At 39.0% G+C, this 121,597-nt stretch overlaps 5 protein-coding genes and 2 long non-coding RNA genes across 12 annotated transcripts; all 7 read right to left on the bottom strand.

Annotated features, from left to right (window-relative positions):
* Window positions 1–15,672: 15,672 nt before the first annotated feature.
* Window positions 15,673–34,653, bottom strand: LOC118434703. Its single transcript, XM_035848815.1, has 7 exons — window positions 34,228–34,653; window positions 30,035–30,456; window positions 26,768–27,179; window positions 23,710–23,897; window positions 21,885–22,269; window positions 18,406–18,465; window positions 15,673–16,413 (listed from the first exon to the last, which is right to left on the bottom strand). The coding sequence occupies exons 2-7, from the start codon at window positions 30,062–30,064 to the stop codon at window positions 16,013–16,015; spliced, it is 1,476 nt and encodes a 491-aa protein (XP_035704708.1). The 5' UTR covers window positions 30,065–30,456; window positions 34,228–34,653; the 3' UTR covers window positions 15,673–16,012.
* Window positions 34,654–48,025: 13,372 nt separating this feature from the next.
* On the bottom strand, window positions 48,026–54,467 carry LOC110844872. Of its 3 annotated transcripts, XR_004834050.1 has the most exons (8): window positions 53,267–54,467; window positions 52,703–52,901; window positions 52,137–52,298; window positions 51,500–51,607; window positions 51,266–51,424; window positions 50,817–50,946; window positions 50,428–50,748; window positions 48,026–50,241 (listed from the first exon to the last, which is right to left on the bottom strand). XR_004834050.1 is itself a non-coding variant. In XM_035848093.1 (7 exons), the coding sequence occupies exons 2-7, from the start codon at window positions 52,725–52,727 to the stop codon at window positions 50,517–50,519; spliced, it is 816 nt and encodes a 271-aa protein (XP_035703986.1). In that variant the 5' UTR covers window positions 52,728–52,901; window positions 53,638–54,467; the 3' UTR covers window positions 48,026–50,516. The 3 variants fall into 3 exon arrangements, 2 of the variants coding, with proteins under 2 accessions (XP_035703986.1, XP_021946890.2); XM_035848093.1 differs by having other exon boundaries at window positions 48,026–50,748; window positions 53,638–54,467; XM_022091198.2 differs by having other exon boundaries at window positions 48,026–50,748.
* Window positions 54,468–55,480: 1,013 nt separating this feature from the next.
* On the bottom strand, window positions 55,481–56,466 carry LOC110845168 (WAS/WASL-interacting protein family member 3). Its single transcript, XM_022091536.2, has 2 exons — window positions 56,309–56,466; window positions 55,481–55,792 (listed from the first exon to the last, which is right to left on the bottom strand). The coding sequence occupies exons 1-2, from the start codon at window positions 56,394–56,396 to the stop codon at window positions 55,593–55,595; spliced, it is 288 nt and encodes a 95-aa protein (XP_021947228.1). The 5' UTR covers window positions 56,397–56,466; the 3' UTR covers window positions 55,481–55,592.
* Window positions 56,467–56,963: 497 nt separating this feature from the next.
* On the bottom strand, window positions 56,964–60,496 carry LOC110845258 (acyl-lipid (8-3)-desaturase). Its single transcript, XM_035848827.1, has 5 exons — window positions 59,876–60,496; window positions 59,032–59,337; window positions 58,884–58,932; window positions 58,273–58,402; window positions 56,964–58,215 (listed from the first exon to the last, which is right to left on the bottom strand). Exons 1-5 carry the CDS (start codon window positions 60,057–60,059, stop codon window positions 57,715–57,717), a joined length of 1,170 nt encoding a protein of 389 aa, XP_035704720.1. The 5' UTR covers window positions 60,060–60,496; the 3' UTR covers window positions 56,964–57,714.
* Window positions 60,497–61,397: 901 nt separating this feature from the next.
* On the bottom strand, window positions 61,398–63,753 carry LOC110845048. The gene is made up of 3 exons (XR_002547484.2): window positions 62,851–63,753; window positions 61,992–62,054; window positions 61,398–61,931 (listed from the first exon to the last, which is right to left on the bottom strand). It is a non-coding gene; the product is annotated as an uncharacterized LOC110845048 (long non-coding RNA).
* Window positions 63,754–70,074: 6,321 nt separating this feature from the next.
* Window positions 70,075–85,850, bottom strand: LOC110844479. Its single transcript, XM_022090691.2, has 5 exons — window positions 85,617–85,850; window positions 84,031–84,214; window positions 74,291–74,405; window positions 73,599–73,709; window positions 70,075–72,396 (listed from the first exon to the last, which is right to left on the bottom strand). The coding sequence occupies exons 2-5, from the start codon at window positions 84,112–84,114 to the stop codon at window positions 71,627–71,629; spliced, it is 1,080 nt and encodes a 359-aa protein (XP_021946383.2). The 5' UTR covers window positions 84,115–84,214; window positions 85,617–85,850; the 3' UTR covers window positions 70,075–71,626.
* A 19,219-nt stretch (window positions 85,851–105,069) lies between these two features.
* LOC118434583 lies at window positions 105,070–111,134 on the bottom strand. 4 transcript variants are annotated; one of them, XR_004834115.1, is made up of 6 exons: window positions 110,835–111,134; window positions 109,435–109,667; window positions 109,311–109,362; window positions 108,124–108,184; window positions 106,935–107,089; window positions 105,070–106,506 (listed from the first exon to the last, which is right to left on the bottom strand). It is a non-coding gene; the product is annotated as an uncharacterized LOC118434583 (long non-coding RNA). The 4 variants fall into 4 exon arrangements; XR_004834114.1 differs by having other exon boundaries at window positions 110,352–111,134; XR_004834113.1 differs by having other exon boundaries at window positions 106,931–107,089; window positions 109,435–111,130.
* Between the last annotated feature and the right edge of the window lie 10,463 nt (window positions 111,135–121,597).

Below are 121,597 nucleotides of genomic sequence, written 5' to 3' on the forward strand. Positions count from 1 at the left end.
TTAACATTGTGGGATAGGGGGGGAGTGGGGTTTATATAACATGGGGAGATGATGCGGAAATCGAACAACTGTGGGTACAATGTCCCCACTCTTCCGCTGTCACTGATACCGGCAAAGTAAACAAATACATATTATCAAAACATCGTTTATATCAAATATCACTCTTTTTGATTCAAGTTTCAATAAATAAATGCACAAATCGCTCCGATGTGTGCTATTGTGTTATTGTGTCGGTATAAAATTACGTTTCTTGTTAAATGAACCAGCTTATTTCAATGAAAATGAAAATAGAAAGCTTGTTTCATTTCATGGGTGGCTGCTTTGCGAATGTAGAATTCGTCCGTACGTCCATTACATATCTGTTTCATCTGTCTTCTGTCCTCCAGTCGCCGCGGAAGAAAGCTGTGGGGACATTGCCATTGTAGGATAGGGGAGGGAGTGGTTTATATAACATGGGCAGATGATGCGGACATCGAACAACCGTGGGGACATTGTCCCTCTCTTCTCCGCGGCCACTGGTCTCCTCAGTCTCGAATCTTTCAGTTTATCTCTCCCTGTTTTTTGACGAGTAGTAAATTCAAACTTTTTATTTTTTCTTCTGCCTACGAGCAAACTAACCATGTCGGGCCTCACTTGTTTAAAAAGCTAAAAAAAAATCTTACATTTATTCAGTTTCGATGCAGCAGGAAGGGTTTCGAGCACATGGTAAAGAAAAACTGACTTTTTATGTAATGTGAGAGAGTGTACGATTGTCTTATTCATTACTTTACTGTTACTTTCTCTTTTTTCTTACTTTCTATTTCTACGAATTCGAGATTCGGAGTGAGTGAGTGAACTCGTAGTTTATTTTGTGCTTTCTACGTTTTCATATGATGTTTCACCCGTGTGAAAATTTCAACGCTTTTTTTGCAGAAAATTCGCCGGTTTTTGTGTAGAAAACTGTATGTAGAACGATGTGTGTAAAAAACTATGCATAATTATGCACTTCTGCTTAACGAATGTTTTAGGTGTAAGTACTCACTTGTAAAAAAGTGGTTTTTTGCAGCTATTTTAACCTGCAAGAAATAAAGTGTGCAAGAAACTAGTCCTGTCAAATAAATATTGGCGCGTGGCATAATGGTGCATATATATTTCTTGTACTTTCTTGCAGTTTATTGCACTCATACCTGTTCACTTTCATTCATGTGACTGCTTATGATGGAGAATGATAGCGACTGAAAATGAATTTCCTGTGATTTGAATGAAAATGAGTGAAAGATTCATCATGTCAGATGAATGACTGTGAATGAAAGATTTCTCACATACTTCATTTTTCACCCTATGCTTGATGACTGGGGCGAAGTAAGAAATGAAGTCAGATGAAGTTAAATGAAATGAAATGAATTTGAAAGAAGATGACCCAATGTGAACGAGAATCTTCAGTCAGAAATCGGAATGATTGAACTTTAAATGAAAAAGGTTTTTTTGAACAGATATGATTGAACCTTGAATTTCTTGCGTTGCTTGTTTTGCATTGCAAGAAATGTAGCAAACTAAATACTGAAAATTTAATACGCCCGACATGATTTTTTTTGCGGGATCATGCAACTTTTTCCTGTAGAAATGATTGTGAAGACAACCTATGCAGAATCCCATACAAGATTTTCACACGGGCAGGAAATTCGAATTGCTATGATATGCAGGATACACATGCACGAGAGCAGGAAAAAAATAGAGTATGCAAGTAAATTCTACTCGGGAAAGAAAAAAAACCGTCATTTGGAGAAAGCAGTATCCCAAATTTTAATGACTTTGTCTCCCTTTCCTGCATTGGACTTATAACCCAACACTAATTAAATCGGTTCGCGAAATCCTGGCGAATCCAAAGTTAATGAGAATAATAATAAGTACACGGAAAATCAGTCACGAGGACGAGGCGCCAAAGATAAGGAAGTCATTGATGAATTGCAAGTAAAGTTTTTTTTCTAAAACACTACAGGTTTTTGTCTTCCAAAAATTATTCTTCAATCAGTGGCCGCGGAAGCTGTGGGGACATAGGGGAGGGATTGATTTACATAACATGGGAACATAAAATAACCGTGGTGACATTTTCCCTCTGTCCCCACCCTTCCGCGGCCATTGTCTTGAAGGATACATACCAAGCAGAACAAAGTTTGGAACATTATTCGCGCGGTGAAAGTGGTGGTTCCGGTTGACATAAGTAATTTTAATGCCTGCAAAGCAATCAGATGGAAACTTTGGTTGGATTATTATACTCAGTGGCCGCGGAAGCGTATGGGGACAGAGGGGCTGACAATGTCCCCACGGTTGTTCGATGTCCCCATCGTTATATAAACCTCGCCCTCCCTTCATCCTACAATGTTAATGTCCCCACATGTCCCCCCGGCTTCCGCGGCCACTGATTCCACCATACGGTGAAGAAGGTGAAGAAGAACCAGGTAAAGTGGGCCAACCAACCGCCAAGTCGCGCATTGGGAAATTAAGTAAAGTTGGAATGACGGAATTCTACCAGACCACCTTCACCTTACGCAGCACAAGAGAGGGAGAAAGATATTGGATTTGGATATAAATTTTGTACGTGGTCGACTTTCGCAGATTCTCACTCCATAACGAACCTGGGTCACATTTGGATTGAAAATGAGTCTCTTTTCTCGCGAGGGGACATGGATTTGTGGGTATATGCACTCTTAGAAAACTGGTGTTAAATCATTGCTCACTGGAGTATGTAAATGTTATTTACGACTCTACTGGTAATAACGGGCATTACCGTTTCGTAATGTTGTGGTAATGCAGAATTTTCCACTCAGAAATAAAGAGCGTACTTATCATCTTATGTCGCATTGCAAAACATTTATCAAAGTTTCGAAAATCAAAATATTTGTGTCGTAAGGGGATTCGCAAAATATGATTTCGCAAAATATTGGAAATCCACAAAAAACACGTGTGTATTTTGATATTGTTTTTGTGTAATTTAGCTCCATGGTGAAAATTTGTTTGCAAAATAATTTTGCTAAACAAGAACATATCTGGGTAAACTTGCAAAAAAAATCCCGTCTTCTTCCTGTAAAATTTTTGCGAAATCTCGCAACTTATGTTGCTACGCTCAATTTGCAACATACCCTGAAGCTGATACAAATCCGGTAGAAAGTTATTACCAAATCGATACCAGTATAAATCCAAGATTTTTAACTGTGTACCTACTTTGTAAGAGGAGAACATCGATTCTACTCCGGAGCGTCGGCAAGGGACACTTCAAAAACTTGCATTTATACTTTAGCAGACCTTGGACGACGATTGTGCAATGCGAAATTCTACATTTTACTACACCTCACCCACCAACTGAGGTACACTTTCTCCTTGGATTTATTCATTAACCGCACATTCCTGAAATATTCCTTCACTCCTGGCTACACAGGAGGTGTCGTAGTGCTGGTGCTTTTGTGGTCGGGATGATAATGGTTTTCCGTGGCTTAGCAGAGATGAAGGCAATTTTTAAAAATTCAGGACAGGAACTCATTTCCAGAGAAGGTTAACTTTCCTGGAGAGGAGCAGATGGGAGTTAATATCTACGATATAATGATAAACCGGTGCAAACGAAATGTAACAATAGAGTGAAAGCAGTAATCATCAAAATTATTGTGTGACCACACCCCCTGACCTCGTGAGGGGGAGTGGTCCAATAGACTCCAAAAGTTGATAGGATCTTCCGTCTGGGGTCGTATGTATGATGCCGCAAAGCGATCTTGATTATCTCGATCCGTTTTCCCGTTATCCTGCTGACGGACGGACGGACAGATGGAAAAAATCTTCCCATAAAAGGGTATAAGCTAAAATAAACAGCTTAAATTAAATGTAACAAAAGGGTGAAACAAGTAATTGTGAAAATCTGTGTCCACTCCCCCTGAGCTCGAGATGGGGGATCCGATTGACCCCAAAAAGATCCTCCCCCTGAGGTCTAATGCATGATGCCGATCTCGAATATCTCCATCCGTTCTCCCGTTATCTTACTGACGGACAGACAGACAGACAAACCCTTCCCTTAATGTGCTTTCACCCTATAATAATAACTATTAGATGGAATGAGAAATGACGAACTTTGTCCTACGTGACATTTTGCTTTCTGCAAGTGACCCGGTCTGCATGCAAAATTGAATTAATAGTAAATAATGCCGCATTTATGCAAACTTCTTCTCGAGGAGAGGATGCCCGACATGGATGCCGACGATTGCTTTCACGAGTTTATTTGCGACAAGGTTCATCTCTCGGTTGCAAATTGAGCTGCATTATGTATGCTTCACGGGCTGATGGGATGTTTGATGTTGGATTGGATAATAAAATTTGGACGTGGGAATTGGGACCTGTCTCCTGTATCGTCCGTGTGACAAATAGCAATTCATTCATATATACCACTTCGACAGCTTCTATCCTTCGGAAAGGTTGCGGCACGTACTTTCTCTCACGGAATGGGAAAACATTTACTTCGATTTACAGGTTTCTAGATAAACCAAACTATGCAACGGACGGTGAAAGTTGGGGGAAAGTACGCAATCCTGATACAATCGTTGTCCGCAGTGGCCGCGGAAGCTGTGGGGACATTTACATTGTGGGATAAGGGAGGGGGGGTCCTAATACAATCGTTAATTGTACGCAGTGGCCGCGGAAGCAATGGGGACAACTGAGGAAATTAATATTGTGGGATGGGAGAGGTTTATACAAGATGGGGACATCGAATAACTGTGGGGACATTGCCTCTCTGTCCACACCCACGCTTCCGCGGTCAATGGTCGTCCGTGTGCATTTAACCTCAACGTTATCTGAAAATTTACAAGTTATATGGGACCAACAGAATAGAAATGGCCTCCCGTGCGTACAAACAAGATCTGGTTTAATTGTAAAATGAATCATTAAACTTTGAACCGTTAAGAGTTTATAAGTAAATAAGGGATGTTTTATTACATATTTGGACTGTATGTTTGACTCGTTAAATTGCAGATGCACTCTTAGAAAACGGGTATTAAATCATTACTGACCCGAGTTCATATGTTTACGACTCAACCGGCATGGTAATATAACGAGAATTACGGTTTAGTAATGTTCTGCTAATGAAATATTTACCACTCAGGACATAAACTACCTACTACCAATCGGGTAAAAAGCTATTACCAAATCAATACCGGTACAGAGGATATATGCGACGCTGCCACATTGTTAGCAGTGTTCTTCAAATGCGGAGAAATAAGTAGGTAAATATATACAAGACTAAAAAACTTTCACATTTTTTGTACGTATCTTATATATAGAATTTCTCACGTTACCTCGTGCTCCCGTATTTTGGTCACGTTTCTACCCTATAAAAAATATGAGTAGTGTTGCCAGCAATAAAACCCATATAGACTTTCTTCACACCCATTGCCCCCCGTGCGGAACGGGTCGGAGAGAAATCAATTAGCTGCTACCTAAGGGAGGATACTTTTAGAAAAAGGTGCAATTTTTGTGGAAGGGTTTTCGAAGAAGTTTTGTAAACAGCTTTCACTGCAATTTTACTCTTGCAAAGTTTTTCCACATCTACATGCAATTTTTAGACATGATTTTGCAGAATTTTTTTCCACAACTTTCACTGCTCTTATACATATTCTTGCAGATTTTCTGCAATTTTTTGGCATGATTTTTACGTGCGAAGAAGTTTGGTCCACAGCTTTCACTGCAATTTTACATATTTTTGCAGATTTTTTTTTAGTCCAATTATGTGTGCAATTTTTGGACATGATTTCTATACACAGGGAAGTTTAGTTGATAGCTTTCACTGCACTTTGACATATTTTTGCAATTTTTTTCATTCTCTATTTCTGCGTGCAATTTTTGGAAATAATTTCTACGTACGGGGAAGTTTTGTCCACAGCTTTCACTGCACTTTGACATATTTCTGCAAATTTTTTCATTTTCCATTTCTGCGTGCAATTTTCTGACATATTTCTACGTACGAAGAAGTTTTATGCATAGCTTTCACTGCACTTATACACCTTCTTACAGACTTTCTCCTCATCCATTTCTGCCTGGGACATGTTTGAAAAGGGGGGAAAAGTTGGGTTATATGGAATCCAGCCTGTTTTTCTTCTTGCCTTGTTGAGTTAATGTTGAAGCCACCACTCAGAAGTCAACTCCCCCGACGTCAATCTTTCAAGGATTAAATAATTTATGCTTCGCCCAAGATATGACTTGTGTGCAGCACAGAGGTTACGGTCGTAAACATGATGCTGCCTATTAAATTCTGAAATCCGGAGGATAACTACATACATACATGACTCTCGCAGTTACTTTCTCTCACCCATACGTGGAACTATATTTGCAGTATATTCTAGTAGTAATAACGGGGAAGAGCTTGAAGTTGAACGAGAAGTGTTTCGGGTGAAAGTAACCAAGACTTGCAAGAAATAAGGGGAAGAATGTGCTTGTTTTTCAGCTATTTTGACCAGCAAGAAATGGAAAATGTTAGAACCCTCCGCGATATTTCCTACAGCGCGTATCTGGATGGTGTAAATTTCTTGCACTTTCTCTCAGTTTTTTACCCCTCAAATTTCTTGTGTTTCTTGCTTTGAAGTGCAAAAAACGTGCTCCTCATGGTGCTCATCCTTTGTGACGTACATAAAGAGATTCTTACACTTTCTCTCAGTTTTTTGCACCATATATTTCTTGCAATTCTTGGTTCCCAGTGTAAAAAAATAGTTTCTCCCGGGTATTTTGACCTGTAAGAATTCAAGGCTCACGAAACTGCTCCTCTCCTCGCATATTTCATACGGTGCGTGGCTTGATGGCGCATATTTGTCGCACTTTCTCCCAGTTTCTTGCACCTCGCATTTCCTGCAATTCTGTCTTTGCAATACTAAAAAATGTAGCAAACCCACCTCATAAACGAAACCCTGTCAACAATGCCACCCACAGTCTGTCCGGATATTTAATAAATCCAACAAGACCAAATAATTTTGTTACCCTATGTATCCACCCCGCCCCATGAAATATTTTGCAAGCCGAGTAATTGGCTCATAATTGCCATGATGCGAATCAAAGGGTTTGAAAATTTGGAAATTCTATCCCAACAAATCATAGTGAATGAAAGCGATGAGATTATTTTTGAAGCGAAACTCAAAACTTATTAAATTTGGAGAATCTAATCTCATGCCACTGGCCATGAGTGAGAGAGGGGAAAAAGGGCCAATTCTTATTTTCCTCCAGCTAAACAAACAAGTTTTCTCTAAACTCTGGAAAATTCAATACCTCAACAACTGAACTCTGCCTCGGCGTTATTATGGTCTCGCGTACATTGTGCTTTTTCTTCTTGTTCCTCGCGCAATAATAATGGATGGATCTCTGGTGTAATATGTTTCCACATTTTTCGGGCCTCGTTCTTATTCTAGTGTTTCGTTTGCACATTTCTTGCAGTAGAAAGCAAGGTGCAGGAAACTGGGAGAAAGTGTAAGAAATGTGTGCCAGCAAGCGACGCAACGTCTGAAATATAGCGGCGGGATGTAATTTCTAGCCTCTTAGATTTCTCGTAGGGCAAAATAGCTGCACAAAATCACTTACCGTTATTTATTGCAATTGTCAAGTGGTTAGTAACGCCGGAAATACTGGTAAAAACGACTAAAATTATGGGGAAAAAATTAGTCCAATTCCCTATATTTCTTGCACTGCTGAGGAAGAAACGTAGGAAATGCGAGGCTCAAGAAACTGGGAGAAAATGCAAGAAACTGGTAGAAAGTGCGAGAAATATTCGCCCTCTAGCCACGTGCTGAATGAAATATAGCGACGTGGTGTAGTTTCTTGCACCTTGCATATCTTACAGGTCAAAATATTTCCCTGCACGAAACCACTTTCTCCCCGTTATTTCTTGCAAGTGGCTACTTTCACCCGAAACACTGATACACTTTCACCTGCTACTATGTACAACCATGTTCACTTTCCTGTGCAAACATGGACCCCTACATATCTCTACTGTACGTAGGACTGCCTTGAGAACTGACTAATCCTGAGGCTATTTGTTCTTCGTCTTGCAGAAGTACTTTAGCCCGGCGTCTTCTCTGTTTGGTCCGGGTTATCGGTTTCGTTTATCTAGAAATCTAAAAAGCATGAATTTTAATACTGTTGAATTTTCATTTCTTCTTCTTTGCGAAAGGAATTATGTTTCTCTCTTCTCTTTCTCCGCTTAAATTGCTGTCGGGTATGACGAAACTGAAGAGGCGGTGAATATTAAAGGGGATTTTTTTCAATAAAAATTTGTGGAGAAGGAGAAAGCAGTGGCCGCGAAAGCGTGGGATAGAGCCCCACGGTGATTCGATGTCCGCATCATGCTATATAAATCCCTCCCTTCCCTATCCTACAATGTTAATGTCCCCACAACTTTCGTGGTCACTTAATGAATGAATGCACTGTATTAACCACTTTCCCCTCAAAAATGTCGAAAGTAAAATCATGCCGAGATAGTGAAATCTTTGTGGGATGGAGAGAATCTGGGGAGAAAGGTGGTCCCGCAATCTATGTTTTGTTAAATAGTATATTTACTACCCGGGTGCGGGTGAAAGTCCGAACTCGGAGTGGAGATGGGGTTCCCGTCGCTTTCTCCTTCTTGTGCTAAAACCATGTTTGTAAAGAGAAAGTAAACTAGGAAATGAGATGATAATGACAAATAGTTCTCCTGAAACTTTAATGAGCATGCATGACTGACCGAACCACTACAATCAGTGACCGCGGAAGCTGTGGGAACATCTGGGTACATTAACATTGTAGAATAGGGGAGAGGGAGGTTTATATAAGATGGGGAGATGATGTGCACATCGAATAACCGAGTGGACATTGTCCCTCTGTCCACACCCTTCCGCGGCCACTGATTACAAACACAGCATGCTTTCCACGTTAGCAAATTAATGTTTGTTATGCAAGTAGGATAATTTAGGTCAGACGGACGGAACTTGTACAAGTCCAATTCAATAATAAGCCCTGTACACTCGATGCATATGTACACACGGCACGACATAAGACACTCATTAGTACCTATTTCTCTCTTTCTGTCATAACTTTCTACATAAATAATAAACACGAGAACAATGTGCAGAATTTTGGGTTGGTTGTTTTGGTAGAATAACGGTTATTATCTTATGCTTTCACCTACGTATGTACACGCAAATGTATAAAAGTACCCATCCAAAAGTAGCTTTTATAATGAGCGTACTCATGACAACGTCCTATTTCGTATCATTTAGCAACTTGTAAAGTTATAAAAATTTGTCGTGAAGAGATTTGCAAAATATGAGTTTCGCAAATCTCGAAAATATATTAAAAATACGTATTTTAATACAATTTCCATGTGCACCTGTAATTTTGTTGGCCTTGGTGAAGATGAGTTTGTGAAATAATTTTGCGAAATAAAAACACACATACTGTTCAAATAAAATTAATAGTCTCAAAAAAATCTGAAAGGTTTCCGGGCACATCATTTTATACTATTTTCCGAAAACTAAATAACATCTCAGAAAAATTTTCAATGAATTGAGACTATCAATTATGACTGAACACTATTTGCAGGATAAATTTGCGAAAAAAAATTACAATAATTTCCAACAAAATTTGTGTAAAATTTCGTAAAACTTAGCAAGTTTTGCTTAATTTGCGAAAGTTGACGTGAGTACGCTCAATATTTACTTGACAAAACTGTCTCATATTTATGTTTCTGCATCCGACCAGTTTACTTTTCACGGTTGCACGGCACCTCTTTCGCAAAGTTTTTATTGTCCCATTACTACCACGAAAGAGGAGAAAGCATTCAGAACTTTGATAATGTGCGAGGTGAGGTGAGTGCACGAATGAGAGCCATTATTTACTTTGGATTTATATAGTTTCACCAGAAGGACCTGAAATTAAATATCATGCTGAGAGCTAGGCAAGTTTTGGATTTCGTGCCTCTCAATAATTTTGTGGTACGATTGCTACCGGGAATTCTATCGCTTCGGTAAAAATTTATCACCGAAAGGTAACATATAAATAGAGGCCAAATCTTCCAGTCAACGTTCTGGTAGTAAAAATATTACCGACACCGGTGGCTATTTCTTCTCTTAGGAGGGGAGCTTGCGAGGTTGATAATAACAGATCTTGGTGCCCTTTGGATATGTGGTAGGGACCCATGAGTGTACTAAAACCCTGAAGTAGTTTGACTCCATGGCCACATTTGCGCCCGCCACACCCACTCAAAAATGCCCAAAAAACGCTTTCACTCGAGTTTTCACTCACTCAAATCCACGTCAAAAATCCAATTTTACTCGGATTTTGAAATTTCTTTCACCATTATACTCCCAGATAGTTGCTTTCTTCAATCCAATATCAAACTCAATTTTATTGATGATTATTTCGCAAACATAATTTGTTTTGTTGATGACTACAACAATGCTCATTCAGAATTTTAAATTTTAAAAATACTAAAAATTTCGAAAAAATTGAGTTTGATATTGGATTGAAGAAAGCAACTATCTGGGAGTATAATGGTGAAAGAAATTGCAAAATCTGAGTAAAATTGGATTTTTGGCGTGGATTTGAGTGAGTGAAAACAGGTGTGAAAGCGTTTTTTGGACATTTTTGAGTGGGTGTGGCGGGCGCAAATGTGGCCATGGAGTCAAACTACTTCAGGGTTTTAGTACACTCATGGGTCCCTACCACATATCCAAAGGGCACCAAGATCTGTTATTATCAACCTCGCAAGCTCCCCTCCTTAAAGAAGACACCTTATTACCATAGTGTTACCACGCGGTAGAATTGTATACACTGTTAAAAATCTGGTAGACTCAAATATATACTCCTCACCGATACTGATTTGGTAATAATTTTATATCGGATTTCTAGTAGATTGTCTCTGACTGGTAAATTTTTCATTGCCGCAACATTATTAAACCGTACTGCCCGTCATTACCAGTCCTGGTAGAGTCATAGATGTACCCCGGCCAGTAATGCTTTAATACCAGTTTTATAAGAGTCACCGCCGGTAACAATCGTGTCACAAAATTATAGAGAGTGCAGGCAGCCCAGTTTGTGTGAAAGTTGTGTGCGGTTTTATAAATAAGACACAAAAATACTTTATTGTCAAGGTTCCCTTGAGTAAACATAACACAGTTAATCAATCACGTAAAATGCTGAGATTATTTACAATTGACTGGGTTTATTCCCACATTAGCGGAAAATTAGAAGCAAATAGAATAGAATTGACACAAGGGGAGAGAGAAAGCTGGGGAAAAATAGACACTTTTCCCTACAGTCATTTTAATCTGATTCGATTGCATACTGTAGAATGTTAATATTTCTGATTGTGTTTGTGAAAATGCGGGATTTTTAAAAATATTTCGACAATCAACCGCAAGAGTGATTCGGCTTTGACAAAATCTTTAGACTCAAAAAATTTGAATCTATATCGAATTCCCGCTTTGTTTCTGGGTCTACAATCAGAATCAGAGTAAAAATCAGTATGGCAAAAGGATGTCTGATAACTCGGTGCATGACTGTATTTATAAATATTTTTAAAAATTAAGACAACACTGATAGTCGGCCGCTCCTTTAAATATGTACATTTTTTTTTACAGATTTCTCTAAATACAGATATTTAATACTTATATTTAATTGATATTTTCCATATTTTTCAATATTTTTAATGTGTACTCATAACTCACAAAATGTCTGTGAAATTGCACTTTTACTTTCCCCAGCAATAATATTTTTTTTATAGTGATACGTTAAATATTTATATGTACGGATACGATACGAGACACATCCGTGTCTGGAACGTTGCATGATGACATTTCACTTTCAGCGAGATCCAGTGGCCGCGGAAGCGGGGGGGGACATGTGGGGACATTCCAATTGTAGGATTGGGGAGGCGGATCTGGTGTTTATATAACATGGGCAAATTATGCAACCATGGAGACATTGCCCCCCTGTCCCCACCCTTCCGCGGCCCCTGGCTACATGACATTTTAACAACATCATAAACACAAGGGCAGCCTGTGCAGATATAAACAATCCATTAAAATTTTATTTTAGCTTGGCTAGCATTACTCCAATAACTAAGTGCCCAGATTCATCTGTCAATTCCATACGAATATACGTACACCAACCACTTTGAAAATTGATCAAGATTCCGCATTGTTAATAAAAAAGGGAGTTATTTCCTGGGCAGGAAACCCAATCGATTTTTTAATCAGCACCAAAAGAGGTTGCATGATTTGGACATGAAAGAAAGCAGAAAAGTCATGTCAGTAGTAGTATCTGGTCCAGGGGCCGCGGAAGCTGTGGGGACATTAACATTGTAGGATAGGGGAGAGAGGGGTTTATATAAGCTGGGCAGATGATGGGGACATCGAACAACCGTGGGGACATTGTCACCCTTCCGCGGCCACTGCGTACCTGCTCTGGCAATAAATTGGTTCCCGTCCACATAATGCAGCAGAGCAAGTAATCATAGTTTTCAGTTATATGAGCCAAGTTTTTGTGTACGTGTATTTACAAAATATTAGCCTAAAAATTCAGTAAAATTCAGTGAAAGTGTGACGACAATGGTAGTTGTTTGTAATGTAACGATGCCGATGATAAGCTATCCGAGTAAGGAAAAATTGTGATATTGCACCAATTTCATGCACGATTTATTTTACGACATATATATTTCTCATGCACGTTTGGGCATCCGGCCAACAACAGGAGCAGATTTATTTAGTTCAATACCAGCGCATTGAATCACAAAGCAGTGCATACATACATACCTACATCCATAATACGTACCTGTCTGCCTCAGTGGTCAGTGGCCGCGGAAGCGGTGGGGACATTAACATTGTAGAATTAGGTAGGGACGGGTTTATATAAGATTTGGAGACGATTCGGACATCGAACAACCGTCGAGACATTGCCCCTCTGTCCGCACACGCTTCCGCGGCCACTGGCAGTAGATAGGTAGCAAATTTCACAAAAAGGATTATAACATTGCCCCTCTGTTCCCACCCTTCCGCGGCCACTGGCAGTACACACATAGGTAGCAAATCTCAGAAAGGATGATGGGCAAAAATACATAAAAAAAACTTTTTACGAAGGACCTGATATTATATCCACTTACTTTTCCAGGATAAAAAATGCGACTAAAAATACACCGCATATGTACATAAACATAAGCTTATCCTTAGAAGAATACTAATATGATTATGGAATAATACATAATGAAATAATACAGGTAGAGGTTTCCTTATGAAGAAAGTTGAAAAGTGAGAGAAACACAACAACAAAGAGAAGAAAGAAAGGTAGCGTTGGCATTTTACATATTCACGCAACAATTTAGATGAAAAATGGTTTCGATATGTACCAAGCAGAGAAAGAATCCGATACGAACACAGTATTTCACAGTGGCCGCGGAAGCCGTGGGGACGCCAACATTTTAGGATAAGAAAGGAAGGGTTTACATAATATCGGCAGATGATGCGGACATCGAACAACCCTGGGGGAAATTACCCCTCTGTCCCCACCCTTCCGCAGCCCCTGCTTTTGCAGACACTCCCAAATGGAAAACAGCCACAACAACGAGAAGGACGCGAGGAAATAAATCAAACACTTAACACGCCGCTTTCACTCATGTTTCTACTTTCTCCACTTATTTTATGCATAGCTCCACTTTTCCTCTTCTTCTTCTTCTGTTAGTTTAGCTTACAAGAATACAATAGTAATGCAAAGTGAATGGTGAAGTGAAAGCGGAAGCACCCTGTAGAAGAAATCACTGGTATCGAGCTTTCTCCACGCTCGAATATTTATTATAGTAGAACAATACGAAGGGCAATTTTCTCTCACTTTGTGCCAAACAGGATGTAAATCTTGACGAGAAATAAACTAAAATAGCGCATAAACCTGAAGGTGAGTTAATTCACACATGCGAAAATTGGAATTCGAGATGGTGAAAGCTGATCACATAACCGTTATTTTTTACGTAATGATCTATGTATTACCCACACAGACTGAGCGATATCTTATATCTTACACAGAAATAGAATACTAATGAATACCATTTGGTACATAGTACGGAGAAAGCGGTCCAATTTTGGAGCACTTTACCTTAAAAATGTGTTAGTTTTATGTACAATAGAGAATCACAATAGCACGAGCGTATCGAAACAATTCTGATAAATGTTTTTTCATAAATGAGATTTTTTCTATTTTTTCCGAACACACGGTTTAAGTACTTTTTTGAGATAAAAATTGACATTTCATCCCCAAAAAAGAAAAACAACACATGGGACCAACCAACATGACCCAGTATCTGTACATCAGTGAAAATATTATGGTACGCTATCCTATCTATCTATCAACCAGTGGCCGCGGAAGCTGTGGGGACATCGGGGGACATTAACCTTGTAGGATGGGGGAGGGCCGGGTTTATATAACATGCACTCAAAACAAAACGGTGTCAATATATGACTTAACCGCCTTGGTTACAATTGTGATTCCGAATGGTAATGAAATTTTTCCGTCCCGTCATAACATTATAACTACCGGTATCAAAATCATCATAACTGGGATTCAATATTTTAACCAAGTCAAGTAATATATTGACACCGGCGGTGTTGATTTGACAAATTTTAAAATTATGGGGACATCGAATAACCCTGGGAACTTTGCCCCTCTGTCCCCACCCTTCCGCGGCCACTGTCTGTACAACTACTGACAGAAAATATTATTCGTGCCACCTTCCTCCTTACTTTCTCTCCTCCTACGCGCGGCTGCTTCAGACCGACAGGATTTGCATGATAATGATCCATTTCCATAAATTGTATTAGGAAGGAATACATAGCACTCTTGACTCGACTCGACTTGAGTGAAGCGCTTCTGCTTCTTCTCTGCCTGGTGATGATCATGATACTATAAGTACAGTCGGAGAGGGTTGCACGTGCATTTGATGACAGCCTATTCAAATTCAATATTCTTTTGCCACACGTGTATTATATTAGGGAGAAAGTCACAGAGTAATATAAGTCGTGGTTGGTGGATCACGAATTTCGGAAACTTTGATGAAATCGTGTCCATCCAGCGGAACAGGGTGAATGGGTGCATTCATTGACTCATTCACTGTTCCAGTTTAGGTGAAGTGATGATCACACGTATTTTAGCGTTTAATAAGAAGGAAAGTGAAAGCGAGTGAAAGCACGAACGGAAAAGTACGAGTTCCATCTCGATTTATGTATGCTACTTAAAAGCTACAACGTACATATATAATATGGGTTAAGGTTCTCCTTGATTCAAAGTTTTCAAATGATTTTCCAAAATTTGAATCAGAATGGGTGCAATTCACGTAAAATTTCGTAACCTGGAAACTTACGAGCCCAAAACATGCCTTAATTCAAGGTTTTGTAAGTTAGTAAGCAAAAGTTACGTTAGAAATGTTCGCAAGTTTTCGTCAGAAATTTGCGTGGCTACGGAGTTACGAAGGCAGGGTTGCAGAAATCTCATGTCACCCTCGTAAATCTCATCTCACTGAGATATAATGAGAAATAGTGAGACATGAGAAATATGAGATTTACTGAGATTTATGAGCCATCCACTAGCGCCACCTAGCGGACGGGGTCATGAACTACAAGTTTATCTCATTATTTCTCATATATCTCACTCAGCCCCAAGTGAGATGAGTGATATATATCATTAAATCTCACTAAATCTCACTCAGTGATATATATCACTTGTAACCCTGTACGAAGGTTGCCGTGAATTGCCTCCCACTAAATTGTAGCGTCGCCCTGAGTATTTTAAGTTAAAGTTTGACTCTGTATCTCTACTTGATAATGGTTTATGTTGGTCTTGAGATTGCAATAAGTTGCAGCAGATGTGCGAATATACGTCATAAATATAAAGTGAAAATTTCAATTTTTTGTGTCATATTTACATACAATACAAGACAAGCTTAGGATTGAGTAAGTGTCAACATGTTTCTGGTTCGTCTGATCTTGGATCAGCATCATCTGCACCCTTCGTGCTGACTGGTGCCGCCCTGGTTTACATCTTTCTCCTCGTACATCATCACGACTCCTCGGGATGAATAGTTTGTCCGAGGAGGAAGTTGTAGTTGTTGTTGGTCTTGTCCTACTTCCGGTCGGTGGGTAGCATTACTGGAGGAGATAAAGGATGACGACGTCGACGACGAGATGAGCCTGGTTGTTGTGGTCGTACATTGGTCGTAAGAAGGTGGTGGAGACTCGTCAAATTGGGCAATCATGGATTCGTCGTAACTGGGAAGCTCGTCCAAGTAGTGGAATGAGGACCTATTCAAATTTAATCCGCCTGCCCGACCACCACCACCACCGGGGTGGTCGTGGTCTTGGTCGTCATCCTCATCCGTGTCTTGGTCAAAGACTAGACCTGAATATAAAAATGGGAGAGAGAGGTTTTAGTCTTAAGGTGACTATCAAGGGAAGGTTTTTTAGGTGTAAGGCTCGGATTTTTATGGGACTATTTTTATTTTGTTCCCCACAAAAAATTAATATAGCTTTAGTTTTGAATTTTTCATGATGCGCTAATTTGTGGGGAGGGGCTAATTTTAGTCGGTTTGCCAGCCAACACATTAGGTTTTCAAATCCTGGAAATCTTCGAATTTAAGCCCTTAAAAAATTTGAAAACGTGCTTCATCTTCAGAATGGCATATTAAAAATTCGATTTTTAGAAAATTAAGAATTTATTATTTTTATAGATTTCTAAAGGGAAAAAAATGCTGAAATTCAAATTTCGCGACAAGCAGATAAGTCATCCCGAAGTGACATGTTTTCGAATTTTTTAATTCGCGTCAAAAATTCGAAAACTTCCAGGATATGAAACCCCTGGGACCTTAGCTGGAAGACCGTTTAAAAATTTTAGCGCTCAAATTAGCTTATAGTGAAAAATCCAAAAATATAGGTATTTATTTCTAGTGAACAAACTAAAAATGGTCTTACGAAAATCCGAGTTTTACACCTTAAAGACCTCCATTATATGTAAGAACAAGTTTAATCCAGCCGTGTCCTTGCGGTGAGGGCTTAACGCTAAGAAGGGAATATAATTGCATGACACAAAGTTGAAGTTGTTGTGCAGGAGAGAAAGAGAAAGTGAAATGACTTCAAGATTCGCGTAATGGGGAGTTACTAGCCAGCTTTAGCCTTGCTCTGTGTTTTGGCAATAGCATAAAGTTTTAGGAGACACAACGACCTGAAAAAAAGATGAGACGTAATCATGGCTAAGAGAGATAGTGGACATGCACGTGGAGCATGGAGTTCCTTGTTTTTTCATTATCTATTCTCCTCCGTGCAGAATTTTTAGGTGCAAAATATCTTGTTTTTGCCGAGGGTCTATTGTCTTGTTTTTATCAGGGGGAAAGAATTTCCTGTACATAATTTAGCCTCTTAATTAAAGATGAAATACGAATGTTTGTGTAGTTTTTTATTTTTAGTAGAGGACGAAATACACAAATAAATATGCGTCGTACTGTATAAATTATACGGATCACAAAATTTCTCAAAAAATAAGAGTGGAAAACTCGACGGTGAACTGTTTTCGTCTTAAATTTTGAAATGTTAAAACTTTGATTTTTCGTGTTTCGTGTGATTTTTCATAAAAAATCTCAAAAATTGGGAACTGACCGAAATAAATACGTATTTGTCGTTTATTGGAAATCATGAAAATTTTAATTGGTTGCTATCAGGTATAATTATGTATTAAATTCTTCATTTTGCCCAAGAGAACTTTTATAAAAAAAATACTCTCCATATCAAACACACCTGAACTTTTACAGAAATTGAGAATTGGAATTGTCAACCTCCGTAAAAGTTGATCTCCCCATGAAAGCAGAGTATGAAAGAGGTTTACTACGGGGAAGAAGAGATTACTGTGCTTTAAAGTGTGTCTCATTTTTAAAGTTATGTACGCTACATACTTCGTAGATAGCATGTTAATGGGGAAAGCTCTTTTACGTAAGAGTTGCATGGTACACGATATTGATACTGTAGTCTGCAACGTAGTAGTAGCTCCTAATTTGTGTTGAGATGCAATTAATCTCAGGTTTATACCTGAGGCTTCCCCAGTCTCATTCATTATTAAAGTCATGGCCTGAATTTGTAATGAACTGGTGAGATTAATCTCCATTTAGAAGGCACTTTTTCCCCGTACTTTCTCCCCGCATTGTTCTACTAGAGAAGACAGTGGCCGCGGAAGGGTAGGTGTGGACAGAGGGACAATGTTCCCTCGAATCCCTATCATCTACTCATGTAATGTAAACCCCTCGCTCCTTTATCTCACAGCGTAATGTCCCCAGATGTCCCCATACAGCTTCCGCGGCCACTGCCTGACGAAAGAAAGTTTAATAAAAGCAGAATGCAATCTGACCTTCTAAATCTGACGAGCTGATGCTGCATCCTCCCGCGTGATGTTCGGAGATGGAACGATCTGTAATAAAAAAATACACGAAATAAAAAAAGAACGTCAGTTGTAAGAAGAGTGATGACGAGACGGGAAAAAAATTAATTATAAAGAAAATCGCGTGCGAAATGAACTGGTGGATGATGCTGATAAGACAGAAAGCTTCTAGGGTTTCGGGTGAAAGTAACGATTTGCAAGAAATAAAGGGGAGAAAGTGGTTTCTTGGAGGTAAATATTTTGACCTCCAGGATGCAGGAAACCACGGCCGGCCGCTATACTTCACAAAACGTGGCTAGATGGCGCATATTTCGTGCACTTTCTCCCAGTTTATTGTAGCTCACATTTCTTGCGTTTCTTGTTTTGAAGTGCAAGAAATGTGCCAAACCCGCAAGAAACGAAGCACTGATGAGTAACTACTTGTAAAGGCAAGAAACTGGTTGATTGCAGCGACTTTCGCCTGTGAGAAAAGTAAAGTGCAAGAAACTAGTCCCTCCTGCTTGGAAGAAATAACCGGGAGAAAGTGTTTTTTTTTGTAGCTATTTTGATCTGCAAAAAATGCACGGGGCAAAAAACTACGCCTCGCCGAGCATGCTGCATACGGCGCGTGGCTCGATGGTCCATATTTTCTGCACTTTCTCCCAGTTTCTTGCACCTTACATTTCTTATCTTCCACTGCAAGAAATCTGGAAAACCCGCAAGAAACGAAACACTGCCTTCTACCCGACGATATTGTACCTTCATCTGGAAATCATCCATCATTTACTCTCCAAAAAATCCTTCAAAACTCTTCCCTTGAGAATATGCTTGATGACATTTCATCTCCTGCGATGACATTACTAAAACATGAAAGTTTGCAAAATCTGCAGATACACACTTTTTGCTTGCTTAACTCTATTACAGCCGGAGGATATGTTACATGATTTAATTAACCTTCGTTAGAAAAGTTTGGAACAAATTATTTGCTCATATTTTACGAATCTTCTTAACGATATTAAAAGTGCTTTATATGTACCTGCCGTTGAGTTAAATTGAATTATTTCAGAGATAAAGTGGGTGTAGAAAGTAAAACGGGTTAAAAAACAACCTTGGGATATGTACGTAGCTCTGCAGTGGCCGCGGAAGCCGTGGGGACATTTGGGGACATTAACATTGTAGGATAGGGGAGGGAGGGGTATATATAAGATGGGGAGATGATGGGGACATCGAGTAACCGTGGGGACAATGTCTATCTGTTCCGCGGCTAATGTAACCATCCCTGGGAAAATAAAGTTTTTGTTCCCCTAAGGAATTTATTTAGTCTGGGTGAACCATCCACATGGGGAAAGACCAATAAAATAAATTAGTTCATCTTCACGGCCAATTGTTTAAACTTTCTCCGCCTCCTCCTACACAGTCTATCTTCGTGGGGCTGTCTTGTTTTATTTATTTCTTAATGGATTGGGCTGAACGAACTGGACTGACAAGGGAGGTCTCTCAGCGGATGTTCTCCGATTTTATAATAAATTGGTGAAAATCAATCAGAAATTCAATTTACATGAAATTTGCACAAGACACGATCTCCCAATGGGCACGTTTGGTAGAGATATTTGCATCCGAAGAGGACAAAACGCGCCCTTTGAGGTTGAAAAATTTTACGCTTTCTAAATTTAAGGAGCCCCTTCGGATGCAAATATCTCTGTCAAACGTGTCCATTGGGAGATCGTGTCTTTTGCGAATTTCTTACTTATTAAATTTGCTGTAGATTGACACAAATTTGTTAAAAATCCGAGAGCATCCGCTGGAAGACCTCCATTGTCAGTCAGTCGAGCATGCTATAAATAAGCCACCAACCAAAAAAAACATGCTCTCCTATCCCGAAGTAGAGTTGGACTTGGACTTGTTTTTCTTGAACTGCTAATTTCTTTCTTCCTCATTCAAGAAACTTTTCTTGAAGTAGAGTTTTTGCCTGAATGCATCATCAAACTGGATTCGATTCCAATTTTATGGAATCATTTTTACCCAAATCTTCTCCTCACCATGAAAGTTAGTTTCCCGAAATCAAAGGAAAAGTCGGTGAAAAATTGATGACTGCTCAAATAAGGGACGACAGACTGTGGTGGCAGTGGAAACCAAATATGAGACAAAGATAAGAAAGAAAGAAAGCAATTATTTATCCAAGTCGGGGAAGAAAAAAAGTTGATTTTGTCAGTCAATCCACTCTATTTTCTGCGTCAGGGAACAGTGCCCGCGGAAGGGTGCATGGGGACAAAGGGACAATACCCCCACGGTTATTCGATGTCCCCATAATCTCGTCAAGTTATATAAACCCCGACCTAACCTCCCCTATCCTAAAATGGCAATGTCCCCAGATGTCCCCACGGCTTCCGCGGCCACTGTCAAGCCGAAAGAGTATCGACTCTCTTTAACTTTTTGATGTATGTATGTGACTCGGAGAAGAAGGAGCTCATAAATAAAAATGAGAACTGGGATTCTCCCGTGAATTCAATTTTTGATGGTGAATAAACAACAAAAAATTACTGATTTCCAGGTATCCGGAGGAGGAATAGGAGGAGGAAGAAGAGAAGAGAGGATTTTAAATTATTTCGTATCTGTCTAAGGATCCTAAGTATTTGCCTGCGTTGGCGAAATCTAAATAAATGTATGGGTTTTGCAGGTGATCAATTTAAGCGAGTGGGTTTATTTATCCAGGAGAATGGAACGGTAGAGATCTACGAGCGATTGCTCTCCGATTTTTACCCAAATTAGTGTCAATCGATCAGAATCTTATTTAGTATAGAATTTAAAAAAGAGACGATCTCCCAATGGGCATTTTTGGCAGAGATATTTGCATCCAAAGAGGAGAAAGTGCGCCTTAAAGGCGACAAATTTTACACTTTCCAAATTTCCTGCGCGCTTTCTCCTCCTCGGATGCAAATATCTCTGCTAAACGTGCCCATTGGGAGATCATGTCTTTTGCAAATGTCATACTAATTAAATTTGTCATCAATTGACACAAATTTGAGTGAAAATCTGAGAGCATACGCTGGAAAACCTCCATTTCCAGTTGAGTGAAGAGATAGAGAAAGTATCATAATAATCGTTTCTTTCGCACTTTCTCCAGTTTCATTTGGCCTATTTGTTCTGTGCAAATTAAGCATTGGAACTCTTACCCAGAAACCCACACTTCACTTTAGTGGCCGCGGAAGTGTGGGCACAAAGGGACAATGTCCCCACAAGGCACATCAATGTCCCCACAGGGCACATCAATGTCCCCACAGGGCACATCAATGTCCCCATCATCTCCTCATCTTATATAAATCCCTCCCTCCTCCATCCCACAATTTTAATGTCCCCACATCTTCCGCGGCCACTGCTTCCCCTCAGTGAAGCGAATCTCCCCTTGGTTAGCCCACTTATTTATTCATCATCTCAGTACTAACTAACCAGCAAAACAATTGCTTCCTTACCCATCACTAAATTTCTGAGATCCTCAATTTCCATGCGAATCAGCCTGAGTCGACGTTGTCTCTGGTGAAAAATTTGGTCGTTTCGGCACCGACTCCTCTGTTCCCCCAGAGCAAATGTTTGCACAAGGCCGAGTCCTGTTGCTGGGGAGGAAGCCGAGTTGTTAGTGGGTAGATGATCACCACTACTTGAGATGGGCGAAGAGCACGAGTTGTTGGGTGCGAATGGGAGCGAGTTTGACAGCGTGACGTCTAATGAAGAGTCCTCCGAGGAGGAAGAAGATGAGTTGGATGATGATCTATCTTCTTCGTCATCATTCATTATGTCGTCCTCCGCCGTTCTGGTCATGGTAGTTGGTCCCCCAGTCGTGGTCGTGGTCGTTTGTACCTTAAAGCATTTAATAATAATATCTAGGGTGGAAAAGTCTAAGGTAAATTTTGAAAATGACAACTTTTTTTGTTCCGATATAGACTAAAATAAGGGCACAATAGTTTTTATGGGATAACACTGTATCCTGAGTGCACTAGGTATACACAATATCAATGGGATAGTAGCTTCATAGGTTCGTCTTTAGTAGTGAGTTGAGATCGTGTACTGCTCAATGCCTTGCAGCTTCCACGGGTGCTTATATACGTTACGAGAACGATGATGCTCACTATATCCAGGGTAGGTGCACAGTGTGCGGAACATTAAAAAAGCGGACAAATTATTTTTAGGTTCGAGCCCCAGTCGGGGCATTAGTTTTGTTTGCATTTTTGTTGACTTTTTAAGGGTGGAGGGTTCAGAAACCACTATCCCTTTGAACTACGATGACCCGGTGATCGTGTAGACATCGTGTAGAAAAGTGAAAAGTATCAAATTTTCGCACTTTTCATCCCGTCTACACGGTCACCGGGTCATCGTAGTTCAAAGGGATAGTGGTTTCTGAACCCTCCACCCTTAAAGAGTCAACAAAAATGCAAACAAAACTAATGCCCCGACTGGGGCTCGAACCTAAAAATAATTTGTCCGCTTTTTTAATGTTCCGCACACAGTGCACCTGCCCTGGATATAGTGAGCATCATCGTTCACGTATCGTATATAAGCAGCCGTGGAAGCTGCAAGGCATTGAGCAGTATGTAAGTTCATTTAATACATTAAATACAGAATTCACAAACAGACCATTACATAAAAACATTGTTGGTATGTCACAGTGGTGACAACCTGGGTGTCCGGATTTTAAGGTTTGGAGTTCTTCTCCTGACCAACGCGATATTTTTGCACTTTTGAAATGTTCCTGTTACAAAATCCGCTTGTCTGGTAAACAGGCGGTCGTGAGTTCAATTCTCACCGGTGCCTCAATTTTGTAACAGGAAAATTCCAAGAGTGCGAAAATATCGCGTTGGCCGGGAGAAGAACTCCCAGCCTCAATATCCAGACACCAAGGTTGTCACCACTGGGACGTACCAGCGATGTTATTTTCTATCTCTTGTAATGTCCTGTTCATGAATTCGTTATTTAATGAACTTACATACACGATCTCAATTCACTACTAAAGACATACCATATCCCATTGAATTGATATTGGGTATAGTGCACTCAGGTTACCACATAATTCCCCATAGTTTCGAAAAAAAATCGTTTTCTCCACATTTTGAGGGAAATAATAGTGTCCAAAAAATGTATACTTGAAAAATTTCATCCAAAATCTTAATTTTATATGATTTTTTTATGAAATCAAGAAATTACTTCGCCTTTATTTTTGTCTGTCCCGGAACAGAAACATTTCTTGATGTTGGGAGCTTTTCAACTCTTACTTATTGTTATAAAATACTCTAACGTTTGTACCAATGTGATCCTTCGCCGTGCTCGTCGTGGCCGTCGTCTTTCTCGTCTTGGTGACGATGTGAATGTCATGTCATTATTTGGAGTGATGGGCAGCAGGACATCGTCCCTCTGTGGGATGAGGCTGTAGTCGAAAGTGGTCCTACAACTGCCTCTCCTCCGACTTTCCGATTGGAGATAGAGTTGACGTTCTGGGAGAGTGAAAGTGGAGGAGAAAGAATGAAACGATTAATCATTTTTACTCGTAACGTAGAGTTACAAAGTTTAGTGGAGGAGAAGAGAAAGATGGTCAAATTAAAAGTCGTCTTATCACCAAGTTTTACTTCACTCAGACAGTCAGTCAAAAAAAAAACAGGGGTAACAGCTTGTTAAGAAGTATCAAATTTCTGCAGGAAGGAGAAAGTTGCCCCAAAATAATTAGTAGGCTCTGCTACTTGTGTCATTAGGTAATGAAAAACTCAAACTGGAAAGTTAAACTGACAAGTTTCTATTACTTGGTAATTGCAGACAGTTCCTGGCATGCTTATTTAAGTACGAACTTCACTTTTATTAGGCATTTACTTATCTACTACGCTTCTAATAGTGTGATGGTACGATTGTTACCGGCAGAGGTACTATACACTCTTAGAAATCCGGTATTAAAATAATACCAAGCGGTGTTCCTATATGACTCTATCGAATAAGTCATACCGTGCAGTTGTATATACCTCCGTATTAAAAGTTTACCATTTCGCTAGGAAATATTTTTACCGACCGGTATGATTTTAATACCTAGCTGTAGCAACCTTAATACCTAGATACGTGACTTTACCAGATTTCTAACAGTGTATGCAATTCTACCCTTCGGTAATAATTTGTCAACGAAGGGTGACATATTTACATAGGCTAAATCCTCCTAACCTCCCAATCTCAACGCTCTTTTAATAAAAATACTACCAACACCGCAAACAATTTCTTACTCTTAGAATATAACTTATTTCGATGATAGTATTACCACGCGGTAGCGCATCCTCGCCGGGAACAATCGTATCCCAGAATTATTCATGTCATAAAACCAGGAATAAATCATTTATGCAAAGTGCTCGGAAATCATTTATGCCAAATACTAGGAAACACTAGAAAGTCAGATTTACTGTCGCGATAAACTGAAAATCTATTTAACACACACATCTCCTCCTCCTCAGAGACTTCAATCAGAATAAAGGAGAAAGTTAGTCCCAAATCGGACCACACTAAAGTGCAACAGTTTGGTTTAAGCGTGCTTTCTCCAAACCACCACCACCCACCTCACCAACATGTCCTTCAACTCCATTCCAGAAAATGATACGCTTTGATTATCTAGAAAGTAGCACAGCACAGCAAACACACTTCACACCACAGAATCCGTCAACGTCTAGGTTTCGTGGAATGAATGCGAATTAAACTATGTGACACCACTTCTGGTTGAGTGACACGGAATAAAACTGCTTTTAACGGGAGTTCATGCCACTCCATGGAGGAGACAAAAGAGCTAATTTAATTTCGGGATAAGAGACAGAACGATTTCAGATTTGGGATGAATGATGTGACGGAATCCTTATTAGCAAGAAGAAGTGAGCATCCGAGCATGAGTAACTGGTTTCACTAACTTTTACCCTCTGCAACTTTCTCCCACTTAAAAAAGGGAAATGCAAACCATGTTCAATCCAGGTTATTTTTGGCCATATTAATTTGCAAGAACAACTCTGAAAATTTTCTCCCCCTTAAGAAAATGGGGACGCAAACCATATTCAGCCCAGATTATTTTTTAACTATGCTAATTTGGAAGAGCAACAATTTAGAAACAATGGAACTTGTACAGATGCCCATAATCCAGCGAATTTCGGGCGCCGCAAGTTCCCAAAAACGCTTGGGTTTCGAGCGGAATCGGTGCTTTTGGGTAGAATCTCAGCTTTTTCTCGTAATGATTCCTCTCAAAAACTGAGCGTTTTCTCGAACTGAATTTTGCGCATGTATGCAAGTTCCTTACTAATATTGTTTGTAGAAAGCTGTTTGTTCAAAATTAAATTATTAAAAAATAATAATGTGGGTTGAACATGGTTTGCTCCCCCATTCTTAGTACTCGTTGTGGATAAAGGGTTCATTACATAACTGGTTACTTGTTTGTTCCCTCGCTTAATCAATGTAAAGTCACGTCATGAATTCTATTTAGTTTCCAGCTTGAGGACGCATGACAGTCGCCTTAAGTGAGGAGTGACTCTAATTTATGCACAATGGTTAATTAGCCCTTCAACTAAGTAAGTACATGGTCTTCGTCGTCGTCATCTAGAGTTCATTCATTCCCCGACATTCATTTAAGCAAGTTTATGCTCATAGTTTAGCTTAGGAAATTAGTGAAAGTACGCCTTGGTAAAAGTACGACTTGAATTGCCGATTACTTAAGTGACAGACAGCAATTGTTCGTCGGGTGAAATAATTGTTTCTTTTTCATGGCAAACAGGGTCACGCCCATTAACCTTGTGCCGTCAAGTGGTAAATAAGTGACTAGGGAATTGCGACAAGTTGAAGAAACCCTGTTTTTCCTTAAATAAAGTGTCCTTGCTTAATTTTCTTCGTGTTTTTGTTGGAAAATAGAGAAGAGAGAAGACGGCTTAACTCAGCAAAAGTTGGTCGGTTGGTTGGCAGGCTGGGTTTGTGTGGGTGGTTTAGCAGTGGCCGCGGAAGGTGTTAGGACAGGGGGACATTTTTCCCTCAAAAATTCTCCTCACAATTCTATGGTTTGTGCATAAAAATTAGACCTTTTTGTTTGTAATTCTTATCGAGAAAAGGGTCAAATTATAAAATATATACGTTAGTGTCCCCATACGTCCCTCCACCCACTTTCCGCCACCACTGGTGGTTAAGTTAGGAGGAGAACATTCGCCATAAAAAAATAAATCCTTTTAAAACTTTAATGCTCAAAAAAGACTTTCTCTCCTTTCCGACAAGCCGTCTCCACAAGTTACTTTCACCAGACAGGAAAACTAACTTGCCCTTGCCCGGGTAATTATTCCCTCCTAAAAGTAATTAATTGTTCACTCACCCCGGTAAAGTTGGCCGATCCCGAGTCTGCGGGACAATTCATTGATTTCGAGCTTGATCTGGCGTAATTGTTGGCCTCGATACGCGGTCAAAGCGGACTGCGGAAGGTCGCTGCTTCTCTGGGTGATCTCGTCGTAGTAAAGGCAACTTGGCACGGCGAAATCGAAACTGGTCGGGGGGTTACTGTTCCGGCGGCAGGGGGGTGGTGGTGGTCGTCGCCAATTTTGGGGGTGATGGTCACAACAATTTCCTATACTGCTACTTCTCGCGAGGGTGGTGGTCACCACGGTCCCATCGGCTCGAAGGGCGGATAGGGTACTTCCGGCGGACGGATTTTCAACATCGGTAGGTGAGTTGGCCTTCTTCCGAGCCGTGTTGTAACACAGGTAGATGAGAAAGCCGAGAAAGTAGACCTGCAATTTATTTAAATAGATAATAAGCATAACTCGCAAATTGAGAATGGCAACATAACTTGCGAAATTTGCGGGATTTCGCAAAAAGTGTGCCGGATTTTTGTCACCAATTTATCCAGCAATTGGGCATGTTTTTATTTCGTAAACTTATTTCGCAAAATCACCATCAATACCAATAAGAGAAATTACAGAGATCCATGAAACACTAAAAAAATAAGTGCCTTTAGTAGATTTCGCGAGATTTGCGAAGTCATATTTTGTGAATTTAGCAACATAACTTTCGCCAAGTTTTGCGAAATTTGCGAGAAAAATGCTGCTGGAAAACCATTGCATTTTTTTCTCAAATTTACATTTAAGCATTTTCTTACTTCGCTAAATTATTTCGCAAAGTCATACCAGCAAGGGAAATAATAGAAATCCACAAAACAATATCAGAAAACAGGAGTTTTTAGATTGGCGAGATTTTCGAAGTCACATTTTGTGAATCCTCTCACTCCACAAATTATTTGATCTTACAAGGGACACTCACGACCTGTCGTTTGAGTCCAGGGTACCCACTATGTTTTTTAGAATCTACTAGGACCCAAGATGAAGGATTCATTCATATTTCCGTGTAAAACTCATATTTGGCGCCATGGCGTAGCGCCAAATTCGCCTAATTTGATGGTTTTTCATTTTAAAACCGCCAGAACTTTTGAAATCCTGGACGGATTTTCAAAATTTTTGGCAAAAATCATGACAAGGAGTTCAACTTTCGTATTTTATGAATTTTTTTCCAAAATTATCGCTTTTAACTTTTCGCAAAATTTCGAAATTTCGGGTTCGTCGAAAAAATGCTAAAAATATCTCAAAAATTAAAATTTTTTTATTTTTATTTTTTTTCTCTAAAATTTGGACTTTTCTGATCATTTTAAGCATAAAATTTTAAAAATCCGACATAAACTGCAAAAGTTATGGGGGTTTGAAGTTGGTCGAAAATGCAAATTTTTAAGTTTAGCGCCACGCCATTGGGCCAAATATGAGTTTTACACGGAAATATGAACGAAACCTTCATCAGGGGTCCTAGTAGGTTCTAAAAAACATAGTGGGTACCCTGGACTCAAACGACAGGTCGTGAGTGTCCCTTGTTAGCAATTTAGCTAAACGAGTAGCGATGCGAAATGAGACGTTGTCGTGAGTACGCTCATCCTCCGTGAAGTGATGCGACACGAAAGACAAATGTCACAAAATCTCATGAGATTGTTAATTGCATAGGAATTCTCTGTGTTTCGAGATAATTGGAAATTCTAGATGGACAGAGAGACAGGCGGATGAGGTCGCCGCTGGTGACATGCTAGTTTGTTTGTATTGTCCTTGTTCAAAGAGAGAGAGCAAAGTAATCAAGTAATTAATTCGTTTCTTCTTCTTCTCCACATGTTCTGAAGGCCATCCATCCATCGTCCATAATGGACTTTTCGTCTCATTTTGACCATTTTGCTTTAGCTACTAATTACACATGTACATATTTAACGGGATAATTTTCTCCGGGATAGGGCAAGCCTAGGTTAGTTTTGTGTGGGTTAGTTATGGTTTGATTTTTTAAATAACAGCCATAAGTTTTGCATATAGAAAAATCTCTTATCTACAAAATCAGACCATACTCGTGTGTGGACTGGAAATTATTTATATGCAAAAAATATTTTGCTAATGAGAAAATTAAAAATTCTTACAGAACTTTTCGTCTCATTTTGGCCGTCTGGGTGCTAATTAGACATGTACAAATTTCATGCGAAAATTTTCTATAGGATGGAAACCATAGGTTAGTTTTGTGGGTAGTTATAGTTTAGTTTTTAAAATAACAACGATAAGTTTCGCATGTAAAAAAGTCTATAATTTACAAAAATCAAGCCATATACTAGTTGATGGACTGACATGATATGCGAAAATATTTTGCGAGTGAAAAAATTCACCAATCTGACAGAACTTTTCGTCTCATTTTGGGAATTTTGATTTAGCTACTAATTACAAATGTACCTATTTAACGTGATAATTTTGTCTCGGATAAGGAGAGCCTAGGTTAGTTTTGTGTGGGTTAGTTCTTCGTTAGTGTGTGGGCTGGGCTGGACGTAGGATTCTGATATGCATGCGAAAATATTTTCTGAATGAAAAAAATCAACGGACATACAGGAAAATTATGATCGACTATATATATCACTCCATCTACTCCACCTCCTACTCAAATTTGACGTCAGTAAGTAAGTAAGTACAAAATGCGATTTCTGGTTTCAATCAATAATCTCCCTGCTAATGACCGAAATCCGCAATATGTCGAACCAAAAACTAACCCCACATCCTCCTTCTATAACATCACAATTTTATCCGAGTCGTACATACACGACTTTCTCCATCCCAACATCATTTGTCATTTTTCTAACTAACGCGAAAAGTGTCGAAACATTATCTCCGCGGAACAGAAAAGTTTGAAAACTTGAAAAATGAAAGCAGTGGCCGCGGAAGGGTGGGGACAGGGGGACAATGTCGCCACAATTATTCGATGTTCCCATCATCTACCCATGTTATATATATATATATAAATCCCTTTCTACTCTATCCTACAATATTAAAGTCCCCAGATGCCCCCACTTCTTCCGCGGTCACTGTCCATCCATGCACTACGAACCAACCAGTGACCGCGGAAGTGTGTCGACAGAGGGACAATGTCCCTCCGATTATTCGACGTCCCCATCATCTCCCCATCTTATATAAACCTCTCCCTCCCACCATCCTACAATGCTAATATCCCCCGATATCCCCACAGCTTCCGCGTCCCCTGAGTAAAAATGTAGTCTACAAAATGCAAGGATTTTTCAACTCACCATCAAAATTCCTGCTAGAAAGAGCCACATTTCGTAACCCTTTTTCTGACTTTCTCGTTAGTCCAAAACGCCAATAATGATTCTTCTTTGCTTTTTCTTCCTTGTGCGTGAATCCTTTCTTCTCCAACGATATGAATGGTTCCGTCGTCGTCGTCGTCAACGTGCTTCTTCTTCTCGTGCAGTAACTTTCACTTGCGATAGTGTCACTCTCACAGGAACGAAGGATGATGATGCCACCAACACCAACACGGCGGCCACGAGACAACAAAATGAAACCGCTTTTCATGTCTGTCTCCCTTTTTCCGGGCACAAACTAACTCCAACTCTGCTGCATGCTGCTCCCTTTATACATATTTCTTCCTCATGCCGTTCCATCCGTCCAATGTGGCCTGACAAACCGACCGGCTGTTGGACAGGATCACCTAATAAAATATGGGCACATAAGGGACCCGAACCATGTTCAGCCTAGATTATTTTGTGACCATGTTAGTTTGATAGAACGACTCTTTAGAGACAATATTTATTGCGGAGTATGCGCAGATGCGAAAATTTCAGCAAGTTATGGGTGCCACAAGTTCGCAAAAAAGCGCAACTGATGACTCATGGCACAGATTTTTCTGGAAAACTGTGAATTTGCGCGAACTCGCGGCGCCCTTAACTTGCTGAACTTTTCGCATGTGCACAAGTTTTGGAACCTTTTTCAAGCTACACCAGGATTTTTTAGCGAGCTATGTCACAAAATTAGGCCAAAAATTAGAAATCACACGACACTTATCTTTCCATTGAATGGCCACTTTGAAGAAAAATATAGGCGCAAAGTTCAATTTTTGTACAAATTTTCTCTTTTTGTCCGAGGGCCGAAAACTAAGGGGAGCGTGTGAACTTCGACTCTTTATATTTTTCTTTGATTTGGCCATTCAACGGAAAGATAAGTGTTCTTATGTGATATGTGATAGATATGTGATTCTTAATTTTTGGCTAAATTTTTTGATATAACTCTAAAAAAGATAGTGGTCAAAAAATATTTGGGCTGAACTTGGTTCGCGTCCCCTATTGTCAGTTCAATATGTGTTTCTGTAGAGAAAGCAGCTCTGTGGTACTCGGACGACGGGAGATTGGTGTGCTTCTGGGGAATACCAAAACACAGTCTCGAGTCGCATTACGAGTGGTGCTTGAGAGAATGTACAAGTGTCCAGTCCATCGTGGCAGAGAGAAATTCCAAAGCGGTTCGGTGCGTGTAATACGTTTACATACATGTAACAATATTTGGGGCGTATTGGGAACGTGTATTGTGACATGAGAAACTTCCCTTTCACATTTCTCATTCTCCACTTTCACCAAGTGCAAACACTACTATGCAATTTGCGATTTATGCACAAGGCTAATTTTGAATTAGCCTGTAATCATAATATGATTGAAAAGAGTTCGAACTGGAATTTGTACCTGCCTAATTAAATATTTATTTAGTTGTGAGTAATAAATTTGTTCTGAATATTTGGGATTTTCTCTTTTATCCAACTTTCTCCATGAAGGCCGACGGTAAAGAACACACAAAAAACAAAAAGCTTTTGTGATGTGATAAATGCGCAATTCGTTGCCGAAAGGTGGGTTTGTATTTCATTTATTTCATTTCGTTCTCGTGTGTGGATTATTATTTAGGGGCTCATGTAGGTATGTAGGGAAATTCGAATATTTGGGATAAAATGGCAGAGCTGGGCAAAATACTGGGTCAAAATACAGTAGCTTTGTTCTTCCCAGGGTTTTGATTTCCGGGGTTGTTACACCCACAAAAAGGCGGGAATCTGCATCGAGATGACAAAAATGATACGACGGTATAATTTTATGAAGAAATTAACTCTTTGTCGTTCTCAAAATACGTTAGTTTCACGATTTTAAGTAGTTTCACAGCGATAAAAAGTTAATTTCCTCACGAAACCTGTATTTTCGTACGACTACTGCTTTCTCTACGAAGATTCTCCTCTTTTTGTGGGTGTAACACCCCCGGAATTTCGACCCAGTAATTTGCCCACCTCTGTAAAAATAGACGAGCAGAGATGTAGTTTAGTTGGTGGATGAGGTACATAACATAAGTAAGCTAAAGCTTCGTTTCGTCATTTTTCGCTTTCTCTCTCGCTCTCCTGTTCGTATGCAATAATCCACTTTCTCTTTCTCTGAATTTCCTTTGAACTAGAAAAGAACACAGAACACGTATGTACTCGTACTCGTACATACCGGCGTACACCAGTGCATGCCAGCCAGCACACACAAATTTTCTCATATTGCACGGAACAGGAGCCATTACTCGGTTGAGCTTTGACTTTCACAACAACAATAAATTGCGAATTGATATTGCATTGCATTAGTTTGCCGAAAACCCGACCGAAATTGCTGCTCTATCTCCGCGAACCTATTATTATCCATCATTTCGTCAGTATACTCGTAGTACAGTGTTTCGTTTTTCTCGCCCAAAACTATTTCCCAAAGGTAAGTGGGGAAAAGCGAGAATAACCGGGCTAAAATGGTTTTTACCGGGTGAAACGGAAAAAATGGCAGCCCATGGATTTACATGGCTATGGAGAAAGCTAATTTCTATAATAACCAATATTTTTGGAATTGGACCTCATTCACGTCATCTTTATGAATTTCTGAAAATTTGGGTATGTAATACGGGAATGTTTGAACAGGTTTGTTCGTTTTTACAATTTTCTCATATATATAAATACGTACTCATTTTGAAATTATCAACTTATTTTCTTAGAAATTGATGGTGAATACGGATATAAAGCCACCTTTTGAAAATGACATACTCATTTTTAAATAAGTTGTTTCAGATTGCAGGTTTCAGAAAACAGGTTTTCCTCATTTTTCCCCATTTTCACCGGGTCCTTAATTCTTTCGAGTGGGTGGTAAAAACTCCATTTTTCCCGCTTTCTCCCACCGCTCTGGTTTTTATCAATCGAAACCCTTCTTCCACCCCAAAAACGGGAATATTACTCGTACTCTGACTTTCTCCAGTCAAATAAATAAATAATGCAAAGGGCAATAATATCATCCATGTGTCTCACTACTCACTCACATAATTCCACCCGTCTCACTGTTTATATAATCGCAGAGTCGAGGAGGAGGAAATGAAAAATGAATTTCTTTGTGTTTCTTGCGCCTCTGTCAGTCTGCATGTCACTGTTTGTTTAAGTGATGTATGCCTGTTTGGCCTGCTCAATGTGGCGGAATGATGAAGAATTCATTAAAATAAATGAGACTCGTGGTTTGGTTTGGTTTGGTTTGGTTTGGACGAAGCTTGTGGGAAATTAAATTATATACGTGGTCAGAATGTCAGAATCTGGATTACACATTTTAACCAAGTTGGTTGGTTTGCAGATCGGATTTCAGATGATGCCGGATTGAATTCGGTAGTTGAGTTGGTTGTGATGTCGATATGACAAGGCGGGTGACAATGCAGGGATTATCTGCTCGGTGGCAGGCAGGGGCTTGGCATCTTGGAGAGAAAGGAGTAGAGGATTGAGGAAGAAGACAATGTGATGTGACGTGGGTGAGAAATATTCATGATGATGAAGACTAAGGAAATGGGGCAGGTATAGAGTAAACTAAAGGTAGAGGTGTCCCGGGGTATGATCTCAAATTTTTGGCGAACTAGTGTCAATCGAACGAAAATTTAAGTAATATGAAACTTGCAAAGGAAGCGATCTCCCAATGGGCTCGGTTGGCAGAGATATTTGCATCCGAAGGGGAGAAAACACACCCAAAAAGTTGACAAATCTTACACTTTCCAAATTTACTGCGCGTTTTCTCCTCTTCGGATGCAAATATCTCTGCCAAACGTGCCCATTGGGAGATCGTGTCTTTCGCAAATTGCATACTAATTACATTTCTGATCGAATGACACTAGCTTACTCTCAAAATCTAAGACCATCCGCTGAGAGATCTCCATTATTATTCATCAATGTGAAAGTGTAGTTTCTTGTTGCGAAATGTAAGACACTGGTCTTTCGTCATTATTGTTATCTTTCTACCCATGCATGAATGAGACCAATCTCTCAACTAGTATCAACCCATTTCATACCAACGAAATGAGACCAACTGCCCGAAAGAAGAAAATTCATGATGCGAAAGAGAAAATTCATCCCATGCATATTGCGTAATTTCCCTCGAGATGTTTATCAAATTGTACTTACTCTTCTTATTTTTCTTTGTCTGCTCCTAAATCGTGGAATTAGCAGCTGTCTTGCCCGCAATTTGCACCACTCAGCAGTTTGATTTCCAACTTTCTCTTATTTTTGGACACTTGCCTGCCTGCCTCGCACAATGTTCGCTTTCTCCTTAGGTCCTCTTTAGAATCCAGAATTGTAAAGACGCAGTCTGCGAAACGGAGGCACTTTACTTTTATTCACGACCACTTTCACCATTCAAGAAGCAGAGAATGTGCATGTGGAATGGGTCGTTATTTAGGTTAAAATTTGAAGGATGAATTGAAGTAAAATGAAGACGGCGAAATCTATATATGAATCTGCATATGCACTATTTCTTCTCCTCTGGATGAAGAACTCTATTAAAAATAATAACTTTTGAGACTCCCATGGGCTCCGTTCGCTCCGACCGCGGTTCAGGGTCTGTCTGAGGTAGTGCTTTCTCTTCTCAGCTCAACTCAGAATTTGCAAACACTCGTCGTCAATTCCCTGCTCGCAGTTTTGGTCGGGTTTCGCCCTCTTCGTTTTGCCCTCCACCTCCAGCTTTGCCACTGCTTTCTCTTTTTCTGTGATCTACCTGCCTGCCTGCTGGTTCTACTTACACCGCCGCTTTCTCCACCACCACTACCACTTGAAAATGAATCCACTTTTGATAACTTGATACTGGAGAGAGTTGAAGAGAATTTATTCATTTGGCACTTGGTTGGTTGGTTGGTGAAAGCGCAACATTTGTGTTCAAAGAAAGAGAGAAAGAAAGAACTGGAAAGGAATCGGAATACCGAGAGTTCTTTGGGCAATAAGGAGAAGTAATCCTATTCAAGGGGAGAAATGCTCCAAGCAGTGACAGAATGTATGTACATGTGAGTGAGTGAATGGATGGATGGGATGAAGGCTTTCTCAGAACTCTCAACCGTTAAATTTGTTATGACGCAAATTGAAAGAGGATTCAGTTTTACCAAACTTTCAAGTATTGGCGGATGTAATGCGAACGTAGATAAAATAAAATGAGGGGGCTGGGCCACTTTTGATGATAAGGTATTTGTTTGCATTTGCATATGCACTCTCAATAATTTGACAGGATTGTTACCGGAGGTGGAGGTACTATGCAATTTTACCGTTTTGGTAATCATTTAGAGCCGAAGGGGAATATACAGAGGTTGAATTCTGCATAATGTCATGTTAATGCTGTGGTAATAAGAATATTACCGACCCCGGAGGCAGTTTCTTACGGTCAGAAGGTGACTTATCTATGAGAATGTGCAAAATGATATTGAATCATTACTGCCCCGAGTACATATCTATGACTTCGTCGGTACGGTAATACCGAGCAGTAATGCCGTGGTAATGAAAATTTACCACTCAGAAACAAACTATGTTTTACCAATCTGGGAGAAAGTTATTACCAAATCAATACCAGCAATATGATTTCCCCCCATTTTTAACTGTGCACACAGTTGATTCATACATATTCAGGTGCAGGATGTGAATATATGCAAGTAAGCCTGATAATTATAAGGTTTTCTACATACATATATCACCATTTAAGATATTATCGCGTAGGCGAATCAATACATTTCAAGCGGGTAACAATACATAATGGAATTTACGACTATGTATTTCTAGCGAGAGGAGAAAGTGAGATGGAATCTGCGAAAAGTTGCGGGGCCTCGAGCAAGCTGGGGAATGCAGGAGGAGAAAGTTTTCGTGCTGGGTGAATTTTTTGGCTGCGAGATAGACGAAATAAGATCCCTGGAATGTGCGGAAGATTGACTTTACTCTCAAGTAAATGGAAAGTATTACATTATATTAGCTTTAAGCACCGCATCAAACACATGTACACGTGGATGGAAAGTAGGCAAATCTGGGATAACAAAGGCTGAAGCTGGAAACCGCAGAGAGAGAGAGATCGACACACGAGATGAGATTGACTTTGCAGATTCTCAAAATACCTCTAAACGTTGCTACATTAAGCTTGGGATTACATTGTGTCGCAGTCAAAGTCGTGTAATTGTGGGGGTGATGTGATGAATTCACGTGCGACACGTGTGATTAGGCGGGCACTGTCTTTATTGTTGTATCGATCAAATGATTGTGGGAGTAATTTTTTATTGTTTAGTACGGAAAATAATGGCCTATAAAATAATACGGCGTCCGTTTGATAACTGTATTTTCATCGGGGAAGAAAGGACCGGATAATCAAGGTTGACATGACATCACTCAATGCATGAAAGAATAAAGAGAGGAAAATAGGCAATTAGTTTGTTATATAAAAACCTTGAAATTATGATCGTTAAAAAATAGAATTTGTGATCATTATCTAAAGTAGTGTAGTTTGTCATGCTTTCACTCAATGCACGAATCAATGAGGATAATAAAATTTACAACTCGTTATGTAAAAAAATCTTAAAATTCTCATAATTGAATAATTAAATTTGTGATAATAATCCCAAAAAAACGGGCCGGACTATGAACTACTAGTTTGACAAACTTTCACTCAATGCAAAAAATAATGACGATAGGAAATCTGCAATATGTTAGTTCGTTACATAAAAATCTTAAAAATCTGATTATTGAATAACTGAATTTCTAATAATAATCCCTAAAAAATGTGCCCTACTATCAACCACTAGTTTGACATGCTTTCCCTCCATGACAATTAGTTACGTAAAAACCTTGAAATTCGGATCACTGCAAAAAATTGAATGTGTAATCATTATCCCAAAAAAATGTCGCTTTGATCCTTTCTTTCAAGATTACGTGAAATCAGCTTTGAAACAAAATGAGCAAATCCTATCATATTTTTTTCTTTCATCATCATTGCCCACCAACACATTTCCCAAGTTCAAAGCGACTCCCGAAAATCTTATTCAATCCACGTCATTCCTTGTAGGCCATCCAAGTAAAAAAAAAATGTGTATAAATAGAGTCGCAACTAGTAGCTGGTTGTACGATATAAATAAGGATCGAAACTAAAGCTAAAGTGCCTTCTTGTTGGCGCTACCCATGGAAAGAAGTAAAACCCTCCAAAATATTCAATGTGGTAATTGAAAGCATGTATGTGCAAGTGGTGAATGAATAAGTCGCGACACGATGTAGTCGAAGCCGCCTTAAAAGCAGCCAGGGTTCCGTTTCTTGCGGGTTTGGTACATTTCTTGCAATACAAAACAAATAATCCAAGAAATGCGAGGTGCAAGAAACTGGGAGAAAGTGCAAGAAATATGCGCCATCTATCCACGCGCCTTATAAAATATCACGGCGGGACGTAGTTTCTTGGGCCTCGCATTTCTCCCAGCTGAAAATATTCACCTTCAAGAAACCATTTTCTCCCCCTTATTTCTTGCAATTGGTTGGTGACTTTCACCCGAAACACTGCCCGCACCCTTAGAAAAGAAAGTATGTACGGAACAAGGAACACTACATTTGCTCAAGGAGTGTGTATGTTCGTATGTGGAGTGTCGACGGAGAGAAAGTAAAAGTGAAAGTAGCGTTGTCTTCTCTCCTCGGCCCTTGGAGTGGATCCAAAATCAATTCGGAACTTCGGTTCAATGAGAAAGTGCAATGTTGTCGTAGTGGTGAGGAGAGGAGACGAATAACCAGCAGTCTTGTTTCCTCGCTTTATTGCTCTCCTATTCCGTTTGCATAACGACACTGCTACGACTACGCTTTCACCAACCAGTATTTGTAGCACTTCCATTGCTTTCACCAACCCGCTTATTGCCTTGTTTGTCTTGTATTGAAAAAGAAGCCGTAATAAGTTTCACCTTCAAGAACGAGAAGAATGGCACAGAATCCCGTCACCGACACGGTTAACTTCTTGACTCTCGCAAAATGGAACTTTTTATCAAGATACACCGGGATTAGGAGGCGAGTTATATTAAAAAATCGAGCCGAAAATTAGGAATCATATGACACTTATCTTTCCTTTGAAGGACTTTTTTCTTAGTGAGGCAAATACTTAACAACGAAAAAAAATTGCTAAGTATGCATTTACCCCACCCCAAAAAAGTGACCACCTGCGATATCTCAGTCATTTCTCAACCGATTTTGATGAAATTTTGCACAGATCATTGTTGCAGTGTTTAGAAACGACCTGCGAACCGGTTTAGCAAATTTTGGATTTTTACGCGAGTTATAAGCAACATTGTGCTCTTGGAAACACATTATGATTTTTAGTTAATTTCCGGAGCATAATATGTCAGATATTAGTTGCAAATATTTTAGAGCTGCTTATTTTGCATATTTTGATATAAATATGATCAAAATCGGTTAATAAATGACATAGATACTCAAGTTTGAAAACTCAAAAATGGATAAAAATTATGTAGTTGTAAAAACTTAAATGCCATTGGCAACAACATCTAACAAGGGAACATACCTAGGTGTCCAACGAGTTAAGGGTCGACACCTATACCAAAATGACCACAACACATGACTTATTAAACAAACTGAAGGAATTTCCGTGTAAAATTCACTTTTCGTCAAGTTGTGACGATATTTGTGACGAGCGCATGACTGTCGGGTTGCCAGCGGGAGAGGTCGGCCGCTGAACGATCAGGTCGAAACAGAGAAGCGTCGTCGTCTTCAGAGATTTCAAATTCTTTCAAATTTTGAAAACATCTTAAAATTTTGAAAATTTGAGAAAATTTTGAAATTTTGAGAAAATTTTGAAATTTTGACAAAATTTTGAAATTTTGAGAAAATTTTGAAATTTTGAGAAAATTTTGAAATTTTGAGAAAATTTTGAAATTTTGAGAAAATTTTGAAATTTTGAGAAAATTTTGAAATTTTGAGAAAATTTTGAAATTTTGAGAAAATTTTGAAATTTTGAGAAAATTTTGAAATTTTGAGAAAACTTTGAAATTTTGAGAAAATCTTGAAATTTTGAGAAAATTTTGAAATTTTGAAGAAATTTCAATTCTTTTCAAAATTTCAAGTGGATTTCAAAATTTCAAGTGGTTTTCAAAATTTGAAAGAATTTGAAATCTCTGAAGACGACGTGAAGACGACGTGAAGACGACGACGCTTCTCTGTGGTCGACCTGATCGTTCAGCGGCCGACCTCTCCCGCTGGCAACCCGACAGTCATGTGCTCGTCACAAATATCGTCATAACTTGACGAAAAGTGAATTTTACACGGAAATTCCTTCAGTTTGTTGAATAAGTCATGTATTGTGGTCATTTTGGTATAGGTGTCGACCCTTAACTCGTTGGACACCTCGGTATGTTTCCTTGTAAGATAACTCAATTACAAGTATTAAATAAACAAGCCCCTAAAAGGGAAATCTTAGTGAGGCTTGATGCAACTATCAATATTAAATACATTTTTCGGAAGAGCATTTGCATCGCCGCTCTCAACACTATCTTCAGTTTTATAAAATAATATTTAGAGCGGTGTTGCAAATTCTGTTCCGAAAAATGTATTTAATATTGATAGTTGCATCAAGCCTCACTAAGATTTCCCTTTTCAGGGGCTTGTTTATTGATGAGAAATATTATTGGGGGGGAAAGTGCCCCGCTTTGTTTTTGCCCCGTGGAGGAAACATACCTGTTCACTTTCATTCATGTGATTGATTATGATACTGAATGAAAATGGATTTCTTGCCATTTGAGTGAAAATGACTGAAGGATTCTGTTATTTCAGATGAATGACTGTGAATGAAAGGATTTTGCACTCCTTACACTTTTCAGTCTATGCTTATCACGTGGGGCGAAGTAGAAATGAAGCCGGATGAAGTGAAATGAAATGAATTTGAAAATGTTCAATTAGAAATCCGGATGATTGACTTTTGAATAAAGAATACATTTTTGACCAGGTGTAGTGTGAGAGGATATAGCGAGAGAAAGTTTGCTCAAAAATTGAACTTTTCCCCCAATCTTTATATCCAAAGGGACCATTCATAAGTGCCACATGACTCCTAATTTTTTACTTGATTTTTTCTCCTCTAACTTGCTACACAATCCCGGCGTAACCTGGAAACAAGTTCCATTGTCAGTTAAGGAATTTTCTTGTAAAAGTACCAGATTCTTGTGAGATTCTCGAGAGAAAGCGAAATCTCCAGGACTGACTGTACAATTCAGGAGTTTTTTTTCGATTTCTCCGTATTTCCTGTTCTTGAACTCTTCAGTTCTTTAGAATGGATCCATGTGATTTTCGAGAGAAAGCAGATTCCTCACTGACTGTATATCCGACTTTGAACTATTTTGGCAATTTCCTATCTCCAGTTCTTTAGGATGGATCCATCTTCATAAGAGAAAGTACGACAGAAGGAAAGAGAAAAATAGACCAAAACAGCAACACGAGAAGAATCGGGTGAAAGGTTTTGTATCCAAATCTTTGGTAATCCATAGTTATGTCATGTACAATGTCAAACATGTCGTGGGTTTGGTGGTCCACAAATTCCAGTACTAACTCACGAATGTAAGTTAGTAGTGCTCCCAGTAGCAGAATCAACGTGGGTTTCTCGCTCGAGTGGGTTCATGTTTGCCGACGACTCGTTGGTGTATGAAGTATGAGTGTACGGGCGGTGGCCGCGGAAACGGTGGGGACAGCTGGGGACATTTCCATTATAGCATCACGGGTTGCTTTGAAGATGAATTCGATGTTACTACAGGTTTTGTGTCAGTTTATTCGAATTTGTGTCAGTTTAAACGAAAACTTTAAAAAAAATAAAAAACTCCGAATTTGCAAAATTTTCGCTCGATTTTTTACGATGTCAAGAGTTGCAAATTAAAAATCGAGCGAAAATTTTGTGAATTCATCAAGTCCGGAATTTTTATTTTTTTAAAATCGAATGAACTGACACACTCTGTAGTCGCATCGAATTCATCTCCAAGGCAACTCCCCCAAGTGCAAAAACTTTACCATTGTAGGATAGGAGAAGGAGGGGTTTATATAATATGGGCAGATGATGCGGACATCCATGAGGACATTGTCCCTCTGTCCACACCCTTCCGCGGCCACTGTGTCCTGTAGAGGATAATGCAACAGAATTCGTCGTTGAGCTATAGATAGGCCACAAATAATAGGAAATGGATTTCTGCTGCTGCTGCTGTCTCAACCAGTCAGGAATGGCTCTCTATTTCTTTTATCTCCATTCGCCAAAGCTCAAACTAAGCCGGAGTACAGTCCACTTAGCCAGGAAACGAGTTATGCCATGTTCATTTCACCATTGCATAACGAGCCAGCCTACATAAAACCGGACGGATGGATGGGGAAAGATTCCCTCTTGCCATGGGGGAAAGGTCTGATTCGTAGACTTTAAGGCGAGCTAAGCTGCTCGGGATATTAGTTCCTTGGTCTTTGATGCCTTTTCTGTTGGCCATGAGACTGGAATAGAATAAGAGATTTTCCTCGCTGAATTATTACCTTCTGCAAAACGGCAACGGCAACGGCTGGCTGTGTGTCTTTTCTGGAGCCAAATCCGGAAACCGAAAGAGAACATGCAGACAAACATAGAAAGACAACCACGAGGCTAACTTCACCAACGAGCTAACTAGCTTAAGGGGGCCTCCCAGCGGATGCTCTCAGATTTTGGGCAAAACTAGTGTCAATCAAGCACAAATTTAATTATGGAATGAAATTTTCAAAAAACGCGATCTCCCAATGGGCATTTTTGGCAGAGATATTTGCATCCCAAGAGGAGAACGAGCACAGTAAATTTGAAAAGTGTAAAATTTGTCAACTTTAGGATGGGTTTTGGCCTTTTTGGATACAAATATTTGTGTCAATTTATCGCAAATTTAATTACTCAGAAATTTGAAAATGACACGATCTTCCTAATAGCACGTTTGGCAAAGATATTTGCATCGGAAGAGGAGAAAGCCCAACCAAAATTCGAAAATTTTTACACTTTCCAAATTTCTACGCGTTTTCTCCTCTTTGGATGCAAATATCTCTGCCAAACGTGCTCATTGGGAGATAATTTTTTTCGCAAATTTCATCCTAATTAAATTTGTAATCGATTGGAACTAGTTTACCTAAAATCGGAGAGCATCCGCTGGGACACCTCCATTGTAAGTGGTCTTGTGTAGGAGTTACAGCAGCGGAAGGATAATCGAGTTCGAGAACAGCACACCAAAACTCCTAACCAAGTATTATCTTCAATTCGAACAGTTCAAGTGCCAAATAACCCAATTGAGTCGGTCTAATAATAAGAAATCAACCGACCAAACTAGCACGCAAATAAAGGAAGAGCAAGAGAAAGTTAAGGAGGAGCGTTTTTGCAGCGGAAGGAGGACACTAGGCAGCATGGAATATCCCGTCGTGTGTCTGCCTGGCAGGGTCGACTTCTTTGTCCTATTAAAATTCCCAAACGACCGTTTTTTTCTTTTCCACACTTCCCTCTCTCTGTTATTATCGGGCAATGGCCGCGGAAGTGTAGGGGGACAGAGGGACAATGTCCCCAGGGTTGTCCGATTTCCCCCTCATCCCCTATCCTGTAATGTTAACCTCTTTCATACTACTGATTTTTTAATAAAATTTCTCTCGGGTACGACGTCGATTTCATAATTCCACCTGATCCCAATCAATTAAAATTTTTATGATTTCCTATAAAAGGCGGAATATTTATTTCAACCAGATTCCACGTTTTGAGTTATTTATGACGAAAAACACGAAAAATCCACTTTTTACCATTGGTCGGTATAGGGAAAATTCCAAAATTTGCGAAGAAAAATGTTCAAAAAATTCTCTTTTTACGATCGAGTTTTCCTCAAAATACCAATGAAATACTCATATTTTTAAGAAATTCTGATGTCAGTACACATATTCGTGTATTTCGTCCTGAACAGAAAATAAAATACTATACACACATGTGTATTGGTACTTCGTCCTTAAGAGGATTGTCCCCACATGTCCCCACGGCTTCCGCGGCCACTGTTATCTGGTCCCAAGTTACGTAGAAGAAGAACAGACTACTCGTAGGAATACCCAGCAGTCAGGACTAACTACGAAAACGAGGCAGAGGAGTCCGCCAGTCAAGTCAACATGGTCCAATTGACGCATTTTTCACTGCAGCTGAGGCAATGGAGCGAGAGTGAAATATGTGTAATCTCTGGTTCGAAATATCAATGCGATAATGGAGAAAAGTTGGGTCTGGGTCAGATTCTGATCTAAACCAGGGAACCAAGGCAGCAGTGAAAGTTGGCAGGGATTCCATTCTGTGCTAGTTTTTAGGTAGACGTTTCCTGTTGGGGGTAGGGTTTCGCGGTGGTTTTAACCACTATCCAAAAACCAGTTTTAAACAGTTTTTGACACCGAATTTTGGAAAATGTTAAAAAATATCGAAAATGTAAAATATTACAAGTTCTTAATTACTGATCTTTCTCTAATCCTTTAACGTACATGCAAATATGTTATCTCCATTAATTTTGTACTCTTTAGCGAGTCATAAGGCATGGTTTAGAAACTTTCTTAATTTCTCATAAGAAAGACAAAAGTTTTTCCAGATTTCGTGACATTACACACCAAACAAAATGCTCAAAATTAACTGGAGATTAGATATATCTTTGCATAGATTTACAAAAACCTCGTTAACATAAAATTTGAAAGATTTTGCCCTATTTTTCAATTTTGAAGATTTCGGACAATGAAAGCAAAATACTGATTAGTTGTGCCCTAACATGTACATTTTGCTCCATATCCCAATTTTTGACGTTTTGAACAGTAAGATTTTGGGCGGCAAAAGCGCAACACTAGTTAATTCTGCTCTAAATTGTAAAATTTTTGCTCAATTTTGCTCGATTTTACCCATTTTGGACACTTTTCGACTGTCCAAAACCGGCTTGCACATCAACTACGAAACCCTGTTTAGTTTAGGTGGTCTTCTTCTTCTCAGTCCTTTCATTCATTCATACCTCTCTCGAGAGGAGGAAAGTTTGCTTCAAGAGTGAAAGTGATGATGCTTCCCTCGAGCTGTTTCCTCTCTTGCTGCTTATTCTCTTCTCCTAAATTGTAAGTGGGCGACTACAACCAAGTGAGACCACTTTCAACCCAGTATTCTCAACTTTGAACATTTTGAACATATTTTCCACTTTCCGATCCGATATGTAGGTGACTGACTGACACTGCATCACACTTACAACTGGAGAAAGTTTCACTTTCTCCAGTTCCAAGGGAAATTGATGCCCGGCTGTCTTGACGTTGGTTGGTTGGACGTCAAGCAAAACCCGACCAAATCCAGGAATAATGCATGTGACATGTGATGGCCAATATTGTGACACAACTTTATATCCCTGTCTGTCCTAAATTCTGTCACTTTTCGTCCTGATTTTGCATACTAGAGCAGCTCGATAAGTGCTGGGACCGACACGGAAGGACGGACGGGATGTAATCAAACTACGTTTTCCAAACAAACGCAATTTGCTCGACTATCGCAGATTCGCGAAGAACAAACTCATTTTCCGCGTGAATGAAGAACCCGGCACGCGGATGGGTCGGGTATAGAAATTGAGGAGGAAACGGGTGGATTTGGTGTCATAATGTTAAATACATACGTGGTAAGCAGTAAGTGACCGCGGAAGGGGTGGGAACAAAGGGACAATCACAGTCATGTTTACATCCAGTGGCCGCGGAAGCGTGAGGACGCAGAAGGACAATGTCCCCACGGTTATTCGACGTCCGCATCATCTGACCATCTTATACACTGTTAAAAATCCGGTAAAGTCACATATATTACTGGTAATGATTTGGTAATAATTTCCTACCCGATTGGTAGTACATAATTTGTTTCTGAGTGGTAAATTTTTCATTACCACGACATTACTAAACGGTAATGTCCTATTACCATAGTGCCGGTAGAGTCATAAATGTACTCCGGGCAGTAATAATTTCCTACCAGTTTTCTAATCCTAAGAGTGTATAAACCTCTCCCTCTAGAGTGTAAGTGTCCCCACGAGTCCCCACAGCTTCCGCGGCCACTGTACGTACGTGGCAAGTGGCAAACTGTGCAAAGTACTAGAGAGACAAGATCCGAATTGGTATGAAAGTTCCGTCCATATGCTAATGAACATAAATTGCCTCACGTTCATGCCCCGTTGAACCTGATACCGTGCAAATTGTGAACGTGAAAAAGATGGCAATGATTTGCCAATGGATGGATACGATATAGGATTGTCTGATCTCTGAACACATCTGCATAATAAAAATGATGCACTAATTTGTAAATTGGTCGGTGCGAATATATCGCAAATCTGTTAATGGAATGAGTAGTTTTACTCGTGGGAATCAGCGGGTGTTTTGGGCTATCGTTTAAATGAACATTCGCAATCAGAGAGAAAGCTTATCACTTTCACCATCTCGTTTTTATGGAGGTTGAACTCAGTGGCCGCGGAACGGTGTGAACAATGTCCCTCCAACAATCATCTCCCCATCTTATATAATCCCCTCCCTCCCCCATCCTACAATATTAATGTCCCCGATATCCCCACCCCTACCGCGGCCACTGTTTGTACTACGCACGTACTTTGGAATCAGAAGCGCATTAATTTTATCTGCCAGCCACCTCTGCCGCCAAGTGAACTTTGTAAATTACGAGGTGTGTTCTTCCCTATCTAAAACCGATATCAAATTAAACTTGTTTTATTGTAGTCTTCGAACCATCCCCAAATGAGATGGGACACTGTTTGAACAACCAACCAGCCAGCCACGCCAATCTACACACAGAAATGTGTCCATTTTGTCTTTAGCTGCAGTGCAGCATCGGGCAAACATCCGCACAGACAGGCACATGGTCAACCTACATACACATAGCTGGGCATACCTAGTTTCTCTCATCGGTCGTAATGATTTTATGGAAATATTTCTTCCCGATACGTGTTTGTCTTTTTGTCTTCTGGGAAACGGTAGATTGCCGTTGGGAGATAATTTGAAAGGGTAATACATTCATATGAAGGAAGGGAAAGGTGGGTATGCAATGCAATCTAACCAACTTTCTCCAGTTTCATCGTCGTCGTGGTCCCGGTCCGGATGGAGATCCATTATCTCCTTCAATTAGGAAATCTCCGCTGGGGGTGATCCGATGAATTATATGAAGCGAATACCTTCCTTGTTTTCAGGAGAAAAGTGTAAAGAAGGTAGTGTTGAGTTTGGTATGGTGCATACCTAGTGGCCGCGGAAGTTGTGGGGACATCTGGGGACATTAACATTGTAGGGTGGGAATTATATTCCGCGAAATACCTTGGTTCCTTATTTTCAACCATAAAGTCGTCAAGAACTTGGTGTTAGGTGTGGCAGTGGCCGCGGAAACTGTGTGGGGACATTTGGTGACATTAACATTGTAGGATAGGGGAGGGAGGACTTTATATAACATGGGCAGATATGATGCAAGCATCGAATAACCGTGGGTGGGAACATTGTCCCTCTGTCCCCACGCACGCTTCCGCGGCCACTGTTGCTCCTGCATATCGAGCATTTCTTCTCGAACCACAAGGACGCCCGTAGCTGGATGAAGTTTGCTTACATTAGTTATGCTATTACGACATGGAGAAAGATATAAAATAAATGGCACAACTTTACGATGGGTGCACATGGCATTTGTAATTATTGATTTATTACTTTTCTTCTGCACAGCCTACTTTATGGTTTTATTCATGACTTGTACGAGAATATCCGCAGATGCTCTGTGGATGTACGCATATGTTAGTAGGGGTTGTCTTATCTTATCACTTTCACTGCCACCTACATAACTTGGACTACGTAGATGGACACAGGGTTTCGAGTGAAAGTAACCACTGGGGACGAATAACGGGGAGAAAGTGGTTACTTGAAGGTGAATATTTTGACCTGGGAGAAATGCAAGGCGCAAGAAACTAAGTATATCGAGGAGCGCATAGCTAGATCTTATACGCATCTTACTTGCACTTTCTCCCAGTTTCTTTCACCTCACATTTCTTGCGTTTCTTGTTTTGCACTGCAATAAATGTAGCAAATTGAACGTCGTTTTCCCCGAATTTTGATCGTTTTTACAAGTGCTTCCGGTGCAAGTAACCACCTGCAAGAAATAACGGAGAAAGTGATTTTTTGCAGGTACTAGTATTTTGATCTGAAATAAATGCAAGGCGCCCTTCCGTTATGCTTCATACGGCGCGTGCCTTTCTGGCGCATATTTCTTATACTTTCTCCCAATTTCTTGCACTTTCTGTCATTGCAGTGCAAGAAATTTTTCAAATCCGGAATAATCGAAACCCTGGGTATAAATATACATACATCAAAATACTTTAGGGAATGTTTTATGTTGTGACACGGGGCATGTTGTGGAACACGATACATACGTACGTAGGAAAATGAGATTGCGTATTACGCTACCGTGAAGTATTTGATTCATATAAAAGCATTCCGCAGTCATTAATGTCGGGTATATATCCGCATAAATAAAATAAGCCATAAAGTCTCTAGTAAATTACGCTGATGTGCTTTCACTTTTCGTGAAAATTGAAATGTTTGCTGTACCATTTGGAGAAATTTGGTGTCTGGAGTCTACTTTGTTTAATTTCCTGAGTGAGTGAGTCAGCTTACCTATTAAAATAATTGTCAGGAAATTAGAATTTAATAATTGATGCAGAATTAGAGTGGAAATGGGCAGCAAACAAAGTGAAAGTAGAGATTTGACAACATTTTATTTAAAAAACAAGGGATTATTTTTTATTTTTTCTGGAATAATAATACTTAAAATTGAATTAACGCGTTATATAATTTTTTCCCAGTTTAAAGTACGACTCGATGACTCATCACTAAGATCGTAAAAATAAACCAATTTTTAATTATTTCTCAGGTCTGTGAATTTATTTCAAAATTCTGAACGACAAATTTGTAGTTATTAATGTTATGAGTTGATTAATGGAATGACTAAGTTTTTTAAGACAGTTTCGATGAGCTCTGATTTTTTCTGAAGGTTTCTTAACCTGGAGATCTCCCCCCTTCAAAAACATATGGAGTGTATATTTTTGAAAAATTTGCAACTCTCTGCTCTACAAATTTGTAGTTCAGAATTTTAAAATAAATTCCCAGATCAGAGAACTGATCAAAAATTTGCTGCTTTCAACTCTTTTGGCGATAACTCATCAAGTCCTACATTAAAAGGTCTGTAAGCACATATTATTACACAGATTTTCTAAGATTTAACACTAACAAAACTATGTATGTAGCTACATATTTTACGAATTTTAGCATTTATTTACTACAGGTACCTTTTTTATTCGTTCGTTACAACTACGTATTTTTTTGTATGTGGCACAACCAGTTGTTTCAATTTGCATAATCGTGTTTCCACTTATTCGAACAACGCAGTTTTTTACTACTTTACATACATACTTATGTACATATAGAGCACGTCATAATAAGTAACACACTTCGTATTGCAACAGGTAGGTTCCACAAAGGAGTTTGTGAAAGATGAAGGACTTTCTCTCTCTTTGAGTGAAATGGAGCAGACGTAATAGTGAAAGTTAAACGTTTTCATTATATTGCAATTATCAGGTTCTAAGTAGTTTTACCTTTGTAGTCTAGGATGCTTTAATAAGTAAAGGATGAAAAGTAAAGAGTTAGCATTTACAAGTTCGGTAAAGAATGGTTGTTAAAAAATAGAGGCAAAAAATATGACAGGTTATCTGGCCGAAGTTAGTTTTCCCTTTGTAGCGTGGGATACTTAATAAATGAAGGTAAAGCTGTGCAGAAATTTAAGATAAATAGATAACATTTTAGTTAGTTAACATTTAACATTGTCTAACAAGTTGGGTAAATGTTAGTTTGTTAAAAAATAGTAGGAAAAAATCTGAAAGGTTATCTGGCCGGGGTTAGTTTTCCCTTTGTCGTGTGGGATATATAATAAATTAAGGTATGTAGAGCCATGCAGAAATTTAAGGATGAAAGATAAATATATTTAACATGTTATATTCTGTAACAAGCGTTGCTAAAGGTTTGTTAAAAAATGGGAACAAAAAAATGTGAGAGGTTATCTGGCATAGTTTTTTTTACAAAAAAACTTAACTTAGGAAGATTAGGACTATGCTCCCAATTTTTTTAACAGTAAAATTTCATTTGCAAGTGCGTAAATATTTGTATATATTTTTCCATTGAATTTTAAAATTTGGCTTATTTATCAATTTATATATTAATTATTTAAAATTAATATTTTTCTTTTATCTTATTTCCCTACTCGAAAAAAATATTCTTGGCTGAAAGAGCAGCAGCATTTTAGAGAAAAGTTTTTTTTTCAGATTGTTTCATTCATGGACAGCTTCGTAAATTGACAATTTTCAATAAATACCCTGCGAGAAATCTCATTTAAGCAATTTTGAAAAGCAGTAGTTAATGATTGATTGATTGGTAATTAATTAATATTTAAAGCTCTTTGTTTTCAAGAATAAATATTTTTTTCTGCATACATACAAAATTTTGTAAATGGTTTTCACAACACATAAATAAATAGATAATTTGAATTTGAAAATGGACAGCACAGCGGATTGTTTCTGATTGATTTTTAGCATTGATGATTGATACATTTTTGTGGCAAGATTGTTGTTTTTACTTGTATTTTATACGTAAGAGTAAAATTCTTGTACGAGACTGTGACGGTTACATTCAGATTGGATTGGAGAAAGTTGAAAAGTTTGTGGTACATGTATCTTGTTTTAAATTCATTCGAAATCACATAATTTAGCGGCGCAATTAGCAGCGTTTGGCTTGATGGGAATACATTGTTTTTACTAAATCTAGATAGGTTAGCACATTGAAAGCATATTCGTATTTTTTGGATATTTATCACGATTCAGCATTTATACTTGATTAATTAATTTGTTGCAAGATTATGTCGACATTAATAAAGAAAATTAGAAGGGGGTGATCCCGAGTAAAAATTTGAACGGGTTTTCGGAAGAAAGTTGGCCAGATTTTCTGCAGGGCCCGATTTCCTGTAGGGCCCTATTTTTTACAGGGTCAGATTTTCTGCAGGGCCTGATTTTCTTCGATGCCTAATTATTTTCAGAAAAACCTTTGAAAGAACGATTTCTGTAAAAAAAAATATGCAGAATTATGTACAAACAGTTCCGCAAAATAAAACGGATAGAAATTTTGTGCAAGATTACTCAAAATAATTATGCAGAACACACTATGCATTAAGCTTTTCCGATTACTGCAGAATTCGACACACTTATTTCTACTCGGGGTGATACTAATATCGAGACAAAATAATACCCGTAGTTAAGTAATACTTATGTATAGTTGAACGTTTTAGAGCTGTAAGTAACTCGGTAGGTCGGTCGTAGTCAGCTTATCATCCCATCTCAGATAAACGACGTCTTGATGGAGCTTGACCTCGACAAGCTGGTGAGACAATCTTCATATGAAGGTGGATGTTCCAGGTCGTCCCCTTCCAACCAGTCGGGTGTTCCTGATTCAGGCGACTTGAACGAGCCCTGGTCCGAGGACCCTTGCGGGGTCAGGTACTGCTGCCCGTAACTACTCGGACTTGAATAGTTTGACATTTCGTCGGCAGAAACCATGGCGGTCCGTTCCCTGTTATGTAAAACAAATTGAGTTAGAAATTTGTAAAAAAAATGTGGGATTTTTTTAAAATTATTTACAGCGCGTAAGGACTCGGGCTTCGGGAACGTGGTCGGTGACGCGTTGACCGTCGTGACGATCGACGCGACGAGCTACGTGAAGTGTTCCTTCCACTGAAGCTGTAACTTCTTTGACGTGCTGACGAGTCCACTGTGGGACAATTATTTATAATATTTAAGACCATTATTAATGCAGTTTTGGATGGAAAATGGTTAAGCGTGATGGATTTGAATTCAAAATTAGGCCGCTTTGAGCTTGGAAAATGATAATTTGAGATTTTAAGACAAATTTAAGCCGTATTATGAGAATTTTGCGAATTGACAAAGAATTACAAATAATTATTTTTGTGGCACGTGCTAGTTACTCGAATCACGTGTTCAACACGTGGACTATCCCGCCAGGATTTTCTATCACGATTAATTACTTTCCACTCAATAACATTATATATTATTTGTGTTTATTTACTAACACTCCATAAATTGCAGATAAGCCCTGACTTCGGGCAGATAGCTTATCGACGAATAATTGCTGTCGTCTCTTTTAGGACTGGTAGGAGGATAAGCATACATCGTGGGTGAATTTGGCGTGCTGTAGCGACGTTGTCGTACGTCTAAGTGATTCGTCACACCTGTAATTTAATTAATTAATTAAGTTTTTAACATTTAAAAATTTAATATAAAAAATATATGGATATGCAACTTACTATTCGCAGCAGTGGTTTCCAGTGGGATAGGACTTTTAGGTTTTACACTGGAATAATACGAGTTTGGTGGTCCAGTCGGTGTCGGGGTGGATGAGCGTCTATTCGAGTCTGTATAAAAATTGCATGCATAGATTGTAATAAATAACGGGGTATTTCATAATAATTTTGTGTAATTTACTATAATTTACTGTATAATGTACTGTAATTTACTGTATAATGTACTGTAATTTACTGTATACTATACTGTAATTTACTGTGGGCGTACTCACGACAACGTCTTATTCACATCGCGACTTATTTAGCAAAAAATTGCGATATTTCTGTCGTGAGGGGATTATCAAAAATATAACCTCTAAAACTCTACAATTTAACAAATCTACTGAAAAACACCTATTTTGGTAATGTTTTTATGGATTTCTTTAATTTCTCTTGTTGGGGATGAGTTTGCGAAATAATTTTGTGAAATAAGAACATGCCCAATTGGGTAAATTTGAGAAAAAAATCCCATGGTTTTCCAGCAAACTTTTTGCGAAATCTCGCATATCGCAAAACTTCAGCAGGTATGTTGTTACGCTTAATTTGCGAAGACGTGATTTGAGTACAATTTACTGTATAATTTACTGTATGATTTACTCACGGTAAACGAAAGTGTGCTGTGGGTGTGACGGAGGTAAGGACGCTGGGTCTCTCTCCATCATTGCAGGTACGCTTTCTCTTTCCAACATGGTCCGGACTTGAATCGGAGCTGCGAATCGGTCCGTGTGTACGACGCTGTTGTGAAAGCGGTAGTTCGAGTTTCCTGCAAAATTTGAGAGCATTTTTATTAGGATTTTTGGGATTTTCATTACGAGCATGTCCGCACCGAGGACGTAACAATTTTTTGAAAAAATTAGCGTACAGGTTCGCAAATTAATTTTTTGCGAACCTATAAAAACTGTTTTTCGCAGTTTAATTGAAATATCGGTAGGGGTATTCATTACAGGTTTGCATGTATGCATCATAACAGCATAATTTTAGGTTGAAAATTTGTGAAATAAATTTACGCATTTTGGAAATGCGCAAGTTCGCATTTGAATTTGCCAGCCAAAATTTGTGGTGAATTTGGCAATTTTTTCTGCTAGTGTTTCTAGCTCGTGATGAATACCCCTATTGAAGATAATCAAATGTCATATCAAAATAAATCAATTTATTGGATTAACTAACTTTGGAGATAAGTGGAGTGCGCCATGAGTCCGGATAACTGAGGTGAGGTGCCGCTTCGAGTTAATCGTTGGTGTGACCCGTGACCACCGTTGTGAGGGTTTTCACAATCGAACCGCACCCTGCGAGGGGTCCGAGGTTTACACCGGTAGTGAATCCAACTCCTTCTAATCACTTTGTCTACGCAAGTGCAGCAGGCAAACTGTAAAATGAGGACAATTATAGTACTTTTCTTCGCTTTAATCATGCTCTTTTACATTATTAAACTATTTAAAATTTCAATCAGTGTTTCGGGTGAAAGTGACCATTTGCAAGAAATAATCGGGAGAAAGTGGTTCTTGCAGGTAAATATTTTGACCTGCAAGAAATGCAAGGCGCAAAAAACTAACCCTCGCCGCTGTACTTCATACTGCGCGTGGCTAGATGGAACATATTTCCTGCACTTTCTCCCAGTTTCTTGCACCTTTCATTCACTTTATTGCTTTTTCTTAATGCAAGAAATGTGGCAACCCCACTAGAAACGAGACACTGATTGGAATCAAAAATTGATAAAGAAATTGATCTCACCAAGAGCAAGATAAGCAGTGGAATGCCAGCAAGCAACGGAACAAACGAGTTTTGCCATACATCGAAAAATTTCATGGACTGTGGGACGAACCGTGCTTCAAAACTTAACCACGACCACGACCAACTACGTTCGTGCAACTTGGAATATAACTTTCTCCTCTAAATAAACTTGTGTTAGTGGGTTAGTAGATAAGTTAGTTAGGTTTTGGTTAGTCGTTACATTGTTATTTATTAAACCGCCTCCTTATCAATTCTCAATCAATTAAGCTACAGTTTAAATTTGTTTTTTAGTTCGGCATCATTACAAATTGACCTACAAGCAAGTTATCCTTTAGGAAAAAGATAGGATTAATAGAAAAATATAAATTTACAACGGATTGATTTCGCAAACTTTTTGCAGACTTTCTTCTGATCTTTTCTTTTTGCAGACTTTCACTTTCACATTAATGAAAAGACGTTTTGGCAAGACACAGACTTTTTGATGTTTGATTTGATTGTATGAGGAGAAGATCACCATCTGAGCACCAACTATCACCACCACTACTTGCTTTCTCTATATTATGTCCCTACAAAAACTACCTGTCGGCTTGTCTCTCCGTCCGTCCGTGTGCTGTGCCAAATATCGTGACTATGACGTATAATGCGAATGTATCTCTCATCACTACCACCACCACGACTCATTCACGATTACGGCTACTTTATGATGCCAACAAACAACAGTTGGTGGTTTGGTGGGTGAAAGTGCTGCTGCCGAGAAGAGAAAGTTGTTTTGCAGCAGGAGAGGAGATTCAATGTTGGCAAATGCGCCGTAGAAGTGTTGATATTTTGTCCAGTCCGATCTTCTTTTTTCGTTTACCTTTCTCTTATTTGCTTTCACTTTACTGTTTAGCTTTTCGTTGTTGTTTTTATAAAACATGTGGTCGACTTTTGTAGAAATATAATTAAAATTAGGAGAGAAGTCAGGAATTTACTGTTTATCTTCTATTCCGATGGGAGAGAAAGTGTGTCTCTAAATAAGTCAGGTAAAAGAGTAGTAGTGGGATTACTTTCTATTCTATTATTGACACGGAGGGAGCCTGTTTTCGATCTGTTATTGAGATCATCTGCGTTGCATTTGGCCTATTCTACATTCTACGCGAGGAGGAGGAGGAGGAGACGAGCGTGGAGTAATAAGGAGTGAAATGTCAAAGGGAGACTGAGCCCAGGATGAGGCTCAAGCGGGGGAGAAAGTCGTGTGTGTTGAGGTGGTGGTGGTGGTGGTCCAAGTAATCGATAAGATGGGTTGGCTTTCTTTCAGTGGCCGCGGAAGGGTGGGGACAGAGGGGACGATTGTTCGTGTATCATATGCCCATGTCATCAAAACCCCTCCCACCCCTATCCTACAATGGAAATGTCCCTACGGCTTCCGCGGCCACTGTCTAGAGTTTCTATAGCTATTGCTCATTGGCCGCGGAAGCGTGTGGACAATTTCCCCACGGTTGTTCGATGACCGCATCATATCCCCATCTTATATAAACCCCTCCCTCCCCTATCCTACAATGTTAATGTCCCCAGATGTCCCCACGGCTTCCACGGCCACTGCTTTCTTTCTTCTCGTGCCTGCCTATAACCAATCTTTCTAAGTATGTGACAAAGACCAGTTAAACCTGGCCACTTGGTGCGTGACTGAGTTGAAGTGGAAAGAATGAAGGAGGTCGGTTTTGACTTTCTCCGGTTTCTTTCCAGCTCCATTATGTGGAGTGGACTCAAATAGAGGAGAAAATTAAGGCAGAGAAGGACTTTTGCTGGGTGTCTCTTTTTCATATGCAATTTGTTCCCTTCCATTTACAGTGGTACTCTGTCTTACGAAATGTCAGATTATCTTGTTACATGCACTCTCAATATTTTATGATACAAATTATTACCGGCGGCGGTGGTATGCAATTCTACCGCTTTGGTAATAATATATCTATCAACGAAGGGGAAGGATGACAACTTCAGAGGCTAAATCCTGCTCAGCTTCCAATTTCAGTGCTCTAGAAATAAAAATATTACCGACACCAGAGGCAATTTCTTACCACGTGTGTTAGTGTTACCACGCGGTAGTACCTCCGACGGTAACAATCATATCACAAAGTTATTGAGCGTGTGAGACTGTCTCTCTGGCTGGATTATTTTACTAAATTTGTATGCATGCTGAGAAGAATTCAGAGTGAAAGAAATGCAAAAAATGTATTTGTGTTCTGTCCAAATGCGTATATGCAGAATGATTTATTTAGTGTTGACTGTGCCAAATTTCAGTTATTTTAGTCAGAGTTCAAGGATTTTGAGTGTCATAAGAAATTAATTATCCTGCTGCTGGAGCGGGTGCTGCGGCGGGTGCGGCAGCGACTACGGGAACGGGAGCCGCTTTATTGCACCCGGGAGGCGGTGGGGGCATGATGGCTATGGTGCCGTTTGCTCCAGCGGGAGGGGCTGGGGGACGAGGGGGCGCTGGTCCTCCCGCGGGCGGTGCGGGTGGTGGCGCGGGTGGTGCGGGCGAAGGAGCTAGAAAGAAAGAGAAAATTACGGTGTAACTGAATTAAGTAGCAAGTTTCTGTATTAAGGAGGGGAAAAAAGTAAAACCCCTTTATGGGAATGCCTTGTTTGTCTGTCTGTCTGTCCGTCTGTATCCACAACTTTAGAAGGGATGGGAATTTTGAGACGGCTTTCACCAATGCCGCTCTCACCGATGTGTCTCTAATTTTTGGGGAAAAGTTAACCTCAAAGATGGGTGTTTTAGGTCATAAGGTCACGGCGATGAGGTCAGCGGTGGTGGTCAAAATGGGGCAAAATGAGACGTGGGTGGCGTGATCAGGGACAACGACAAGAAAATGGTAAAACAAGATGTGGATGTGCCTCAGCAAATACAATTCCGCATGGTTTCACCCCTTTGCTACATTTGCTTTACACCGATTTATTCAAATTAAGGAAAGTGCCACAAAATAAAGTTGTCCATCATCCCCAAATTAGTTTCCGACAAGGAAAAACAACGTGATAATGGAGGAGCAAGCTTTCTCTCACCTTGTGGATGCGGATGTGCGACACCGTGATCCAATACCAGGCACAAAGCCACGGCTAAAACGACACTGACAGAGAGGAACGATTTCATTATGACAAAAAGCTAAATTTCCTAAAAGTTTGTCACTTTGCAGAAAGAGAACAAATTGCATATGAACTTTTGGAGCAAGAAAGTTGTCATTTTATACGCGAAGAAATTAGCAAGTTGTGCTTTTTAAGTGGTAAAAAACTTGTATAATCATGAATAATTGTATGTACGTAAGGTTAAATAATTAATTGCTTATTTTGATCAACACTTCAATTTAGACAGGTTTTTAATAATTTCTGGTAATGAAAATGAATTACAATTATGTTCAAAATTTTATATTTTACACAAATGTATCTGTTATTATTTTAATCAACAATTTGGTTTTTAATTTCTGGTAATTTAATGACAATGATGTTCAAATTTAAAGCTTTACACGACATAAATAAAAGGTCAACCAGTGGCCGCGGAAGGTGTGGGGACATCGGGGGACATTAACATTGAAGGATAGGGGAGGCAGGGGTTTATATAAGATGGGCAGATGATGGGGACATCGAATAACCCTGGGGACATTGTCCCTCTGTCCTAACGCTTCCGCGGCCACTGATGCCAAAAATTCAATTTAGGCTGGTTTTTAATTTTATGAACATTCAAAATTTTAAGTTTTACATAACAATTAACACAAATAAAATGTATAGCCTCGAATGATGACAGAATTATTTACATAATCTGTTTCATGCCAAAATCATTTTGACACAAAGTGAGTAAATGAAGTGATAAAGTTAGTAGTAAACAAGGGCAGAAGTGGGTAATAATTTTATTTGATGGACATAAATTCTAGTGAATAGAGCATGAGTTATATTATAATGAGTCGGCATAAACTGTCACTTAACAGAATTACTACGTAATTACTTTACTCTTGGCTCCATTGTGGCAACATCCGTCATTTAACACATAGGACTCGATGACTCATCACCAAAATCAGCACATTTTTGGTATTTTCTTGGCTCTGGGAATTTATTTTAAAATTCTGAATGACGAATTTGTAGAGCAGGTCGGCACCTATTTTTTTTAATACACACTCCAGATTTTGAGACTTTTTAAAGGAGGAGATTTCAAGTTTAACAAGCCTTAAAAAATTGAACTAATCAAAATTGGCTTAAACCACTCACTATAATTCCATTAGTCAACTCAGTGACTATAAATTTGTCGTCCAGAATTTTAAAATATATTCCCGGAACCGAGAAATGGTCGAAAATATGTTTATTTCTACCATTTTCATCAAGTAATGAGTCATCCAGTCCTACCTTAATGCTGTAAATTCCCAGGGCCGAGAAACTATTACAAATATGTAGATTTTGACGATAAGTCATCCAATTCTACCTTAATGCTCTTTAGCAACATCCCGCAAATTTTTCAGGGTCGCTTTAAACGCTTCAAAATAACCAAATTCTTTGTACGGAAGTCCATTCTCCTCCGCAAACTTTTTGACCCTCTTCTTAATAAGGGGACTCCTGAACTGCGGCATTGTTGGGAAGAGGTGATGTTCAATTTGGAAATTTAACCATCCCATCCACCAATCCATGAAAGGCGTCGATTTGACATTAATCGTGTTATGGAACGCGTACTCCACCCAGTGCTGCGGTTCCGCAGTGACTTCCAGGTGGGTGTGGGAAATTGAGAAATTTCCGAACATATACATGCTCCAAAGCCATTTGGCCATGAGGAAATTGAGAATTCCGAAGTTTGTCAGGGCAAAAAGAAAGTGAAGCGAGATGCAAAAAATTTCGAAAAATTGTCCCTTTCTGTAACAGTATTGCGGATGCAGGTACAAACTCCAGCGGATCGTGACGATGAATGTGTGCACAGGGAGGAATAAGATGGCCTGAAATGACGAATTATTTGTATACGTTGATTATAATTTGCATAAGTGATAAGTTACCTGATACTTTATAAAAAAGTTTTTAGCACTTTGCAAATTTTGATTGGAGAAGCATTTCTTGCTGAAGGCGAGAAGGGGAAGCGTGTCTAAATCCACGTCTCTATGGATTCGTTGTGGCATGGCGTGATGTCTGTGGTATCATTTTAAGAAAATACTGGGTAATGGATGATATCAAGATACTTTAAAGTTGAATAAGTTCGTCGAAGATTTTTTTAATCTCACTCTAGTAGCGTATGTTTTTAATTGCAAATTTCTAAAAATTTGGCATTAATTTGATGAGCCTAGAAATAAATCTAACTTACCTACTTTTGATACTTTTATGTAAAAGTTAAATTTTGCTACAAAAAAAAGTCAATTGAAGTAACAATTTTTTTATCAAATCGATAGTTTCGTTCCAAGAATTCACTTTGCATTAAACTATAAAAAGCTGCACTTATCTCAAAACCCATGAAATTGATGCAATTTGCATTTAAAGACCTTCAATAAGCGTATATAGAGTGAGATTTTAAACCTATAACGCATCAAACCGTCATCACATGCAACCTTAATATTCCGATAAGAAACACTAATAAAAAGATATGTATGTACTAAAAAAAGTTACATAACCGTGCCTGTGATGGTTGTGATTCCACCAAGATGCCGACAACCCATTTCCAAATCCTAGAAAAGAAAATTTGCGTTGAGCAAAAATTTTCCCTTGCAAATTATATTTGGCAAAGCGTCATCCTCACTTAATTATTCAAATTAATTGCAACTTGCCATACAGAAACTTTTGCAAGTAGGAATCCACCCGCGGTCTGCCCGTCAGGGAATAGTGGCCGCCTTCATGAGCGAGCCAAACGATCCGGCCGTACGCCATGGTTAACATGAAAATGCCGAGAATTCTGCGACATGCAGAAAATTCGCAATTTGCGAGGATAACCCAGGCAAGAAATAAGTACAGCGAGAACTCCGCAATTCTGCTAAGTACGTGAGACAATGATGGATTGAAAAGGCCGGCCTGGTCAAACTCGGCATGGAGTAGTTTAAATCTCTCATTTAAAGCTTTGTTGTTCCGCTTCTCGGCTGGAATTAGTGATAATCAAGAGAATTATATAAGCGGGAGAGATGTGCATTTATCTGTGAAGATGTGACAGGACAGCTTCTGTTTTTTTAGGCCGAGTCTGGGTTTATGGAGCGGGCATGTACGTCGGTCTGTCGGTCTGTCTGTCTATTCGTCCGTCCGTCCGTCTGTCTTTCTGTCTGTCTCTCTGTTAGTCTGTCCGTCCGTCTGGCACGATTTACTTGAAATTCTTAAAATATGCATATTGGACATAGTTAGAAAACAAGTTCGAAAATATCGAAATCGGTCAAAAACTTAACCATTGGGGGTCATCAGGGTCAGTGGTGTAACATGAACCAAAATATCAAAATTTCCGCAGAAACTTAAATTGTAGACATTGCTAATGTCTTGAAATGAATTCGTATTAGAAAAATTTCATCTCTAGTGGGTGACCCATACCGTTTTTTTTCAAAATCGTCATATCGTCCTAAAATTTACCCCTGAACATAAAACTCTGACTCGGGCTAACTAAAGTCTGCACACTCCCAATTTTTTCCTTACTTTTACTTGGCTCACGTTCACAATCTTCTTCGCTGTCACGTCGAAAGGGTAAAGCGTTCCGAAAGCGAAGAACTCTTTTCATAGATTTGTTATAAAAAAAAATAAGTACAAAAAAATAGCACGAGTTGTTCTTAAAAATGTAGAGCTTATCTGTTATGGAACTGGAGAAACGGGATGGTGGCATCTTCTCCGGATTCGGTGTAGTAATTAATTACTCTGCCTCCCGGGTGGAATTGACTCCATCGTGTCACGTCATAGTAATTGCCTTCTATCAGGACTTCCCGTTTTGCTGAGACTTGGTTTATGTCAAATTTACGTCTATTCTTGTCGTCGTCCGTTGAAGGAAGAGATGGTGCCATTTTTATTTTTTACTGTATTGGTTGGAACTAAATTCAACGGAAAACGTAGGTGGGCAAAGTTCGAAAGTACAATGTTCTCACAAAAGTTATGGTGTAGGCGTATTTATTATGGGATTTAGGACAACAAGGAGTTAAGAAAATTAATGACTTTGATCCCTCACGATTATAAGGTGAAGTTTAACAGAATTGTGAGAAAATGGTAGTGTAAACTACCATAGATATGCTGTGAAGTAAATGAATGTGCGCTGATATTTTATGCAAAATTGAGACAATTCACGCAGATCTTGGTAACATTGTAAAATCCAGAAGTTCCATAAACTTACAAACTTTTAGAAGTGTTTCAAACGAATGTTACAAATTTTTATAAAGTTAATCAAATCAAGGGCGTCTTTTATTTTATTTTGGAAAAGTTCACAAAATTAATTTTCAAAATTTACCGATTTTACAAGTTACCAATGACTGCGTGAATTACTTCAATTCACGCAGGTTTAGAGATCTTACATAGTTCTAATTTACATAAAGCACACATGTGGCAAGGATTTTTAAGGGTCAGAGTTATATTGCATTAATAAGCAATGTTTAAAAAAATATTTGTGCATTGCATGTATTTTCATGTAATTATTTTACTACCACTTTTCCTCAAATCGAGCCATATATCAGAGAAAATGCGATCCAATGAGACGAATAAGAATCGTATTGTCTCAAAATATTTACCCCTTTTTTATATTCATTCATTCTTCGATAAGTGGCAAGAATGACACGTTCTTGTCAGTATGTACGTAACAGAATAAAATCAGCATATTGACATTGCATTAGGCAAATAGATACGCGAGGTTACGAGATTTGAGATAAATCCCGAGATTCTCAATCTTGGGAAACTACTGACAGCTTACTTGTACGTTAGTCCAGTCTAGCATGATCGTTTACATCATGTAATCAGATTTCTGGAGCAGATTGCATTTGCCTGCAGTGGCCGCGGAAGCTGTGGGGACATTGCCATTGTAGGATAGGGAAGCTAGGGGTTTATATAAGATGGGAAGATGATGCGGACATCGAATATCCGTGGAGACATTGTCCCTTTTGTCTGCACCCTTCCGCGGCCACTGTTTCCCTGCATCGTGCATCTGCTGGATGGTGAATTTCAATGAATAAATTAAACTTGGTCAAACACATGCCAGAGACAAAGATTTGCTTCTGTTTTATTTCCCCAATTTCAAAACATGAACTTTAAAGTTACGTATTTACAACTTGTCCGTCGTCTCCTGATGTTTGTGGTTGACTTGTAATTCACAAGTTTTTGAGGAGAGAACGCACGTAGAATATTTATAAATATAACATTTTTTGGACATCATCACTTCTTCTTTGAGCTTGTTTAAATATTTTTGTTTAATTTTGTTTAATCATGCAGCAACGTTTGTACATTTATCAAAACTAGTTTGTATCTTTAAAGTATTAAATATTAAGACAGTTAATTAAAACAATCACATATTTATCATAACATTTATGTAAGGTACATCATGTGCTAATCTCTAAAAATATACATATATAGGCCGTCTTTATTTATTGTATTTCATAAATTGAGTCGTTTATAAATGTACTACAATTTGAAAGAAGGTTAAAATTATTGCGGAAAAGTTTTTTTCTTCTTCTTTCTTCGTCTCATCATTCAAATATTTTTCGGAAACGTTAGGCAAATCCTAATCATACGGGAAATGTTAGTTTTTTTAACAAAAATATAAAAAAGTTGAATTGAATACCTGAGCGGTACTTGAGCTACTTGAGCATGACTAGTTTTCAGAGGATGTTTCTTAAAACGATGACTATGAAAATAATGAGTAGTTGGATTAATATGATTTAATTTAGCATATGTAGGACTCGATGACACAAAAGTATCACATTTTTTATCATTTCTCGCTTCTGAGAATTTATGTTAAAATTCTGAACGACGAATTTGTAGAGCAATGAGTTTATAATTTAAAAAAATATACATTCCAGATTTTGACAGTTTTTGAAGGAGGAGATCTCAAGTTTAAGAAGCCTTCAGAAAAATTGGAACTAACAAAAATTGGCCAGATTTGTCGTCCAGAATTTTAAAATAAATTCCCAGAAATGATTAAAAATGTGTAGATTCTGGTGATGCGTCATCGAATCCTACATTAACGTCCTATTGCATGCTGGTTCTGAATTTAAATTCTAGCGTCTCAACTTTCCTTTCTTCCATGTATTCAAATTGCGATTTGAAACCTGTTCATCTCCGTGCGTTTTTTTAAATGAAGATTTAGTATATCTAAAATTCAAGAATTTTTTAGTTTTGTAAAGTTAGAACGTTAGAATTCTGATTTTTTCTTCTATAAGGAAATAAAAGTAAAATAGATATAAAATAATATTACACAAAATTAAATATTTTCCTATGGAAGAATACAATATCAGAATTCGAACTTTGGTGACCTAAAAATTTTAGATGCAACAGAATCTTCATTTTTTTAAACGCACAGAGATGAGCACGTTTCAAAATCGCCCTTTGAACCCATGCAAGATGGGAAAGTTGAGACACAAAAATCCAAATTCAAACCCCGCATACAATAGCCCCTTAATGGTCACATGAATGTCACTCACCAATGAATAACAGTAAGAAAACCATGCCCGCAATGATAATTAAAATCACGACGTCTTCATCCACGGGTTCATTCCCAAGGATCCTTATCATATAAGGCTTTCCCATGAATGCACTTCTTTACATTCCAGGTTTGTATCGCTACTTATTATTTCTCACATGGTTTCCCCAAATATTTGCGTCAAAGTCGTCATGAACACTTTGAAATTCAAGCACAATTCCCATGTCCTTCATACTGAACGACATTTTGAGTGAATGAAAAGGCGGCAATATTAATTATCTATGTATGTATTTCTTGCTGAGCGAGACAGACAGATAGACAGACAGACAAACCACACAATTTCACAACACGAACACGGACAGCACAACAACAACAAATGACACATAGAAGCTTGGACGTTCACACCACAACACGCGAATAATTTTTGCATGGCATGATACAAAGCAGCACAATTACATTTTTTGTGGACAATATAGTACATAACTTTTCTCAGTAGAAAGTAAATAAAATTTGCCCTTGGCGAGGACACCGCGTTTTTTTTACAGCCTGACCGACCAGCACTGAAACCAGTGATCTCATGTGCTTGCTTGCAAATTGTGATGTGATCTCGCTGACGGATGCGACTGTTCAAGTCGTTCGACTTTCTCTTTGGTTTGCTGCGTTACTGGATGTTTTCCTTCTTAAAATCTGGTCCACTCATCGCTATCCATGGAGGAGAGGGAGGCGATTTGCCTTTTTGAGTTGTGTTGTGTACTCTATGTGATCTCTTTAGCTTGGCTTTTGGTTAGAGCAGAGTTGACTTTATGCTGCGTCCGAGAATGAGAATCTGAATGCGGGTGGTGGGGAGACAATGGATTCGCTGGATGGAAAAATGTCTTGGAGGAACAAGAAGTCTCTATCTATTTTCTGGTGCATACTCCTCCCTCCTCGATGCTGCTTTTACTGTAGGAGTCAGTGGCCGCGGAAGGGTGTGGACAGAGGGACAATGTCCCCACGGTTGTTCGATGTCGGCATCATCTTCCCATCTTGTATAAACCCGTCCTTCCCCCGATCGTACGATGTTTATTACCCCAGATGTCCCCACGGCTTCCGCGGCCACTGACTGGTAGTATGAACGTATGAACGTATGAACGTACGTAAGCTGAGTGATCCGGCTACAGATACAGATCTCATTTTGCCAGTGGCTTCATCTGTATTATGCTTTCTTCCGGTGCCAGAATGTCTTGACTAAAATCAATATGTATTATACTTACTTATCACATTCATTCCGAGGACTATAATTCGCGACTGTGTGTGTACGTACATAATTCCAGTAGGGGGTACTTGCTTGGTGGACTAGTGGCGTCATATCAGCGTGGATAAAGCACAGTGGCCGCGGAGGCTGGGGGGACATGTGGGGACATTAACAGTATAGGGTAGAGAAGAAAGGGGTTTATGTAACAAGACTAATCTACAATTGGGACTATATGTACGTACGTAATAGTAGGGGGTACTTGGACATCATATCAGCGTGGACGAAGTAGCGGAAGCTGTGGGGACATTAACATTGCTATAATTCCGACTTTATGTAAAGAATTCCATGCAGTATGGACTAGTGTCATTATATCAGCGATTGTGGACAAAGTACAGCTACTGTCAGTGGCCGCGGAAGCTGTGGGGACACATGGGGACATTAACATTGAAGGATAGGGGAGGGAGGGGTTTATATAACATGGGCAGATTAAGACGACAAAAAACAACCGTGGGGACATTGTCCGTCTGCATTCGCATCCTTCCGCGGCCCCTGCAGCTAAAGTGTACAGACCCATTTTGGGAATATCCAGCAGGCAAAAAAGTCATGGAGTCAGGCCAAAAACTATCTTTGCTTTTGGCGAGGGTTTCATTGGTATTAATTATTCAGCCGAACTGAGGGTGTGTCGAGGGAATGGGGGTGAAAAAAGCGGGGTGGTGGTGTTTATTATTGAAAAATGTGTTAAAATTCAGACCCGGTTTGGGAAATATGTTTGTATTTGTGGTCGGTTTTTTGGGAGAAAGTCCGCCGTGATGGATACAAATAGCGGGAATTTTGAAATTCAATCACGTCGTGTCCATTTCATTTAAATGTTGCTGGCATTCTTCCCTTCTCACATTGGGTGGAAATTTACATTCACGGCTTAATGAGATGAGACCATTCTCCTCGAGGGGAAAGTTGGCTTAAGTAAAGTTTTTAGATTCTGGACACAACGCAGATGAAGAAATTTTGGACAAATGGACAATTTCGGTTTGATTGAATGAGTAAGCATTTGGCTTGGGGAATTTGAGTCATTGGGGAAAATTAGGGGGTGCAAAAACGGAAGATTTTGAAAAAATGGGGTGTAGATTTTAGAAAATTTTTTAACGTTGACTTGACTCATCGCCTGTGACGTCACAGGTCTAAAAATCTGCACATTTTTACTCATTTATCGGCTCTGGGAATATATTTTCAAATCCCATCTGGTCATTTTGTAGACCAGATCAGTACCAATTTATTAAAAATATGCACTCTAGTTTCAACGTTAAAACCGAAGTTTTCGAAGTTAAAGTTTTCGAATATTCGGATTTTTTAGATTTTGGTAAAATGAATTTTCGATTGATAAAACCTATTTTCGATTATTCAGATTTTTAACAATTTCGGTGAAACTGGTTTTCGATTGTTCGGGGTTTTAAAAATTTTAGTATACCGGTTTTCGATTCTGTTTAAAACCGAGTTTTGTGCAAATTTTTCAAAGTGTGCAAAAATTTTTGCAAATATAGTAATCTCAAGATTTACATGAAACATTAAGCACTAGCCTCGAAATAGTTTACTACAAATCGAAAATTCAACTGTGTAAACCCGCTTTTTAGGGCAAATTTAAACCCATTCTTTTTACAAAATCGGTTTTCGGTTAAATCTAAAATATGTTTTTACAAAATCCGAAAAACCGATTTTGGATGCCCTACTAGAAATCGTAGATAAGTTAAGTACTTCGTGGATTTTATGAGAATGTGTCTGCCTATTCCTTATCTTGCATAAGCATCTAATTGAGTATGATCTGTAGACAGTGATGGGCTAAATAATCGAAATTTTATTCTTAACATGGTCGAATCGTCGCACAAAATGGGCAGATGAAAAACTTGGTTCCCCGATGCAAATGACACTGACTGACGATACTGCGCCACGTTTGTTTACTTTTACTTCCTTGAGCAACTGTGAATTTGCATATTTTCATGAGACACTTTCACCGACCTAATTCACCGGAATGGTAATGATGATACCATGCAAAAAAGTTTGGAAAATAAGTAAATCTAGAATTTAATGCGAAATTTCTAATAATTTACTTGGTCTAAAATGGAATCCCTATCGGTTCACTATTATTTAGGGGTGAAAGTTGTTTATGAGATCGTTGTTCCGTCCGTCTGTCCGTCCGTTGGTCCGGAAAACGCGACCAAAAATACATAAAAATTGAAACCTGAAGGGACAAGGCGAATTCGAAGATTGGCAGTGAAGGTCACAAGGTCACGGCGGCAGGTCAGAGGTCATGATTTCCTTAAATTTGATTCGCATCATCTGAGGACTTAAAACGATAGTATTTTCATACTGCTATCTAACTGAATACTTAATTTTGACCTGCGAAACCCAGGTGACCGTGTGAATAAAGTCAACGGTCACAAAAGTCTGAAACCCGTCAATTTGAACAGAATTTCACCTTTGGAGAATACAATTTAATATTGATTTTAGCGTATGTATGCCACACTACTTTCACCCCTTTGTTACATGCGTTTTACTGGTTTATTATCCGTCAGATTACGCTACGCAGAATATTTACTTTATTACTTAGGGATGGATGCCAATCAAATCTTTTTCCAGATTTTGGCTCAGGATTTTATCCATTTCCAAATTTAAAACTTGCACAAGTTTTTATATCTTTATTTACAACCTCTCAATCTGTGCCAAAATAGAGATAAAATTTAGACAGAAACAAGATGACATTGAGAGTTGGATGCCAAAAGTAATAATAAATGATTGATTCTGACCCTTTTTCACAGGAAATTGCTGCATAAAAAGGATTTAAACTACGCCATATATTCCTACCTCGTGCCGGAAAAGGAGTTAAATGAGGACATATTTTTTTGAAAAAAATTAACGGAGACATTTTGTTTTCCGGTGAAAATAAATCCGCATTTCCTTATGAGTTTCTTTATCCATTGATCTGAATCAGTGGCCGCGGAAGGGTGGGGACAAAGGGGCAATGTCCCCACGGTTGCTCGATGTCCACATCGTCTCCCCATCTTATATAAACCCCTCCCTCCCCTATCCTACAATGTTAATGTCCCCCAGATGTTCCCCACGGCTTCCGCGGCCACTGGATCTGATCCCTCTTTTCAAGGTTTGTAGATGAGAAAGGAATATCTTCATCCCTACTTTCACTTTCACTGCAGATACGCATAAAAAAAGTATCCTATTGAGCTTTTACTCATTTTTTGCGACATGTGTTTTGCCTCCGTTACCCAAATGTCATCTTTTTTTTACTAAAATGGATGATGCGACAATACACCCAACATGACAAATTTGTATATCACATAAAAAATTTGGCCGAGATACACTTACAATGGAGGTCTTCTAGCGTATGCTCTCCGATTTTGGGCAAACTAGTGGAAATCGATCGCAAATTTAATTAGCATGAAATTTGCGAAAGACGCGATCTCCCAATGGGCACGTTTGGCAGAGATGTTTGCATCCGAAGAGGAGAAAATGCGCCTAAAAGTTGACAAATTTTACACTTTCCAAATTTTCTGCTTGCTTTCTCCTCTTCGGGTGCAAATATCTCTGCCAAACGTGCCCATTGGGAGATCACATCTTTGCAAATTTCATACCAATTAAATTTGTCACCGATTTTCACTAGTTTGCCCAAAATCTGAGAGCATACGCTGGGAGACCTCCCTTGTTATTAAGCATATGCATATCGGAGATGAGATATGCCAACCAACCGCATCGTGGAAGTAACCAATCGAGTGGAAGATGGTCGAATAAGGAAAACCGATCCCTGTTATCAGGACAGTAAAATATATCGGACAACGCAATTTGTTTCCATACATATTTCCTTGGGAGGTTTATTTTCTTCTTGTTTTCGATTTGGACAGCGTCTTATATAAGTTTTGTTTTGGAGAAGTGCTCACCCGCACGCAGTGGCCGCGGAATTCGGGGACACATCTCTTAACGAAAAAGTACATATGTTTGTGTAGTATTTTTTTCCGTTATGCACGAAATACACTAACATGTGTACCGGAAAAATTATTCTGAAAGCAAAATTTCTAAAAAAATAAGGGTAATTCTTTGGAATTTTGTGGAAAACTCGATGGTAAAAAGTGGATTTGTTCGATATTTTTCTTCTAAAATTTTGGAACTTTCCCTATACCGACCAATGTTAAAAAGTGGATTTTTCGTGTTTTTCGTAAAAAAAAACTTAGAAACTGGTTTAAAATTTTAATTGGCTGCTACCTGGTCTGATTATGAAATCAACATTGTACCGAATGGAAATTTTAATAAAAAACCAGTAGTACAAAAGAGGTTAACATTGTAGGATGGGGGAGGGAGGGGCTTATATTACATGGGTAGATGATGCGTGGGAACATTGTCCCTCTGTCCCCACGCTTCCCCGGCCACTGCATTCCCGCACGCCTCAAAGGTCACAAAGAAGGAATACTTTTCACTAAATAAGTTCCATATATTTTACTGCCAGTCCAAGTGTCGGATTTTTATACTGCTGGGCTTATAGTGCACTCCTGTGTCCTCTCCTTGTTCTTGTCTGGTGGACAAAAAAACGAAAATAAGTAAGAACAGAACGTGAAGCTGTTCTCTTTTGTCTTGTCGCCATTTATTTTTGTGGAGACCGGATGAGGAAATGGTGTCTTTTGTCACTGCATGCATCCACTCTGCAAGAAAAGCCTTATTTATGTAAGAAAATAGAAATCATGAAGGGTTTTGAATTACTTGACCCGTTTATTTATGGGAAGTGAATATGTAGCATCAAATTGGAAATTTAATTTGAATTTGGCAAATGAATTGCTTTGAATGACGAGAGATAAGCATCGATTATATTTCATTTGAGGTTATAAATTTTTAATACTTTTTGTATTGGTTTTAAGAACAAATGGGGAGCGTAGTTAATAAAATTCCAAATTAGTAACAAAATTTCTTGTTGTTTACAAAATTTGGAATAAGTAATAGATCTTATCCGTCCTTAAGTTAAAATGCTGAGCAAAATTTGATATTTCGATCGTGGAAAAACTATTATGGAAATTGCAATTATTTTTCAAAATTCAACAAATTGGAAAACTAGCGTCAGATATCAAGGCAGTGGCCAAATTTTAAGATTAAATAATTTTTAAATTATTTCCAGTGATATTTGACCCAAGTTGGACGGTTTTGAGACAAAAATCAAAATAACCAAAAAATTCGCACTGTGGGGGAAAAAATACCAATATTATTACGGTTCCCTCATGTACACATAGTTACGCAAATTTTAATCCATCATGTATGAAAATCGTTCAAGCGCGAAAATACACTATCTCATTGTATATATCTATTTTAATGAAATTTTTTCTCTATATTTTGGAAAATGCTGAAATATCCACGCGTGACTAAATAGTTCAAGTAAGATTTATCTCATTGTTTTTTTGGAAAGAAACAAAAGAATCTGATATTTTTATCTTTCATGACCTGTTAAACGGAGCGTGGAACGTGGACATTTATTTTTGGCGTTATGTATGAATGCTGAAAGAATGTAAAGTTTACAAAGTCAATGGAACTCATGTCATGAAACTTAAAGTCTGCCTTTAATTACTTCCCGATTTTAAAAATTTCTGCACTTTATAAGAAGGGTGAAATACATTGAAATAAAATTTTAAACCTCGAGACAATTCCCTTAGTCTTTGGGAACTTTATCAAATGCGTAAATTTTGAAAAACAATTGTGCAAACTTCTACAAAATAAAAGTACGCGTTTGATGCTGAGTAAAATTACAAAAATTTGCAAGCTGTAGAAGTGTTTGTAAAATTTTGTACGTAAGTTTACAGATTTTACAAGATTACTAAGAACTGTGTGAATTGCCTCATTGTTTATGTTTGTAAAACCACCATATAGATTACGAAATCTGGTTGTTATGGCCAAGTTTGCAAAAAAATCTAACGACTTCTCAGTTCGAAATTTTTGAATAGGTAAATCGAATCATTTTTATAAACATTTATTGGATTGAAAAATCAGTCTATGTGAGAAATGAAACTCTACAACGTATTTACATAAATTACAAGAATACACAAGTAGCAAGTATACATGAATATGTATGTGTTGCTTAACAAGACTTTCCTAATAGTAATACATGCATTAATATATGTACATAAGCACCATAAAAGAAAAAAAGAGTTACAAGTAAAATAACATTTTCATGGGCAAGAAGGACTTCCCACGTACCCAATCAGCCAGTTGCCGCGGAAGCCGTGGGGACATTTGGGGATGCTAACATTGTTGGATAGGGGAGGGAGGGGTTTACATAAGGTCGGGAGATGATGGGGACATCGAATAACCGATTGCCCCTCTGTCCACACCCATCCGCGGCCACTTGTGGTCGGTCACAACAAGTAAGTGACACGCATTGTGTTCGGATTTGAGGAAACAGGTATTTACCACGCAATTTACATAATACGACAAGACAATAGACTACAATGTACATACATAAGTTGGGTAATACTTTTGTGCCTGACGTTGACACCCAGCCACCCACGCTACATAGTTACCTCTACATAAAATATCACACTCTGGTTTCACAGATTTACTTTGGAGGGTATTATACAAATACGACAATTTAATTACTTACCCACCATTCTAAATACAATTTTACCGGTTACACATACTAATTTTCTAATAGAAGCTACATACATTTTGTGGGATTGATTATGTTTCAACCTTGTTTTTTTGTGATTTGAAAGGGTTGAAATTTAGGTAGGAAGGTAGAGGTACATACCAGTTTATGATGCAACATCGCAGTCAAGCTCAAGTAAACATTGATACAATTTTGGTATAATATGACTAATTTACATATCATCCTACAGATATTTTGGTGTATTTTAATTCAATACTACGAGATTCAAAAAAGACGCTGGAAATGTCACAACCCGCATGTATACGATATATATGTACGAGAATAATTTCAAAACTTGTAATTTATACAAAATCATAATAAAAACTTGGCTTAATAACATAAGTATTTCGGTTTTGTTACAATAAACAACTTGTTAACTTATTACGCGATGACTCATAATCAAAATCAACACATTTTAAATAATTTCTCCGCCCTGGGAATTTATTTTAAAATTCTGAACGACAAATTTTGTAGAGCAGGTCCTTGCCAAATAAAAAAATATGTACAATCCTAATTTTGATACTTTTTGAAAGAGGAGATCCCAAATTTGGAACTCGTCGAAACTGGCCTAAAAAACTCATCGCAATCCAATTAATCAATTTACTGTCTACAAATTTGTCGTCTACAAAATTTTAAAATAAATTCCCAGAGCGGAGAAATTATTAAAAATGTGGTGATTTCGACAATTTGGTAATTAGCCATCGAGTCGAACATACATATGTATCTACATATCTACGCTAAATTTTTCGTTTGAGAAAATGGACATGTTATTTGATCAGATAAACAAATTGGATAAGATCGATTAGAGTATTTAACAAAGTGTTAAAACAATAGAAAATGCAATCAATCTCGCCCAACTATTCAATTGCATTCCGCCACCCCCAAATTTTCCACGTAATACGGAATCTCTTCCATTACCATGTTTTCCTTCTTAAGCAAGTCAAGCTTGTTCGTCCTGCCCTTTTTATTGTTGGGACAAGTCTTCCAATTAGTCAAACTGTCATCATCAGCCTTTTCATAATCATTGTCATCACTCTTCTCTTGGCTAAATCCTTCAACTTTCTCCACCTTCTGCGGATCCTCTTTCACTTTTTTCCCAGCGAGAAGTGGCTGCCTTTCTTCCCAATCGGGACAATCTTTCGTGTTCAAATTTGTCTGTGTTATGGTGAAAGTCGGTGTGGTGAAAGTGATGTTGCATGCCGGACTTTTCTGCGAATTAGCTTGTCCTGTTGCACATCTTGCCTTCCGGGCGGCCGGGATGGGTCCGAAACTAAACGATTTTTGATTCTGGTGTCGATATTCATCCGAATTGTCAAAGATCAGCTTCGACTTTGGCCTGGATTTAGCATTAATCGGAATTAATCTGCATTTATGAGTGGAGAGAAAGTCGGTATTATCTTCCCAGTCGTCTTGGTGGTGAAAGTCATTGCCATCCGGTGACTTGCTGTTACAGCAACAATTAATCGTTTCAGGAGGACCTGCTGGTGGGGTTGATGACGACAATGAAGGAGTAATTGAATGCTCGGCAGAAGCAGAAGATTTGGATTTGCTAATTCCTCTGGGAGCTCCGCAACATGAGCAGGCGGACGCGACTTGTGTGGGCGTGCTGTTCCTGCGATGGTGTGGGCTCACTGAAATGAAATGTTACAAGAGTAATAAAACGCATAATCAGAATGGAGAAAGTGAGTCGGGCTGGCAAAGACAAGGGCGAAGAGAAAGTTATTAAGAAGTATTGACATGTATGACAATGCATAATACGCCGTCATACATACATAATAAAGAGGAGGAGGGAAGGAAAAGGGCAGTGTTTCGGGTGAAAGTAACGACTTGCAAGAAATAATGGGGGGAGAAAGTGGTGCCTTGTAGGGGAATATTTTGACCTGGGAGAAATGTAAGGTGCAAGAAATTACGTCCCGCAACTTTACTTTGTAGGGCGCGTGGCTAAATGGCGCGTATTTCTTGTACTTTCTCCCAGTGTCTTGCACCTTGAATTTATTGCGTGGCTTGCTTTGCAGTGCAAGAAATGTTGCAAGCTCGCAAGAAGTGGTGCCTTGCAGGGGAATATTTTGATCTGGGAGAAATGCAAGGCTCGAGAAACTACGCCACGCCGCACATACTTCATACGGCGCGTGGCCAGATGGCGCATATTTCGTGCACTTTCTCCCAGTTTCTTGCACCTCGCATTTCTTTCTTTGCACTGCAAGAAATGTTGCAAACCCGCAAGAAACTAAACCCTGGTTCAAATATAAATCCTTGACATTTTGCAAGAAACGAAACACTGGAAACTTGTTTTGTATTTTACTCAGAATGGCTCAACATACTTTTTGAGTGGGTGGCTTATTATTGCCGAAGGAAATAAATAAGGGGGCGAATTTCTCTCTGACCACGATTAATAAATACTAACGAGACGACATTTTAATTAAATTGTGAATAAATAGTTACAAAGAACAATTTATTACAACATGGAACAAGTAATTTTTATTAATGCGCATCTGAGCCGAGTAGAAAAAACTGTGTCGAATTCTGCAGGAATCGACAAACTCGATGCATATTGTATTTATTCTGCATATTTTTTATATAATCGTGCCGAAAATTTTTATGGTTTGATCTATTTTGCAGAAATTTATTTGTATAATTATGCAAATTTACACTTTTTCTGCACAAAATTCTGCAAGAACTCGGTGGTTCAAATTTTTATTCGGGATGTTTAACAACGATCAAACCTTGCAACCGAAAAAAAATCTCGCCCAAAGAGAAAGCTAGCTTGCCGAAAACTCATTACTTTCTCCATTTCTCATCATGTCTATTTGCATGCATAAGTCTTCTTACGTACGGTAATGTGTGGGGCTGTAGGTGGCAGATGTGGATCGCAAGTGTCGTGTGGGTACTTTGTACGGTGACGCATTATAGTTGGGATTTACCACCGAATCGCTGAACGGAGGACCTGAAAGGACACGTGTAAGAATAAATTATTGCAAAGATCAACTCGTTAATGAGATATCGCGCTGATATATTTTAGACACGTAGGAACATAAATAATGAAAGTGGTGGAAATTAGATTACAGGCAGTGGCCGCGGAAACCAGGTGTGGGGACATTGACATTGTAGGATAGGGGAGGGACGGGTTTATATAAGATGGGGAGATGATGCGGACATCGAATAACCGTGGGGACATTGTCCCTCTCTTCCGGGGCCACTGATTAGATACACAAAGTCCCACCGGAAGTGGTATTAATTACTAAACACGGTTAGACATGAAAGAGAAAGTAGTTGGGTAATCGCACGTGGACCAGCGTGGGTTCCCAGTGGCGTGACATAATTAATTTTTAATTTGGAAAACAGGTGGCTAACTTTCACTCTGTTGATCATAAGAGCAATGAATTAACAATGATCACAATGACATGTGAATTGTGATGCTCTAATGACACGACATTGGAGCATACATCATTTTTTATGTAAGTGGGACAATGTCCTTTTTCCGGCGTATCGGCAAAAAATTGGCAAAAAATTGGCAAAAAATCTTACTCGTTAACGAAGTGGATTTCCGCCTCGGTAAGATTTTGTTTCGCAAAAGCTCATCGCGAAGTCGTTCAGTTTCTTCGGAGCTGGTGGACTTCCTTCGAGATTTGTAGCAGTGGATCTGAGAAATGATAAAATAAAATTTTTGTAGTTCATGCATAAAATTTCATAAAATTTCATATTTTTATTTTTTGTCTACTTATTTTCATATTAAAATTTCTGTAATTCATAAAATTTCATAAATCTATTTTTAGTCTAATTATTTTCCTGTAAACAATGGGTCCGTAAACATAGGAGTGCATACATACGTAATGCATGTAATTAGTCGCTCCCATCACCACACATTAATCTTCCGGTCGATACCACCAAAAGTAGGATTGATTTATAAATGATTGAGAAATCTCGTGCCAGACTTCAATAAAATTTGTGTGTGTGTGTGTAGCCTTTAAGGAAATAGTTGGTGTTGTATCAACGGTTATGTTTTCTGTTTGGCCAGGCCAGGACAGTAGTAGTTCCATAAAACTAATCACTTTTCCCAGCCAGCAAGAGACGCAGTCGGGATGTATGTATTTATAAGTGTAGTAAAATACTTAGGAGAAACTATGTATCTAACAAAGGAGGTCTCCCAGCAGATGCTCTCCGATTTTGAAAAATCGGTATTACAAATTTGATCATTATGAAATTTACATAAAACACGATCTCCTAATTGGCACGTTGTACAGAGATATTTGCATCCAAAGAGGAGAAAACTTAAATTTATCAAGTTTAGGTCGCGTTCTCTCCTCTTCGGATGCAAATATCTGTGTTAATCGATCATAATTTTAATTAATATGAAATTGGTGAAAGGGACGATCTCGCAATGGTCAAGTTTGACGGAAATATTTGCATCCGAAGAGGAAAAATGCTCAATAAATTTGAAAAGTTGAAAATTGTAGGGCGTGTTTTCTTCTCTTCGGATGCAATTTTCTCCGCCAATTCGTATACTTGTCGTGTATTGAGACTGATTTGGTCAAAATCGGAGTGCATACCCTTGAAAACCTCCCTTGTATGTACGTAAGTAAGTAGGAAACCAAAGCTATACTTACTTCACTTCACACACACACACAGACTTTCACCACATGTCAACAGGACTACGTCTATAATTACGTTAGAGAATAGAATGAAACCCTTCCGGATTTTATTAAGGTCAGTACATGTAGTCGAACCGAATGAAAATTAATTGCGGCGGAATTCGGGTGGATGGATGGTTGTAGTGTATTTGATACTGCTGCGTATATAACTTTTACGAAATAGACGTCGGCAAAATTAATGCTTTCATTAAGCTCGCAAAGGAGAAATGGAGGAATTTTCAGGCAATTTATATTGATTAAGTAATGACTTTCTTTAGTGGGGAAGGGAGACAAGGCCCAAAAATTAAGGGGGTTATTACATACGTATTTACGACGTAGAGCTTAATATGGACTTTGTTCTCGTTTAGGGTATTCATTCGTATTTCAACATAATTTTGAAAAAATTGCAAACTAAATACTGAGGGTATTCATTACGAGTTCGCATCGTTAGCAAAAAAGGTACCGTCATTAACAATAAAATATAGCTTGAAAAAGTAAAAAGTTCTAAGGTGAGGAAGTACACTTAAAAGTACTAAACAAGCTCCCTCCGCTACCCAGATAATTTTACTTCGCCTGGGCTGTCCACTGCATGCAAAATATCTGTTGTAAATAAAAATATGTAGGTTGCAAAAGTCGCCCAACAGATCTAAAAACAATGGTTGTCTTGTTATTGTATACTATAAGTTTAAAATATATATCAGTTCATCAGTACATATATTCTGACTTGAATGTACAACGAGCACGATGTCGAACTACAAGGTATTTATTTACTAGGTATACAAAGAATTAATAAATATTTTGGGGACGAATGAACCATATGTAATAATTACCACCAAATGATCATAATTGTTAATACCCTTACCACCCAGCAATGTTGATCTGAATATTAACCAATTCAAAAGTTAACTTTAGACCAAGATATTAAATCTTATCTTTATTTTCTTACGTGACGCCGAAATATTATTGTCGATTTTGCATGCAGTGGACAGCCCAGGCGAAGTAAAATTATCTGGGTAGCGGAGGGAGCTTGTTTAGTACTTTTAAGTGTACTTCCTCACCTTAGAACTTTTTACTTTTTCAAGCTATATTTTATTTAATTATTTTTTAGGTTTGAATTTTAAAAGCTAATATAGAACATAACCACTGTTGTACGGTATAAAGCAACATGTATGTACACCGTTACTCTTGCGGATATCGTAGCCAATTTAATTCGTTCAAATTTACAGCATACGTTTTAAAAGTGTCAGTTGAAAGATATCAAGTTTTGATATTCCTAACCACTCTCAAATTTGTGCTTCGACTTATGTGTAAAGCTATACATAAGACCATTGGTAACAATTTCTACAAGGTGTGGGTGACTTCAAAGGACAAAACTCCACAAAAATATTTTCCCAATTCCAGTTCATATTCTTCCATTAGGTAGGACTGCGCTGTACCAAATTACAACTCGATTGATGATTTTGAGAAATCAAGTATGGGTTACCCCGTAGGGTCCCTCTAGATGAAAATTTTTCCAATCTGATTTCATATTCTTCCATTAGGAGCCACTAACAATCTGCATGCCAAATTTCAGCTTTCTAAGACAATTTTGAAATCTGGTGCATAGCAGATTGCCCCCACGGGTCAACCATTCATTTGACCCATTTCGTCCACCTTCGAACTTGTTTCCTAACTTTGTCCAATATGCATATGGCAAAATTGTAAGTCAGTCGTGTTCACGGACGGACATGACGGTCCCATAAGCCTGGACACGGGCTAAGGCTATAAATACTCCATAGCAAGGGTGTAACTATATAGTTACTATATAGCAACCACTCGGAAATTTTCGTTATAAGGAAAAGTCACTGGTTTCTCAACCAATCGACCTAATTCTTGTTTCCCCTTATAGTAAAGTGGGGGCGATCTTTCATAAATTTGGATACCCAGCTATGTAGGTAGTCTCCTTCATACTTAAATTGCGAAACGCAACCATTCACCACCATCAAAACTTTTTTTTGGGAAGTCGTATCGAAAAATCCCTTAGGAAAGCACTAGATTAGGTCCGTAATTGATTTTTCGGTCTCTTTATATTTTTCTCTAAAACGCACCCCCTTGGCTGTAGGGCGCGGTCAAGGTTTTCGAAGGGGGGGGGGGTGAATGCATACTAAGGTGTAAATGTGACCATAGTTTTTTACCTCACCTTAGAAAAAAAAACAAGTTCGCTAGTATTTAGTTCGCAATTTTTTTCAAAATCATGCTGAGATTGCGACTTAGCTGTTTGCATAGTTTTTTTTAATAAATTGCAAACTAAGTATTAAGGATATTCGTTACGAGCTCGCATTGTTAGCCAAAAAAAAATTGGCTTGCAAATTCCTGAATCTCCAATTTATTTTTTTTTTGCGATTTTGCGAACCTTGTTTTTGTTTCTAATCTAATAATAATACGTAATCTAATACCTCGCAAATTTATTATTGCATATTGTACCAAATGAATTTTCAAGCCTAAATTTTTTGCAAACTTGCGAACCTTGTTTTTGCGAATTTTGCTACAATTCGAACTCATTATGAATACCCCCAATATTATTATTACATATTTTACTACAATACTTCCACATTTCATAAATTGAAACTTTCATTACACTATTCCAGCCTTGACTAACGAGGGAACCTTTTATAGTGCCCGGAGCTCCCAACATATCCACTATGTACATTAGACGCAGTTTTTAATACTAGTCCTATGATGTGACAAAATCTCCGTGTCAAAATGACATTTGGTCAAGCGGTGACGATTTTAGTGACGCGCCGAACGGTCATTTTCGCCATGCTTTTAGTAGCGGAGGTACCCGTTCACCTCTTCACTACACGTCCCCGTTTATCTCACTGAAATCTCAACTCATTTATTCACCGATGAGACTGGCATCTAATTTAGCTATGTATGATTATAATTTATTTACTATTTACAAGTTTTCAGTATTGTTTTTTCCTTTCAAATATCTGTGTTGGAATTTAAAAACTATGCGGAAAAATACAGCAACTTCTTATGAATTCAAACAAGTAGAGGGATTTGTTTTTCAAAAAATACGCGTGAATATTTTGCAACTTTCAAATTCGAACGGAAAAAAATATTGATGAGTGGTAAATTGTAATTATATTTTAAATATAGCTAAATTAAGTACCAGTGCGCTCAGTGAGTAAATGAGTTAAGAATTCAGTAGCAAAATGAGGAGCGTGTGGCGAAAAGTAGCTGCGCTATTGAAATCATGGGAGAAAGTGACCGTTCGGCGCGTCACTAAAATCGTCACCGCTTGACCAAATGTCATTTTGACACGGAGATTTTGTCACATCATAGGACTAGTATTAAAAACTGCGTCTAATGTACATAGTGGATATGTTGGGAGCTCCGGGCACTATAAGAGGTTCCCTCGTAAGATAATAATTCTCCCCATGTCGGGCAGGCACGTACGATCGGAATGTTACATAAATCGAGGTACTAAACCCACTTTAAGCCTTGGCACCAGGTGAGCAGGATTACAATCTTCGTATGGTAATCATTGGGGAGCCAAGCATTTTGCGAATCCTCACTTCACATAAGTTCCCAAAAAAATAAATGAGATTATTTCCTGCCGGAAGTTAAGTAATCCTTTTTCCCATCTTTTTCCTCCTCCACGTTCTACGCCGTAATATGATCAGTGGCCGCGGAAGCTTGGGGACAGTGGTCTCGTTGAACTGAAGTACAAAAACTTCGACCTCATTCAAACCATAATTAAAAAATTATAGAGCAATTCGGCAATAGTATTACCTTTCCAAGTTCAAATTATAAAATAATTTGCCAGGAAACCTTTCAGATTTTTTTTCAGACTATTAATTTTGGCTGAACAGTTTAACTATGCAATTCATTTTGTAACAATGAACTAGATTTTGATTTTCCTAAATTTTCATCAAAATTTTGTATCTGTCAACTTTCCTTAAATGTCCAGTATTAATTTGTTCATATACTGAATTTTTTTCGACTAAATTTCTTAGATCGAAAAATTTTGTGTCCCACGACCCAAATTATCTTCCGCGGCGACTGCCACGTATTATACACATCTCGCCGTAAATGGTCCTTGAGAGTTAATCAATCTTTAAAAAATGAGCACCTGCCAGGACTCCATTAAATCTCGATCCATCAATTAAACTTGCTCTGCCCTGAAAAATTGCCCGATCAGAAAAAAGATCTTATTTTCCATCCATATTGTGCTTGCTTTCTCCGTTGTAAAACAAACTCTCGACCCAAACAAACTACGTCATCAGTCAAGTCAGCTAAACCTCAAACCCACATTTATTATTGACTCTCGAACGGAGCAGGGCCTAACCCAAGTGGAGGGAATAAACCAATATTATTAATTCCGATCTTGATCCAGTATCCAACGTTATCTGAAATCCTATCTTATTTATTACGAAGTAACCCCGCAACTTTCGCCACATTGAGCTTTCTCCGTCTTTCATTGGTTTCGTTTTTAGGGGGAAGATACACTGTTAAAAATGTGGTAGAGTGACATGCTGGTATTGTTTTGGTAATAAATTCCTACATGATTGGTAGTAGTTTGTTTCTGGGTGGTAAATTTTTTTACGGTACTACAACATTACTAAACGGCACTGATAGTATTAATTCATATTTATATATTATATTATTATATATATTATTTAATTGTTCTCTATGGGCTGTAAGGCTCGAAAGAGTTATTAATAAATCATTACAATACAATACAATACAAATACATTACTAAACGGTAGTGTATGTTATTACCAGTGCTGGTCATATGTGCACTTTGGTCAGGTCAGTAATAATTTAATACTACATACTGGGCCCACTGTAACTGTAAGTGGCTGTTTTCTTCGAAACCGACAGAGATAATGAAAATCTGATGATTGCATTGGATTCCCCGTGCGATTTTGCATAAGTACCATAAATCAGATTTTTACTATTTGCAATGCAAATTCGCATGGAAAATGTTGAATGGAAGCGGGCGGCGAAAATTTTTCATTACAAAAATGGGGAGAGAAATGGCGAATTTTAAAAGTGTGGCAGGAATCGAACGAGCCGTATAATTTAGCCAAACAGACTATAAAGACGTTCATGGGGACGGGGTGGACTAACAACAGTCGAAGAAAAAAATTTTGAAATCCTACAAGGACCACACCCATCATGAAGGCGCTGAAGGATGGAATCCGAAGAAATTCACGAAATTCCAACGGAAACCAACCTCACAGCTGACAGTGTAGAAGCAGATTATTCAATGAGTGCTTAAATTGAACCTTAGACTTAGGACTTTGAAATGTGGTACTTGCCACATGCCGACCATCCCCCAAAGGGAAACCAGATTAAAGAAACCCAGGAGTGACTTCAAGCGGTACGCTCAGAAAAAGTGACGAGGATTCTATTTACAGATGAGGAGATTTTCACATAGGAAAAATATTTTAACAAGCAAGTTGGCCTTATCTACGCCAAATCTGTCAGAGACATCCCCCAATATAGACAAAAGGTCAGAAAGCCACATTATCCAAGCTTTGTGATGATTTTGGCAGGTGGGAGCTAATTGGGGCAATTTCTCTACATTTTGTTGAAAATGGGGGGAAGGTGGGGGGATCAAATTTCTTAAAATACGTTTTCGAGTCCGCGGTACATCCCCTAAGTGAGATCCAATTCATTGAAGTCGACTGGACCTTGCAGTAGGACTAGGAATCAGCTTATAGTGCAAAAAATGACCCAAGCGTGGGTAAAAAACAAAATTCCGAACTTTTCCTCCTCTCGGAAATGGTAATTCTACTTTCTGGATTTGAATCTCCGGATTATGAAAAATGGTCAAAGTTAGGGGCAAATGTGTGTTCTAAGCCTCGTAGAAGTGTAGAGATCGGAAAAAAATTTTTGACCACGGAATGGAACACTTTGCCCAGGAATTAGTGCGTGCTTCAGCGGAGAACTGCAGGCGGTTTCCTCAGCGCTGCATTAATGGCAGGGGAGGAAATTTCGAAAACTAAAAATTGTTTTCTACTCAGAAATTAACTGGCTTTCGGTTAAAATTAACTCGAAATTCGTAACATAAAAACTGTTGAAGCCACAGGGTTTCATTTCACTTACAGTTTCAGTGGGCCACCTAGTATGCTAAAAGTCTGGTAGAGCCACATACATACTTCGAACTGGTATTGAGTTGGTATTAAATTTTTACCGGATTGGTAGTAGTTTGTTTCTCAGTTGTGAATATGTCAGTATGACACAACATTACTTAAAATTAACGCCAGTAGAGTCATATATGTACTCGGGTAAGTGATGATGTACCATTTTTCTGGTATTGATTTGGTAATAACTTTCTACTGGATTGGTAGTACAGAATTTTTTTCTGAGTGGTAAATTTTCCAGCACCAAATTCTACTAAACGGTAATTCCCGTTATTACCAGTGCCCCTAGAATCATAAATATACCTCCCCCAGTCAGTAATGATTTAATACCAGTTTTCTAAGAGTGTAGAAAGTGACGTTAGTAAATTTCATCCTTAGCAAATAGAACCCCAGTCTGAATCAGGATCTCAACTTTTTCTCCTTATTGGAGAGAAAGCCGTCTTCAGAGAAAGTCTTCTTCCTCTTCTCGTTCGCGATTAGATGAATAAGCGACGCCAAGAAAGAGAGAACTCTCCAAGGTGTCCATTAAGGAAGAAAAAGAGGGATTATATTCCATCATAAGGGATGAGATGATGATAGATACGCAGTGACCGCGGAAGACGTGCGGACATGAGGGGACATTAATATTTTAACATAGGGGAGGAAGGGGTTTATATAAAATGATGCGGACTTCGAATAACCGTGGGGACATTACCCCTCTGCGCCCACACCCTTCCGCGGCCACTGTAGCTGCATACATCTCATATCACGCGCACATCTTCTTACATCCAACGAGGCCACAAACCTCTTTCGTTACACAATTTATTTTCCTACCTCGATTCGATTTACTATCCTTCCCCGCTATGCATACATTTCTACCTAAGCCTGCTTTTGCTAGCGATGACTATGCAATAAAAATAAAGGGTGGAACGCTACAATATCCTTTTTTGGATGGAGAAGAATATAAAACGAAACTGGGCCGAAAGTAAACAGCGTCGACTGTCAACAACTTGACATTGCGAGGTGAAGGGAAGGATGAAATAGTGGATTTTCGCAAATTCCCAACGAGGGAATGAGGTGGATCATTTCGTCTGATGGAATTTGAGTCTGCTCAAAATGGCTGTTTGTATTAAGTGGACGTCAGCAAGGAACATTAGTGGAAGCAAATCGTTAAAACTTAGGGTGAATCAGCATGAATTCGACAGCTTGGGTGCAGACGTGCACGTATGTATGCACAGTTAATGCAGTGTTTTGGGTAAAAGTAACGACTTGCAAGAAATAAGGGGGAGAAAGTGGTTTCTTGCAGGTAAATATTTTGACGTGCAAGAAATGCACGGAGCGAGCAACGATGTCCCTTTGCTATTCTTCATACGGCGCGTGGCTAGATGGCGCATATTTCTCGCACTTTCTCCCAGTTTCTTGCACCTTGCATTTCTTGCGCTTCTTATCTTGCCATGCAAGATATACAACAAGCCAGAAAAGAACCACTTGCAAGAAATAACTGGGAGAAAGTGGTTTCTTGCGGGTACATATTTTGACCTGCAAGAAATTCAAGGCGGGAGAAACTACGTCGCGCCGCTATAATACTCATACGACGCGTGGCTAGATGGCACATATTTCTCACACTTTCTCCCAGTTTCTTGCACCTCTTATTTCTTGCTTTGCAGTGCACGAAATGCAACAAACCCGCAAGAAACGAAACACTGACAACCATCAACGTCATATGCTAACATAAATACGAGTATTTCTAGTCTGTGGACAAGCACTTATTTGTTGTGTGTGTATTTATAATGCCGAATTTTCGCCGCATATAAATAAGCATGATTATATTAGCACTATCACAAACTTTGTTTCATATATTCTTATTGAGATTGGACAATATGATACAAGAATAACAAACTTTCTACTTCCAGCAACTTTCTCTTTTTGCATTATATTCCCCATCCAATCTCTCTCCGCCCTTACTTACGTCGTCGTCCTTCTTGGCGTCGTCTTTATTCCGTGACATAGTTGCGAAGTATATTTCGCAAGCAGAGTACACCGTTAGAAATATGGTATAGTGATTTCTCGGTATTAAAGTTACTACCCTCCTGCGGTATTAAAATTTTGCACCGGTCCGTAAAAATTTCCTAGCGACATGTCAAAACTTTAATACCGAGCTACTCCTAAACCGTATTATCACTTTGGTAGAGTAATATATGAATACCGCTTGGTATTATTTTACTACCGGATTTCTACATTGTTAGAAATCTGGTATAGTCAGGCAGGTATTGATTTCTCGGTATTAAGGTTGTTACCTCTTGGTATTAAAATTATGCTAGTCCATAAACATTCGCCCCCGATATGGCAAAACTTTAATACCGAGCTGCTACTACACAGCATTACTTATCAATACCGCTTTGGTAGAGTAATACTTATACGATTACCGTTTGGTATTATTTTACTACCGGATTTCTAAGAGTGTGCGTATTTCGCCAGCAAAGTGTAAGGTTCAACCATAATAATGCAAAAGTAAACTTACGACAGAGTAAATAACTCCGAAGGAAATGCAAAAGGCGGCCATGCCAATGAGGATGAACTGCGCTGAAGTTGTGCTCCAAATCATATCACGACCATCAATTTGCCTTTGTCCTCCTCCTCCACTGCTTCAGACATCAATCCAACTGCGGATGCAACACGGTGTCCACTTCTTTAGGATTTATTTCCTGAAAATAAGTTCTTTTATGAGGAAAATAAGTAAGTGAAAGTGATGCCGTGTCAGTAAAAGTATTGTGAGATAAATCCTAATCCCGAATAAAAAAGAAAATAATTTATTTTCATGAAACTTTCTCCGTCTCAACTATAACCTTTCTAACTTTCTCTTTGTTACATAAGCAATTCACCGAAATATTTATGATGGATATGTTGTTTTCCACTGCCGATTCCTCTTTTGCAATGGAGGTTTCCCAGCGTATGCTCTCAGAAAATTAGTGTCAATCCATCAGAAATTTAATTAGTATGCCGTTTGCGAAAGACACGATCTTCCAATGGGCACGTTTGGCAGAGATATTTGCATCCGAAGAGGAGAAAGCGCACAGAAAAAATTGGAAAGTGCAAAATTTGTCGACTTTAAGGCGCACTTTCTCCTCTTCGGATGCAAATATCTCTGCCAAACGTGCCCATTGGGAGATCGTGTCTTTCGAAAATTTCATACCAATTAAATTTGTGATCGAGTGACGCTAATTTGCTCAAAATCAGACAACATTTGCTAAGAAATCTCCATTCTAAGTGCGATTTGAGTAGGAATTTTCAAAGAAAAATGGCACTTGAAAGATAGCTAAAATGCTTATTCTTGGTCATAATTGACCAATTCTGTCCGTAGTTTCGAACCAAGATATCAAACTTGGCGGTCGGTCGCTTTCACCGTTCGACAAAAGTGATGGGATGAGAATCCAATTATTTTTATTGCACCGATGAAATCTGATTGTCGATAATTCTTTCACGCTTGTGCTCCGAAATATTTGTAGGCGTTGGGGCCGAACGTTGGAAAGCTACGTGTAGCGGGTGGAGTAAGCATGAGATGACGAAGAGAAAGCTATGGATTGTCAGGTGGCTTCCAGTATCGAACAGACAATTATATTCTTTCACTTCGTTGGAGAAAGGTACGTCATAAATGTTGGCACAGAATGCCATGCCCGGCTGACTTTATTCTGAGAATGACTAATTTTATGATCATTTAGTCATTCTCACGTAAAATTATGGGGAAGATGATGTCCTCATTTTGTCGTCTGTTCTACAAACTTGTCCAATTAGGGTCTAACAACCCTTTGAAAAAAACGAGTCGTGCTACTAACGGAAACAAGTTCTAAATTTAGACCGATTTTCAAAGAGTTTTTCTTTTTGTTTTGTTTTTCAAATTGCTTCCTGAATTGTCCAAATTTCCAAAAAAAACATGGCAAGAATTTACCCAGCTTTTAAATTTAGAACCAGTTTCCTACAAGCTTCGGAAATATTTGATGTTTTTTTTTCTCTTTCTCAAATTGCTTCCTGATTTGCTTCCAAGTTTCCCAAAAAACAAGACAACCATTTACCCAGACAGACACACACTGCAGATAGACGTCCACTTACTTGCTTCAAAACGGTCCGTAATCAAGAGGTTTTTCTGCCACCCGGGATTTGTCACCTAGTCCAGTCCACTCGTTTCTGCTGCTGCACAATATAAATAGTTGTGTATGTCGTTATTTGCAAAGCCACTTTCCACTCGAGACAACCCAACCCGTTGGAAGTTGAGAACAAAATGAAGCAATCCTCGTCTCGGAGAGCAGGAATGAAACAGAGGGAAAGGAAGTGAAAGCAGGAGAGAAAGAGTAAAGGAGTCAGCGTTACGTGGTTGCTGGCAGAAGTGGTGGTGGTTGGTTGGTTTACAGCAGGGCCACCAACTCTCTCATCCTCCAACACAGTACAGTGTCGCATAATGCAAGTGGAGTGAACTGGGCTGAACTAGCAAGCAAGTATGTGCGAGAAAGAAGAATAAAGAAAGTCTGCTTGCTTGCTTTACTCACTTTGCACGGCTTTCTCTCCATACGAAGAGAAAGTAGGAAAGGGGAAAAATTTGGAAAGTACGGCCAGAAATGTGATGTGAATCCTACGCTTGTGGGGAAGACATCAGAGCGAATAATACGGTCGAGAATAACACCACCGGCATGGCAGTATCTACCACCACGACAATGAACCTTGGTACTTTACTCTTTCGTCATACTTTTTTGTCCAACATCTGATTCAACAGACCGCTTTCACCAGCTGTCGGGGCAGCGAATGTAATGTAGTTTGTACTTTCTCCTCATTATGGATTCTATAATGTTATGATTCTTTCCCTCCGCAATCTGCTGACAGATGTGGGGCAGCAAAATTTTCTGTCCGCTTTCTCCATCTCGCTTTGCTATCTTTTAACATATTTATTCGAGTCGAGATAACTTTTAAGCATGGATTTGTGTTTGGAAGGGACTTTGGAGCAGCTAAATTTTTTATGAGGCGGGATGAGAAAATGTACCTATGAATGTCGTTTAGATTTGGAGAATAGAAAGGATGGCATTTATTTGCGATGCCATGGCCCCACTTCGCTCGTGTAGTTGGATATTATTGGGTGGAAAGTATGCACTGTTAAAAATCTGGTGTAGTCAGGCAGGTGTTGATTTCTGGGGTATTAAATTTACTACCATTTGATGTTAAAATTCGACCGGTCCGTAAAAACCTGCTACCGATATGGTACAACTTTAATAACGAGGTATTTCTACGCAGTAACTTGTCAATACAACTTTGGTATAGAGCATATATGAATACCGCTTGGTATTATTTTAGTACTGAATTTTTACACTATTCGAAATCTGGTATAGTCAGGCAGGTATTGATTTCTCGATATTAAAGTTGCTACCGCTTGATATTAAAATTATTTTACCGTTCCGGAAAAATTTCATACCGATATGATAAAACTTTAATACCAAGCTATTTATTACGATGCGGTATTACTGATCAATATGTATGTATTACTTTAGAAGAGTCATACAAGAATACTGCCTGGTATTATTTTAATACCGGATTTCTAAGAGTATATGCCAGAGTCAGGAAAGAATTCTAGAGATTTTTTGTCTCCCCATCTGCCTACCCATCGACCTTGGTAAACGAATCCAAAATAAACTCGGCAATCTTTGATCTCCCATGAAGCCGAAATTTCTCCGCGTAGAATGCATTTCAAACTAAAGTAATGTAGGTATGTAATCAGGCGAAAGAATAAAGAGACCAATGTACAAGTCCCTGAATGTCGTATGTATGAGAAGCACTAATAAAATGGACTGCTCCACTTTCTCCCAAAAGATGTGTACTCGAGACAAGACAATAATAGGGCTCGAAGCTTAATTTGAAATTCAAGATTCCACCAGAACACTCGAGTGCAGTTCTTGACTTTCATTAGTTTAATGCGAAGAAAATTAAACCACTTGATGCCAACTTGCTTAGTCGAGATGCGAAACTTGAGACCCACTTGTGTTTCGGGTGACAAGAGTCTTTTTTAAGACGTGGTATTTATTATCTTGTATTTTACTATTGTTAGTGAAAGTTGAATTGTTTATGATAGATTTAGTTGGATTAATTTTATGTCGATACAAATACCAACAAGGGAGGTCTCCCAGCGTATGCTCTCCGATTTTGGGCAAATTAGTGTGAATCGATCACAAATTTAATTAGTATGAAATTTGCGAAAGACACGATCTCCCAATGGGCACGTTTGGCCGAGATATCTGCATCCGAAGAGGAGAAAGCGCAGAGTAAAATTGGAAAGTGTAAAATTTGTCGACTTTAAGGCGCGCTTTCTCCTCTTCGGATGCAAATATCTCTGCCAAACGTGCCCATTGGGAGATCGTGTCTTTTGCAAATTTCATACTAATTCAATTTGCCATCGATTGACACTAATTTGCTCAAAATCGGATCGCATACTCTGGGAGACCTCCATTCTAAGTCAAACTTAAAGCTTGTCCTTATTTCAATTCCGCACACTCATCCCTCCCTCCCACCATTTAATGGAGAATAAATAAGCATTGGGGCAACAATTTGGGTCCTTTCGAGCAAATAATTGTCGTAGCCTCTCTTCCGCCTCTTATACGTTCGTGGATCAGACATTTTATTACTTGTTGTGTGTCGTGCACACAAATTCATGGACTTGCTTAATGCCAAATTGCGAAGTGAAAGTCCATGTTCGAAGCGACTCAAGTACTGCGATGAAGTTTCGTTCGATCTGCAATGAACTGGACTGGACACGGAGGAAAGAGAGTATAATGTTCGCTTTATGGTCAGTTCACCCACCCCCGCAAAAACCTTGCCAAAACACCTTTCCTCGTGGCGTGGTATTTATGGTTGGCTGAATTCTTGTGTGTTAAGTGGATAGTTTGGAGGAAATTGAATCTTGAAGATGTCTAATTTTAGAACGATGTATTGATATCTTGGGAGGAAAGATGATCAGGAGAAAGCGGTATTATTTTTGGACATGTTTTATACGTACACGTCTTTGTTCGACCCGTGTAGAAATCGGTATGCCGAATTCTGCAGTAATCGACAAAAGTTTGAGGTGCATGCTGTATTCTTCGCAAATTTTTTTGCACAATAGTGCAGAAAATTTGGATGATTTTTATTCTGCAGAAATGCATGTGCATAATTCTGCACACATAGTTTTTTTATATAAATAGCTACGCATACAGTTTTTCTGCAAGAATTGTGCCACATTTCTGTAGAAAATAGGACAAAATTTCTAAAGGAAAGCAGTTCAAATTTTTATTCGGGATATTTTATGTGAATTGAGTAAGTATCATTTTAGGGTTCTTTTTTTCCTTAAAGAACTGGGCCAAATTTCTGCAGAAAATCAGTTTAAGTTTTCACTCGGGGAATTTTAGTCCAAACAAAAAATCGAAAATCAAGAAAAAAATCACGTGGAAAAGTTTTGCTAATGAATTTTGTTAATTACGAAGTTCTCCTTAGAGATCCGATCCTAGCGTCACATACAAGTCGACATCCTTAATTACAGAAATGTTTTTTGTTTCGAATGCCGTGAGCAAGGTTTCCTTCCGTTCTGAAGTCCTTATTTTGGTACTTTCTTACACTTAAATCGTCCTCTTAGGCCGACCGATCGTTGTCCTTGCTTTCCTTTTTCCACATTCAATCAGCATTAAAGCTTTCACTCTTCATCTTCTTGCCTCCTTCCGTTGCCCGTCCGTCACTCCGCGAGACAAAGCCAAGAACAACATGTCGACTAAATACAGACATCGCTCACTTACTTAAACAAAGTGGAGCTATCAGTGGCCGCGGAAGGGTGTGGACAGAGGGGCAATGTCCCCACGGTTATTCGATGTCCCCATCATCTCCCCATCTTATATAAACCCCTCTCTCCCTTATCCTACAATGTAAATGTCCCCACAGCTTCCGCGGCCACTGTCGGACATTGTTCTATTTTAAGGAAGCCTGCCTCAACACAAAGTTTCTGGTAAATCAAGCCTCCTCCTCCGACTGACTGACTGAATCTTCTCTGAGAAACGGAATATTCATGAGTGAGTGAAAGCAAAGTAGGAACTGACGCATTTCAGAATTTATTTATGAAACTGAAAGTGCCAGAAACACTGACATGCCGACTTGCCCGAAAAAAATGAAAGTTTATGAATAATAAATGCAAACTTTTTCATAAACACTTTCCCATGACGTAAGTAAGTAACTGTGTAATAAAAAAGTGACTCATGCATACACAGTGGCCGCGGAACGGTGGGAACACTGTCCCCACGGTTGTTCAATGTCCGCATCATCTGCCCATTTTATATAAACCCCGCCCCCTCCTATCCTACAATGTTAATGTCCCCCCATGTCCCCACACCTTCCGCGGCCACTGCTCACACATTCACCAGTTGATTGGTGCATACACAGTTATGAATATTTATGGCTGGCTGGTGGTACATGGTACGCCATCCATTTTTTTATCACCCCGTTTTATCACAACGCAGTAACCTTGTTTACTTTACATAAATAAATTCAGTTAAATTGAATTATGGAGCAATTTGGGATTCAATCTAATTTAGCGAGCGATATTTTATAGGTACATATATACCAAGCAAGAAATATAAATTGGGTATTCGACCACCTTATTTGTTACATGGTGACACTTTCTCTCCTTTCACATTTTCTCTGTCGGTGTCGGTGTCGTCGTCGCTGTCGTTTTTGGAGACAGGTTGATCGGTTTGGTCGTTTGGTATTGAGAGAAGTGGCGTCGGCGGCGGGATTGCTGGCGCTGTCAGTCCGCCTTGATTTGATTAATTATGTGTCCAACTCAAACACAAATATATACTTGTACCTCATCCAATCCACACGTCATCCACTTGGAGAAAGCAGCCTTCTTCTCAAGCTCAATGTAAATACCAAGGCCGGGTAACATTACGCGACTACTTTGTGTGTATTAGGATGGGCATAATGCATGCTGCGAAACTGACACCCACGCGATTTCGGACCGAATTTATTTCACTTGCAAGTGAATCCAGTGGCCGCGGAAGGGTGTGGACAGAGGGACGACAATGTCCCCATGGTTGTTCGATGTCCGCATCATCTCCCCATCTTATATAAACCCCTCCCTCCCTCATTCTACAATGTTAATGTCCCCAGATGTCCCCACGGCTTCCGCGGCCACTGTGCTCATTGCATCGGAGAAGGGGATTGGCTTACGTACGTTGTTTTAAGTGCATGGTAACACGGAAGCCGAGGAAATGTACTTACTTGATGATGGAGAAAGCAGTAATCAATGCCAACTAGACTACCCCCGATGTCCCCATCGCTTCCGCGGCCACTGATTCCAACTGTGTGCTCATTGCATCGGAAAAGGGACGACCGGGCATTGGCTTACGTACATACCCTGTCTCAAGTGCAAGGTGAAAGGGAAGCCAACTTGGAGAAAGCCGTAGTCAGTGCCAACTGGCCTATTAAATATAAGTGTGGTTTGGTCTGGCCGGTGAAATTTATCCGGTTGGTCAGAGACAGACACACGCTTTAATAATGCATATCCTAGAAGGAAATTGGTTTCGGGTCTCTCTTGCCCAATTGAATTACGAGCTCTTTGTGTAAAACAAGGAGGAAAAGATAAGACGGGAGAAGATAACGGCATCATGGAGAAAGTCCGGATCCAAATTACGGCAGCACGAGGCAAGGCAAACGTGATGAGAGACATACATATTTCATTATCTTGCCGTTGGACAGAATTGACCTCTGGCGTCCTGGCCATTGTGACGACACGTTTCTGGACGAAAATAGAGATTTCATATAATTAGTTGTAGGATTTAGGGGATATTGGTTTGTGGCCTTGAATTATTTGGAGATTTTAGTTAATGCTGCTTTCGGAAGGAGTGTTTCGTTTTTTTTTGGGTTTTCTACGTTTTTTGATAAAGGAAAGAAATGCGAGGTGCAAGAAACTGGGAGAAAGTGCAAGAAATGTGCGCCATCTAGTCACGTGCTGTATAAAGTATAGTGGGACGTAGTTTCTTGCACCTTGCATTTCTTGCAGGTCAAAATATCTGCATAAAAACTCGGTTATTTCTTTCAAATGCTTACCAAGAAATGTAAGGTGCAAGAAACTTCAAAAAACCCAAGAAATTCAAGGTGCAAGAAATTGGGAGAAAATGCAAGAAATATGCGGCATTTAGTTACATACGGTATGAAATCTAGCGTCGGGCCTAGTTTTTGGCGCCTTGAATTTCCTGCAATACCTGCAAAAACCACTTTCTTCCCGTTATTTCTTGTAGGTGATTACTTACTTTCACCTGAAACACTGTCCCTAAGTAAGAGAAACAACTCACCTTTCCCTTATCTCGTCAGTATTACTAACAAGAAAATTGGTTTAACGACTAAGCAGCATCTCGTCTCGTCACAATCCTTTGAATAGTGCAAACCCATAAAAAACCCGAGTTAAGTTTTACAACCTTTTAAAACCCGATGCGGAAGCCGTGACCCTGGTGAAGGTGAAGCTGAACTTTTTATATTCTTGCACCTGCCAATCACCTAAGTCTTAGACTCGATTTATTCCATCATCTCGGATGGAGGAACATGCTGTGTGGGCTCACAAAATAATTTATAGACTTCAAAAACCAATGAGGATCAACGAAGTGAATGAAATGTATTTATGTACTTCTTGCGAAATAAAATACATACACGCAAAATTACCTGACCTTACATGACCTTCAATATATGTGAATGACGTAAAAAACCAAATAAGAAACCTTGTTTTCATACAATCAAAAAAGAATTCAAACTTAAAAGGAGAGCAATCTTGGCGTCATTACATATTCATAGAACACATTTTGTTTGATAATGAACACTCCGCATACATGGTGACTTTTTTAGTACAATTTGATTCTCATCTCGTCCAGGTGCAAAATTCGTGAGAATTGCTTAAAAGAAACTAAAAAATGAACTAATTCTCATTAAAATGCGGTCATAAAGGACAACACATTCGCAAAATATATTTTTTGATAATGAATACCCTCTGCACACATGGTGACCTTTTTGAAAAAAAATTTGATTCTCGTCCAGGTGCAAAATTCGTGAGAATTGCTTAAAAGAAACTCCATTCAAAAACTAATTCTCATTAAAATGCAGTCATACACGAGTGAAAGTGGAGCTTTCTTTAAACAAGAGAGACCACCACGTCTTGGTGCCGGCGTGTGTATGTGTGTGGGCTTAATGCGCAATTCGACCTTATCTTCAGACTCAGGATCATCTTGTCCTTTACTTTAAGGGACACGAAAACCCAAGTTTTCTTAAGTAGCAAATGCCTGAGAAGAAAAGATAACGAGAGACGGGAAGATGCTGCCCATATTTACCTAACGTAACGTAACACTAACTATTTGTTTTATTTTCTAACCAGCAGAGATAACTTTACAAGTCTTATACTCGACGACAAGGATCAGTGGCCGCGGAAGCCGTGGGGACATCGGGGGGAATTAACATTGTAGGATGGAGGGGTTTATATAAGATGGGGAGATGATGGGGACATCGAATAACTGTGGGGACATTGTCCCTTTGTCCACACGCTTCCGCGGCCACTGCTAATTTTGGTACGACGGATCGGAGGTCTTACACTCGACGACAGCGACGCTAATGTTCAGTGGCCGCGGAAGCCGTGGGACATCCGGGGACATTGCCATTGTAGGATAAGGGAGACCGGGGTTTATATAAGATGGGCATATAATGCATACATCGAATCACCTCGGGGACATTGCCCCTCTGCCCCCACGCTTCCGCGGCCACTGATACAACGACCCAGCAAAACCAAACCCATTTCTGTATCGAAATAAGAGAGAAATTCAATCCGGAATGTGTTTACGTTTCACATGAGACGTAGGTTTGGAAGCGAAGAAATTTCCAAACGAGATTGGATTTCCCATGCAAACTGGTGGATCGAAAACTAAACTTTGTGATGAAATGGGATGGGAAAAGTAAAGTAATAAAAGGTGCACATTTGCTGTTTCTAAATCCATACAATTTATTCACGGCCCGCAGCACGACGAGGAGAGATCATGATTCTGATTTAATATTCTGTGGAACAACGCCCACATTGAAAACTAGGCAAAAATATGTATTCGTTTATTCATTACTTGAAACCAACGAAATGCGTCATTTGAACACATTACTAATTAAAAAGAGTGAATATATGAAACCCGCATACATGCACACATTTCATTGAAAGAATTTTAATTAATCTTCTTTCGAAATCAGCCAACACAATTTGTAATGGACTACCCTGTTAAAAATCTGGTAGAATGAGATACCTAATCCGTACTGGTATTGATTTGGTAATAACTTCCTACCGAATTGTGAGCTGTGAATGGAACCTTTTTTCAAGATACATCGGGATTGCCTTGCAACTTAGGTTTAAAAAATTCAGCTAAAAGTTAGGAATCATGTGACACTTATCTTTACATTGAATTGCCCCTTTGAAAAAATATTGGCGTTCAATTTTTGAGTAAATTTTCTCAATTTTCTGAAGCGAAAATCAAGGCGGACGTGGGAACTTTGCCCTCCAATATTTTTTTCCAAGGAGCCGTCCGGAAAGATAGTCCCGTGATAGCTAATGTTTGGCTTGATTTTTTGATATAACTCATTAAAAATCACGATGTAGCATGAAGAAAGGTTCCATTGTGAGTGATAAGGTTTTCATTGCGACAACATTACTAAACGGTAAGGCCCGTTATTACCAGTGCCGGTGACGTGATGTGAGTATATACCCCGGCCAGTAAAGATTTAATACCAGTTTTCTAAAAGTGTATATATGTATCAAGGCCTTATTTTGAATGTGTGTCAATTCCAATGAATCTGAATCTCGTTGCGTAACCATCATGGAAGGCAATCAACCCAAAAAGTAAAGTAGACGACCTCGCGTATGCCCGTGTCATCGACCAATTCATCCCAAATTGAATGACCACTGTCACTTCCATTCATTCCAATTTTGTGCTGGATTCAATTCCATAAATTGCACCCAGCCTTCCGCTTTGAGTGTTACTGTAAATTCGATTCTGCTCTAGTTGCTTGTTAAGTAAGCGTCGACTCATTCAATCTTAAATGCTGGGGTGGAGTGGACAATGGAAAATGTTTTGCGAGGGCCATCAAATAAATGTGAGTGTGGAGGAGTGGAGTGAATGGTCTGGTCGTTGGTCAAGTTAAGGTTAATGATAAGCTTTTTTTGTACGAGATTTGTGGCCTTGTTCACAATCTAGGGACACATTCGGAGGCGCATAACTGTGACTGAAGTAAGTGAATGGAACCGGAAGGAAATATCAGAAATCAATAGGTGGTCGGTATTAAAGAGCGTCTCATTTTATTCGCTTGCTGTAGTCTGGACTAGTTCATTTACACGGGTTCAGTTACATTTTCGGAGAAAACTAAAGTTTTATGGAGTAGCAGAAATAGCAGTGTTTCGGGTGAAAGTATGTAACCACTGGGCAGAAATAACGGTAAAAAAGTGGTTTCTTGAAGATATTTTGACCTGCAAGAAATGCAACGTGCAAGAAACTACGTCCCGCCGCTATATTCCATACGGAACGTGGCTAGATGGCGTACATTTCTTGCACTTTGTCCCAGTTTTTTGCACCTTGCATTTCTTCCATTTCTTCTTTTGCAGTGCAAAAAATTTAGCAGACCGGCATGAAACGAAAACCTTGCAAGAAATAGTTGCAATAAAATTGTTAAATATTTTGACCTGCAAGAAATGCAAGGTGCAAAAAACTATGCCTGGCCGATAAATATAGTTCATACTTAAGTAGTTCGTGCTTAAATGGCACATATTTCTTTCACTTTCTCCCAGTTTCTTTCACCTTGCATTTTTTTCTCCGAAGTGCAAAAAATGTGACAAACTTGCAAGAAACGAAGCACTGAGGATGGGAAACAGTAAAACGAAGCTATGTACATACGCTTTGGTGAAAGTTTTTCTATTTACATTTCCCCTAGCTGGTTTTTACTTTCTTTAAGTTTTGCAATGTGTATTTTTTCGCAGAATAAATACGTGTGTTTCAAGTTACTCAGCAAAAGTGAAAGCATAACGAGAGCGAAATCTCATCTAGTCGAGTATGCATTAATAAAATATGTGGCTGAATTCGCAGAAGGGAAAGGACTCCCTTGATAATTATATTACCTCACTGCTCGCTTTCTCTCTCTGCTCTTGGTGGGTGGAGAAAGTGTCCGTCTTAATAAGAGTCGTTTCTACCAGAGAAATGAGAAGGAGTTGAAGTGAAGTGAAAGCACGGTGGAAAGTATCCAAAAGTGCTTACAAGTCAAGTAGGTAAGTAAGTAAAGCAAAAGACAAACAATCTGAGAAAAAATGTGGGGGAAGAACCTTGTAAAAATAATTCTGGCATGTTACTTTCTCCTTGAGAGGAAAGTATGTTTATTAAGTAGCTTCAGCTGCTTTATGTTTAGTTATCGTTTTGTCCGTCCACCCGTCTGTAAACAGGATATCTTCAGAACGTTAATAAAATCAAAACCGTTTTATTATATAATTTTGGTTCAAAAAATAGCCTCAAGGTGAAAGGAAAACGCCAAATTAGGCTTTAATTTTTCACATTCCGTATAAATTTAAAGGAAATTTCACCTCGAAACTAACACCGTCAATATTCTTGACCTTCGATCAACCATGAGGACGAGGTCAAGGGTCAAAAAATACAAAATTGTCATTTGTAAGTGAAATTTAAACCCCTCTATCCCTACTTTTTTATATTCGCTTTCACCCGTTTATTTTACTCTGTCCTTCAAATTCTTCCTCGGACCGTGGCATTATTCTCGAGTTTATTTATTCCAACCTAAAGCAAAAGCATGGTTAGGACGGAGTAAAATATAAAAAAATGCAGTACTTACACCGACAGCTGTGGACAGCGGCTCGTTACGTGTGCGTAGGTTGATAACTTTTAGGTCCAGATTAGCCATAGGCTAGACGAGCTACATAATCCCACCGCGTGTGATTAGCTACCGAAGGTACCCAATCCATTTTCATTATTTGGCACGACAAAATATTGGAATTATGTATGTATGCTTTTTACTCGGAGAAAGCAACATCTGGTCGCAATCAGGTCAGTCGTGGCAGTAAAAGCAATCACGTTCAGCAACCAACCCAAATTTGAGTAGACAATGTGATATCATGCATGAAATTTTGTAATCGCGACCGGATTCTAATTGAAGTCGTGATGATAAAAGCAATTTGGAGTTGGGAGATTGGTTCAGAGTTGGAACGACGTGTCACGCTACGAACCACCTGCGTTTGATAGAAAGCGATTAAAAGTTTAGTGCATGCATATGAAAAGTTTTCAATGCTAGAGGATCGGATTGATTAAATGTAATCAATCCGAGTTATTATTTCTTTTTATAATGTAAAGAAATTTGTTAGCGGATCCAATATTTTTTATTATGAAGCTTAGTACTCAGGACGGATTTTTAATGCAAAACGGAGGTCCTTTGGTTTATATTAAATTAAGGTAAGTCCAATGTAGTACGTAATTAAAAAGGTGGGCGAGTGGCTCTGGTTGGCTGGTCTTACCCGTGATAAGATTAGCATCAGTAAGATAAGGAGGTGGTCAAAAAATTGGGGTTTTTATGAACGTTATATACGTAATATATGAACGTAATATATGAACGTTCCCTTAATTCTCCACTGGAATTATGTGAACTTCGTTATAAAATGTACAAAATGGGAGCGTTTCTTCAAATCAATTGGAAAATCTTGCTTTTCCCCTTTTTACCAAAATTTTCACGTGAAAAATCCGTCCTGAGTACTAGGCTTAAGTCGTAAAATAAACACTGCATAATAATAATTGGGAATTTATTATTGAACAAAATTTAGATTTATTCAGAGACGTCATATGTAAGTAAAGTCTGTTTTGCTGGAAATTGACAGAACGCCGCTGAAGCCAATGCCCGTCACTTTATTGCTCAATTTATCCTTCTTTCATCTCTATGTAAATACAATACATACTTTTCCCAGCAACTTTTTGCAATAAAACACGAATCTCGTATTAATTTGGTTTTGCGCTTGAATTGCTTTATTGCTCAGAGAGAGTGAGGATTAATGTGTGTGGGGAAAGCAGTGGCCGCGGAAGCGGGGGGGGGGACAGAAGAGGGACAATGTCCCCAAGGTTGTTCGATGTTCCCATCATCTGCCCATGTTATACAAACCCCTCCCTCCCCTATCCTACAATGTTAATGTCCAAAACCAAATGTGTGAAAGTCTGGCCTCAACGCAGACACATGTAAGTAAAACACAATGGGGAATATGGCCCGTCAAAACTATATTTGCAAGTTATGAAATCGTTAAATAGAGCAGAACAAAGAGCTCATTATTTATGAGATCGTATACAGAGCGTGTTAATGAAGAGAGAAACATGTTGTTTTGTTCTTTCTCTCGTGTTATGAAAGCAATTAACAAAGTGAACAGATGCAAAGAACGGGGAACGAGATTTTTCTCCGGGGGGATTTAGCCAGAAGAGGAACATAATCTGCTCCAAGAATTTGGTACACTCTAAAAAAATCTGGTGACAAAGAGTTGTTACCATTTCAGTGGTTGTACAAGTGTTGTTACCACGTGGTAATAGACTTCCACCAGCCTACTGTTCGTCCAGTATTATTAGTCGCAAAAAATTCTGAAAGGTTACCTGGCAGATTATTTATTTTTCAATTAGCAACCAAATAACCTCTCAGAAAATTTTCCAAGAAATTGCGACTATTAATGTTGGATGAACAGTAGTGGTGTGGTGGGTGTTCCCACGTGGTGATTCAGCTGTAACCGTGCGGTAACATATTATCACCATCCGGTAAAGTCACTCATCGATTTCTTAGAGTGTACTCAACCCAAATTTTCTAGGGTTTAATAACTCGTCCAAGTTTGGGAGGATCTATTAATAAATTGCATACTACAACCCACAACAATTACTCATTTATCTTATCGCAAAGATTGAGCAACTTTGAAATTCTATTCGTAGCGATTAATCATAATAAATAGTTTTTAGATGAATTAAACTGTTATATAATTACTTATCTCTCATAACCAAGATAAATGTTTCTTGGAAGTTCTATAAACTTTTTTTATGTAGTAATTTGTCTTCTACAAGACTGACCCATTACCGTTTTATGCATGAATCTTGGTCCTCGTCCTAATCTTGACTATGTATTCTTCTACTCCATCTCAAAATTAAACTGTAAACTTTTGCGCATAAAGGGATCATAATTTTCATTACACGAACTTCCTGGAGCTGGATGAAGTAGACCATTAGAAAACAGTGGCCGCGGAAGCCGTGGGGACATGTGGGGACATTAACATTGTAGGATAGGGGAGGGAGGGGTTTGCATAATATGGGCAGATGATGGGGACATCGAATAACCGTGGGGATATTGTCCCTCTGTCGGCACTCTTCCGCGGCCACTGTATGGATTCATTGTGCATACTTTCACCTTTTTTTATGGCGCGGGGGAGATCTACATTGAAGCGAATGTGCTTTCTCCTCTCTTTCACTTCATCCCACTTATATCGCTTTATTACTGCTTAATGCAATTTCTGATGTGTCATTTGGTCCCTGAGATAAAAAAAGGTGGTCGTTTTCGTGGAAGGACTTCAATGAATACAGTTTATTCTTAATATGTATCAACCCCATTTTTGGGGAAGAAGTGGTGTTCACTTTATCTATTTTTTGGGTGGAAAATTTGACTTTTATCTCAAATTCCCCTTTTATTGAGCTTGTGTAAGTAAAGTTACACCCAAAGTAACGATGGGATTGCAAACCATGTTCAACCCAGATTATTTGTTGATCAGTTCAGTTTGAAAGACCAAACCTTTGCAAACAACATTTAGTGCGACACTTGAGTAAATGCGCAAAATTTAGTTCGGTTTGAGCGCCACAAGTTTGCGAAAACACTCGGTTTCTACCGCAATGCGCAGGTTCATATTCGCGTTTTTGCGAACTTGTGGCGCCCATAACGCTTTGAATTTTGCGAATCTTCGCAACTACCAGACTAAATATTGTTTACAAAGGGCTCGTCTTTCAAGCTGACATGATCAAGAAATAATCCGGGTTGAACATGGTTTGCGACCCCATTGTACATAAGTCCCAAGTCAATATTCTTCTCGAATGTGAGCAACTAAGGAAAAAAGAAGCCGTCGACTCGACACATTTTGTGCCACTGGATTTTGCATGGTATGCATGCAGCGCCCGACTAATGCTGTCCCATTGAAGTTTAGGATGCACGAGGAGAAAGCACAATTTGCAAATTTAATGGGGTGAGACTGCACAAGTCCCTGCAGGTCATAAACATTTATCTTGGAGCTCTCGGATCCCAACAATAGAGCTGAACTTCTTACAAAACTACATAAGAGTGTAATAATAAAGCACGTAGAATTGATGGCAAGGCGGATGTGGGGCATGCATGTTCATTCATAAGATCTTGTAGGGAGTAAGGTCGTAATTTATTCTTTAATCTTAAAACGACCATAGAACTGGGTTCGTTTAAAGATGTAAATATTTATGGGAAAATAATTAGTGTAAATTAGTCTCTAATTTAATTTGGGTATTAATGACGGAGTAAATTGCTTGTTAGTAAAGTGCAGTTCCTTCACTGGATCTATTACTGCATTAAAATCGGCAGTGTTTCGGGTGAAAGTAACCACGTGCAAGAAATAGTGGGGAGAAAGTGGTTTTTGCAGGGAAATATTTCGACCTGCAAGAAATTCAGGGTGCAAGAAACTACGCACATTTCTTGCACTTTCTCCCAGTTTCTTGCACCTCACATTTCCTGCGTTTCTCTAAGAAATGCAGAAAACCCACAAGAAACGAAACACTGAAAACTGGGCGTCCAAATTACACGAATTCTCAAATGACTGCAACATGCTGTCATCATCCTAACTACATCATACATTAGTAATATGAAAAAAAAACTCAGCTGAAATGGTTGTGCTACTGCTGCTGGGACATTATTCATTCCTTACGTAACATGTGGTACGTGACACTTGCACGTACGAGATGACGTTTGTTTTTTGTAGGTCACGAACTGATGACAGAATGTCAATAAGTTGACTTTAAAGAAATACACAGTACGTTTTGTAGGAGGAATGAATCGACAAATAATCATTGATACAGTGGCCGCGGAAGCCGTGGGGACATGTGGGGACATTGACAATGTAGGATATGGGATGGAGGGGTTTATATAAGATGGGGAGTTGATTGGACATTGTCTCTCTGTCCCCAGACTTGCGCAGCCACTGTATCTTTTAACAAATGGAACTTCCCTTCAGTGGCCGCCGAATCCGTGGGGACATTGACATTAATTAAAAGGAGAATGTAATTTATATAACATGGACAGATTTTGGGGAAATCGAGTAAACAAGCGGACATTGTCCCTCTGTCCCCACGCTTCCGCGGCCACTGCGGCCTGCTACGTATGTGTCTCGGTCTTCGGACAAAAATCCGCTGTCCAATGTGTACTATGTGAAAATAAATTGAACCAATTTGACCAAAAGGGAGTCAAATTGAAACTGAAATCTTATTTTCTCTTTCTGAAATCAAAGTGAAAGCGGAGCGAATGAGAAAACATTTCACTTTCACCAGAGTTGAACAAAGGTTATCAAATTAGATTCATCTTTTATTTTATTCCGTCCAATTTCTAGCGTCGGTTTGACTCTTGAAGAATTGTATAAAAATATTTCTATAGCCCAGAAGCATTTCTAAAGCTTGGCTTTCTCTTTTCAAGGTCTGCAATCTCGAGAGAAGTGAAAAATGTAGCTTTTGAGAATATAGAAAAGGTTGATAAAAATTCGAGTACTTTTCAAATCAGTGTTTCGGATGTAAGTAAACCAAGAAATGGGGGCGACAAAGTTAGTTTTTTGCAGGTATTTTACCTTGTAAGAAATCCACGACGCAAGAAACTAATTTACTAATTTACTCTTAGAAATCCAGTATTAAAATAATACCAAACGGTGACTATACGTATAAGACTCTAACAAAGTAGGATTGAAAAGTGATACACTGTAGTGGTAGCTCGGTATTAAAGTTTTACCATATCGATATAGGAAATTTCTACGGACGGGTCTAATTTTAATACCAACCGGTAGTAACTTTGATACCGATGAGATATCAATACCTCCGTGAGTATACCAGATGTATAATATTAAATACTTCATCCGGCGTGTGGCCAGATGGCACATATGTATTTCTAGCACTTTCTCCCAGTTTCATGCACCTCGCATTTCTTGCTTTGCAGTGCAAGAAATATAGAAAACCCGACAGAAACGAAACACTGATTCAAATACAAATCCTTCTCATTTTGTAAGGAAGAAGTTATGTAAACATGATTTTATTTACTACCCAGTTCAAAGCAACAATGTCGCCGTAGACGATTATAATTTCAAAATATGTGACATCAAAGTAAACTTTACTTTCTCTCCCGAAAGCATAAAATGAATCAATGTAAGTTCACATTTATTTTGCACTTGTACGTTAAAGTCCCCAAGGAAGGCGGACTAAAAGTCTGGCATACTTCCGCTCCTCGTAAGCTTCAATTCCTCCCCTCTCGATCTCTCTGGATAAGAGTGGTTCAGGGAACATTGGCCGCGGAAGGGTGGGGACAGAGGGACAATGTCCCCACGGTTGTTGGATGTCCGCATCATCTGTCCATCTTATATAAACCCCGGCCGCCTTTATCCTACAATTTTAAAAAATTTTAAAGGGACCAACTTCTTAAACCAGATGTTTCGAAAAATTGTAAAGGGACCAACTCCTTAAACCAGCTATTTCGAAAAATTTTAAAGGGACCAACTCCTTAAACCAGCTATTTCGAAAAATATTAACAGGACCAACTACTTAAACCAGCTATTTCGAAAAATATTAACAGGACCAACTACTTAAACCAGCTATTTCGAAAAATTTTAAAGGGACCAACTCCTTAAACCAGCTATTTCGAAAAATATTAACAGGACCAACTACTTAAACCAGCTATTTCGAAAAATTTCAACAGGACCAACTACTTAAACCAGCTATTTCGAAAAATATTAACAGGACCAACTACTTAAACCAGCTATTTCGAAAAATTTTAAAGGGACCAACTCCTTAAACCAGCTATTTCGAAAAATATTAACAGGACCAACTACTTAAACCAGCTATTTCGAAAAATATTAACAGGACCAACTACTTAAACCAGCTATTTCGAAAAATTTTAAAGGGACCAACTCCTTAAACCAGCTATTTCGAAAAATATTAACAGGACCAACTACTTAAACCAGCTATTTCGAAAAATTTCAACAGGACCAACTACTTAAACCAGCTATTTCGAAAAATTTCAACAGGACCAACTACTTAAACCAGCTATTTCGAAAAATATTAACAGGACCAACTACTTAAACCAGCTATTTCGAAAAATATTAACAGGACCAACTACTTAAACCAGCTATTTCGAAAAATTTCAACAGGACCAACTACTTAAACCAGCTATTTCGAAAAATTTCAACAGGACCAACTACTTAAACCAGCTATTTCGAAAAATATTAACAGGACCAACTACTTAAACCAGCTATTTCGAAAAATATTAACAGGACCAACTACTTAAACCAGCTATTTCGAAAAATTTCAACAGGACCAACTACTTAAACCAGCTATTTCGAAAAATTTCAACAGGACCAACTACTTAAACCAGCTATTTCGAAAAATTTCAACAGGACCAACTACTTAAACCAGCTATTTCGAAAAATATTAACAGGACCAACTACTTAAACCAGCTATTTCGAAACATTTTATGTCCCCACAGCTTCCGCGGCCACTCTCACAGAATTTCAACTTTCACCAATTTCATCTAAATCTTCATCTCGATCTCGTTTTCTCTCAGCCCCCACAAATTTGTTTTCAACTTTCACCCACCGTACGGAGAAAGCAGGATGGAGAGCTGAGTCACATTTGGCATTAAGAAGGAAGATACGCCGTAGGAACAAAACGACCACTTTCACGATCTACCTACGTGTCCGAGATGCTACTTACGGACGTCAAGTAGAAGATAATAATGACCTTGGGTGTACATCCATGTTACAATAAAGTAATTCCGGATTTCGCAAGTAAACTATGTATGTAACTGGCCACGAATGAGCCGTAATTTATCGTAACTGCGGCTCTGTGATGTGTTTGTAATTTCAAGTTTGAAGAAAGGAGCCTCTTAGAAGGGAGGTCTTCCAGCGGATGCTCTCAGATTTTTGGAAAATTAGTCTCAATCGGTGACAAATTTAATTAGTATGAAATTTGCGAAAGACACGATCTCCCAATGGGCACATTTCGCAGAGATATTTGCATCCAAAGAGGAGAAAACGCGCCTTAAAGTCGACAAATTTTACACTTTCCAAATTTACTGCGCGTTTTCTCCTCTTCGGATGCAAATATCTCTGCCAAACGTGCCCATTGGGAGGTCGTGTCTTTTGTAAATTTCATACTAATTAAACTTGCCATAAATTGACACGAATTTTCCCAAAATCGAATATCGTACGCTGGGAGACCTCCATTCTCAGTATAAAAGAAACGAAAATACAAATTCATAAAGTACTTTCACTTTGCCTCCTGCCTCGTAACGTAACAAGTTTCTAGACTTCAAAAAACCAAACCACCAAATCAAATGGTCCCAGCAGGACAAGTGGTACGTCCAACCACAATAATTTATATGGTACTGGCATCTGGGCTAATTTTTCAACAAAATAATGCCATCCACGTCCGAATCCGGCAGGGTTATTCTTGTCTAAGGTTTTGAGTTGAGAAAGGGTAAAGTTTTTAACAAGGAAGAGAGCGAGCACAGTTTTTGGGAAATGCCGCAGATAGTTTCATATCTCATGTAATATCTAATATTGAGGTGGACATGACGCGAATTGTTAAACAGTCGTCATCGCCATAGGTACGGACGATTTACGGAACCGCGAAGGGTTTATAGCTGGACGAAAGGTTTCTCGTTTTCTGGGCGGGATGTGAAACAGTGCAATTTTTGAGAAAATATCATCCATATTGATGGGAAGCTATAAATTTTCCTTTGGATTGCCAACCGAGTAGAAATCATTGTGTCGAATTCTGCAAAAGCTGGAGATGCGTATTGTATTTGGCACAATTTTTTTAACATGCTCCGGCAGAGGGTTTCTGCATGTTTTATTCTGCAGAACTGAATGTCCATAATTGTGCATAATTTTCTGCAGAAATCGCTCTATATACAGTTTTTGTGCAGAAAATTGGACAAAATTGGTGCAGTGAATCACGTGAATTTTTATATAGAAAATCTGCTCAAATTTTTACTCCGGATATATATTTTAGATGAATTATGCAATATTTTAGGGGCGTGCACTTTTTTGCAGAAAATTGCAGCAAATTCGCAAATGCGCATTTCTGCAGAAAATCTAGCCAAATTTCTTCAGCAAATCCGCTAAAATTTTTCCCCTGTTTGGACATAATTTCCTTCAGCATAACTCCAAAATGTACCGAATCACACAATTCGATCACATAAAATCAAGTTATTCATTACAAACTACATATTTCACAACAATAACTTTAATATATTTAAATAAGTAAATCACATTTGCACCTTCATAAAATGTATCATTAGAGTAAAATTTATGTAACATGGATATAATAATGAGAAATATAATGCACACTTACATACCACAGTGCATAACTCGAAATAATTTGGAATTCGTCTAGAATGACAAACGGACGGCACAATAAAATATATACATAAATTTATACTCAAATAATTCTGTTCATCTGGTATTCATTTTTTGTACAAAGACTAACTACAAGTATTCCATACCATCTTAAAAATAATACAATTTTAATTTCTGAATTTTTTGAAGAGTTGAAATTTGGAGATCACAAGTGCAGTGTTTTGACGGTATACATGTATATAATATACAAATACTCAATGTATGTACACTCTAAGAAACCTGGTGATAACTATCACCGCGCGGTGGTCATATGTGACTCTACCGGAATGGTGACAGCTGCAACCACCGAACGGTGACAACTGCACCACCGCACGGTGATTGATCATCACTAAGCTGGTGATGGGCATCCACCCTCCGGTGGTCTTCTGCCACCTGCCGGTAGAGTCACATATGACCACCGCGCTGGTGATAAAATTTCTTAGAGTGTATACATATTTTCTTTACAGTAAAGAGTGTGCATTTCATAAGATTTGATATACATAAGGAAAGCTTGAATTAGAATATACATTAATTGCTTAAGAGTACTAGCACAAATACCAGAAAAGAGATGCAACTTCAGATTGCAATGGAAATATTAATCATTTAAAAATTTGTAATGTTACGATTAACAAGTATTTTATCATAATCTAGGAATAAATGCATCTCTTAAACATTTAGACACACGTGACACTTGTCTCTTCTTGATTAGTGAATACATTTTATAATCACATACAATTCTGTTTTTCAATATTACAATAAGAAATGCAAAATAAGTCAGATATCAAATTCTAAGATTGCTTAACATATAAAAAAACAGATAGTTAGTTAATCTATTTCATGTATAAAGCGGAAATTATTACTTTTAATAATTAACTTAAAACAATAATTGATAATCAGATTTTGTAATTCAAAGATGAGCACAATAGTAACCAAAATAATGCGATTTCTACTTTCTCCAGCTTAAAACATATTCGCACAATCTCAATGTCGAATCAAAATTATCGCTTAATTATTATACCCAATCACACAAACATACATATTAGACGAGTAATGCTTCATTACAATTAAGGTTCGACAAAGACTCGTCGACGCCAAGTATGTAAAAAACGCTGACATCGGAGACGACGTTCTGCGTAATTACTTGAATCCATGGCTCCTTTCTCATTATATGATCTGACAAAGTGATTCTGTGTTCCTTTCCAAGTTCCACTCTGCTGATCATCCTTCATCAAGATGAAGAAATTAATCAATCAAATTCGGTCCCTGTGTCGGAAAAAATGCAGTTTTTACTTGACTCACTCGTCTAATCAATCATTAGAAGAAGACTGATTTGTATATGAGTACCATATAGCAGAACCAGTGGCCGCGGAAGGGTGGGGATAAGGGGACAATGTCCCCACGGTTATTCGATGTCCTTATCATCGATCCGTGTCATTTGTATAAACCTCTCCCACCCCTATCTACATAGAATGTTAATGTCCCCACGGCTTCCGCGGCCACTGGTCGTCGTTTTTGTTCAACAACCAGTGGCCGCGGAAGCGTTGGGGACATTGCCATTGTAGAATAAAGGAGGTTGGGTTTATATAAGATGTGGAGATAATGGACACATCGAATAACCATGGGGACATTGTCCCTCTGTCCCCACCGCTTCCGCGGCCACTGACCGGAACAACTAGGATATACGTACATACATATTGGTCAGAAGTGACGGTGTTGGTCAGAAGATGAAATTGTGATCAAAAAGGAAAGTTGTGTAGTAGTAAAAGTTGCCAAGTTCGCTTTTCCCCGTTTCCTAGAAGCACGTCACAGTCGATTGTCGAACGGGGAAACTTCTTCATCAGTTTTGCTGCAATGCAATAATAAATAAAAGATCAGACTTTTTGATGTTAAGGTACACAAGTGTACATGAATATACGAAATCATGTCATGCAAATATTGTGTACAAAGAGGGAATTATTGATAAATGATCAATTAAGGATTCATCAATCTATTTAGATAATTCAAAAAAGTTTTTTGTAACTAAATGTACAAAATGCTTTCTCCTCGTTACTCAAACCTCGGTAATGACAAGAATCAAATGCAAACTTTCATCAAGAATGGGAAAATATCACTATTTTGCATTATATTTTTATATAAGTAACGCATTCACACGATTTGCACAAATATAACTTTCTAAATTGAATCTAGATCAAAAAACTTTTTTTTACAAAATGCTTTCTCCTAGTTATTCTAGCCTGAATGATAAGAATTACATACCAAAGAAGGGTACCTGGTTTCGATGGTCCCCTTCTTTTATCAAAAAGGTACCCTTCTTTCATCAAAAAGCACTACAAAATACCCTTTTATTATGTTTATAATTCATAAAATGTGTAAATGCAGCTAATAATGATAAGGTCCTTACCATTATTAACGCATCCATACAATACGGGTTGCAAATAACTTTCTAAATTGAATCTAGTTGGAAAAACTTTTTTCTTACAAAATGCTTTCTCCCTGTTATTCAAACCTGCCTGATAAGAATCAAATGTCAACGATGCAGACGTAACGATAAGCACAAAATGCCCTTATCATACACGACTTTCTTGCACATACATAACTTTCCAAATTAATGTTGACTAATAATCGATACATTGGAAGGACTAGTGACTGACTTTCTCTTTCACTCGCTCGCTGCCTTTCGTCATAAACATTCCCATTAATAAGGACGAGTATCCTATTCATGAAAACAAAGAGTGATACGATGGGAAACGGAAATCGGCAATTTGGGAAACGCGTTCATTTATTTTCATGTAATGGAAATGTTTATCGAGCCGAGAGACGAAAGGGTTGCTTATTGGGGCTCTCTGGAAACGGGTGTAATTTGAGTTTGCTTCATTTCACCTTGTGTTCCGATCCCGGTATCGCTGAAACCAACCGATGGCTCCAACATATGTGTGGTGACCTGTTGAATCAAATCGATACAGAGAGAGGCAAAATATGTAATGGATGAGATGTAAAATGTATTTGGGTAGGATGGAGGTCTCCTAACGTGTGCTTGCACAGATTTTGGCAAAACTAGTGTGATTGGCAAGATGATAAATTTGAAATTTGCGATAAGTACGATCTCCCAATGAGCGGGTTTGGCATAGATATTTGCATCAGAAGAGGAGAAAGCGGGCCTTAAAGTTGACAAATTTTGCACCTTCTAATTTGAATGCGCGTTTTCTTTCTCCTCTTCGGATGCAAATATTTCTGCCAAACGTGCCCCCTGGGAGATCGTGTCTTTCGCAAATTTCATACTACTTAAATTTGTGATCGATTGACACTAGTTTTGGTATAAATCGGAGAGCATCCGCTGAGACACCTCCATTGTTAGTTAAATAAAAGAAAACTATTAAATTTCCACCAAAACCCAAACATTTTGTAGGAAGACAATCATTACTGAGATAAACGATCCAATGACAAATTATTTGTAATTGGCCAAATAAATCATGAGATTTACGAGGAAACATAAGACAAAGAACTTCTCCACTAATGATTCCCTTGAAGAACAACGTAATAAAGTATTCTTTGTTTCCTTATAATTTGCTAAACAGTCCTCGCATGTATCTATCAGTGGCGGCGGAAGTTTGGGGGGCATTAGCTTTGTGGGATAGGAGAAAGTGGGACTTATTAACATGGGAAGGATAGGATTTTGCTGAATTTCTGGGAGGACAATGTCCTCACGCTTCCGCCGCCAATGACTATGGATATATTCATACCCTGCTGGTTATAATTGGCGACGGAAGTTGGGTTGGGGCATGTGGGGACATTCTTCACTTCATTCATTCTAAATTTCTGGGAGCACAATGTCCTCATGCTTCCGCCGTCAATGACTATGTACATAAGGATATCTTCATACTATGCTGGTTATAATTGGCGACGGAAGTTGGGGGGGGCATGTGGGGGCATTAACGTTGTGGGATAAAGAAACGGGGAATTATTAACATGGGCAAGATATGATTTTGCTGAATTTCTGAAATCCACTGTCCCCCCATCCCCCTACTTCCGCCGGTAATGACTACCCATATAAAGAGATACCTTCTTACCTTGCTGGTTATAATTACGGTCATCTATTCGGTTCCGGGTGCAGAAGCATATCTGCAAAGAAAATCTCATATGTCGTAACAATAATAAATTGCGCTTTCTTTCTCTCTTTTTTTGCAAGATTACCAAAATGAACATGAGGAAGGACACGGCCGCACCCCCAACGATGAGGATTAGTTCTAATGGAATGGGCTCGTTCATTATCCCCAACTAAATAATGAACATGCAGGAAAAAGAGAAAGTCTCAGCTAGAAAAGCAACCAGGACCACGACGACGAGAGCTCTTTTCCTTCCTGAACAAGAAATCTAGTGCTTTCTCCTGACTACTTTCTCCTCAAAATGCACGCACCATTCTCCTGCTAAATGGCGTGGATACAAACAAACATGGATGATGAATCTTGGTAATGAGTGGAAAATCGTGTTCTTTCCGAGTAATGGATTAATTTGTCAAGTGAAAGCAAGCGTATGTATTTGTGAAGTAACTCTCGGAGAAATTGTGAAGTGTTCAATTTTAGAAATAAGTTTGCCCTTTACGAACTCCTTGGTCGGAAATTATTCCATGAAGAGAGAAATCTTCAAGTACACTCTTAGAAAATTAAGGTATTAAATCATTACTGACCGGTGTATGACTTTACTAGAATTACCGTTTGGTAATGTTGAGTTGAGTAATGAAAAGAAAAATTAATACTCAGAAACAAATTATGTATTACCAACCCGGTAGGAAGTTATTACCAAGTCAATACGCGACTCAACCACACTATTAAAAATCTGGTTTAGTCATGCAGGTATTGGTTTCTCGGTGTTAAACTTACTCCCGCTTGGTATTAAAATTATACCGGTCAATAAAAATATGTTGCCGATATGGTAAAACTTTAGTACCGACTTATCGCTACCACTTTGTTAGAGTAATATATGATTACTGCTTGGTATTATTTTAATACTAGATTTCTAAGAGTGCAGCAAATTTTTGACATGAAGTGTACGAAATTTTATCCCGGATTATGTATGTACTTTTTATCAGTTTTTCTTTTTCTTTTTCTTACTTTTCAGCTACAGTTTTCAAGAATTTTAATATGAACATTCACTAGAATTCTGAAAAGTAGTCGTATCGCTTTTTTATAACAAAGTGAGAACGTATATTAACTCGAATCTGGGGTGAAGTTTGACTGGTTTATTGCCTTCCTTCCTCCCAATGAGAAAAGACAGGAACGGAGAAACTGTTGCTTCCTGCAAGTTTCTGAACCACTTTCACCCACCAAACTTTTTCCTCTGCCCTGCTCCACTACTCGCTCGCTCCAACCCTAAACCCAAACTAACTGAGTGACTGACTAAATCGGCAAATGCCTACTTTCTCTGATCAAATGTGAAGTGTCGTCTCTTCCTACTTTCACTATTTGGTTTTGTGAATCTTTTCGAGATTTTATTGGATTTGGAATCCTCTCAGGTTCTTCTCCGGAAGAAGACAATAAATGATTAAGGTGGGTGAAGAGTGCTGAATATTCAAATGGGAAAATGATATTTCGTACGTTCGAGAAGAGTGACACAGACGGCGGACTGTCTGTCAGATCGGGTAACACGATCTGATGGGTGGTTTGGCTTTCTTCCCTAGAACAGATTCTGCTTCTTGCGAGTGAAAGCTGCTGCTGCTGCCAAGTTGGTGGGTTGGAGGTAAAAGTGAGGAGAGGCAAAACGAGGCCTGGATTTGCAAGCCAATCCAAAACTGAGAAGTAATCTTCTATGTACGAGGGGCTACTGGTGGTTTGGTTTGGTTTGGTTGATGGTGCTGGTTCTTCGTTAGCAGACAATGTAGTCGGTCTGACATGGGCAATTGGTACACAGTTTTTGTGAAGATGCATACACGTAGGATATCAGTGGCCGCGGAAGGCGTGGGGACATGAGGGGATGTTAACATTGTAGGATAGGGGAGGGAGGGTTTATATACGATGGGGAGATGATAGGGACATCGAATAACTGTGGGGACATTGTCCCTATTCCGCGGGCACTGTACATAAATATGTAAGATACAATAGGCTAGGTAACTGCGGGGGGCTTGCCCGTTTCCTAGAATGAGGTTGAGTTGGTTGACAATGACAATTAGAAAGTTCGGAAATGTAATAGTTTACGCTTTCACTTTTAGAAAATGTACGATTTCGCCAGAATTAGAGATCAATTCTCGTTTCTCATTTCATCTCCTGGAACGAAATGCTTGAATGCTGTCTGTCTCCCATAATTTTTTTTTGTGATTGCTCCAACTAAAACCCGCAAAGAAACACCTCATCAGATCAAAATTTATGTGCCTGAGTGACTGGCAACTGTTATAGTGTCATCTTCCCGTCACTATTACGTCTTTCGCATCGCAGTCGTCTGTCCATTTCACATGTCCGGTTCGTCTCCTTATCCGCAAGTCTGATCTCATGAGAAAAACAAATAGAGACAGGAGAACACAACAGCTCGCTTGCTTTCTCTCTCTCTCTCTCTCACCCACTTTCTTTCTTTCTCCTTTATTGTCACTGGTATCCATAAACTAAAGTAAATTACAGACAAAAAAAGTCGAGTTAAGCCAACAACACGTACGTAAACTCGCTCGTCGTCGTCGTCCGTTCAGTAACAACAATTGGTGCGGAGTAGAAGGAAAGGATAAAGAAGGAGGTTTGATTGTGATAGGTCTACCACAGGATAGATATGAATCTCCTCAACCTCTTCGCGTCATGTAGTCCGTCCAGTGTTTCGGGTGAAAGTGACGACTAGCAGGATAATAGAAAACGGAAAGAAACTGGTTTCTTGCAGTTAAATTATTCGTTTTTTGCGGATATGCTACATTTGTAGCATTACAAATAAAGCAAGAAATGCGAGGTGCAAGAAACTGAAGGGCGAGAAATATGCGCCGTCTAGCCCGTAAAGCGTAGTTTCTCGCGTCTTGCATTTCTTGCAGGTCAGAATACTTCCGTGCAAGAAACAACTTTCTCCCCGTCATTTCCTGCAAGTGGTTACTTTCACCCGAAAAATTTGTGGTTATTATGACCTGCAAGAAATGCCAGGGGCAAGAAACTACGTCCCTCCGCTTTACGCGCGTGGCTGGATGGCGCATATTTTGCGCACTTTCTCCCAGTTTCTTGCACCTCGCATTGCTTGCATTTCTTCCTTTCCAGTGAAAGAAATCTAGCAACTCCGCAAGAAAGGAAACCCTGCAGCCATCCATGCATTACTTTTTCGTGAAAATGAGTCAGAAAACAGTACAGTTTGATACTGCAGTACACAGATCCCCTTTTACATAAATTTTTGTTTTGTATGGGAAACCAGTGATGAAGAGCGAAACCAACTAAACCACCGCAACCACCACTCTGTCGCAACACAATTAGGGCAACAACGTGTTAGGGGTTCGTAATGTTGCCCATCAACGTGGCCATCAGCATCAAAACTCAAAACTGTAATAGTAAATGGCAACGGCAAGATTTGTCCATTACGCTTTTGGTCTTTGCACTTCCCTTGTTCAATGATCACCCGACGAACGAACCACTTTCACTGCTTCCACTTCACTTGTGTCCTTCCGCTCATGAGGGCCAGTGGCCGCGGAAGCTGTGGGGACGTGGGGAGCATTAACATTTTAGGATGGGGGAGGGAGGGGTTCATATAACACGATGGGGACATCGAATCATACCTGTTCACTTTCATTCATTTGAATCATACCTGTTCACTTTCTTTCATTTGAATCATACCTGTTCACTTTCATTCATTTGAATCATACTTGTTCACTTTCATTCATTTGAATCATACTTGTTCACTTTCATTCATTTGAATCATACCTGCTCACTTTCATTCATTTGAATCATACCTGTTCACTTTCATTCATTTGAATCATACATGTTCACTTTCATTCATTTGAATCATACCTGATCACTTTCATTCATTTGAATCATACCTGTTCAGTTTCATTTATTTGACTGATTATGATAATGAAAATGAATTTCCTATCATTTTAATGAAATTCACTGAAGTATTCCTCATCTCATACCCAGACGAATGACTGAATCAAAGGATTTTTCATTCTTTTCATTCTTCACCCTATGCTTATCCTATGGGGCGCAGTAAGAAATGAAGTCTGATGAAGTGAAATGAAATGAATTTGAACTAAGATGACTGAATGTGAATGAAAATCTTCCGTTAGAAATCGGAATGACCGACTTTTGAATGAAAACTAACTGCATCGAAAAACCATGGACCTTGTCCCCACGCTTCCGCGGCCACTGGTGAGGACAACGAAACGACGATGGCGACGACGAGGCTTACGCGAATTTAATGGAATGAAGCTCAGGAGTGAATTTATTTCCAACTATGTACATTATTATATCCGAGAAGGATGCAGTGTGGTGGAAAATGAGGTGATGTGGTGTCTTGGGAGATTCACTTATCAAGAATTGATGGGTGACTTAATGAGATGAGAGAGTAGAGAGAGTCGAGTAATAAGAGAGTGCATCCATGCATGGAAAATGTCGTCGGCATTCTTATGTAAATTCCAGGTTTTTACAAGGGTGGATTATTATTGTACGGATAGAAATGTGTGTAGGAGACGATGTGAGTTAATACGGATGAGGGAACTGGAGGTCTCCCAGCGTATGCCATCAGATTTTAAGCAAATTAGTGTCAATTGATTGCAAATATTATTAGTATGAAATTTGCAAAAGACACGATCTCTGAATGGGCACGTTTGGCAGAGATATTTGCATCCGAAGAGGAGAAAGCGCGCAGGAAATTTGGAAAGTGTAAAATTTGTCAACTTTAAGGAAAGCTTTCTCCTCTTGGGATGCAAATATCTCTGCCAAACGTTCCCATTGGGAGATTGTGTCTAATTTGAGACTAATTTGCTAAAAATTGGAGAGCATACGCTGGGAGACTTCCTTTCACAATTTTTCGCATTTTAACCATACGTACAGAAATTGTCATTAAATTGCACAAGGTTGACTTAACAAATATGTTATGAGCCCGCCGTAAATGTTTATCCTTTGATCTGCAGTTCGTGAACTTGACCAGACTCGTCGATCCATCAAATTTCATCCATTTGGGCAATATTTAATAGTGATGGGAGCTAAGAGAGAGAGAGAGAGTGAGCGAGTGAGTGAAAGCTAATAGTCCAATATTGACTTTCTCTTGACAGGATGTTGTTTGTTTAGCATCACATCATCCCATTTCTCATTTCAGCCGGATGAATAAAATGAACAGCAGGATGAGACCAGTGCCCGCGGAAAGGTGTGTGGGGACAGAGGGACAATGTCCCCACGGGTATTCAGTGTCTTCATCATTTTCCCATGTTCCATAAACCCCACCCTTATCCTACAATGTTAATGTCCCCCGATGTCCCCACGGCTTCCGCGGCCACTGCACTAGGCAGATGAGGAGAAGAAGTAGCTGCTATCCCACAGATAAATACATATGCATTTTCCGGAGAAATGTCCACATCTGTGCGACATGGTATTCACTTTCACTCAACTTTCACCCGTGAATTGATGATCATGTTGACGTTGAAGACGTACATATTCAGGTTAATCAATAATGGACCATGCTGGCTTTTGAATTGAACTGTTGGTGGCATTCAAGTGGTGAAAGCTGGCTGGAGATTTGTCCCCATATGTCATACATATTTGGGCACCTTGGAGAAAGGCTGATTTATTACCAAGAAGGAGATGGAGAACTGCATTCGGCCAGATATTATTGACGTCAAATTATACAGAGAACCTGACAAGGGAACTCTCTCAGCGTATGCGGTCCGATTTTTGCAAATTAGTGTCAAGTGGTCGTAAATTTAGTTAATATCGAATTTGCAAAAGACACGATCTGCTCAGGTTTGAAAGAGAGATTTGCATCCGAAGAGGAGAAAACTTGTCTTAAAGTTCGCAAATTCTAAATTTACTGTACGTTTTGTCTTCTAGAGGTGCAGATCTCTCGCTCAGACATGAGAATTGGAACTGATAATGGAGATATCTTAGCGTATGATCTCCGATTTTTGGTAAATTAGTGTCACTCTGTTAAAATTGTAATTAAGATGAAATTGGCAAAAGACACGATCTCCCAATGGGCACGTTTGGCAGAGATATTTGCATCCGAAGAGGAGAAAACGAGCAGTAAAGTCGCCAAATTGTACACTTTCAAAATTACTGCGCGCTTTCTCCTCTTAGGATGCAAATATCTCTGCCAAATGTGCCAATTGGGTGATCGTGTCTTTCCCAAATTTCATAATAATTAAATTTGCTGTCGATTGACACTAGTTTTCCCAAAATCTGAGAGCATCCGCTGACAGACCTCCCTTGTGAGTGAGCCGTACTAAATATGTACGACTGGTTAGTTACTAGGATAAGATAATATTGGCCGGGTGGAAATAAATAGCCTCTCCGCATTTTCCAATCAAGAAGTTGTTTTCACTCGCCAATAGCCCTGTCTCATTATTACTTTTTAAGTAGACCAATCTCCTGGAAATGTGTGTGGGATAAAGTGAGCTTATATGTCAGCTTTGGTTTTCACGTAATTAAAGCCACCACGAGAAAGAGAAATACACGAAATGATGCCATTAATTCCAAACTGTGGAGAATTAGACGGGAACAATTCATCGAAATTTCCTAGAATACATTTGCTCTAAAACCCGTCAGATTTTGGGCTTAATTTATAAATCGACACGTGTAACATTCCCAGAACTCTGATTTCACGAAACGATTCTAGAACAATTTTCTGCCCTGGCTTCCAAATTAATTGGGAAAAACAAGGAGGAACATAAGCTTCACGTAGTTCGGCAGGTGTGCACACGTACAGTGGCCGCAGAAGCTGTGGGGACACTAACATTGTAGGATAGGGGAGGGACGGGTTTATATAAGATGGGGAGATGATGCGGACATCGAACAACCGTGGGGACATTGTCCACACCCTTCCGCGGCCACTGTGTCTTCACAGGAAATTTAGGATATTTTAGAACATAAGCATGTACATCGACAGGTGTGTGCATACCCTGGAAATTTGACGAGTTTGAACAACTTCAACTTTTAGCAACAAGTTGGAACGTTATTAATTTTGCACTGATTGATCAAAAGCATGCGTCATTAATATTTCTTTGATTTTTTTAACTAGCACGACACCTTTTTTCACTTTATAGAGGACACCCCCTCACTAACACGTATGTAACACCTACAGTGGCCGCGGAATGGTGTGACAATGTCCCCACGGTTGTTCGATGTCCGCATCATCTCCCCATCTTATATAAACCCCTCCCTCCCCTATCGTAAAATTTTAATGTCCCCACAGCTTCCGCGGCCACTGACACTTACGTAAAATGTTTCTCCATTTTCACCACCTATTTATTTATACTTCACAAACAAGTCTTATAATTGCCTGCAATTGCATGGCTGCTGCTGCGACAAACTCAATTAAATTCCAAACTTGCTAACTATTTAATTTGATTCACGTGGGATGATGAGTATCTCTGATTTAATTAGTTATTTGAGTCGGACGTCACTAAATAAATTTGCGCGAGTTATATTCGTATTGACGAAATTAATATGTAGCAGGGAATTTTGGGAGTAATTTAATGTTTGACATTTATTTAGGTATATATTTGGAGGATGAGTGTTATAGATATCGAATAATGAGCTGACATTTGTCGTCACCAATTTATTCATCGGATTGGAATGCAGTATTACGTGTTTAGCTATAAACAGAATACATTTTGATGTGATGTGGTCATGTGGTTTATGAGATAACGGAAATGTGAAATCGAGCAGATACTTCCTTTTCTTTGTAGTCGATATATGTACACTCTAAGAAACCTGGTGATAACTATCACCGCGCGGTGGTCATATGTGACTCTACCGGAATGGTGACAGCTGCAACCACCGAACGGTGACAACTGCACCACCGCACGGTGATTGATCATCACTAAGCTGGTGATGGGCATCCACCCTCCGGTGGTCTTCTGCCACCTGCCGGTAGAGTCACATATGACCACCGCGCTGGTGATAAAATTTCTTAGAGTGTAGGAACAAATACACATGAATGGATGTACCTTGGGAGAAATGTCATGTTTCACCATACATACATTGATATGATGGGTGTATGGAACAGTGGCCGCGGAAGCGTTGGGGACATTAACATTGTAGGATAGTAGGGGAGGGAGGGGGTTTTTATAAGATAGGGAGATGATGCGGGCACAGATTAACCGTGGGGACATTGTCCCTCTGTTCACACCCTTCCGCGGCCACTGGTACAGAATAATAGAGCAATAACGGAATTCCACCAAACAGAGAAAGAAAGCCTGCTTTCACTTGAATGCACACATTTCATTGCATAACATGGGAAATATCGTATGGCAAATATTTCCTCATCACCAATCGTGAAAGTCTCCCCCATCCCACCCAACCGTTACTGGTGGTCAGTGGCCGCGGAAGCCGTGGATGGGGACATTAACATTGTAGGATGGGGGAGGCAGGTTTATATAAGATGGGCAGATGATGGGGGCATCGAACAACAGTGGGGACATTGTCCCTCTGTGTTTCCACACACGCTTCCGCGGACACTGATGCTTGTGGACTTGGACTTGAGCCTGAAATCTCAACTGTACCAGGAAAGAAAGTAGACCAATTCTACAATAAAATCGAGTTTTCACCGAAATTCGACAATGGAAGAATTATTATTAGTGCGAGAAAGTACTCTAATCCAGTCCAGACTTGGAGTCGATATATTTATTGAATTGAATTGAAAGGAAGTGAAAGTGGAGCAGGAGCAGAAGTGGACTTAAATCCGTGAATTGAAGAGGATGCGAGTCCCCTTGTTGCTTGTTTACTGCGTGATTTTAGCAAATCTTTCCTTCCACCAGGCCTGATCTTCCTTCTGGGAGAAAGCATTCCAAATTTCGCGAGGAGAAAGTATCAAATGTCGAGATGTAGAAGAAATCCGAGAAGAACGTGGGGTGAACATTTGTGGAAGAAATTTCTATTGTCACGTGGACCAGTGGCCGCGGAAGGGTGGGGACGGAGGGACAATGTCCCCAGGGTTATTTGATATCCCCTTCGTCTTCTGACGTTATATAGACCCCTCACTCCCTTATCCTACAATGTTAATTTTCTCACATGTCCCTACCTCTTCCGCGGCCACTGACGACCAGATGAAGACAGAATGCAGTGCGTATGGCCAGATTTGTAGCACATGGATTTACTATAGTAGTGAAATTACATGATTTCAAATTGACGATTTCGATCACGTCTGTATAGATGGGAGGCTTTTTAACGATCCAATACACACAATTTTACGTCAATCCCACTTTTTAAAGGGGATACATGTAGGATTGAAGACAGTGGCCGCGGAAGCCGTGGGGACATTAACATTGTAGGAGAGGGGAGGGAGGAATTTATATAACATAGAGCGATGATGGGGACATCGAATGACCGTGGGACAGTGTCCCTGTGTCCCCACCCTTCCGCGGCCACTGGAGGATACAACATGAACATAGGATTGTAATAGAGGACAAATACTTTATTTTCTCAAAAGGAGAAAGCAACTCTTTTCTACCTGCACATTTTCTGCAGTTAGCTTTGATCTGGGCTCGACCCAGTGCACATAATTTTTTGACAAAAACTAGTATTCCTCGTCCCACAGAGTAAGATGAAACCACCATTTGTGAAGAGTACCATACATTCATATTTACATATACCCTTGATCTTTTTTACACAGATACAGTGTCGGACAGATGTCTACGTCCACATAGTCGCGTCAATTTCATTTTCAAATTGTCACTGAACTACTGAACCAATTTTCATCATTGATATATCAAATTCTCACAAATTTAACGTAATTTCATAGCACATTATTAGTTTTCCGCTAAAAAATGTATTTTAGGCCAGAGATGTATTTTAATTCAAAATGAAAACAATTGGATGGACAAAAGTCAACGTCCAGTCAGAGAAAACATACAAAAAAACTGTAATTTATAAGGAATGTTATAACAATTAATTTTTAATATTTGGTTGGGCCTCCGTTCGCTTTAAGGACGGATTCAAGGCGTCGAGTCATAGAGTTTACCAAATTCTTGGTCACACTTCAGAAATGGTTTCCCAAACTTCAAGAATTCTGGATTTTAGGCCCGGAATTCCTGAAAAAGATTGTTTTCTTATTTCTCTTTCAATGTGGTCCCACAGATGCTCAATGGGATTCAAGTCTGGAGATTGGGGAAGCCATTCTAGCTTCGAAATTTTTTTTTCTTGAAGTATTCCATGGTGGACTTGGCAGAGTGTTTCGGATCGTTGGTTGTTGGAAGACAAATCGTCGTCCAAGTCCAAGTTTTCGAACAGATTCCTGGATATTACGGTCAAGTATTCCCTGGTACTTGTATTGGTCCATAATTCCGTCAACAAATTCCATTTTTCCTGCCCCACTTGAAGCCATGCATCCCCACACCATTACCGACCCGCCGCCGTGCTTAACTGTGGGGTTGAGATTTTTTGGATTCAATGCTTCTTTTGGATATCTCCACACTCTACGACGCCCATCTGACCCAAAGACATTGAACTTTGACTCGTCAGTCCATAAAATACTGTCCCAGAATGTTTGTGGCTTGGAAATGTGGTCTCTGGCAAACTTCACTCGTTTGGTTGCATTCCTCGGTACAATAAGAGGCTTCCGGACTGCTCTGTGGGATTTCAAATTTCCCTTGTTCAGTGTTCTTTGGATGGTCCTAGGACTAACTTGTTTGTCGAACATCTCCTTGATCTCGGTAGATAGCTTTGGAGCACTAAGTGAGGGTGTAACGTTGACTTTGTTGAGCACGTGGCGTACTTCTCGGTGAGCCAAAATCGGTTTTCGACCACTTCTGACCTTGTTTTGGACTGAACCATTAGCTCTAAAGTTCTTAATGATTGTCTGGATGGTTGTCCTTGCTAATTTATACTTGGTCCCTATTTGTCTCTGCGACGGCCCCCCTTTTTGTCCACCCTTCCAGTCCTGAATGACAAGATCTCGAATAGCGATAGGAATTTCCTTGCGTGTCGACGCCATCATATTTTTCTGGAAGAAAATTATTTAAAAATTAATGCGGCATATGTTATTGATAGATTTATTAAGTTACCTGATTTTATAAATTGGAGAGATTTTTGTTGTTGACAATTAAAGTGAAGTGGACGTAGACTTTTGTCCGCTCAAATTTCATCCTCTCTCGCTCTGCACTATGATTCTCAGTTTTCCCAGAATTTTCAGAAATAACTCATATGTTTTATGAAATTACGTTAAATTTGTGAGAATTAGATATATCAATGATGAAAATTGGTTCAGTAGTTCAGTGACAATTTGAAAATGAAATTGACGCGACTATGTGGACGTAGAGATCTGTCCGACACTGTATGTATGTATCTTTTTACATTCATCACTTTTCTCATAATTGGAATTGTGAACCTAACCCGACCAACCAGAGGTACATATTTTGTATGAAAAACGAAACATGTACTCGTACATGTCTGCCTACATTACCACCACATTACTACACGGTAATACTCGATATTACCGAGTCATATACTCCGTCCGGTAATGATTCAATACCAGTTGCCTATGAATGTACCGTATATACTGGTATTGAGCTGGTAGTAGTCTCCTGTGTGGTTAGTTTGTTTCTGACAATGAGTGGTAAATTTTTCATTACCAGAACATTACCAAATGCTCGTTATTACCAAGCCGTAGGTACTCTTGGCATTAATGACTTAATACCAATTTCTTAAGAGAATAAATACAATACATGAAAGTTGAATGATCTAGATGCTGTAATCAAAAATGCGTACAAACTGAAAAAATTTGGACAAGAGGAAACATTTAATTTCGTAATTGTTTTTCACCATACATGAATTTCTTTCGTTATAAATTCCTTTCCTTAGAATTCAACGAATTCAACAACAATATTTTTCTTTTATTGCTGAACATGAGCTAATTTTCGAATCGAAATAGCAACTCGCGAAGAAGGAAACAAGCATACTTATCGTAATAATTTCACATAAATGGATCAGGTACGGAGGTACATACATATGTATTTAATTTAGTGCTTGCTGGGTATTCTAACGCTTATCTACTAAAATAAGGCAAATAACACGAATGAAACTTATCAAGACAAGATTGACAAACATAGAAAAATACGTATCACATGAACATTTGCAAGTAGGTATAATCTCCAGTAATAAATGTGAACAAAACCATAATAAGAATACAGGAAATTCATAGTTTACGTAAATTTCAGTAGGGTAAGGTAATTAAAATTAAACGACATATATATAATTAT

Source organism: Folsomia candida, unplaced genomic scaffold (assembly GCF_002217175.1).
Source record: "Folsomia candida strain VU population unplaced genomic scaffold, ASM221717v1 Fcan01_Sc002, whole genome shotgun sequence".
Classification (NCBI taxonomy): domain Eukaryota; kingdom Metazoa; phylum Arthropoda; class Collembola; order Entomobryomorpha; family Isotomidae; genus Folsomia; species Folsomia candida.

Bases quoted from the DNA above. Each gene is read 5' to 3' on its own strand.
- LOC118434703 (XM_035848815.1), bottom strand. From the start codon at position 30,064: ATGTGGCTCTTTCTAGCAGGAATTTTGATG. The intron at 27,180-30,034 runs GTGAGTTGAAAA...AATAAATTGCAG, and splicing joins TTCTAGCAGGAATTTTGATG to GTCTACTTTCTCGGCTTTCT. The intron at 23,898-26,767 runs GTGAGTGAACAA...TCACTCTCCCAG, and splicing joins GATCGGCCAACTTTACCGGG to AACGTCAACTCTATCTCCAA.
- LOC110844872 (XM_022091198.2), bottom strand. From the start codon at position 53,341: ATGAAATTTTTCGATGTATGGCAAAACTCGTTTGTTCCGTTGCTTGCT. The intron at 52,902-53,266 runs GTGAGATCAATT...CTCATTTTACAG, and splicing joins CACTGCTTATCTTGCTCTTG to TTTGCCTGCTGCACTTGCGT. The intron at 52,299-52,702 runs GTTAGTTAATCC...CAAATTTTGCAG, and splicing joins GCACTCCACTTATCTCCAAA to GAAACTCGAACTACCGCTTT.
- LOC110845168 (XM_022091536.2), bottom strand. From the start codon at position 56,396: ATGAAATCGTTCCTCTCTGTCAGTGTCGTTTTAGCCGTGGCTTTGTGC. The intron at 55,793-56,308 runs GTGAGAGAAAGC...CTTTCTTTCTAG, and splicing joins CGCACATCCGCATCCACAAG to CTCCTTCGCCCGCACCACCC.
- LOC110845258 (XM_035848827.1), bottom strand. From the start codon at position 60,059: ATGCCACCATCCCGTTTCTCCAGTTCCATAACAGATAAGCTCTACATT. The intron at 59,338-59,875 runs GTAAGGAAAAAA...CACTAATTCCAG, and splicing joins TGAACGTGAGCCAAGTAAAA to CCGAGAAGCGGAACAACAAA. The intron at 58,933-59,031 runs GCAAGTTGCAAT...TTTCTTTTCTAG, and splicing joins CTTGCAAAAGTTTCTGTATG to GATTTGGAAATGGGTTGTCG.
- LOC110844479 (XM_022090691.2), bottom strand. From the start codon at position 84,114: ATGATTTGGAGCACAACTTCAGCGCAGTTCATCCTCATTGGCATGGCC. The intron at 74,406-84,030 runs GTAAGTTTACTT...ATCATTTCTCAG, and splicing joins TCGGAGTTATTTACTCTGTC to ATCCACTGCTACAAATCTCG. The intron at 72,397-73,598 runs GTACGTAAGAAG...ATTTCATTTCAG, and splicing joins CTACAGCCCCACACATTACC to TGAGCCCACACCATCGCAGG.